Raw genomic sequence first — 143,225 nt, 5'->3', positions numbered from 1 at the left:
TGAGCGTGGAGGGAGCCATGCGTGGAGGTGGCGGCGGGGCGGCAGGAGCAGCGGACGGGCGGCGGTAGCGGCCATGGACGGGCCGGGAGAGGTGGGCCGGCCACCGGTGGCGGCCACAAACGGGCCGGGAGGGCAGGGCCGGGCGCCGGTAGGGGCCATGGATGGGCCGGGAGGGCTGGGCCGCGTGCGGCGGCTATGCCACTGGGGACCGCTGGTGGCCCTGGCTGTGGTGGCCGTGTGCTCTGCCACCGCTATGGCAGACGCCGCGCTGTGGTACTGGCCCCTGGATACCGCCGGAGGAAGCGTCAACTTCATCATGCTCCTCAACTGGACCGTCATGATCCTTTACAACTACTTCAGCGCCATGTTTGTCGGCCCGGGGTACGTCCCGCTGGGGTGGACGCCGGTAAGTGCTGATTTTTGATCACTCCTCTCGGGCTGGGCGCGGCGGGTGTCGGGGGGCCGAAGGGTCTGCTCTTGGGCTGGGGTCGGCCCTACTGAGGGGACCGTGTGCAGGGGTCAGGGGGACGGTACAAGTCGCTTATCTTTTGATGCCGGTGTTTCCCAGTTCCCTTTGAAGAATGCAGCCAGCCCTTCGGGCCACTCCTCGTTCCTTATCTTGTTTCAACATCTTAGCGATTTGCCCCCCTGCTGCTGCTCGCAGCGTGTCCAGTGTGCTCCGGCTTCGTCCGTCCTTTCCCTGTTCCGTCAGTTACAATGATCTGAAGCAGAATGGTAACGTCATTTTATTGGCAGGAGACGTTACGTTTTATAGCTGCTTCTCAAACCAAAACAACAGGAAACAAGTGCTGCTACCCAGCAATGAGAGCCTCAAGGTTATCGGCATACTCCTGCCAGCACTGAAGACTTTGCTGCTAGTAATAAGGTTTAGAAGAACTTCATTGAGCAAATATTTTTTTCTATGTGAGCCAGAAAATTATATCTTAACTTAACAATAGTGCATTGAACATAAGGTAGAAATTTCCATTTCCTTTGCCTTAGTAATCTGTTGGACGAGTAGTAGTGAAGGACCTACTGATAAAGGCTCAGTATCTCAAGAGAGCTGGCCAGAGTTTGTGGTCCAGTGGCATGAAATGAAGATCAGTGGTAATCACATTTCTATTTGTGGAATATTTCTCAGGACAGAGTGTAGCAACAAGAGGATCCTAATGTAGTCTAGCAGAATAACTGAGCATTCCACTTCGCAAACAGGAGATTTTGGCCAGTATTTACGTGCTATGTACAGGTCTCCCAGTCCGTTGTTTTGCTGTACTTGGCTTATGGGTTTGTGTGAGAGAGACAGGTGGAAATTAAGAACTAATTTGAATCATAGAATGGTTTGGGTTGGAATGGACCTTAAAGATCATCCAGTTCCAACACTCTGCCATGGGCAGGAACACCTTCCACTAGAGCAGGTTGCTCCAGGCCATGTCCAACCTGGCCTTGAACACTGCCAGGAATGGGGCAGCCACAGCTTATCTGGGCAACCTGGGCCACTGTCCCGCCACTCTTACAGTAAAGAACTTTTTCCTAATATCTAATCTAAACGTACTCTTTTTGAGTTTAAAGCCATTTCTCCTTGTCAAAGTCCTACATGCCCTTGTGAAAAATCCCTTGCACAAGTTTCTTGTAGGCCCCCTTTAGTTATGGGAGGACTGTTATAAGGTATTCTCAGAGCCTTCTGTTCTCCAGGCTGTCTTCCTAGGAGAGGTCCTCCAGTCCTCTGTTCATCTTTGTGATCTTCTTTGGACTCACTCCAACAGGTCCGCATCCTCTGTATCTTGGGGACTCCAGAGCTGAATGCAGTACTCCAGTTGGGGTCTCATGAGACTAGAGTAGAGGAGCAAAATCACTTCCCTCAACCTGCTGGTCATGCTCCTTGTGAGACAGCCCAGCGTATGGTTGGCTTTCTGGGCTGCCACTGCACATCGCCAGGCCATGCTAAGCGTCTTGTCAACCGTAGCTGAACATTAATGCCAGTACAGCATCTTAGTAGTAAGCCCAGATTGGTTCATGGCATAAAATGAAGAGACAAGGTGCAGAAGCTACTTTTTAAAAATTATAGGGGCCTTGTGCTTTTTTTTTTTTCACTCCCAGAACTTCACTAGGGAGCCCTGCTTGTATGCTCTTCCTGATGAAAGAACTGTTTATTTCTTTTAGCAACCAGCACTTTGAACAGTGGGGTATGGCTGTGTTAATACCAAGGGATTATTTCATTTTGTTTTTTCACTTTCCTCATCACCTACCATTATATAGGGTTGGGTTATGAAACACAAAGATGCTTAGATTAGGAAGTGTCAAGATGTGTTTTGCCAATAGAATTACGTATACATCTAACACACCTGTTCTTCTGTTTAAAGGAGAAATCTCAGGATTGCATGTATCTCCAATACTGTAAAGTGTGTCAGTCATATAAGGCACCACGTTCACACCACTGTCGAAAGTGTAACAGGTACTATCTTTAAAATTGTTTTAAGTCTATATCAAAGTACTGTTTCAGGAAAGTGACTCTGTGTAATACCTAAAAATCTTTCAGTCCTTTGTAAGTTACAAGTCTGAACATTCATCTGCTCAGGGAGCAGAAAAGTCTATTCTACCATCTTTCCCAATGGGAATTAAAGATTGATTTGAGTGGAAATTTTGGACTCATCTTTACTCTTTGCTAAGGTGTTGTTTTGGTAAAGGATGCTTTTATTATAAATAGGTGCACTGGAATTTAATGCAGCTTGAAAAAAGCAAGCCATTTCAGCTGTCTACAGTCTAAGCTGTAGTTGCGTTTATCCTGGGTTTACTGGGCAGATCCTTCTCTGAAGGACTATTAGAGAACGTGATAAAAGGATATTACAACATGCATGTTCATTTGTTATTTCTGTAAACACAAGGATGTGCATTTAGTGTGCTTTTGGGAAGCAGAGACTGAAACTGTAGAGCAGTGCTGTAATTTGGCTGTGTCATTCCAAGATTTAAAATTAGACTCTTCCTAGAGTGACAGTTTACACTGAGGACTGCATAGAAAATGGCAGCAGATCCTGAGTCTTTGCAAAAGCAGGTTCTTAAATTATTTCTCTTGTCAATAAAGTTGAAGACACTGCAGCACATTCTCAGATCATTTTGACTACATGCTTTAAGAATTTTCTGCCCCTCAACTGTGGCTAAAGTAACTCATTCCACGCATATTTCTAGCCTGTTGCAATGAAGTAGGTAATTTAAACTGTTGCTGAATGTCTTCTGTGCTATGGCAAGTTTCAGTGTGTGAATGGAAGTTAACTTCTTGTGGCCCACCTGAATGGGGTGAGACCAAGGAGCTTCTTCAGGAGCACTTGTGCTCATAGTTATAATTGCATGTTTGATAAATTGTACAGTGACGGTGTACAGAGTAATTAATTCTTAAAAGGAAGAAACTGAACTTCCTGTTGGGAATGGACTAGCTTAAAAGATAATGAGGTCAGTAGTTCTAAAACAATTAACTTTTATTTTCAGAGAAGCTGGATATTTGTGCAGTTCAGTCCTTTGTTTATCAGTTAGATTTGGTGCAGATGAATTGCAACATTATAATGTTAACTGCAAACTTATAGTGTTAACTTTTATACCCATTAAGTAAAATCAGTGCAATTTGGGATGTTGATTATCAGGTGGGTTTTTTTGCACGTGTAAGCTACATAAAAATAACCAGCTTTATATTGGATACAGGAGTGTCTCTAAGGTATTTAGTCTTGTTAAAAGGTATTTGAAAAGGTCTTACAGTGGTGTGAGGTCAATACGTAACAGTTAATAAAGCTTTCAGAGGGTCTGCTGAAAAGAAATTCAGTTCTGCTTGTGAATCTTTATATTCTTTCTTCAAGTAGTTCACAGGGGATTTGGTATTTCATTTATTTTCCTGGTGTGCTTATTTTAAAGAAATGGCAATAGTTACTACTATTGTGTTGACAGTTCTTACACAGCCCATTCTAGGCCTCTCTCTCCTGGCTCTGGAATATGATGCAGCTACCAAATTTGAGTAAAGAGGAGGAGGGATCATTAAGGATGGTATGGCCTGGGGGGCACTTCTTGTTTTGCTTTCTTTAACTCTACAACATGAAATAACATTCTCAATAGCAATAAAAAAAAAGTTACTGTGCTAATCTGTCAGAAATTGATGGGTTTAAATGAATGAAGGTTGAGTAGTAGAAAGTTAGTTGTCTTCTTCTATGAGCTTTTTGAAACACATCATAAATCTCCTTTATATTAATCGATATTTATTATTCACAGATGTGTCATGAAGATGGATCACCACTGTCCTTGGATCAACAACTGTTGCGGGTACCAGAATCACGCATCTTTCACTCTGTTTCTCCTCTTAGCTCCACTTGGATGCATTCATGCTTCTTTCATATTTGTTATGACTATGTACACTCAGCTTTACAACAGAGTAAGAAAATATAATTAAATGTTTAAAATATTATTTAACTCGGATAATTTATTTCTGGGAGTATGAGACAATTTGTTTTCCTGAGAAGCAGCATGTAGAATTCCTTGTTAATCTTTCAATATATACTCTTAAGTTCTGCTTTCCGCCTGTGAGAAGTTGCTTGTCTTAGTCACTGGGAGTTTTCTAGAAACTGAAGACAGTTTCTGAGTAGCACTTTATATGGAGAGAGACAGGCTGTGTTTTGGCTGGAGTAGAAAGTAGCTAGTATTTATTTCCAGTAGACAAGTTAAATGCTATTTATTTTTGCTTGCCACTTTTTTTAGAATTGTATTCAGTTTTTCAAGGGGGTCTAAAAATAAGTTACATTGCATTTGTTTTTAAATGGAAAAATTTAACTGCAGCAACAGTAAGTAAAGCTTGCACAGAGCACTGGAACGGGTTGCCCAGGGAGGTTTTGGAGTCTCCTATGTTGGAGATATTCAAGGCCTGCCTGGGCAAGTTCCTGTGTGATGTACTCTAGGTTACCCTGCTCTTGCAGGGGGGTTGGACTAGATGATCTTTTGAGGTCCCTTCCAACCCTTGGGATTATGTGATTCTGGAATACATCCTTTATCTCTGATGCATGGTTAAGATTATAAACTTCAGTTTCAGCCTTTGTGGTTGCAGTGAAGAGCTTGAATATATCTACTGAGTGTAACAGGTGAAGACTGTGTGCTGTATTTGCAGAGCAATAATGCTGGGGAACTCTTATCTCCAAAAGCTTTTAGAGGAAAACTTGTAGCATTTCTATTGAAAATGGGTGCTGTGTTATGTTAATATATTCTGTCTGAAACTGGTGAATATGTTTTTGTTAATGTGCCAAAGTCCAGATTTTTTTTTTTTTTTTTATTTTTTATTTTTTATTTTTTATTTTGGGCCTAACTTGTGGAGCTTGCAAGATGGGGATTTTGGTTTGTTTTCCATCTAGAGAAGCCAAACATCTAGCAAGGAATATACTTCTAAAGAAGAAAGGTCTTTTGAATATTTTTTTTAATTACTCCATTTGCATTATAAAACGTCTGAAGTTAGACACTTAAGAGCCAGATTTTTTATTGTCAACTTGTTTTGTTTCAGCAGTCAAAATGTTCTAAAGCTGAATGATACTTTTCCTTTGCAGATATCTTTTGGGTGGAGTTCTGTAAAGATTGACATGAGTGCAGCCAAAAGAGACCCTCGACCCATTATTCCCTTTGGACTGTCTGCATTTGCTGCATCTTTATTTGCCTTAGGACTGGCATTAGGAACAACTATTGCTGTTGGTATGCTGTTTATTATCCAGGTAAGTTTATGGCTTCTGTTACAAAGAATTTAAAAGCACGAAGTTGTGCCTGCTTGTGGAGCAGAAACAGAATTTTGGATTGAGATGGGAGCAGCTGTTCATAGCTTATTCTGCTGTGTGCCAGGCATTTATGTTGGTTTATCTCAGTTCCTCTGTTTTACCACAACCATTTTTTTGTGGGAGAGCTTAGAGGTCAGAATCTAACACTAAGAAAATAGGAGATGGCCTTTATAAACTCTCTGGAAAAGGCAAAATACTTGGTATTTCAGGAATACATACCCCTGTCCCTGAGGATAGATACAAACATGCCTGATGTATTACTTGAAAAGTTTGAAATCTCTGGAAGGAAATAAAAGTGTGCATTTTAAACATAAACAGAAATACTGTGTGATACTGTCTAAGTGTATAGTTCTAGAGGATAGCGTTAACATGTTTTTATGCTGAATCTTAATTCTGAGTGGTTTTAAGCCTATAAAAGTTGCTTTGTTCTTTAAAGCAAACTCAGTTTGTTAAATGAAGTTTTCTTTGACTACCTGATGTATTCCTGCAGAAAATCAACGCTAACTTTGCCTAACACTTTTATTTTAGATGAAAGTAATTTTGACAAATAAAACTTCAATCGAGTCCTGGATTGAAGAAAAGGTAAGCTTTTATTACAGTATTCTTGTACTATATTGTTACAAAGTCTCTTCTCCATAGTTATTGATTTATTGTTTCACCTCTCTGGCTTTAAACCAAAGGTGTCATTTCTGTTCACCACTGACTTAATACCTACAACCAGCTTTTCCTTTACTGTCTCTGAAATTAGTTGAAATAGATGATAAATCATTAACTGCATAGATTTTTCTTTTCTTTTTTTTGTTTGGGGGAATTGATGTGAACATAATAAAATATTTGCTTTAAGAGACTTTGCTTATGTACTTGGAATAAGTGGGTGCGTTCAGCTGAAACTTGAGTTGTCTTTGCTTCTCACTATGCCTATGTCTTTAATTGTCCCACCTCCCCATTCTAGGTGGCATGTTTGGGCTCATGATTTTTCTCATTTCCTACTTCTCTGATTAAACTTGAAATGATTTGCCTTCATTTCAAAGAAGTACTGGAAAATAATGATCCCTGATCTTTTCTTCTCTAAATTTCTCTTTGATTTCCATATCTTTATAGGGATTTTTCTCAAGATTTTTCAAAAGAAATAAAGCCAAGCAGAAGCTAACTTTAGATGAAGCAAAACTGACTCAGCATTTAGACACTAGTTCAGCGCTACCAGGTTATTTCGTATAAAATCACATACATTTCATTATTACCTTATCTTTCTTGTATTCTGTGTCAAAATTAGCATGAGGATTTTAACTGTGCTTAAGTCCCTAAGCATTGTAATGCTTTCTCTTTGCACAGAATCTAGCTTAACTGGATCCTAGTCCTATTAGATTTTTTAATAATAGGACAATGGAATATAAGTGAAAGAAAACCCTGTTACAACTATGTAGTAGAATTTGGAGTCATATATTAATATTTTTATTGTAAAATGCAGGCTGCTAATATGTCTCTTCTGAAAACTGAACACAGACTGTAATACACGACAATGCAATACAGTGCAATAATTACATTATTGCAACAAAGAGGACAAACTCTTCTGTGGCTGCTCCACTAGATGTCATTGTTACTGAGAGAATGGAAAGTTCATGGCTGCAGATTGTGGGACATTCAGAGCATTTCTGCATACACAGTTCTTAGAGGTGAAAGAGGCACTACCGATATTGAATTATTCTGGCTTTGATTAATCAAAGAATCCTGAGCAGTGGATGTCTTTGTATGCAACTGAGAAATGGTCAGGCATCAGTCCTTAAAAAAAAAACCATAAAATCAGAAGTTAGAGTGGATTAATGAGTATAGCCAGTTAATTCTGTTAACAAGTTAACCCAAACCATGCATACTTCAAAATGCTGGTTGTTGTATGTAGGTTTGAAAGCCTGGGTTACTGTATCAGGAATATACTGCTCTTGCTTCAGAAAGGTTTGCCTTTAGGTCTCATGACACATACAGAACTTACGATCCAGCCTTCTTAATATTTACTGCTCGATTGCAGTTTGTAGGGTATGTCTTTATGTACTGTATTTCTTAATTATTTTCCAGGCCAAAGACAGAATCCAGTACTACCAAACGGGTGAGACCTTTATTTTTCCCTATGACATGGGAAGTAAATGGAAGAACTTCAAGCAAGTGTTTACATGGTCTGGGATTCCTGAGGGAGATGGCCTGGATTGGCCAGTGAGAGATGGCTGTCATCAATACAGTTTGACGGTAATTGGTCTTCAGTGATATCTCAAGTTAATCCTCCCCATCATCCAATTGCCTGCTTTCCTTTGTAGTAATATACCAGTGTTTTAAATAACCGAAATAGACAGACTAGGAGTACATATATTTATGAAACAAAACTTCCGTCACATGTTCTCCCATTTTTGATAGACTAAAAAAGTTATGCATTTGTGAGTGCTTTTAAATGTTAATGATATTTTCTGTATGTGTTGAATGATTTCAATACTTGACTTCATTTTGTGTTGAATGCACAAGTCCTCTTAAAATGAACACTGCCTAAATTTCTGTTTGTAATCATTTACAGATAGAGCAACTGAAACAGAAAGCAGACAAGAGAGTAAGAAGCGTAAGTATTTGTGAAGTTTGGTCTGAAATGGCTTTGAAATATCAGTTTAAATAAATGTAAGTAATTGCTGAAACACTATTTATTTTAGACTTAGCAATTAAATAAAGGCTTTGTGTTTCCATACAAGCAATATGCTGCAACCTCTGCTTATCTAAACTTATCATTTAGCTTTCCTTGCATTTGCTCCTTAGGTTGTAATAAACATGATAATAAAGATGACACTGCTTCATTATTAAGCAGTTAGTTAAAAATTTAGAGACGCTTTGACAGCCATTGTCATTGCGCTCCATTCTAATAGTATGCTTGAATTGACTTTCTTGTTATGAAACTGTCAGCAAGGCTATAACTCCTTATAATAATAGATTGTTATGTTGTGTTCAAATTTGTAGGTGCGGTATCGAGCAATAGAAGATTACAGTGGTGTCTGCTGCCCTGTGACTAAAGGTGTTAAAACGTTATTCACAACACCGTGTTCTGAAGAACCAAGAATTGCACTGAGTAAAGGGGATCTGATTTTAGCCACAAGAGGCTTAAAGTTAGTGGCTCCACACCTTAATTTTTGGTTAAAAGAAATATTGAGATGAGTTCTGGCATCTAATTACCTATTACGCTTTCTTCCCCAGCCACTGGATGTATGGTGAGAAGATTCTCGACTCAGCTGCTGATGGTATTATGAAGCAGTTATTTTCACTTTTTCTGTTGAAAATTACAAATCACTTTTATAGTTGTCTAGAAATGTGGACAATATTACATGTTCAGTTTTCAAAAGACATAATGACTGACCTTACTGGCATTAGCTTCTCTCCCCTCTAAAACCACATTCTTTGCATCTAGTAGACTTGCCAGTCTTGAAGTTTATTGAAGGTTGAGTGGGAAGCAGGACACTTCTTCATACTGAAGAAAAAGTTAGACTTTTAGACTCTCAATGAGGTTAATGATTATTTATTTGTTTGATATTTAAGTAACATACTTTCTTAAACACATTGAGATTTCCTAACACTTTTTTTCTTACCTGTGCCTTCTGAAGAGCCTGTAGCCATCCATTGCAGCACTCCAATCATGCGAATCATTTGACCATGTTTCTATAATGGCAATTATGTCATGATTTCTCTGCTTCCATCAGTTTCAATGGCTTCCATCTCCTATTTGTTGCCTATGCTGTGGGCACTGGCATAAATGCATTTAAGTTGCTCTGTGGATCTGGACTCCAACAGTGGCATGCTACCCTGTGGCTCATTTCTAGCAAGCCTGGTGTTATCCCCTTTCCCCTCAAACCTAGTTTAAAGCCTACTCTATAAGCCCTGCTATCTCCTGAGCTTAGCAGCTCACTCCAGTGAACTCTCTCAAACATCAAACCTTAAGTGAGCCAGAGAAATGAGCGTGGTAATTGCTTTGTGTTGTTTATTAGCAGGAGATATCTGTGCTACATTGGCTAGTTTTGGTTTTTAATCAGTTGAAATGGGTAGGGAACTGAGTGTATACTGAGAGGCTAGATTCAAATTAAAAATAACACTCATTTTGGAGAACTAGGCTTCAAAAACAGAATAAGATTTGTTAGGACGGCATAGCAAAATGCTATAATAAAGCCAGAGTAACAAGCTGCACTGTAACAAGATGGTAGCAGTTCTGAGCAGAAGAGTTAATCTTAAGATGAGTCAACACTTCCAAGAAAGAAAAAAGTATATAGCTTCTGAGATGCATGAAGTAATCCTTCCATCCTACTCAACACTGGCAGAGACTCAGCTGAAGTACTGCCGCACGTAAAAGCAGATACTGCATCTTAAGAAAGAGGAAGATCAGCTGTAAAGGGTCAAGAGGAAAACAATCAGAATAATCTAGTAGGAAATGTGACCTATAAGGGAAGGCTGAAAGAATTGGGATGGCTTGCTGGGAGAGAAAAAAGATGTAGGAGAAAGTGCAGGGTATATACAAATACTCATCAGCTGTGTGAAACCATGTTGTGGAGAAGGTTGTTAGCTGTGTCTCTGGTGTGTAGAAAGAGGAGCTGTGAACTTGAACTGTAGTCAGAAAGATTCAGATAGGGTATTAGGAAAGATTTTTCTTAAGGAAGGTAGAGCACTCTGAAAACAAAAGGCAGTGGAAGAGAACTGATGCATCCCCAGGCAGTGATGTTGGGAATCATAGATATCCTTGGAGACTAAAATAACCTGGGTGTAACCTTTTGCTATCTCTTCCAATCCTGTGTTTTTCATCTATAGTGGGCCATGTTTTGTTCCAAGTTAATGCAACTTTTCATGTCTTAAGGTGCAATAAGAGAACGAGGCTGGTTCCCTAGGAAATGTGTGGAAAAATGCCAGTATGACTCAGAAACGGATCAACCAGTGGATGGAGAGAAGAAAAACAGATAGCCTTCTCATTTTTTTAAATAAGAAATGGAATTTTTACTTCAGACCACAATCCTTTACTTGAAATTTTCCGTGTATGACTTCAGACTTATGCAATGAATGTGTTAGGACAAGGTTTTCTTTTCCTCGCAGCTGAAAGGGTTGGATATGCCTGTGCCATGGTTTGCAGACTTTTTTAACAGTAAATAATTGAAGAAGCCATTCAGTGGATTGCCTTCAAGATGCATCTTCTTCAGCCTGAGTGAGGGTATTTTTTCTTTTTGCTGTTTCAATTGCATTCTGAAGGTTCATGATTTACATGTTTTTCTCAACCGCATCTGATTGCGATGCGTGCTGCACCTCTTTTGTATTTTAATTTCTCTGAAGCTGCCCCTGAAAGCTATAAAATAGACATCTGATTCAAATTCAAGATGAAACTTGTTACCTGTGACTTTTAATGATGTGAATTGTCCACCTCAAATAAATGATACGTTCATATTCACTTGTGGATTTAATTGTTTTTAGAGCTACCAAGAACTTATTTATCATCATGGGAATGTGAAATGACTGGGAGGTAAAGTGTTCAGTTATAAGTTGTTTTTCAGGGTTAGAATGACTGCAGCTCTTGCTTTAAGAATATTCTGTGCTTTTAATGGCCAAAAAATACAGCCAGCTGTATCTTCTCCCTGTGAAGTACGAGTGCATACCCAAGAGACTATAGAGTTCTTGATCCATCGTGGGGTGAAAGGAAGCAATAGAGCTACTAAGTGATTAACACCTTTTCTAAAGCATTTTTATTTAGCGTCTGGTATGAATCATTAGAAGGAAGACCTTAAAATGAAGTAACCTATACCATCTGAAGGCTTTCTGAATGTATCCTAAATGCAACAGGTGGTTTTGTTCTCTCATAGTGCAGTTGCATGCCACATGTTGGGAGTATTTGCAATTTACTCTTGTAAACGAATACCTGCTTTACATCCACCTGCACAAGTTTCCTCAGATGAGCATTTCTTAACTGGTATTAAGTATATAGAGAAAAAACTACATACAAACAAGCTAGCATTACTGCTGTATGCTCCTGCTCTCAGGACTTTCATCTCCAGCACAAAGACAGCTTTTTGTTATGCCTAACCTGCTGTGCGTTAATGCCAGTGGTGAGCCATAATCCCAGGTTGTTTCTCAGCTGTGGCAATGGGGAGTTAGTTATCAGTTTCAGTAGCCTGCAAGCAGGTGCTTTGTCCCTCTTGCAGTCAAAGCACTTTTTTAGAAGTAGTAGTATACCATTACATGTATAGGAGTATATCATACTCCTGCTTTCCCTGCTAGCTAGTAATAGCTGAAAGGCTGTAACTCAGCAGGATGTAGCTATATGGAATATGAGCAGAAATAAATACGAAGTCTTCCAAACTGCATGGAATACTCTTAGTCTCAACTGCAGTAGTTTCTGTTCAGTGTCTGGAGTCAAGAACCAAAGATTACAAAAATAAGCTTGTCTCCTAGCTGAAGAAGCTGACAGCTAAGGACCTCTTATACTTGACTTTGAAATCCTCAAATAGCTGATGTCTATATTAGCAGGCAGCAATTAGCAGTGTAATAGGAACAGAGTAACAGCACTGATGACCACAGTTGATTGTTAGCTACTAGGAGTGGTATTTAAGCTGTGATGTGTTTATAGGGGAGTGGATGTCTTTTAGTGGTTGAAGAACATGGTTTCATCCTGTTGTAGCCATAACTTGAGTCCCACCTCTTCTGTAGCACAGGTAATTGGGGTTTCTTTTGCCTTCCAATTCAAAGAGTCTCCATTGTGGAATGCCAGGTGTCTCTGTTCTTCATGAGGAAGAGCCTGGTTACCTTGTACAACAGGCTGTGCAAAAGTCTAACCTTGGTGTTCTCACAGCTAGTGCCTTTGAGGTGATTACCAACAGTACAAGAAATCAGTGATGAAAAAGTTCTCATCTCAGAGACTTCTGATATTAATCCAGATCTCTTAAGAGCTGAGCACATACAAGCTAGTGCTGGAGTTTACGGATTTCCCATACAGTTAGTTTTTCAAGTGCTAAGTGGTAAACAGATGGAGAAAAGAGATCTTGCCATGCTAGGAAGCCAGTGATATGCAGGTTTAGTTTTTACGATCGAGTTGCCCACCTGTGCCATTTGAAAATGATTCTAGAGCGACCATGATATCTTTGATTGAAATAAGAACCTTGTCAAAACCAAATTATGAATTAAGAGTCTGTATTTTCCTCTGAATACTTTTCTGCATCAGGAACAGAAGAGATTTCCAGTAGTTATTAAGTTGCAAGCACAGGGTTTTTCACAGAGATGGAAATAAAATATGCTTAAAAGTTGTCTTCAGTATACAATTCTTACACTATTTGGAGCGCTGAAATCAGGCGATCTAATTCCTGATGCAGTGCAGACAAGTTGTTTCTGATTTCTTAAGTGAAAGGAAGCCATATCATCAGCATTCATATTATGCTTCATGTGAAGCATGTATTAGTTATGGTATCTAATTATTCAGCTTATATACACTTCTATACTGTAGAACAAATGGATCAGTTCATAATGGACATCTGCTAAAGGAGAGCTTTTTAAAGCAAGTAGAAAAGACTAGATGTTAGCTAGGTAAGAAAGTTGCAGAGAATTAAGCTTCATTATACCTATAGTCATCCTTACCTCAAATGTTTCTTCACTGGGTATAATAGTGCTTCAAGCCTGCTGTAGCATTCTCTAGTGCTTCAACAATAGCCTGAAGTAACTGTTGTACTGTTTCAATGCAAGTGTGGCTAAAGTGCTCTTGTTTTCAGTTCAGATCTAAAGATGTAGGTAGTTCATGTGGAAAAGTGGCACCCAAGAGACCAGTTTCAGACCACTTTACACTTGAGTTGCTATGTATGGGTTAGTGTTCAGACAGTTCTGTTACTCATTCAATTCTGTCATTGTAACAGCTACTAGAAGCTGCAACAGACATGAAAAATCTAAAGCACTGTGAGAAGTCGTAATTGTCAATTGTTAAAAGACTTAATTGTCATTAGGAGCAAGACAAGTTCACAGATTGAGGTTTAGTTTTCTGAAAGGGAAAGCATCTCTGCTGTATTAGGAAGTGACCTACACAAACTTGCTACTTTCTGACATAACATGGAGAAGTCAGCATTCTCTACTCAGTTCACAAATGAGATCACTTTAAGCTGAATGAAGAACTGTGCTTGATACCTGAACACTGCTAGTCGAAGGGCCCACCAGAGTGCTGGGTTTCAACATGCAAACAGATCGCTGTAGAGAAGTTTCACTTGTTGATACACCAAAACAATGTACTTTCCTGTCACTGCAGCAGGTGGCATCGTAGGATTCTGCATTGAGTTTACACGGAGCTCAGTTGCTTTATGTTTAGTGTCCCCAACCCAAGTGCTTATCAGAACCCAAACCCCATCTCAGCATAATTTTTTTATTCTTTCTGGTTCCTTTTTCACTCCCCAGTCTCACACTGGGGGAAAAGATCAAGCCAGCAATAACTTTCAAGCCCATTGCTTTAAGGACCCATGGGAGAGAGAAGCAACACTGTTACATGTACTTTCAGCATCTTAGAAGCCTTTTACAGCCTCAGGTTACGACAAGCACAATAAGTGACACAAAAGTTACCTGAAAAAGCCAAAGTCTTTAGCTTAGACTAGAAACAGAATTGGGCCAGTTGTTTTTACTAATCAAAGCTACAGATGCCTCAGAGCTTTCCTGACCAACACATCCATTGGTTGCTTTCATTTTGGGATATCTGACCAAAAGCACTACGTACAGGGTAAAACAGCCACCAGTTGTGGGAGCCTGGTACAGACAAGGAGAACCTGCAGAGGAAAGCTGTATATACTCCTCCCCTACTTAACATAGTTGTTAGCACTGCACTGCGTTTGGTTGATACGGCAGACTACTTGCAGGGACAGCAGACAGTATACACTGATTGAAGACATCTTCGTAAAGGTAGAGACAGTATGCATCCTGCCTGAAGAGAAGCAGCTTTAGCCCTAGAAAATGGTATCTTATGCTTTAGTTCATGTGATATGCTAAGCTGGAAGAACACATTTGTTGAGGACTTTGGCACATTACGCCTTACACTACAAGAACAGGAAAGTTGAGTAGAGGAGTAACATCTGGTCTGGCACTGTGATATTGCCTAATGGCTTGAGCAGTGATAGCAGAGAAAACAAGGTAGCTTTCTGCAGCAGTTGTGTTGTAGCTATGCAGCTGTACATAACCAGGCAGCAGTATACCTCACAACTGTCTGGCTGCAGCAGAGAAACAGGTCACGCACACAGGCTTTGGTTTAATTGTGCAGTTACAATTTATTGCATCTTATATCCTTAGGAATGACAGCTAAAAATTTTCCACTTACCAGACTCACATTTATAAGTGTAGAGGCTTTTTAACTGCCATTGCATTTGAGAACATGTGCAAAAACTGATCCAATGCCTCCCATGCTAGAGTATAAACTATGTTTGCCTTAGACATATGTACTTTGTAAACCGGTTGATGCCCAACTATTCATTAAAAACAACCTGTACTGTATGGTCCAGGGTTAGGAGCAGGAAATTCACGTCTGTATTTGCTGAGCAGATGTCAAGTTCCAATTCAAATTGTGACACATCAAGTTGAGACAGGTATCACAAGTCGACTAGCATCCCAAGTGAAAACTGAGGTGTTATTTTCCTGCACTTGGTTTTAGAACCGTCTCCCCCCCACCCCAAAATGTAACTTCATGAAAAAGTTCAGTCTGATTGCAGATCAATCCACAAAAGGTCACAATGGAGTTTATAGATGGAACAGGAAAGCAAAGATTTGCTTTAGACAGTGAGATGTGCACACAGCTGCTTTTTAAAGGCTGAGGGCCTTGAGTGTTTTTGCATTTCAGTCACAGTCTGAAGTTCTGGCTTTGCCTAGACAGCTGATGCTCAGTCCTGCACCATGTGAACACTGCCAGTTGTCAGTTATACTACAGCCGTCTTCATCTGAAAGTCATTTTTCCCAGGATACCAGAAAAAAAAATACATTGAAGTTCTCCTTGCTCCCCTCCACTCATGCCTGTGTCCTCCATAGGTCATGTAGTGTCACAGATTCGCGTGGATACTCCATGCAGTTTAATTTAAACCAGCCTTATTCCTCTGCGCTTGTATAGAGGGCCTCAATCTGCTTCTGGAAGAGTTTAACAAGCTCTGCTCGCTTTGCCTTCAGTGTTGGTGTCAAGAGTCCATTTTCTACAGAGAACATCTCTGTGTGGATGTACAGGTCTTTAACCTGTGAAAAGAAACTATTTTAGAAACTGCACTTACACAGTTACTTAGAGGATAAACAGTTCTTGTCACCTTCCTTGAACTCAGTGCAATGAATCAGTCTCAGAGTTGCCATTAAATAAACTGGTTTATTTTTTGATGAAGTCAAACTCCTTTTGGCTGACACAGCAAGAGGATAGGCTGGAACTACAGTACAGCTCCTGCAGCCTATGGTGAATCTCCACTTATCTCCTGGCAATTACTGCTGTTGCCCTGTACAGCCAGCTGTTTGTTGCTTAGAAGTTACTGTTTCACTGCCTACTTTGGTCAGTTAGTCTGAGGTAGCTGCCTTAGGTCCCATCCTGACACAGCCAGTATCAGGAATAAAGATTTCCCAGCCATTGTATTAGCAATACAAGTGCTTGTGACAAGCAGGATGTAGAAGTACTCACTTGTTCAAAGGATTTAAGGCCAGCCTCTTTCCCCAGTCTGACCATATCTTCTAAGATAGCTTTCTTCACTGTCTAGAAGAAATAGAGCACAAAGAGAGTGGGCAAAGCTGCCATTTTGTAATTGCAATTCAAGACCATAACAATTGCCCAGTCAGTGAAAACTAAGGCTGGCAAGAATACATGCACATATTTCAACATTCAAGATTTATTATGTTGAGGCCACTGTGACTTCACATCTTCTCATTAGAAAAGCAGCAGTGATAGCCCTTGAAACATCAAGAGACACCTATAGTTGGTTCCAGTTTTTAGCATAAGTCTGCTTGCATGACTCACCTGGTATAGAGCCAATTTCATTTACAAAAAAGGAAAGTAGAATGAAGTCAAAGCAATGCAAGACTGGACTTCAGAATTAAGTTCTATCTACAAGCCACTAAAAACATGAAGCTACTCACTGGATTTTTGCAGAGATCTTCATAGGAACCTTTTACTCCTAGTTTTGCTGCAAATTCTGGAAGCGTCTCAGGATCAGGAACCACTATACCTATTAGAAAAGACTGCAAACAAGCAGAAGCAGTCATGTTGAGACCAGAAAAGGCACCTGAAATTATGTGTACTTGATTGTAGACAATGTCTCTATAACAAGCTGCATCTACAGCCTCATCTGCTCCAGGAGTTTGGAAGGTAGCTACACAGACTTTAAGTCACTTACCAGACAGCAGTAACTGTACTAATGCAGGGGTTTTTTTGTGTGCTGAATGCTTCAGCCATTACTTTTGGCTGGTTTACAGATTGAAGAATGGCCTCTGCTAGCATATGAGACGTGTGGAAAAGGAGTGGAGAAACACTCCTATGAAGAAAGGCTGAGATAATTGGAGCTGTTCAGCCTGGAGAAAAAAAGGCTCCAGGGTGACCTTATTGCAGCCTTTCAGTACTTAAAGGGGTCTTATAAGTAAGATGGGGACAAACTTTGTAGTACGGTCTGTTGCAACAGGACAAGGGGTAATGCTTTGTACATGTACCTGTGCAACTAAAAGAGGGGATATTTAGACTAAACATAAGGAAGAAATTCTTTATTGTGAGGGTGATGAAACACTGAAACAGGGTGCCCAGAGTAGGTGCGCCATCCCTGGAAACATTCCAGGTCAGGCTGTAAAGGGCTCTGAGCAGCCTAGTCTAATTGGAATGTCCCTGCTCACTGCAGGAGGATTGGACCAGATGACTTTTAAAGGTCCCTTCCAACTCAAACTATTCCATGATTCTAAGTTCTCCAGAGCTGACCTGACATGCGTGGAGACCTCACAGCAGCCTTCCAGTATCTGAAGGGGGCATATACGGATGCTGGGGAGGGACTCTTCATTAGGGACTGTAGTGGTAGGACAAGGGGTAATGGGTTAATACTTAAACAGGGGAAGTTTAGATTGGATATAAGGAGGAAATTCTTGCCTGTGAGGGTGGTGAGGCACTGGAATAGGTTGCCCAGGGAGGTTGTGAATGCTCCATCCCTGGCAGTGTTCAAGGCCAGGTTGGACGAGGCCATGGGTTATATGGTTTAGAGCGAGGTGTCCCTGACCATGGCAGGGGGGTTGGAACTTGATGATCTTAAGGTCCTTTCCAACCCTAACTGTTCTATGATTCTATGAGTCTATGACATACTTATCACACACAAGTATGCAATTAGCCTTTACCCAGAGTTTGAAATCAAGCTCTCCTTTTCTCTGGTATCAGCTGGGAAGGCTACAGGTCTGAACAAATAGTCCTGTAAACATGGCACTCTGGGAAGCTGATCTTGTTCAAGGACTCTCTTGTGTGTCCATACCTTTGTACCTGATCTTCCAGAATTCACTGAGGGAGGAATCTTGCAGGATCCTCACTCCTAACATCACTTACCCTCAGGCTTTCCCCATGTACAAAGACCTGGGCTACAGCAGCACTTCTGACGTAGACATTTTCTATCTTCTCTGGAGCAATGTATTCTCCTTGTGCGAGTTTAAATATGTTCTTCTTCCTATCTATGATCTTCAGTGTTCCATTCTAGAAGTTAAAGAAAGCCATTAGTTTCAAGTCTCTGTCTTGCTTTTATAAGAAGATAATGTTAGGGTTGTTGCATGAAAGGCACATGCTAATCTGGAACTGGTTTCTCTATAGAGAAGGAGCACTTGGTCTAATTTCTCCAGTTGGCTCAGGACTTGATTAGACAGCTCCTTCATTCTTCTCTTGGAGAAACCAAGATACCTTACTGCACTTCACAGTGGAAGTGACAGTGTTAATTACTGGCCTAGCAGGTGTTATTTGAGATCTTGTAACCTAATTGGTCTTTGGAGCTTTGCCTGGAGTTACTTTGGGAATGATCATAAAATACTGTGTAAGGCTTTTATCTTAGAATTCATTTCTCCAGCTTTTCAGATTACTATGAACTAGCCAGGAATTCATATCAAGGAATGGTTTGTATTAAGCAGTTACTCACTGGCAACCACTTCCCTATGTCTCCAGTGTGGAGCCATCCATCTTTATCGATTGCTTCTGCTGTCTTCTCAGGGTCCTGCAGATAACCCTTGAACACATTTGGTCCTTTAATGCAGACCTATAGCAAGCAAAGAACACTGTTAGTCAACAATGTCTTACATTCTAGTATTTCCTGACACATACAGGAGATAGCACCTACCTCGCCTTCATTGTTAGAAGAGAAGTAGTTCATTTCTTCCACATCATCTAGTTTTATGATATTACAAACCAGAGGGGGTCCAACATGGCCTGAAAAAAACAAACCCAAAAAAATCCCCAAACAAGCAAAAGACAGTTATGTTTTGGGGATTCTGCTAGCAGTTGACCCTATTTGGGTAAAGCTACAAAGACTAGGTGTTTAAGTAATAGGGGAGAACTCAGATGTCCCCAACATATGAAAGGTCTCAGCAGTAGTAGATACTTAATGGCACTTTATTCACTGCTTTAGCAAGAACCAATACTGTTTAAAGGATTCTGACACTAAAAGCTCAAGAAAGTTATTGCAATGCCATTTTTGGGCAGTAAATGCAGGATAAATAGAAGCTAAGTATCAATTATTGCAAACATTTATTGCTGTAATTAACCACACCAACCATGTAGCACTCTTGCCTTCACTGGATTCCCTCATAGACCCTGGTATTCACTTGCATTTCATCCTCATTATGCTCTTTATGCAGTTATTATGTTACCAAAGATAATAACTAGAGCTTGAATTTAGAATACCCAATATTAAAAACATCCTTGCTAATAAGAAACCCAAATCTTCAAGATCAGGAAAATAGTCGAGCATCATGTCTGATATTTTAGTCATTATTCTTGGAGTAAAACAAGTTACTTGGGAGCTAAAGCTAGTTTCTTAAAGCCATTTGGGAAGTCCTTATCCAGTTTTTCCAGCTCTGTACAGACAATCTTTTCCTGTACACTGGGGTAGGGTCTAAGCTGACCTACGTCACTTAGACATAGTGTCATGAGAGATCCTCATGTACTTGAGTCCTCACTCAAGGACTCAACTACTTGAGTCAAGATTTTTATCTGTTAAGCATACAGGTAACTGTTACTACCAAGAATCACTCTAAGCATAAGTACCCAGGATTTAACTTTCATTGAACAAAAAGTAGTAGAGCACCTAAGCTTGAGTGCCGCTTCCTGCTGACAGCTATGGGAGAGTTTCTAAGTCTCAGCTGCCATACCTGTCGTCCAGTCTCCAGGCATTGAGAAAGTGCATCCAGCTGAGCATTCAGTCTGGCCATAAGCTTCAAAGATCTGTGTAAGAAAGGAGGAATATTCTCTGAACATCAAACCATTTGTGTGAAAAAGTTCAGTTTCAAGTATGCCTGTGTTTGGGTCTTCTTAGAAAGGAAGCCAAGACTTCTTGGTCTTATTGGTGCAACCAAATGTTCAAGTTTACCTACCCAAACCTTGCTTTGGTCATCTAATTCTCTGAACAGGACAACTGTGTTCTCACATGTAGTACACTGGGAGCTCATTGAGCTTATCAAGCAGCCTGTAAATACTGAAGACTGACAGCAATTTTCCCTGAACAGGCTGGGCTGGACCACAGCTGTATTATTCGTCCCTTATACAGGCATAATCAAACATAATCAAAAGCTTGTCTTACCTGACAGCCTAATGCTGCTCTAAGAAATGTCAGGACAGAGGGAGATATAGGAGCTGCACCTGTTACCATTATACGTACTCTTCCACCCATGGTTTCCTACAAGTGAAATAGAAGCCATCAGATCTTCTGGTTTTACATGGCTCACCTGGTACTTACACCTAGAATACCTTACCTGAACTTTTTTGAAGATGAACTTATCCCAAATGCTGTCATTACGAATTATGCCCTGTTTTATTTCAGCCATCTTCATAATCACAGCGAAGTTTAACAGGCAGCGTTTCACTGGGCTCTTTGCACCACTTTGTATCTGCAAAGAAAAATATTGATGACTCTTGGGTTTAACACTCACGTCTGTACATCCTGCTTTTGTTTTATTAGGAGTCACCATATCTTTGATATTCTTGGGTCCGTCTTCACTACTGCCATGGTCTGGGATATGAACCAACGGACAACACTAATCTGTGTTACTGATGACATATTCAGCTCATATCTTTGACGGACAGGGATCCTTCTAGCTTTGAACTTGTTCATTTACTTTGGAATGCAAATGAAGCATCTCATCTTTGAACAGCAACAGGCTTTGCCCGGTCATGACTGGATATGCTATTCTTATACTCCAGGTCATAGGGCTCTTTCCATCTCCTCAGAAAGGATTTTAAAGAATTCCTCCTGCTAAGGAGTAATTTACTAGCGGCGATGATGCATTCAATATTCATTTAAACTTGTATGCTTGCTTAGATATATGAACGTGAAGATGATTTAACTAAAATTGCTCACATACCTTGTCATATATTCTATTGAGCAGTCTTGGTACAACTGGAAATAGTGTTGGCCTCAAGGTTTTCATATCGTCTGTTAGGAACTTGATGTCCCCTTGGAAGAAGCCCACTTTTGCTCCACAGCTGTAGACCACAGTCTGAAAATTGACCAAACAAGTCAAGGGTCATTCTTAGCTTCATTAGCCATAATAATTGTCTATGGAAAGCAGCATGATTTTCAGTGCCCAGTGGGATGAAAGTTCTATTGTAAATAGCTTTTGAGAAAATACAGGCTATTGTACCTTTTACTATTTGATTTATAGACGCTCAGATGCATACACCTGTACATACCTGTACAACTCTCTCAAACATGTGAGCCAAAGGAAGGTAGGATATGACAATATCTGAACTTGTAATCTCAACTGTGTTCTAGAGGGGAAAGAAACAGACGTAGGTTAGCACTTCCTACGCCTGCTTGAGTTAGTTAAGTAGAAAGCAAGTATAGTTTGGATGAATTTGAGTACTTTCAAATAGACACTTCAATGACTGAAGCAGCCCAGATCATTCATCACCTCTTCAACATCTGCAGCTGTAACTCTGCCATACTAGATCAACATAGTTTTGTTTTGGCAAGACTTGTAATAACGTAGTTTAATACTCTTGGCACTTAGAACTGACTCATTCTACAATAATTTCTGTATGGAAGTTCTTGTTCAAGGTTAAACTAAGTTTCTTGCAATACCATTGTCCCATTGATATATGGACATTTAGGAAAATATGAGTTTCCTGCAAGTGAGTGGTTTACAGAAATGCCCAGATTAAAGCTAGTTTCATGACTGAGTGACACAGCCTAAAGGTCACTGTTAGCAGTAGCCTACCTCTGTGCATCTAAGGAAGGCAGCAGCATTTGAAACAACATTTTCATGTGTCAGCATGGCTCCTTTAGGGTTACCTTTGGAGAGATCAAGCAAAGGTCAATTGTGGCTCTGACTGCTTATGCTGTCAGTTTCCCATGTCTTCTTTGACTCAGTTTGAGCTGTTTGTATTAGGTTTAGTCATAGCATGCTTTGTCTTAAGAGATCACAAATATGCTTCATCTCGAGCACTTTCAGCTAGGGGTATTATATAAAGGAAAGGTCTATTGAACCAGCAGAGTAATTAGGAGTAACATTGAGAATGCTACAAGATATTTCTCTAGCCCCCATGGATCAGAATACATACCCTATGAAAAATACAGAGTCTTGATGTTAAAGACTGACTGTTTAACTGTGTAAGACAGCATGGATTTAGCTATTCTTCTCCCCAGCTCTAAGGAGCTTTGTCTTAGTATACTTGACTTGTAGCAACAATGCCCCAAGTAAAACTAAGTATTTGGCTGACACTGTTCTCATTTACTGTTTTACTTCTGTGTTGTTATAATTTCCTTTCATGCTGCAAAGCTATTTTTTCAGCCCAGGGAGTTTATTGTAGTGGGGAAGCACCACTATGTGTGTATATATATATGTATTCTCTTACCCGTGGTTCCACTGGTAAAACACACAATGCAAAGATCTTCAGGCTTAGGAGGCTAGAGGGAAAAGCCACAAAGTTAACAGGGTAAAAATTATGTTTACTATTTATGTATCATATTTAAATTATCATTTACGTACACATCCTAAAGTGGGATGAACTAGCAATTCTGTTTAGAAACAGCAAGACAAGATGCAACACAAAATAAATCATGCCAGCTTCCTCTACTAGCAGCATGGCAAGAGTTCTTTTCAAAGACTACATTTACAGGTTTGTAACTGTTCCACAGAGATACTTACCACTGGTTCTCTGATGTTGTTTCTTCCAAGCTCCTGTGTTAGAGAGAAAACACAGCTTAACAATTGCAACAGAAATACATGTGCAACAGTAGATGAATAGGTAATTGCATTCACATGCAACACTTGTTTTTACTTTGCGTCTTGGTACTCTGTCTCAGGGAGAGCTGCTGGTCTTCCTGATCTTAATTCCTGAATTTCCATAACTTGGGAAAGCAGTCTCCTGGGGTTGTGGAAAGCATGAATTAAAACGTGTAGGAAGCACTCAGAGCTACTTAAGGAATTTGGAAGTTCTGAGTGGAGAGATTTAATTTGATTTAATATAGGCCACATCTCTTAGACTTTGCATTTATGCATCGCATCTGGAAGATTAAGCCCAGTATTGGGGTGTCAAAGCAGCCAGTAATTTGCACTTACAGTTCAATTATACTCAACTGTCAGCTTAAAAACCTGACAAATCCCATTACAAGTACACCATAAATTAAGCTAAGGAAGTCTTCAGCTTCACGCATACTGACTGTCCACAACACATGGACATAACTTCAGTCAATGGTTTGAACTTTGCAAGTTCATTTGGCTAAATAGATCAATTTTTAAGATGACTGCTATCAACATCTCTGGTACAGGTGTGACAACTGGATAATGCTTACATCAAAGTGTCATTGTTGCCAAAGGAGATCCAGATGTCTAGCTGGCAAGGTATTCCTCTGCAAGATCAAGCAGAAGCCTTTAGTCACCTACCTCAACCTCCTGCAGTGCTAGAATTTCAACTCCCACTTTAGCTCCTCTGTCCTTGAGCTCTTTATCAAAGAGATCCATGAGAATGACAGTCTTCAGACATGGCGTCTTTCCTTGCTCACAGTTCTCAAGCAAGACCTGTGCCTTCTCTGCCTTGTCACAGATCACTATGCTTATGTCAGCTACAGAAAAGAAATTACATTTCAGAAGTCTGTTTAGAAAACATGAGGCTTGTGACAGCTCAGCAGAACATACATTTAGAACATAGCATTGTTTCTAAAGCTATTTGTGTTTGTTCATATGGATTTAGTGGATGGCTTGTAGTACTGTGAACATTCCTCCTACAATGGCCAATTGATTGATGAAACTTGAGATTTTGGCTATACAAAATGCTGAGAAACTGAAGACAAATCTTCAACCACGGTCAAGAGAGGCATTTAAACTCTCGATGTTATCATAAAAGCTCAAAGTTGTCCTCAGTGACTGTTCAGGTTTAGCAACCTTCTTCAAATCTAAAGAAATTCAGACCTACTTGGAAGAGGTAATCAAAATTATTGAGTTTATGCCTCAGCTTCCCTACCTGTAGAAGAGAGTTTTGTGCAATTGCAAACACATTTTCCATTAAGTCAGCTGAGGAATTGAGTTTGCCCGAACATGCCAGCTCCCCATTAGCTTAGTAACAGCTGCGTAGTCCCAAGGCAATACCTGTTTGCAAGGCTCGCCAGCATAACTGTTGAAGCAATTTTGCATGGAAATCCTGTTTACGTGTTGAATCCCAGATCACTGTGACAGCAGTGGATATTCCCTCCCTCCCCTCCCATATCTCTTAACTGGAAGAAGAAAGCTTGAACATTTATTCAAGCTTCCTCACCAGTTTCTTCTGTGATGGCATGCTAGTTGTTGGTTCTGTAGAACAGCAGGCCCTAACCAGATAAGTTAAACAGTTTTAGGCATATCTTTACCCTTCCCTCGTCCACTCTTTACATCCTACAACTTTAAATCAGAGACACACATCTAGTCTTAATTTGCATGCAAGGCTGTCTGCATTGTCTGGTTGTTTGGCAATGTGGGAGTTCAGGATTGCAAAACCTCATATAGCAAATAGTTGGGCACTTTGATTGCAGGATGATGCACAGGATCTAGCAGGTCTTCAGTGAACTTGCAGTTAATACACTAGGAGACATAGAAAAGCCACTGGCTTCTTCTAAGCATTGACCATGACCCCTGCAAAGCAGCTTCATTTACAGAAATTAAGTGTCTATAAAAAATAAGGTTAAAGCTACTCTGATTTTTGCATTGAATCCCCTTGAACTTCAGCCTTCTCAAAACAAAGCTTCTTAGAGAAGTCATTGTGAAATAATGGAAGTCAGTATTTACCTTTCTTAACAATATATACAATGGCCTCTGGCCCCAGAGTGTCATAGAGTGGAACAGCAACCATTGAGTAAGTGTAGCAAGCATACTCTGAAATGATCCACTGAAAAGAGAAAACAGTACAGCTAAGGAAAACTAGCAGCTCAAGACAGGATTATCTGCAGATTTCCTACAGCTTGACTAGCCCATGCACACAATAGTAGTGGGGGTTATGTAAGGAGCATGTGTACATGAGATTAAGAGTAGCGAGGGTTCAAGATCATTGTATTATATATCTGGCATGGTATGTGCTTAGTCAATAATAAAGTAACTGGGAAAGAAAAGCCAGTTGTGATTGTTCCTCAAGTCATCTCAAACTCCTTAAATACAGACCCTCCCCTCTCCCCATGGTGTCAGAATATTCTGGGAAAGAATATTCAGCTTGTTTCTTACCTCTGGCCTATTCTGAGCGAAAATGCCAATGAACTGGTTTGGTTGTGGTTTGCATCCTTTTTGCAGAAGCCCTGATCCCAGGTGTTGAGCTCTGTCCAAAACCTGTAAGATAGTTTTCCCAGACTTCAGTATTACAAGACAGGATCCCAAATGGAATCATCTGTCATGTACAGTACTCACCTGTTTATATGTCAGCCACTGATAAGGTTGCTTGGGTTTTCTGTAGCCTAAACAGTTGCCATTTCCTAATGGAGGAGTTCAGAAAAACAACTGTAAAGCTCAGTACTTCAATGCAACACTAAGTGGGAAATACTTTCAGTCAGACATCCAGCTAATGGCACGGAGCATGGAAATGCTGTGTCCACAGTTAACCATTCTGCCCAAACCAACACTGTAGTACTGCTTGGCATATCCTTAAAGGCAGTAGTTCCAAGATCTCGGGATATTTTCCCATTTCATAAACACACATGAGATTGAAATAGCTTGCAAGCTATCACTTATTTCCATGCACAGGACCCCCCAAGTCACATGTGCTCAAAGTCATACCTGTTTGTAAAAATTCATTCAGTAATTTTACACTGAAAACCACATAATGAGGCAGAACAGAGATGTTTCCCTGCAATTCGCTCTGATGCTTAGTGTCTTCTGGCTCTTCACTGAACTCTACCATCTTAAGCTTCTGATGTTTGTTCCTGCCCAGTCTGCCAACCAAGAGTGCTTATAAATCAGTGTGCATGTGTGGGGAATATGGGCATTTGTCACTCTACCCCACAAAAAGGCTAGGAAAGCTTTTGCAATCCTTAATTATTACTATGGACAAGAGGCAAGGCAAAGGAGCTTGAAATTATTTTATTTACCTGTGATAGGCAAATGCTAACTAACAGATGCAAAGCTTACCAGAAGCATGCAGTCCTCTCTGGAAAACTTCATACAAGGTTTTACTATCTTCATAGTAATAAGAAAGTAGGTTATTGTCTGTCAAGAGTGCACCTCTTCTGGCTCCTCCCTAGGAAAAGATTACAGTTGTGAAACAGTGCAGAACAGATGCAGTGTCATTTGTTCCTCAGCCATTCTCCCAGCAATTCCCTTTGAAGCATCTCAGTAGCTTTGCTTTGTTTAAGGAAGTTTCATTTTCCTTCCTGATTTTGATCTGCTCAGTCATATGCAAAGGAATTTTCTAAATGGACTAATCTTCCATTATGAGTTATTAGAGAGACCTTGACTAAGATTGAGTGCTATCGCTTGCTTAGTTTCATGAAGCCTAGCACCAGCCTGAAAACTGATGCAAAGGATTTAAAACACAGAAAAAGTCAATGACAGCCAAGGCCATCTGGTAAAGAGCCCACCTAATCCTGTTGGCAAGAGCAGCTGCTTCCTACTCTTAGTGTCTCAAGACTTCCCTTTTCCCCATCATACTCTTGAGTTGTACACCTGGGAGAGAAGGCTGTGTATATCAGTTTCCACCAATACCCAGAGTCAGAATGGATCAGTATTTAGATTAAGCTCAAAAATATATGTATGCCCACAAGTAGAGTATTACCTCAATTCCTACTGACTGCTTGTTCAAGTCAACAGGAGGCAAAACAGGCTTTGGCCTGCTTGCCACCCACAGGAAGACGCCGGCTCCAAATACAATAAGACTAATCAATGCTGGTGTTGGGAGCGGTGAGAACAAGACTTGAAGTATCCAGATCATTGTGCTGGATCAGAGGAGCCAGAGTTGATCCTGAAACAAACAGGAAATTCAGTAGACGTGAGCTGGAAGCGCTTACTACCCATGAGCTATGGTTCCTTCAGCAGTTTGTTAAACAATACTACAAATTATTTCAGCAGTTTGCCCCTAAAGAGTCCTGGTACGATAATAAAGCATGCTTATGCAATGCTTTAAGCCTCTTAAGAGATCGCAAGTCACCTGTCCCCATTAATCTTAATCCATGCTGCATCCACCTCCACAAAAAGCTGAAGCCTGATGAAGTCAGACAAGGAACAGATGTTATTCATTGTATTGAAGAGCAAAAAGCTCTGTCTGGGGAAAAAAACAGTATATAATTTCTCAAATTAAGTATGACCAAAAAATGCCTACAGTTAGTGATGTGAGCAGCAGAAGTAAGAAAACATTCTGCAATAGGAGGGGGTATTGCTAAAACAGCAGGGGTATTGCCAAGTTAAGTGTTTGTTACATGGCCTGCAGACTTCTATATGTACAAGAAGTATCTTTGTGATCAGCTGCTCTTGCTGGAAAGCAGGGTTCATGATGGATAAGTATTCCAGACAGTGAAAAATATGTTTAGCACAAGATACAGCAGAAGACAAAACTGTTCAAGTTACTAAGAAGCTGTGACCTAGAAGTCAATGTGTGCAATGGAAATTTGGCTGGGAAACAGCAGCTCTTCTGCTGCTTGCATCCTCCAGAGTCTCATGCTTCAAGGACGGGAAAACAAAACCCAAGAATGCAGGATTTCTTGGAAGTGACAGACATCAACCTCAGCCTCCTCCCTTTGAAACAAGCACTTTAAAGTGTTCAGGTATGTTTAAGGTTGAATAGCTAAGAAAACATAGCATAGGTGACAGCTTTTTGTCTGAATCAACTCAGATTTCACCAACTTACCTTTGCTAGTGTCTAAATAGCTATGCAGGACATGACACATCACTCTTTGCAAAATGAATAACCACACCCTGTCAAATTCCTTCATACAGAATCAAGGGAACCCAGTCAGTAGACAGTATGTGAGCTAGCAACTAACCAAATCCCTGTCCAAGACTATTAGGCATTCTGGAGCAATGGGCTCCAGTTATCCTTTAAGTATAACTTCAAGAAAGTTGAAGGAATTTTCCAAAGTTAACAAATTCAGTCAGGCCCCTAAGGCAGAATTCAGGTCTCTGAGCCCAGACTGACCAGAATTAGATCACCCATATCTGATTTATGGGTTGGTATTTTCAGTTTCCAGTGGCTGCATTAATCAGCAGTCCTCACGTGTTTTCTGGTGACAGAAGGCATGCTTTGCCCGCTCAGCATCTATATAAGGAACAGTAACTCAGAGGACTGTCATCAAGTCCAAGCTGCCAAAACCATGCCACCTACATACCTGAACAGTACTACCTCCCTAGCATCGGAGCTTTTCTACTCCAAGCCTTAGTGACAATGTGCACTTCAAACTCCTGAACTTAGTTTTATGTATTTAGAGTCCCAATAAATTGTGCTACAGCAGGAAAGGCTGGAACTGCCCTTGGCTTTCTGCAGTGCTTGAGAGTTCCAGTCACTGGGTATATCAAACCTAAGCAGCACAAACCTGCTCTTTCTACAGCACAGAAGTCACCAATCTCCACACTCTTCCTTTGGGCCTAGATTAAAAAAATCCCCTAAAGCCAAGTCTGCTGGTTAAGTTTACATTCAGGGCAAAGGCACTTAACAGTATAGGTTCTAGCACTGCTTTGTTTGGAAGACTGAAGATTATAAATTATATATAAATAATTAGAAAGCAATTTGGCAATCAGCTGCTCTTCATGACTTAGACATTTGGCCTCGTAACCCATTACTGGAGCAGTTAGCAAACAGCTTTCTGTAGGTGCTTAAACAGTATCTGGTTTATGATGTGACTCAGCCACTTCCTCTTTTGTTAACAGGAGCAAGTCACTTTTTTTATAGCATGAGCACTGAGGCAGCCTGGTAGAGGCATCTCCACTTTCCAACATGAACAGGAGTTGGATATAGACTTTACTTGTTTAACTCAAAGGCCAGTACTAGATCCAAGTGACAGAGCAAATCACATTTCTACCATCGGTATGTGGGAAGCTTAGCTTGTTGGCAAAACTAGACCTTGGCATATCTATTCTCACGTCCTTGCAGACAGATACCAGAGTACTCATGTTCAACTCATCTGAATTTTCATAGAATGGGTTGGAAGGGACCTTAAAGCTCATCCATTTCCAACCCCCCTGCCATGAGCAGGGACACCTTCCATTAAAACAGCTTGCTTAAATCTTGGGCTGTTTTCCAATCTTGTTCCATCCCTACATAGACCGAAAGGAGTTTGCACCCATGATCCTCCCCATACAGGAAGTTTTTCAATCAGTAGTAAGATAATAGAGCTATCTGAAAGCAACAGAGGAGGCCACATGCATGTACAGCTTCACCTCTATTAATGGCTGAAGTGTGCTCTCATGTGCTCATTTTAATAGTGATTTTAAGATAATTTCCTAGAAACCAGGAAGGATTGGTTGGCTTTACAGTATCATGCTAGAGGAATAAACAGAACTGGGGATCAGGCCTATGGCACCAAGTCCTCTCCTATAACTTATTAACACTGCCTAATCAGACTGATCAGCACAGTTGTCTCAAGTATCTAGTGCCCCTTACATGGCCTTATTTGACAGAAAATTAACAGAGGTCACTTGTCTGACCTTTTTGGCGTAAGGATCAGAGAACTCACTAACCCCAAATGCTCCATGCAGCAATAGATAAGTCACTGAAAATCTTTTCATCAGGGTATTCTCATCTCCTCACTGACTCACGTGCAAGGTAGTTTGTACAAAGACAACTAGGAAGAGAGAGCATCAGGCCCTGAAAGGAAATGATGCTTGGAGCAGAGAGCTCTAAGTCCAGAGAGAGCACCTGATCAAGTTGTGAAAAGCCTGAAGACAGTTAGATGCAGCAAAACCTTTTGCCTTCAGATTCTAAATTGGTTCCCCAAGTCTCTTGTTTCTCTTTCTCTCCATGTAAGACAGTAGCCTAATCCTACTGTAATCTAATCGGCATCCCTATAGCTAGTCAAGGATGGGTTTCAGTTATAAGCCAAATGGATTTTTCATTTAAAGAAAGACCTGTTGATGATTTTCTCTCTAAAGCCTCAGAAGTATCATATGCTCACTTGTTTCTAGGGGTTTCTTTTTGTTTGTTTTGGGTTATTTTAATAGCTGTCTTCATTAGCCTGCTTACAGACTATACATGAGAGTCAAAACCCAACACCCTTTAAAGCTACAGAAGTCAGTGTTGTGTCAAAAGAAGAGCACAGATACCTAGATCTTGTTTGCAATACCCAAAAATAAAAATGCATTTCATATCTGACAGGGTATTTTCAATTCCTCTACTTTATTAATAGTGTTTTGCTTTTACTTCCCAACCCTATTTCTTCAGATGGGCTTTAGTCACTCCTATCAAAGTACACGGTGTGTTATTCAAGATGCGAAAAGAGACTTGTCAGCAAATTTGTCTCAATTCCCAGTATTAGGACAGTTGTTTCCTACACCAAGAGCTTCTACTGCAACTTGTCAAATCCAAGTCATTGCTAGTTAATCATCTCTGCTGTCCTACAAAAGCTACTTAATCCTGTTGCCCTCAAAGCAGAAGAACCACCAGAGAGGATAGGAGTTCCTGCCCATGGGAAGAGAACAGCTCTACCCTAGATCTGTCCTATGGAGCAACTACAACCAGAGTTAAATTCACAAATCCAAATGCCCTATGCATTTATAATACCCAATCTATATCAGCTAGGTGAAAATTCAACTCAGTGCAGCATGAGCCAAAGCCAGGGCATTTTTGACAGACACCAGCTTGCGCTGCAGGACAGCATGCGGGGATGAAGTGCTTGAAACCCCTAAGTTCCAAAGGGCTCAGCTCCCAGTGACCAGAAAGATATAAAATGCAGAGGGTGTCTCAAACCACATGTAGGCCTCTTGTGCAATATGACACTAGACAGTTAAAGTATACGTGGATTGTCTGCCCTGATCAACGGTCAGGGATAAGACACACTAGGCTCCAGAGTGCAAAGGCTTAGTTTTTATCAAAAGAGATTACAGTGATACCATTTACACCCTTGGGTTCAGGAGTACATGTTCTCATTTCTACTGTACCCCCCAGCTCCTTAGTCTCTACATCAATTCCTTCACTAACTAGAAGGAAGGAAACAGTTATTCCCTATTCTCTCCCAGGCAGGAGATTCTCTCCACTGCAAAGCGACTGAGCTTTGTGCCTCCAAACATATAAGTGTGAAGAAAGAAAACTCAATCACAGTAGCTCTTTACAGACAGCAAAGCAATGGCTAAACCTTGCACCATTTCGGAAGCAATGGTCATACACTGCCTAGGAAAATGCTTTCTAGAGTTTTGCCTAAGAAACAGTTCCATATGCTTTTGAGGTGGTCACGATAATTTATTGATTTGCATTAGTAACGTAACATAGAATAGTTAGGGTAGGAAAGGACCTGTAAGAGCATTGACTCTTTCTAAGCAGGAAGAGCCCAGCTGACTACACTGGGGTCACTAATTACTTAGCCACGAGCAGCCTACTTTTTACACTTGTTTACACAGTGCAGCCTTTGCTTAGTGCCCTGCAAATGTCAGCCGCTGTGCCAGTTCTTAGAATCATAGAATAGTTAGGGTTGGAAAGGACCTTAAGATCATCAAGTTCCAACCCCACTGCCATGGGCAGGGACACCTCGCTCTAAACCATATTACCCAAGGCCTCGTCCAACCTGGCCTTGAACACTGCCAGGGATGGAGCATTCACAACCTCCCTGGGCAACCTATTCCAGTGCCTCACCACCCTAACAGGAAAGAATTTCTCCTTATATCCAATCTAAACTTCCCCTGTTTAAGTTTGAACCCATTACCCTTTGTCCTACCACTACAGTCCCTAATGAAGAGTCCCTCCCCAGCATCCCTATATGCCCCCTTCAGATACTGGAAGGCTGCTATGAGGTCTCCACTCAGCCTTCTCTTCTCCAGGCTTCCTTGGAAGCATTATATCCCACTTTCCTCTAGCAGCAAGGACGAGCCTTGTGTCCTGCAGGGTTTAGGAACGCCTAACTTTTAGCATCCAGAAAGAAGCTAAAGTGCAAAAGCTCAGCAGTGACTGCTGAACAGAGCCACATAAAAACCACAGAACAAACCCACAGTAATTTGCAATAAGCCTAAGATACGCTTTAGTTAGGCTTTCTTTTGAGAGTACCTCTTGTGAAAGTCAGAGCCAAACAGTTCAAGTACCCTTTGATCTTTCCTGAGAAGGACTCTGCGCAAAGGGGTGGGAAAGAATGAGGCCTCAGTAACTAACTTTCTGGAAGTAGAGTGCTCTGTGGTTTCAACGTGTATGTTACAGACTGTTTCTGGGTCTTGCTCATGAAACATACTGACATCAGAGGTTCATTATGTTTAAATAGAAAGGCTATTTTTTAGAGACAATTTTACTGTGTCTGGTATTATTATCCTTCTATCAGGAGAGTAGCAGCACCATGGCACTGCTTAGTACTAGACATTTTGCCAACTAAACCAAAAAGTCAAGCTTTCATGTATTTTTCTATATCAGGTTTTCTCCCTGAAAATGACCTACTCAGAAACAGAACATGTGCAACTAGCCCTTTGAGACTTTGAGAAATTAAGAATAGTCAATAAGAGATTTTGTTACTGCTTCTCTATTAGATAATACAGGATCACACTCCTGCAAAACATGCATGAATCAACATTATATTAATAGGAAATTATCTCTAGATGTTCAGCAAGCAGAGCTTAAAGAGCTAAAACTTGAAAACTCACATAGAACTCTTAAGAAGCCCAGAACATCAGCATTAAGTACCTTACATAGCTTATATATAGCCATACAGAGAAAAAGTAGCACTAAAATTTTTCAGATGCTATTGTATTCTATCACTACATATTATCACAGTACTTACATGCTTGCTCTTTGCTCTTCATGGTGTATCTGAACTTAACTTAGCCTAAGGTTCACATTTGCTCCTGATAGCATGCTACCAGAGATTCCCTAGCAATCTCCTGAAGGAGCTCATTATCTTGGACCCTACAGCTAATCACCACACCTGCACACAAGTTACAGTAAAGCCCATGTAGGTAACAACAAGCAATCCCATCAGCAATAAAACAAGTATAAGTAACACTTCATTACTTGTACAGAAAACACCTCAGAGCAAATGTAGAGAACCAGTAATCAAGAACACCTACCATTGTGAAGATGGGGAAGGAAACCAATCTCTTTTCCTTAAGTAGAAATGAGTCTTACTAACGCAATAACAGACTGACACCAATTAGGTAACACTCATTAAAACCTACAGCTAGTTTCCTCTCCCTGGTTTAAATAAACCAGCAAGCAGAAAAGCATGTTGGGAAGGTAACATGTAAATGGGAGGAACTTACACATGGGAACTGGAGTAGTATGAGAAAAAACAATACAGAGGAAGTTGTTGAGTTTTTCCTCTGTTGATGAAAGGAGCTTGAGGTTTGCAGGTTTTTGAAGAGTCAAGTGAAAAGTAGAACAAGCCCTTTTGAAGCACTATTTATCATTCATTGCTTCTAAACTATGTTCTGTGTGTCTAAAACTGTACTTTCAGTAACAGCACTTTTCTTCCTATAGCTGCAGGTACGTTAAACTGAGCACAGTTTTGTAACCTGTGATACTGAAAAAATGCTTTGAGTACAGTATTTCTCATATACTGCTGTAATGTATTTGGTGGTGGGCTGGATCCCCATTTCTGCTGCTGGTTTTGGCTTATTGGGTTTTAGTGCTTTTCTTGTTTTGTTTTGGGGTTTGGTTGTTTTGGGATTTTTTTTTGTCCTAAAGCTACCTAGTTCTCTGTGCTGCAGTATAGGCTTCCATGTGTGTAATTATTTGCACAACATAACAGTGAATCACGTTTCAGACTTCAGTTCTGTTTCCTGCTATGACAAGGTTTTTTCTTTGTGGTTTTGCAGTTGCATTTCTTCACTTAAAAATTGAACAGTTTATAGCTGCTGAAGTTTCATTTTTCTCTCTGATGCTTGTCTGATACAACTGCAATTTTGCAGCAAGTTTGCAGGGTGAGAAAGCAGCAGCTTCTCCTATCTTTCTTTCTTAGTACCTTGACCTCAGGTCTTAGAATTGTTTTCCCACTTAACAATTTGCCTGTATGAAAGTTTTTGTTATGCTGCATGATTTCAGTTTAATCTGCTTAGTTAGACTAAGCGTATCTGTGATGGAATAACATGGCACGTAGTTGCATTGAGAATACAACCTGTCCTGGACCTTGGCTTGTCAAAATGCATAGCCTCTAGTAATCACAACTATATTTTTATTGCTGCTGTAAACTTTATGCTATTCAGGTAAAGTTAACTTACATTGCAATTGTGATATTATTTAGCAATGCAGATATTCTTTTAGGAAAGCTGAGGCTTAATTCACTGCTTCATGTGAAGATGAAAAAGAAACAGCTTGTTCTGCATGGAACTTCTCTGCCTTTGGGTTTGCCTACCGAGACCTGTTCCTGTGGTGTTTAAGTGAAGTTGTGAGTTTCAGCTTTAATAGCGCTCATCAGAGTGACTTCTGCTTAGAGAAAGGCAATACCCTTTACAGAGAAGGGTAAGAAGGGCAGGCTCCCAGCCCAGCCAGCTCCATTATCACCTTCTTTGAGTACCTCTCTGAGGACTTTCCCCCTTCAGATATCTGGCCTCAGGCTGTTATTTTTCCAGGAGGAAGAAAAATAGCAGTGAATTTGCCCTGTCTCTGATTAGCTGTTATGTAGTGATGCTGTGTACCTTGTGCATTGGCTGTGGGTGTGAGAGAACATGCCCATAGCACTGTCCTACCTGACCTGCCCAGCATGTAAGGCAGAGGTCCTTGAGCTGGTAAAGTTATGCTGCATTGCCTGGGCTCAGCAGGTCTCACAGCTCCAACATAAATGGAATTAAAGGATGCAGACAAGAAAAGCCTTGGGGAGGATAGTTCTCCTTAATGATGGGTTCTGTTTAATGCTCCTAAATTACAATACAGCTGATGTTCTTTGCCTGGTGTGCATAAGAAGTGACATGCAAATTTTTAGGATTTTCATTTTTGATACTACCTTAACTGATCTGAATAAACTCCAGATTTTTGAGAGGCATGAATCCATTTATTGTTAGTATTTCTCTGCCAAAAAATAAAGCAGAGTTGTGAATAACTCAACCTTTGCATCTTTTTGTACATGTATATGAAAAGCATACCTGCATCTTCCTACCCATTAGCAAATTAGGATGAGCAGTAGGTAGAGTATGTATTTAGAGCTCAACTTGTTTCCTTCCTGTTGTCACTGTTACAAAGGTTTCCATAGAGAATAGATGAGCTTTCATAATAAATCTTAAGGTCATGGAACAGCATGAGTTTTTGCTATCCAAAGATGCCAAAACATTTCATCCACCTATAGGAAATAGCAGAGGATGTAAATAAATGAAAGGGAAGCATTAGCTCAGTGAAGAGATTTTTCTGTTGTCACTTCAAGACTTGAATCTAAACTTTGTGAGTGTGGGAAGTGCTGGCTCACTTTATTTGAGGGATTTTTGAATTCCAGTTTGTTAATGCTGTAAAAATAATTATTCTTTATTGATCAGCTACACTTTTCAAGGGCAGCCTTCTGGCTACTGTTAAGCAGAGCAACTACACAGGGACATAAATAATGTAGTATGGACAGGACAATGGACTCAGGGCTTGGAGAAGCAGTCTGCTTTGTGCCAGTTCTTTTTCTTGCAGCTTGGCTTCTGGTTAATATTTGTCTCCCCTCCTTTGTTACATCTGCAGCTCTGTACACAAGAAAGAGCTTGGAGGAGGCTCCATCTCTATAGCTACACCAACCAGTTGTACAAAGGCGAAGGCAGCAATCTGGTGTGCCATATTCTGAGATCTTGCTTTTAAAATATTAACAAAGGCATTAGAGCCAGCTTCTGTGTTTATAGTTGGGGATTAAGGTCCTATTGGATGTAGTAAATGTTCCCAATAAGCTTCTGTAAGTGATCTAGCAACTTTTTACTGACAAGATTTCAAAGCCTACCCGTGTTGCTGTGGAACCAAATGATTCTATTTCTGGAACTCTTTTAGATGTGAGTCTGAATGGGAGCCTGGCACTGGCACTGTGTGCACTGTATCTTTAAATAGACATAACTAACAAACTGATAAGAAAACAGCTTTAGCCTGGACATAGGTTTCCAGCTCCAGCCATTCTGTAGCAGCAGGGAGTGTTCAGGTGGCTGCTCTGATTCAGGCTGTGATTTCTCTATAGGCCACCCCTGAGCCCAGACTTGCTTCTTTAGTAACATGCAGCCAATTACACAGTTGTTGCCTTTAGCAGCACACAGTCTGACTAGAAGAGTGCATTGGTTCCAGGCACTGCAGCAGATTTAGGCTATTATCCCTGCAGTACTTCTCTGCAGGAGCAGGAAGTCTAGGACTTGGGAAACACAGGCTCTGATCAGGAAAGATTTGCTTACCTTCCTTCAGTGCTTGAGGGTGGAGGGCTGGTACAGCTTGCTTCCTTCACTGCTTTACAACTCCAAGTGGGTGTTCAAGGGTTGGTGCTTCGCCAGCTCCTGTGGCAGGACTAAGCCCCGAATCATCAGTGTGTGGCTTTAATAAACAGGCAACACTGCACCCAGGTAACCTTTGAACCTGCATTGCAACAGGTTCAAAGGTTAAAAAAAAAAATAAAAAAATTATTCCTGATCAAATATAAAGAGCAATTTTGGCAGGTTAGAAATGTGTGTTTAAACACACAGCTCTTGCGCAATAGCTTTAGAAGAGAGCAGTGCGTTTTGAAAGCTAACCCCAGCCCTGCAAAAGCTGCACACTTGAGCTTTTAATAGGACTCTCATTCACTCAGACTCTGCGCAGGGCACTGAATAAGTCTTGTTTCACTGAGAAAAGGTCGCTCTTGGATCATACTTTGAGCAAGAAAACTTGTTCCGATATTTTTCTCTATTGCTTTCTCTAGGAGACTCTCTTTAATCATGTCCAACTGCTGTGGCATGGGTTTCCTTGCAGCTCAAGTGGTCCATGAAGTAGTCTGCCCCTTTATGCTAGGGGCTCTCAGTGCAGTTGGGATGTACAGGGAGCTGGTTATCTCACCGTGACGCACCTTCCCTTTCGAAGGTGTGCAGAGTGTTGTTGCACTTGCTAGTCTGGCAAGTAGGCTAACTCTGCTTCATCAGGGATTTCTTGTGTTGATTTAAGAGAGAGTTGGTTGGTTTTTTGTCTTCGTCCATGTACGAAATGAGAGTAACAGGGCTGCTATGCCTAATGGTGCTTGAGAAAGACCCAGCTGTGTGGTGAGGTGTGCTCGCTGGGCTGGCAGGTGGAGCCAAGGGCTCCACTTTCCAAAGGCTGTGGATGTGATCTTTGGAAGAAGTTTGCTCTTCATGATCCAAGAGATAAGGCTCAATACCAAAGTCCTTTCAGCACTCACTTAATACTGTCAGGACTGGTCAAGTTCATGAAACTTTTTTTAATCCAGGCCTGGTTTGACTGATGCTGGAATTTGACTCCTGTATGCTATTTGAAGAGTAAACCAATGTTAGCACTTTTCACTTATGATCTGAAGTATTCTTGATAGGAGTGAGGGAACCTGCCTGCCTCAGTGGACATGAATAAAAGTGGAAGCACCTGGGTAACCCTCATCCTAGACCTCCTGATTGCAATCTTCTCAAAGTTTTTAGCAAATATCAGTTTGAGGAGGATGAAAAGAGTGGAACAGATCCAAACTTGGAGTAAAGAGATGATACTGGTGTGCGAGTCTTGGTTCCAGTCTGTGGTGCATCTTGCATATGGGAAACAAAGCAGTCAATGCTGTTACAAGGTATGCAATACATACTAATAATTAGTAGTTCATCAGTGATTCGATGTAAGTTCATCAATGTAAGTGGACATTGCCTCACCACCTCAAAAGAGCTAGACTAACACCATCTATGGTTTAGGCTCCTAGATGCATCTCGTATAAGGATGCTGGGGAGGGACGCTATGTTAGGAACTGTAGTGATAGGACAAGGAGTAACAAGTTAAAACTTAAAGAGAGGAAGTTTAGATTGGATATAAGGAAGAAGTTCTTTCGTGTTAGGGTGGTGAGGCACTGGAATGGGTTGCCCAGGGAAGTTGTGAATGCTCCATCCCTGGCAGTGTTCAAAGCCAGGTTGGACAGAGCCTTGGGTGATATGGTTTAGTGTGAGGTGTCCCTGCCCATGGCAGGGGGTTTGGAACTTGATGATCTTAAGGTCCTTTCCAACCCTAACTATTCTATGATTCTACGATCCTATGATTCTATGTGGGTGGGAAAGGACAGCAGAGTCACTGGAAGTGGAAACAAAGGCAATTACTTGAGCTAACTGTACATGTAAAGCTATAACAGCTTTTCCTTCTCCACCCTTTCACCCTGGTACATAAAGTAGATGGCTTTTTACCTCCTTTGAACAGCAAATTTATCCAAGTTGTGGTGGTTGTCACCTTTCAACTATATAATTGCTTCCTGATGCATGAAGGCTACTGATTAGTTTACCATTTAAAAACCATTCTGGGAATCCTGAGCAACTCTGAGCAGTGAGTGTGTCATCTCCGAGTCTGGTAGGTTGGGCTCTTGATCTAAAGTCTTGCTGACTTGCTAATGGTGGGTGACCTTTTCCAGCTTGTTTTGAAGCAGGCGTGAGAAAACTTGTTCATAAGCCCCGGAAGACACATGGGCTTATGTTCTCTAGTGCAGGCTCATCTGTGTATATTACCTGTGTTCCTTAGTGTTTCTGAATGACTGACACTGTAGTCTGTGATCTCAGTGACGAAACCACATGAATAATGTGGTAGACTAGGTCAGCTGTGGGCATCACCTATGTCCCAGTTCTGAAAAAAGGAACTTGAGGCAGAACTACTCACATAGGTTGTGAGTCAATCATAAGATTGGGAAAAAATGCTTTCAGTTTATGAAAATGACGGCAATTTTTCCCCTCAAGACTAAAATATGAAGAAAATAGATGACAAATGGCACAGAGCTGTCTGTATGGATTGTATCAAGCTAGTAATTTTTGAAATCTCTGAACAGGCTATGGCTCAAAACGTTGTCAAAGTATTAATTTTTGACAAAAGTGTCTTCATGCATGTGGTTTTGAAGCATGTGATAATTCAGATTTTCTCTTGCTAGTTTTCAGAGGTGATAGAAAACTCAGTAGTTTGCTTTCTCTGTTTAGATCCATTTTCTGTTCTTACCTAAAGTATCACTAAGTCACATTAACACTTTCAAATATCACACTAGCAGTTTAATCATTTGCCTTGTGTTCAATTTACTTGAGACTTGAATGATGAAGAATATGCACCAAAAGGAAGAAAAAAAAATTGAATGGAGTGTTTTTTTTCCAGGTTTCTTCTAGGTCCATTACTGACAGCAGGATTCACATACACATTTTAGATACCTGCCAGTGAACATACAACTGGGGGGTATTCCTGAATGCCGATTAAAAGTGATTCTTGCTGAGGTTGTGCAACCGTGTGAGCTGTAAAGAGTGGAGCTAAAGGTCATTACCACATAAAGCTGGAGTTTAATCACTTCTTGGTAACATACAAGAAGCCTTTTTTTCTTGGTCTTGTGAAATCTACTGAAATGCAATAGGCTGTTCGGTGATAAACACAAAAAGAACTAACCCTTCAGCCTATATAATTGCCCTGACAGTAGTTTGGTGCCACAATAAGTCGTTCTTACTGCGTTAAAGTGTTTGTGTAAAAGGGATGGATGTGTGTTGATCAAATAATGAGACTGCACATGTCTGAATGTTTGCAGTTGGTTTGTGGTGCCCAAGAACAGCTGTACACTTACTTTATGGACTGGTACAGCTGTTGCATAAAATTGAAGGATCTGACTGAATTTGCTGCTTTCGTGTTACCATTGACAATCTTGCATTGTCCACTCTTCAAACAGAGCTCAAGTGGTGTGTCCCAGTGTCTGTGATTTTAAAACCAGATGAAACAGACTTTTAAGACAACTGCAAATGTTACACAGACACAAATATGAATTGTCACCAGTCACTTTGCAGGAACTGGAAGTGTCTGATTTATATCTTGTCTTGATGACTGAGAATAACAACTGACAGTTCTACAGGTTTTGACTAAAAAATATGCAAAACTGTGGATTTACAGTGGTAAACGCTGATTTGGAATCAGAATTTGTCCCCAAAAGATTTGTTCTTACTCTTACACAAAAAACTACTTGGCATTGTTTCATCTGATAAGAATCATTAATGGGAAGTTAATGAAGCTGTCTCCATGTAATCTCAAAGTAGAGCCATTCCTATCTCAAAAGCCATATATTGCACTTCAGCTCCACAGACCATCCAGCACACATGCTGTCTGGCTGTACAGATTTGGCAGCAAGGCCCTGTGAAAAGTCTGTGGACAGATTAAATTATCAGGTCTTTTCCTTCTCTAAAGGTTAATGACAATGGAGGCTGCTCAAACATGAAGTGGGCAGACACAGTGGATACACATAATCCCAGGTTCAGCTGCAGCAGTTCATGAAGATTTCATGGTATTTAACTCCTGATGAAATGATCAAAGTTGAGGGTCTGCTGGCAGTTTGAAGCTCAACACAATTTTGTTGGATTTTTTTTCCATGCAGATCTTGGCTTCTGCATCAAATCCAGACTGTCAAACTCAATCCTGAATCATGACTAAGAACTGAATCTTCTGATTCATTTGTTCAGTAGTTTTCACAGTTGGGTTCTGTCTTTCTGCCTACACATTTACCTGAACATTTTGCTGTACTTAACCTCCTCTACTGCCAGGATAAAATGTGGCCAGGAGAAGCAGACATAGAATCATAGAATAGTTAGGGCTGGAAAGGACCTTAAAATCATCAAGTTCCAACCCCCCTGCCATGGGCAGGGACACCTTGCTCTAAACCATATTACCCAAGGCCTCGTCCAACATGGCCTTGAACACTGCCAGGGATGGAGCATTCACAGCCTCCCTGGGCAACCTGTTCCAGTGCCTCAACACCCTAACAGGAAAGAATTTCCTTCTTATATCCAATCTAAACTTCCCTGTTTAAGTTTTAACCCATTACCCCTTGTCCTATCGCTACAGTCCCTAATGAAGAGTCCATCCCCAGCATCCCTATATGCCCCCTTCAGATACTGGAAGGCTGCTATGAGGTCTCCACGCAGCCTTCTCTTCTCCAGGCTGAACAGCCCCAACTTTCTCAGCCTATCTTCATATGGGAGGTGCTCCAGTCCCTTGATCATCCTCGTGGCCCTCCTCTGGACTTGTTCCAACAGTTCCATGTCCTTTTTATGTTGAGGACACCAGAAGTGCACACAATACTCCAGGTGAGGTCTCACGAGAGCAGAATAAAGGGGCAGGATCACCTCCTTCGACCTGCTGGTCACGCTCCTTTTGATGCAGCCCAGGATACGGTTGGCTTTCTGGGCTGCAAGCGCACACTGAAGCCGGCTCATGTTCATTTTCTCATCGACCAGCACCCCAAGTCCTTCTCCACAGGGCTGCTCTGAATCTCTTCTCTGCCCAGCCTGTAGCTGTGCCTGGGATTGACAGTTTATGAACAGACTTTGACTATTGACCATGCATATTGGAAGTAAGAATGGAGCAAATCTGTCTTGGTGACTTTAGACTTTGGATCCACAGACTAATAAAAGAGAAAAAAGCTAATGTTCAAAGTAAGCAGCATCTGACGTGTAATATTTGGATGAGGAAAGTTTAAAGACCACTGGGATTGCTTCTGGGTGTTACCACAATGCTATTATTGGTTTAGGTGGTTACACTTTGTTGAAACAACCAGATTCCATTTGTAGTGTAGCTAGCCATGAAGTTTTGATTTGTCAGTGTCAATCCTGAGTAATTTTGCTCAACAAGAGACCCAGCAAGCATATATTTTTTTTCTTTGTTTTAAGACACTATGCTTTTGATAGTGGCATAATAAATACATTGGTTTGATAAGTTGTCTCTTGAAGTCCTTTGTGTTGTGTCTTGGACCTTATCTGTTCACCTGTGCTTAACATAAAGGATCAGCTTTGGAGTTCAGATCTTACTCTCATATTCTGAAGAGCTGTGATCTGATTTGGGGTCCATCTCTAATACTGAAACGTTATATTATAGGGGGCCTTTTTTTCCTTTCAGACTAGAGATAATGCCACACAGAGCTTGCCTTTAACAAGGAGCCTTTAAAATACAGCAGATCTTCTGCTTATACATTGTTACAGGAGCGATGCAGAATGCCTGTAATGTGCTGAAGCCCTTTTGTTCTACCTGTGCTTCAGCTCAAGCCTTGAATGGGTCAGTTTTTTCTCAATTAAAGACCAGGCTGAGTATAAGAAGATCAGGATGTGGCTTGTTATAAGGTAACGTGTTCAATGTTTTTGTGATTTAATTCTATGAACTTAATCAGATGCATAGATTTAAAAGACCAAGGAATTATGCTATCTGGTGAGTACTGGCACAGTCTTTAATTTCCAAAGTAACTGGACGTATTCCTTTAGAAATCAGTTGAAAAAGACCCCTGGAGCTAAATTTTAGAAGTCTTTAGAGATCAGCTTAGTCTGAGATCACAAAAAGAGACGTTGTTTTAAACTGTGGATGATTGTAATTAAGCTTCTCTTGTTGGAGATGCTCATTACTGATGAAGGTGCTTACAGTTTGGCGCCTAAAAGTAAGTTCAGAAATTTAGGGGCTGTGATTGAGGTTGTTTCAATAGCACATATGGCTTTTCCGGGTTGTGCAGATAAAGGATTGTCAAATTTGATTTTGTGCCAGCTGAGGCTACTGATATTGAAAAAAAGCCATTTGCTTGACTAATACGTAGGTGTATATTGCCCTTCAGGGAAATACATTGAGAAAAAAGGTAATGATATTCAAATTCAGGTAATCAGTATTTACTATAGTTAAGTTATAACCCCTGCATCATGTTTAGTAAGGGTTTGGAATGAGGTGATAAATAACTTTGTGTACCAAATTAATCAGTGTATGATGTACACGTGTGTAACAGGCACATCTATGCCATTTACATTGCAGTCACTGCAATAGACTTGCAAAAGGAATTAATTTGATGCTTTAGGGTTTAGTTACATTAAATATAATTCTCAAAAGGTACTTTAGCTTGGGGAAAGTCCTGAAAAATCACTGAACAGGCTTGTCACGGTGAGTATTTCAGCACAGACATTTTCCGTTATGTTCAGTGGGGTTTTTCCTGTGTTTTAAGCTAACATGTTCCCCGGATTTAATCTGCTATGGAAACAGAGGACTCTGCAATAAATATATTAAAAGATCAGGGATTTTCCTTGGGTTAGGTTAGCAGCAAAAGAACATGCTGATGTAAGGTATAGTTGATCCTGGTTTAGATAGGGGGTGGATTAGAAAACCCGAGTTTGCAGCTCACCTTGCAATGATTCTAATGGAGAACGAATTCATGACAGAATGTATCATGTCAAGTTCTACATCTTTTATGACCTTGTGCTTTGAATTGCTGTCACCTAGTACCTTTGAATGATATCACTATTAGATCTTATGCAGCAATCCACTAAGATATATTGCTGAGTTACCTCAAGACCTGTGTCCCAGCCCCAAATGATTTGAAAAGGACCTACTGTTCATGTTGCAAACTTTACTTAGACCATAGCTGGGGTAGATGGCTGTGTTCTGTCAGCTGCCTATTCAGGGGAAGCTCAGACATAGATTGTTTCAGAGGATGTGTGGTATTTCATGTGAACAAGATATATTGATACTCAGGCACTGTAGGAGTGAACCATGCTGGATCTGTCCCCAGTAGCCAATGAACAACATGCAGTGCTGAAAACTTTGTTCAAAAGAAGAAAAATTACAGAAAGAGGAAAAAAATTAGAGAATAAACAGAATGCAAGGGAACAGAAAACATATTCATGCTGGCTGTAAACAGAGAAGCTGCCTATTCTGCCTTGGTCGTTTCGTGACCTTTGTCACCAGTGGTATTGGACTACCTGCGAGGTCTTGATTGTGTAAAAGTTTGAAGGTCAAATGAAATGATCTGGGCAGAAAAAAATGCCAATAGATGTTTGGAGCATCCGTTGATAGCCCCTTTCTGCAGGACACTGCTGGTATCCTGACCGACATGGAGGGTACCAAGTGCCACATGCTGCTTCTCCTGGATCTCTTGCTGATATCTGAAGTTGTTTACCTAGGTTGCTGGAGGATTTGGAACTTCTTTGGCTGTTGTGGTTCCACTCAGTTTCAAAGCACATTAAACCACCCATCCTGCATTAAATGCATGCTGTGTCTGGTGGCACACTGAGCAGAGGGGCATGTCCACTGCTTCACAAGGCTGTAAGTTTCATTCAGTTCTCATTGAAGAACCAAGGGAAATATATGAAAAGCAAAGAAACAAGAACACCCTAAGCAAATAAACCAAACCTAGTACTGCCTGCTTTCTCCTCCGTCACCTGCCAGGCTTTTCTGTTCAGCAAGAGACTTTCTACTCTACCTATATTATACATGATCCAGCTTCTGGCTTAGGTGAAGAGAGAGGATCAACAGTAACACTGAGGCAAGCTGGCTTCATTTCTTAATTACTGTTATACTGCATCCCATATACTTGTTTCTTCCCAATTGAAATGTGATAAACAATACATGACAAGCTGTAAAATCTGACCTGTCCTAAGTTGCAATACATATTGAATCCAACTCAGGGTGCCACTGGAACAACTAAAGCTGATCTCATTAATTAGGATTATTTAATTAAAATCTGGTGACAGGCAAAGAAGTTGGAGCCAGCAGAATAAAAACAGAAATAAGAGGGAACTGTAGTGTATGAGGTTCATACGTACTGCCACTTGGTGACAGCATGGTCTGAGTGTGCCCTTCAGTACCTAGGAAAACTCCTGTATGTTACAGGCTCTTGCTCTGGCAAACCTTGCCAATGCCTTGGTTAATGTACTAGACACCTTTGGCCTTGTTGTGTATCAAGCACGTTGGAATGCTTCCTACCCAGATGGCAGCCAGCAGCTGGGTTCCACTCTCCAGATTGAGTCAGCAGTCATTTCAGACCAGTTGTCCTTAGGTAGCTTTTTCCTGGCTTTTCTTGATAGTGGTTGGCGGTGCTAAGAAGTCTCTTAGTGCCTTCAATTGTCAGGTTCAGCAGGAGCATTTTTGTGTCCTTCTGGACCACATTGTTCAAATGCAGCTGGATAAGACCCAGTTTGGCTGCAGCTTTCCAGTAGATGCAAAAATACTGTGCTCTTTTTCCAGGCTTTTCTGGAAGAATGCATTAGGGGAAGACTATTACTGTGAGAAGCCAGGATGATTTTCTCAGGGAGCTCTATCCCCTCTGACATGTTTCTACTGCCTCTGAGCTCACAGGTTATGGCAGTTCATGCTTCTTGGATTGTGATAGTCAAATACTTTCCTCTTCAGTAAAAAACACTGAAATTCCGGTGCTGTCCCCATGCTCCTGTTGATTGTTACTGACATTTCATGAAACTTTGTGACAGGAAGCTGGGAAATTTGGGGTAGGGAGGAAGCTGAAGACAGCTGCCTCTGTGTAAGCTATCTGTGTGCTCCTGTGACTTACCATGACAAGAGAGGTGAGACCTGCCTTTGATGTGGGTTGCTTTGTGCCTGTGCCACATCTTGAAGCACATTGCTTGTGCTATAAAGTTGGTATTTTCTGTTAGGACGCGGAAGGGAAGGGGGCTCGTTTGTCTGTTAATTATAACAAATGGCAGAACGGAAAGCACCTAATGGCAAATGCAGGCAAGAAGTGCTCTTCAGCTGTAGTGAGCTCTTGAGCCCTCTGTGGTTGCTGCCAAAGGCTTTTTGCTGTCAGCTGTATTTTCTCTTATCAGGAGCTGATTTTGGTTCAGGGTATTTCCTACAAATTACACTCTAGAAGATACCAGTGTCAGAGCTGGCTGAGAAAGGGTTCTTTGGGTTTTTTTCTCTAGCAGTTTCAGAAAGCTGACTGAGCTCTGTTTTGCCCTGAGGGTCTTTCAAGCCTTAAAAAGCAAGAAACCAATTTTATTATGTTTTCCGAAATGCTGAAGCTCAATGTTGTGGCACTTCATAGCTGAACTTGGGTGTTTTGTGATATGATTTGCCAGAGATTATACAAAATTGACAAATACTTTAATTAGTCACAACCAAATTGTGTCTTCAGCCCTAGTCTTGTACATCCTGGAATGGCACTTCAGGCACTAGCTTACACTGCCTTTTAAGTCTGAGGCTGTCATGTGTGCACTGCCAAGATTAATGTCTGTACCATGGGATGATATTGTCTTTGAGGCCACTTGGAGTTTCTGAGTGCTACTTCTTTGGCACACAGCCTGTTCCTTTCTTAACCTTTCAAATAGAACACGTGCCATAGTATGGTTTGCCCCAAGACTCTGCTTTGAGCTTCTCTGGCAGTCCATCCGTAGAATCATAGAATAGTTAGGGTTGGAAAGGACCTTATGATCATCAAGTTCCAACCCCCCTGCCATGGGCAGGGACACCTCGCTCTAAACCATATTACCCAAGGCCTCATCCAACCTGGCCTTGAACACTGCCAGGGATGGAGCATTCACAACCTCCCTGGGCAACTCATTCCAGTGCCTCACCACCCTAACAGGAAAGAATTTCCTCCTTATATTCAGTCTAAACTTCCCCTGTTTAAGTTTGAACCCATTACCCCTTGTTCTATCACTACAGTCCCTAATGAAGAGTCCCTCCCCAGCATCCCTATAGGCCCCCTTCAGATACTGGAAGGCTGCTATGAGGTCTCCACGCAGCCTTCTCTTCTCCAGGCTAAAATGTAGCTTTAAATGAATTCTCTACAACTGCAATCACAGCATTTTGACTCCCTCTGTAGTAATCCAAAGAAGATGCTTCCTGATAGAAGTATGCAATAGGAAGGCAAATGCTAGAAAATACTGCCAAATCATATTTCTGTTTGCAACTGGTAACAGCTAACTCAAAACTTTCCTTGAGGCAATTATGGCATCCAAGCAGGGCTCATGTCTGTATCATAGAATGTAATCTGTCCCTCTGATTGCAGGAGCGTGCAATGAATGCTGTAAATTCTATAAATGTCAAATCAGTGTAATCAGTGAGAAATGGGTCATTAATTGTATGAGTATTTGGCAGATAATTGAGTAACAGAGGAACATGTTAATCTGTTCAGTCACTTTGTAAAGACTAAAAGCTGCTTGAACACAGTGAGCAGTATCTACTCCATATGCTGCATATACTCCAAAAAAAGACTTGTTCTATGGTAATACCTTTTGTTGTTCTCTTCTGGGTGCTAAGAACCCAAGCTTACTCATGTTTCGACCCATGGTGTGGAGTGCAGGTCGTTGCAAGACTTCTTCCTGATACGCAGTCACATACCATTCTTCATTTTACACACCCACGTACTGTTGTAATACCTTTGGTGTAAGTAATATCATTAATTGTTTGGTACTGGAGTAATATATCCAGATCCAGCTTGTTGACCAAACGTAAGGAGAAGGTCCCATATTCAAAGGTAGAGCAGGAACTAATGTAGACGGTGTTTGACTTCAGCCTTCCAACAAAGCTGGAGGAGAACCCAGGGGCTCTGAAGATTCCAAGTGCTGGAAACAATGAGTCTTCCTTTACATTCCTTCTCTTCTGTTTTATTCTAAAATGGTGCTTTTAAATCACATTTTTTGGATTAGATTTTTGCAAGAAGATATGTTGGGAAACGCTTTGTGACACCCAGCCAGTCTTCATGTCATTTGCATTCCCTTTATCTCCAGATTTTGCAATCCAGGTTTGATCTTTTTAAAAACCAAACCAACAACAACAACAGAAAAAGGAAAGAAGTAAAAACAAATTCCAAGCCTGTAATGTTTGTCTGAGGAGGTGTATCAAGGCTTCATTTAGTTCTGTGTAGCCACTGGTGTAGTTTATATTCCTTAGTACTACTTCATTATTCAGAAAACATTAGCATCCATGCTACTGCTGAAGTTCTCCTTTTTTCCTTGTGGGTTTCAGTGTTATTTGCTTCCAGTCTTGCAAGAAGTCCACATGCTCTTCAAAAATACATACCAGTACACATTGATTCATTATCTCACAGGTTTCCGTGTATAAAATAGTTGTCATAAGAGTTAAGAACTTAGATTTCTTCTTTTTCCCTTCTCCACCCCCTTTCTTTTTCCTATCTCCAGCCCCAAAGTGCAAATGCACAAAACAAGTGAGTATATAGTAGCTGTTTAAGACTAGTACATTGGACTAGATATTCCAGAGAAGATGCTTCTCATACATAAAGCTCACCTAGCATTTTTTAATGACCTTACTGTGAAAAACCAAAACATGCATCCTGTCACAAGAGAGAGAAGAGATCAGCAGTATCACTGAAGCCTTAACTGTCTGGCAATAGGGAGTTGTTAACACCAGCTAAGCACCTTAGCCCAAGAAGTGGACAAAGCAAGCAACATTTATATAATGTAAGGTTTTTTCTTAAGTGACTCACCTCTTTCAGTAGAATATCGGTTCTTGTTTCTGTGATCTCCTTAGCACTGTTGTCAACTTCTCGCTCTTTGCCACTCCATCTGCTTACTCAACCATCTTTTATACAGTGACAGCTACACCCTCACATAATAACCTGTTTTATGCAGTGCATTCACCTCAGTGATTTAGCCAGCCTACTCACAAGCTTACAAACCTGAAAACAGTTTTAATGGGACACTGCCTACCAACTGCTTTTCTAGTCTGTTAGTGGCTTCCAAGATCTATAGCAAATGGTATAGAGTTGCTATAGATGTATATGGTGAAGAAGAATTTCAGTCTGAAATGGATTTTTCCCATTAAATTGCAATGATTTGGAAAAGTATTTTCTCAGTGAAGCCACTTTTACAGTAGAGAGTTTCCGTGTGCTTTTCAGACATTGAAACTTTCCTAATGGACATTTGGTGCCCAGAGTTAAAATAGAGTTTAATATTGAAGAAGTAAATAAGCTTTTAATCCAGAGAGCCCCTGTGATCCTTAAGACATCTTAAGTCATCTTAAGACAACACATTTAAATGACTGTCAGTTATGTGGGTTCCTACTGGAGGCTGGGGATGTCCCTCTCAATTCTTCCCCAGTTTGCATGGCCTGAAGCTTGAGCAGTTGCTGATGCTACAGAGACTGTAATCTTTAGCAAACTGTGGGCTGTGGCTCTATGCTCTGAGGGATCTTGCTGCAGTCTTTTAATCAGCCTGTCTAATAAGCCGAAGTAGAGAATGTCCAAGAGCAGCTAATGCAGTTACTCCTGCTTGGGTCTGCCATGCTGGACTCCTGCTGAGATTTAGGGAACAATATGCAGTTCTTTGTGTTGTCACAGGGTTTGTGCGAACAGCATGGCATGCTTCTGTGGAAGAGTGGTTAGCTTTCATCTTGCAAAAGTTATGTTTGCTTGATTACTTTTTCATTTCTTACTGACATTCTTTTCTCAAGCTAAATAACTTTTTATTTACTTATTTATTTTTTAATGAAAGAATACTTAGGTCAAAACTTGTTCATTCCCTTTGAATTACTGGGCATAACTCTTGATCCAGAGACACATCATAGGGAAAAAAAGCGATGCTGATTGTGTAAGAGTTACTTAGGTAACCGACAATCCCATATAGTCACCTCTGTTTGTCCTCTGTTTTTGGTCATTGTCAACTGCTGCATCCTCTAACTATCTTGCAAACTCCTTGGTTTCAATATGGTCTCTTCCAGTGTGAAAGACCAAAAATGTTGAAATTTGGTCTTTGGTCTAGGTATTCGAGTGATATAAAGAACAGCAATGTGTTGATAGAGGAAGTTAGACAAGTGTTTGTGGGTTAAAGATCTGGGAAAATAATACTGCAACCGTCCTCTTTGCAATTTATTTTATGGGCTTTTTTATGTTACACATTTCAGTAGCATAGCACAAGTCAGAACACTCAGCAAGGATTACTGTGGGCCTAACGTGGTGAATTAAAGAATAAACAGTAGCTTAAAAATATGATTCATCCACACAGAGCAAAACTCTGGATCTAAATGGCTATCTGATCCAGCTGTTGGAATCTCTCTAATTAGGATGTCTGTACTCGGACCATTTCATAGCAGTCTGTATCAGAGCTCTCTAGGGATCTGTACCTTGTAAGTGCATGATTTATGGAAGCTGTGATCACTGAAGGTCTGCTTCTTATATAGCTTCCAAATTCAAATGCCATTTTAAAAATACATGGCTATTATCTTCTGTCGTGTTACCTTAGAGAGGCATATTGCAGCAATAGACAGCCTGAGCACGGGCCACTGAGTCTAGCTAGGTAAATTACATACAAATAAGTGATCTTTTGACAGAGCTCTTGCTGGCATTGTACTTGGCCCCAGAACCATGCTGATAACACGTGCTGCTTTCCCCTTTGCTTGGTGCATCCTAGCTGTGCAGAAGGAGGACTTTGCTCACTGTAGATTAAGCATTTTACTCTTCCCTGGAGTGAAGGGAGGAGAAAAGTGTTCACTTATGGAACAGAGTCTGCACTGATCCTGGGCTTTTCCAGGGCACACTGTTCTGCTGCCCACTGTGATTCGGGTCTTTGTGTAGGGCTCAAACCATCCCTGTTTACCAGCATTAGTTAATGCCCACTGCAGTGAGGTGGTCTCCCTGCATTCTCCAGACACCAAAGTAGTAGAAAAATGTGTCTCTTTGGAAAGCTCTGGAGGCAGCATCTGCTCCTGGACCCTCAGGAGATGGACTTTGCTAGGTACAGTCACCAAGTCAGGGCATAAAAACTGCGAGCAGTTTCAGGGAGGGGAAGTTTTCACTTGCCCGTGTTTCTTCTCCTCATTGGAAATTTCAAACTTTTTCAGAATTTGGAAAAAAAAAGGGTAAATAACTTTTCATGTTCTTGGAAAGCCCCACAGTTTTGGAAGAGGGAGAAATACCATCTCCGTTTTTAGAAAACTGGAAAATGCTCTTTTGTGTAACTGGAAGCTGCCACATTCTAAGATATTGATGGAGTTTTGGGTTTTTAACACAACATTGCCAAGGAAAAACATATTTTAATAAATATTTTACAGCTTTTTGGTAAAATATTTCTTTTTGGAAGATGAGAGAGTGAACGAAGCTGTTTCTTGTCTTTATTTGTCATGTCTTGTGTGCAGATGTTTCTGTGCTGGTGTACTTTGTTGCCCACCATCACTCAAAGAAATGCTTTTCCCAGGAATTTTTCTATCACTTGGTAGATTTAGTTTGATATTCTGGATGAATGTTATTGTTTCTGTACAGCAAAGAGAAGCCTATGGCTGGCAATCCTCTTGCCTAAAAAGCAGTCCTTTCTTGTGTTACCTCCAGGCAGTTTAATTTTAGGACTATTAATGGGTAAGATATTGGTGGCAGTTTCCAGCTGCCTCAAAGCACTCTATTTTCCATCACCACAAGATCTTTAAAGAGTCACTAGCCAACTGGTATTCAGCAAGCAACACATTTTTAACTACTCAATTACAGCCCAGTGGGCTTTCCAGGAACACGTCTCCAGTTAAATTCTGTACATAGGTGTTTGTTGTGTGGTGACAAATTCAATTCATGGAATATTACTATTGATCAGTAGCTCTGTTTGTTCTGTGACAAAGGGGAATGACTGTATGTGCTCCTTCCCTCTCACCCTTGCAGTTGTTGTTTTAATCTACAGCTCTTTAGATGTCAGTCAGTTATGCTAGAAGTTAAACAGATCTGCTAATGGGAAACTTGCCTTTGTTGTTCAGCAGTTTAAGGCCAGCAGCAATGCAGTAAGCCTAATGTAACTTTCTGGTTTACATATTTGTTGGTCAGTAAGAGAGAAACAACAAATAAACTAACGGATTAAAGTTCTCGCAACCCCGCGGTGAGCCCATCTTACTTTCTAGCCTTTTCCAGGGGATTGATTGGATAAGTGCTGGAGTAACTAATTGCATGCCACAGGAAGGACATTGTTTCTTGATTTCAGGACACGTTCCTAGAAGATGCACTGAGAGCAACAGTGTTCTCCAAGGAAATGAGCACGTGTTTCTGGTCACCATTAGCTCTCCTAGGGAATCTACTGAGTATTAAATTATTTGGAAGAAGGCTAGGAAAGACTTGAAGGCACTGCCTTTTCACGGCTCCTTTTCTTCAGCTCCTTTCAGTTGGGGCTGTTCAGCCTGGAGAAGAGAAGGCTGCGTGGAGACCTCATAGCAGCCTTCCAGTATCTGAAGGGGGCCTATAGGGATGCTGGGGATGGACTCTTCATTAGGGACTGTAGCGATAGGACAAGGGGTAATGGGTTAAAACTTAAACAGGGGAAGTTTAGACTGAATATAAGGAGGAAATTCTTTCCTGTTAGGGTGATGAGGCACTGGAATGGGTTGCCCAGGGAATTTGTGAATGCTCCATCCCTGGCAGTGTTCAAGGCCAGGTTGGACAGAGCCTTGGGTGAGATGCTTTAGAGCGAGGTGTCCCTGCCCATGGCAGGGGGGTTGGAACTTGATGATCTTAAGGTCCTTTCCAACCCTAACTATTCTATGATTCTTCAGAGGAAGAGGTTTGACATTGCATTCTATGTTTATAGCACATGCTTTATATGGTATTCTTTAAATCTTTTCCTTTGTGTGATTTCCCTGGACTTGTATATTTGAATAAGTTTGTCTCCAACCAAAGTGCATTTGAGGCACCTGTGTGTGGTTTTCAGTCCTCAGGGACTAAAGAATCCCAAACTCCATGTAAGAGTGACATTTCTAGGCATGTTTTTGTTCCTTCCTACTTGAATAATGATACTAGCTAGTTCTAGATATGGATTGTCTATGAATTATAATGGTCTGGAATCATGGCTGTATTTGGGACAAAGATGGAATGTACTTATTGAAAATGAAATGTACCTTTAACTGAAAATGCTTTGGCAAATACCAAACCCAGGCAGTATCTCAAGACTGCTGCATTTTTGTTGCACTTTGGTTTAGGTTTGTTAGTTAAGGTGTGTTCTTACTTGGCCTACCTGCATGACACAGTCCTGCTGTTATGACATATCTGTAAAGGAAATGTTAAATCATGGGGCTGTGTCTGTAATAAAGAAAAGAAGGAAAATGATGAGAAGGACATCTGAGGTCAAAAAGCACTTACTGCGAATCTGAAACTGCAATAAATAAAATCCCTTTGTTCTTTTTCATTCAGAGAGGTGATTTTCCTGGTTGTATGCATTTGGAGTGAACCAAGAGGCTGCTTCCCTTCACAGGCTGCAGCTGGAGGCATGGTTGCAGGACTTGTGAGCGTATACCAGCTATAACTGTGTTTTGAGGTGATATCAAAATGTCCTGTTTCAGCTGTCCCTAAAAGAGGGTGAGATCAGTACCTCCAAATCAGATCCAGGCAGTTCTGATGAAATCACCTGGCTACCTTCAACAGTTATCAGAATAACCTTTTGTTTTGCCTTTTAACTCCAGGTCATTGTGAGGTTGCTGGGTTAGGGAGAGGGTTTGCTTAAGGGTAGGCAGGCAGCGGAAGCTGAGTAAGGCACAACGATTTTACAGCCTGACCAGCTGCAGCTGCATCACTGATTACTGGCTTGGTGCCAGTCCTGTGTGGTTCAGACAGTTCATCAGCCTCCGTGCAGACTGACCCCTTCCTGACATTATAGGCAAGCAAGTTTTCTATGTCTGTTGTCCTCCCATTAAGAAGCAGAGGAAATTCAACAGGGATCTGTCTGTCCTGGGTCTTTTCTGTTGAATTACAAATCTTGCCTGAAGATTCTCAGCAGGTCTACAGTAGTTGGTGAAGAGCACCCTGATTTAGTCTCACATTGGGAGTAGGAGCATGCATTTCATGTTTTTACCAAGCTCACAATCCCAGTTGCTCTGAAGAAAGACAAAACCCCAACATTTAGGCTGCTGAGCAGAGAGGAGAGATGTGGCACTACAACAGGAGCTGTACACCCTAGCTCAGCTGCTTTTGGTGCTTGCCTCTCTTAGAATATGCTTTTTCTCTCTCTTTTTGGACATGCACAAACAAAATGAACCTTTGAAAAGCAATGTAGTTACTCCGTCATCTGTCCCAAGTCCCACTAAATTCCTTTTTGGTTCCTAAGGACCAAAAAATAAAAGCCAGCTTAAGGGTCAGGAAAGCAAGTCTTGTCCTGAAAGCTGCTTTAATGCCTTCTCTGGGCTTTGCTGGCTGCTGAAGACTTCAGGGAGCACAGATGCCTCAGCTGCATCACCCCCAGTAGATACCACAAGGCCTTTCTCAAAGAGAGTGGCAGTTGATGGAGAAAGGAGTTTGGCCCTTCTTCACCAGACTGGAAAGTACCGTGTTTGATATACAAAGTCAGGAAAGTAGCTCTACTGCCTATGAAACAGGTTGCAGAAGAGCACTGGTGTAACTGGAGCCTGACCTCAGTCAGCAGCAGTTCTTCCCTGGGCAGCCTTGGATCCTATTGTTGCCATCATATATTTATATATAAAACCCTCCTTGCAGTAAAATATCAGTCCTTTGGGTGTCTGTAATTAACAGGTTGCTCTTATTGCACCTGAACAATCTGAGGAGGGTGAAATGTGCATTTTGGAATCCTTTTGCTCTGGAGATTTGATTAATTTCTAGAAGGAAGATGAGAGAAACTAATGGGGGAACATCAGCTCAACATGCAGCAAAAGTGGAGAGAAGCTGAGACTGACCATGTTCCTCTCATCCACAACTTTCATGTGTTGAATGGCTTCTCTTCCTAGGGATTCATGGGCTGGTGTACATTGATAAATTAGGAGAGAGGAGCATGTTTCAGAAAAACTTGCTTCATAGGTGGCTGGAAAATTTCCCATATCAGTATTCTTCACTCAAAGATGATTTTCCATGAAGGAGCTGAATTTTAACAGGTTTTTGATATTCCTAACCCCCCAAAATATTTTATTTTATTTGTAGATTGTCTCCCACTTTCTGAAATTTCTGTGGGGAAGAAAACATTCCATTTTCAACAACTTATGGTTTGTTTGAGAGGACAGAGCAGTTTGGTGTGTGTCCCCTGCAATTCATAAGGTAAAAAGGAAAGAAAAAGCATAGTAGAAATGGATTCTTTGATAGCTGTCCACATCTGCCTGCAGTCCAACAAAATAAATTGCTGCCATCATCTGGATAGAGGGCCTTCCTCCTAAAGACAGGCCACTTTGTGGACTTCATGATGAATGCCGCCAAACTTCAGTTGCAAGCATGTTTAAGAGTCACGACAAGTGAACTGTCAGGTACTTTGGTGAGTAAGGAAAGCATTTCTGTCTTAAACATGACAATAACTTGTAAAAGTCAACTAACAGAAGTTTGTGGTGTGCACAGTCACATTGAAAAGGAGATGGGGGGGAGAGGGAGTGTGTGTGTGTGTGTGTGTGTGTGTGTGAGGTGGGAACTAGGGCTTAGAAGGATTGAGCCTTTAAAGTCAGTGTCTTCTAGAGTTGGTCACCAAAATAAAGTTGAACTCTGCTTGATTAATAAGGAGCCCAGAAATGCAGGGCATGTGGATTTGAGAGCACCATTAAAATTAGCCAGTCTTGGCAAAGGTGTCCTCTGCTCCAGCTTGTGTTGCTCCACTTCCTTGTACCTAGGAATAATAGATAGAAGAAAATCTTAATCTTGACATTGTTAAGAAAAGCCAACAAATCTTGGGCAACCTCTTGGAAAATTATGCTCAACCTTCAGGTGACAATTACAAATGAATTAGGATCTTATTTCACTTTTGGGATGGAGACCTGGGCATGGATATTATATGCTCAGTTTCTGAGTTACAATGCCCTGGAGCATAGTGCTGCTTTTAATGTCTGTGTATAAATAAGAGAGCTGCAATGGCAGAACTATAGCAAGAGAATTGTCATACTGTTGCTGAACAGACATAATGTCTAATTTGATGGTTCCCCTGTGGTTGCCTGAACCAGTTTGGTTTTTGTTTGTGGTCAGTTCTAGTTATTGGGGTGTAAAGTTAACTTTTTCTAGAGCCTTTCCTCACAACTGTTCCTTTTTTTTTCCTCCTGTCTTTTCTTGATCTATCTTAGACTAAAGTACATTAATCTTAAATTCCTGTTCCTAAGACAAACTTCTACAGCAGCCTTTTAACACCGCTATATCCTTCCTACCAGGAAGACTAGCATTCCATGAGTTTCTTACTTGCTCTCTGTACTGGGTTTGTACAGCCAAGTCAGGTCTGGTTCTGAGAGCTGGGTCTGTTCTTAGGCATCACTTGGCTGGATTTAGGCATAAGCATTGAGATAAGCCTGTGGCCTGAGTCACTGGCAAAGGTCTAAAGGTAGATGGGACAGTGCCATGTAGCTATAACAGAACCATGACACTTTGTAGGCTGATGGGAAACAGGATCCCCACCAAGACACTGTGTAGGCTGATGGGAAACAGGATCCCCTCCAGAGGAGGTAGTTTGATGGATGGAGAAGAGAGATATCAAGGATTTCTGAAGCCAGTGTTTCCAGATTGTTCTATTGCTTGTTTTCAGCTGACTTTTCATACAATCCTTTTTGGAAGTGCACATTTGCATCCTGAAAGAGCTATCTTTACTGTATTTGCATCAAAACATTGAATACCTGAGATGAGTACAGAGTAATGTATCTGTCTCCTTACTAAAGATGTCATCTTCCATCTTTGAAGGCTTGTATGGATTCTGACCTTTTGATAAATATTCTACAAGGTTACAGAATTTGCCTAAGCTTACTAGCAATTCCTTTATTTGATTTCTAACGCTAAATGAACATCCCATCGCTGATTGTAGATCCTATTGACAAGAAACCTAACCATGTGCACCCCTCCAAGGTCCCCCACAACTCCCACCATGCCCAAATTTTCAAGCAGCTCAGCAAATTCCTTAGCAATTTTATATCTGTTGCAGCAACCATGGTCGCTCTTTCTCTTCAGTGTATTAAAGCACTCACGTGGTGTCTTCTTGTCCACTGCATATTGGAACACTTCATAGGGAGGGCACAACCCTTTTGTTGCTATATGCATTTTCAGCCAAATAAGAATAGTCATATGGGGACCTGGGCTCATGATGAATCATGTTTGCTGTGTTCAGAGATTATCAACAGACTCAAGGACTAATCCCTACAGCCATCCTAGCATGTGTGTGTGGACAAGTGCGATACAAGGACCATTTCCACATTAAGAGCTTGTTGGGATGAAAATACAGAGCAGAGCTTGATTTTCTTTGTGAAAACATGGTGAAGGAAAGCAAGCCGTAAAGAGTGAGTTTTGCTTACTTGTGAAAGGTTTATTACCACAAATAGGTTGCACTTTTCATCTGACAGGTATCAAAAGCATTTTGCAGACCATGAGAAACGTGCCGTTGTTGTTCGCTCATCTCTCAAATGCAGCTGGTGTAGAGAAGGGAAATAGCAGCTGCTAAACAGCCCACAATGACAATGTTTGGTGGTTGAAATTGCCATATATCATGGTGATTACAAAAATAGTCAAAAAATAGAAAATTACTAAGCTACTGCCCTTTATTTTCATTGCAGACTGTGGCTGCTTCAGGTGCTACGGGTGACAGAGTCCCCCCAGCTTATTTTCTGTGTCTGTGGTGAGTATTCTCCCTACTCATGTCAAATGTTTGTCTAGTCTCTACTTTAAGTAAAATAGGACACATTTATCTTGCTCCATCTAAAAAGCCTCAAAATTAGCTAAAGAGATAAAATATATACAAATGCCTTATTCTTTGCAATTGTGCTAACTAAACAATAGTAAACAGTAGATACCCCTGCTCTCCCATCCCTGCAACTCCTTCTCTCAGGTAATTGCATTTATTCCTTTCAACATCTCAGTATGATATAATAATCTAGGATAGGATTTGGCCAGGATGCAAGCCTACAGCTTTGTGTCTTGCGAGACAGCTGTAAGTTACAATAGTTTCTATAGAGGACCCTGAGATTCACAGTGTCAATGTTCTGTTGCTTTTGCACTATTAGCAGCTGCTTGTGGTTCCTGTCAGAGGGAGGCTTTTGAATGAGATGAACCTTTATTCTTCTCCAGTGAAGCTAGTGTTAAATTGTGCCAGATAGGAAAATTACTTTATTCCAAAATTATTATTATTTCAAAATTATTGCTTCCCTCAGCAAAGTAATTCCTTTAAATTAGTATGAGAAATGGCTAAGAAATTAGCCGTGTATGTAGATCCTGCAGAGATGTGGCAGGAGGACCCAAGCATTAGACTATGGCACTTCATGAAAAGGCCTGGAATAGGGAACAAAGTGTTCCCTCCCTTGCCGTGAAATCCAGCCTCCTGGAAGAAACTAATGGAATCTGAAGCTATTCGCTATATGCTGTGTCGCTTAGCACCAGATGATAAACAAATGTGACCTGGTTGTATATGCCCCAGTAGGCATATTTGGATCTCGGACAACATGGTGAGCAAACAGGGAAAATATGTAGATTGTTTGGAGGGACTGGTGCAGTTGGTGGCAGAGAAAAGGAAGATAAGCGAGCTCTTGTCATCAGTGTTGGCTGGGTTTTTTGGCTGACACTGTACAGATGTGTTGCTAACCAAACTGCTGCTCTAACACGCTTGAAATTAAGAAACAAAAGTCAATCAGATGCCTATTGAGCAAACAGCCATGGGAATTATAAGCTTTTTTGATGGGACTCATCTGCCAGCCTTGGAGAGGGACCTCTGCTAGAATAACTAGATTAGAAGCTAAAGCATTTTCATAATCTATTAATGGGTGTGAGGAGAAAACTTGTTTCCCCAACTGCCAAAGAAAGTTGTGAAGTGGCTGAAGATCTCTCTTAGGATAAAAGCCTGAATAGAGTTTCAGTTTAGTCCAGTGAAGGATTATAGATACAGCAACTTCAAAACATTTTGGGGGTTATTCCCCTCACTTTTCTCTACATTTTGGTACCAGTCACTGCAGGATTGAAGTTCAGGTTCATTTGCACTCTGCATCCCACATCTAGATATGCAATAAAATAGTTGTATTCTTTTTGTTTGCTAAAGATAGAAACCACTGGTGATGCCTCTATGGTGGCTAGCAGCCTACCCATCTGCAGTGGGATCGATCACACTGAAGAAATAGCTATTATGCCTGTGAAATTCCTGAGTGCTGTGATTACTCTCAAGATAGGTGATATACCCAGAGAGAACCTGAAACTGCATTATTGGCCTTCACCCAAGTAAACAGCCCAAGTCTGGCTGGTTGTGAGCTGGGTGTGGGAGTCTGGGTACATCAGACCGTAAGGATTGCCACCCACTGAGGCATGGTGGCACACATATCACAAGTGCGATATAAAACCTCCTGGTGTAAACTTCTTTCCAGGTGATTAACCTTTGAGTTTTAACATTTGCTGTGGGTGCTTATGGTTTGTTATTGTGGGTCAGTGGGTGCATAATAAATTGTGTCTTAGAATCCTTAAATTTGCTCTCTTGCTTTTCTGTGCATATGGAATTTCTCTTTCCAATACAGGTAAAATAAATGCACGTTTTCTCCTTTTACAGTTCATTCTCAGAAGTATCAGATAATGGTACATATTTTTCTTTGACTATTTCTGTTGTTACAGGAACATTCCCCTCCACTGAAATGAGTACCAGTCTGACGTGACCCCCTGCCACCACCTGCTCATGTCATCCTTTGTGCCTCAGTTTTTCTTAGTTTGTAAGTTAGTTTTGTAAAGGGAAGATTGAATCTTCCAGATTAACTAGTTACTGAGAGTACTTTGAGGTATTCACTAAAAGGTGCTAGCACAAAAGCACTGCATATGAAGACAATAAGAAGTGCTCAGCATGCTCTTATCAGGGCTTGTTAATCACCAGGTAAATTTATAGTGCTGTGCAAACATTTCATGGCGATAAGACCTCTGCTTTACTGACAGATCTCTGATTTAGTGCTCATTGAGGAACAGGAACTATATGCCTCACTTCCCATCATGCAGTACTGCATCATTAGGACTCTGCTGAATGTGCTTATGGAAAGACCAAATACAATTTAAACATGCAAGATCTTCTCAAAACGTGTTTCAGGACCATGTTACTGTCAAGTCTGTGTTATCTATTGTGGCTTAATTGCCTTTTAAAAATAAGGTCAGTATGATAACACATCATGAACGTCTGTGTCTTAGACATATTGATGGATGTTGCTGTGTTGCTTTCAGAAGAGAAATGCTGGTGCTATTTTCCAATTACAGCAGGTGAGTGTAAGCAGACAAGCAGACTGTCCTGAAACAGGGAGGGATCCCTTCTAGTGATGCTTTCTGTCACAGCCCCTGAATGTCCAGAGAGATCTAGTCTGTGGGAAGAGGGTGTTAATGTGGATGAAACCACATGGAAAGAAAATTTAGCAGGAGAGGAGGTACAGCCTGTTCAATGCGGGAAGCAGTCTGGGAAGGCTGGAGATGGGTTGCACTACAGAGCAGCTGTTCGCATTGCAGATGGGCTTTGTATAGCGGAATTTAAGCATCTCTTTTTAGAATTTAGAATGCGAACATGTCCAATGTAATTACTTTTAAAGAGAAAGCTAATACATTAGGTGGGTACTAGGTTTTCTCTGTAACAACAAAGTGAAGAAGAGTGTATTGGAAAACAGGGTGATCTCTCTCTTTTAGTGTGCAATGCAGCTTCTGACAGAGCTCAGGACACTAGTCTCCTCCTTGAGTGCCTGGCTGCAAGAACTGTTATTTATTTCTCTGAAGCCACTGGACTTGACCTTTGCAGGGCCACAGTGATATGCTACATGAAAGGGCTGGGGGGTCCAATCAATCAATAGCTATTTTTTCCTCTGCACATGTGAGCCACAGTTGCCCTTTGGATGGAGGTAACTTGGAAAGATTTGCTATTCAGAATTGGGTGAGGAGATTCGCTCCTAACACAGGCTATGTACTACAAACTAGGGTGTGTTTTGTATGCATCGAGTCACAGCTATTATGATACTATTTTGAGATAAGTAGGGTTTTCCTTGTCCCTGACTAGGACATTTAAACTAAATGTCATGGATTTAGCGAATAAAGAGATGAAGTTGGTATTTAAATTAGAATTAAGATGGGGAGTTTCTCTACATGCTGTCTGTATCTGAGATGCTGCCTGAGTTTACATTGTGTAATATATTGCCAATTCTGGCAGCATGTGCAATGTTTACCTCCTTGTGCTACTGAGTTGAGATCCCCCTGTAGAAAGGCTTGCACCCTTGGTGTGGCTTCACTCCTTTCAGGGCTGAGCTACCAGGAGATGCACAAGGTGGGCATATCAAGTCAGGCCTAGTCTTGCACCTCTGCGGCAGAATCAGTCGTGTGTCCTCTGATAACAGCTACTGCGGATTCATTCTCAAGTTTTGATTTGAAGTTGTGGAATCCCAGCACAGGGCATAAGCCATGATGTTTGACTATAATTAATTCTGACTTGACAGTCCCAGAGCCTGCTCCTTCTTTTTCACTATTGACCTGGAGTGGCAGCAGTGGAAGGAATCACAATGCCATGGCACTACTTGTTTGGGGACACAACATATAGAATGTCAAGGATGGAAAGTACCAGCTTGCTCTCTGGTTGGTGCTTCTGAGATTTTGGTTTGGACCTGACTCACTCTTGTATTGTCAATTTTTGTTGGACCTTCTTAATCCTTATTTGCATCTCCAGTGACTGTCAGACAAAGGCTACCCAGGTTAATGGTGTTTACCCTTTGCAAGTGAGAAGTGACCTATATTTAATGAACAAAATATTGTGCAAATGTGTGTCACTGTACTAGCAGTATTGTGCCGCAACCTGTGTTGTTATCATCTTGACATCTCTGTGGGTTCATTTCTGTCCTACTTCTTGCCAAGAACTCCGTGGCCTTGTGCCTCAGCATTGCAATGCCAAGCTGCAAGAATGAAACATGTAAAAAAACTCATGCCTCATTAGGGTTCATCCAAATGGGAGGAAGAACTGGGACAAGACTAAACTGTAATCTATGGGAAAACAAATGTCGAGCTCTAAAGAGATTATGCATGTCCCCTGTAACTAACCTTCCTTTCCCTATGCTTCCATGACCAGCATTGAGTTGGACTTTGAGATAAAGAGATCAAGGCAAGCATCTTCATGCCCTGCCAGCTGGAAAAGATCTGTCAGTATAGTGCATCTGAAATGAAGTCTATCAAGATTCAGCTTGTGCTAAAATCTTTTGCAATCACTGTATTTTCTGATACTGGCAATGTAAATAGTGTTTAGTAGAATAAATAGTGATGAGCCATAAGCAAGTTAGGAAAAATAAAGGTGAATATTTTTTATGCAAACTATTTAGGATGGGCAACTTGTGCTTTCTTAAGTAACAGTACTTCTGGACCTGAAACCGTGTTGCTGCCTTGTTTGGCAGATAGACCTTTCCACAGCAACCTCTGGGAGCTGTTTTTCAGTTGTGTTTCGTTTGTTTTCAGCAATAAACCATTTCTGGACTGCAGGGAGATAGTTATCCAGACTTGGATTGGTGATAGGGCTTTGCCCATCCTGCTATCGCTGCTCACTGGCTGTCTGAGCCCCACTCAGCACAGTAATGACACATCCAGGAGATATGTATACCCAGAGGCTCCATCCCACGGCGAGCAGGGAGGCAGCCTGGGAATTCCCAGGCACTTTTCACAACTGCTGCAATACTGTAGGGTTTGTTCCAAAGCAACACTTATTGCATAATCAGGAAGAAAACTGATCAATTTACCAAGGAAACCCAGTTCAAGGCTTTCTGCACAACATAGCCGTGATAGGGGAGTGGTGACTGTTAGCAAAAGAAAGGCAAAATAACAGGCTTTGGAGAAGAAGCTCGTGTGTTAATCTCATTTGGCAAGGGCAAGAATTTGAAGAGATAAAGCCACCTGGCAGATGCTGAAACTTGGGGTGTTAGTGGGAGGAGGGAAGGGGAAAGGGAGGCAAAGCAGCAAATGGGGGAGAAAAACCTGCAGGGTCATTATCTGTGGTCAAATATCCCGGGGTGCACAAAACATTCAATGGGTCAGCTCTGCTTAGAAACTTGTGCCTCTAAGAAATACTTTGAAGTGACAGATCTGTGGTCCGCCTAGACCAGACAATCCTGTCAAGAGAGTGCCCTCTGTTGTACGTAATGGCCAAACGCATGCCATTGCAACAGACTGCTTTCCTGCAGGCTGTCAAGGTGGGTGATGCCTGCTCTAATTTCAGCTTCTAAACAGCTTTACTTTTCTCAACTACTTATAAATAGGTATGGACTGAGTTTACACCTAGAGGAGCAGAGACCTTGGAAAGGGGCATCTGTGTGTGTCTGAAAACTGTGGCTGTAATCTATCCATGTTCTAGCTGTGCATTACATTTATAACAATGTGGTTTCAGAAGAAACAGAGAGCTTAAAATCCTTAGTAGGATTATTCAGGAAGTTTCCTCTTTACAAGCAATAGCAAAAATTCTATAATGTGTTTATGCTGCAGTATGTACAGAGACATGTATACCCACTGTGTTCATTATTAGGCAGTAACAGCTGTAGTCATTCTTCTCTTTCACATTTAGAGTCCTGGAGGTTTCATGGAAAAGGCTTGGGAATGTTTCTTACACTTTCAAGAGTTTTGTTCAATACTGATTTAGTAATTACTGGAAGTAAGGAACCTACCATCACCTTTGTTGGGAAAGTGTTTCATGTCCTGATATTTCCTGCTCTTTAGAAATAGTGGTTTCCATTTGTAGTGATATCTTCTTGCTGTTTAAGAGCTGTTGTTACTCAGACAGAGCTAACATCTGGGCCCTCGTTGACACCAGCTATGTCTTCAAACAAGTGTAAAGCTCATTAGCTTGTTTTCCAGTATAAGATGTTCAGATGTGCTTAATTTGCATCCAAACCATGCAGCTATCCTGCATGTACTGAGTCTGTCCAGTCAGCAAGACATCCTACTCCTAAGTGTTGTATGCTACTTAACCCAACCAATCAATACTGACAATGCTGAGAAGCAGGAAAGAAATATCAGGTAGAGTAATTCTAAGGACCTTCTAACTACTGCCACATAAAAAGCATCCTTTTCTGACTGACATGTTGGGTTAGAATTCATCTTGTTCAAAGGCTTCACAGATCAAGCTAGGACCTTGTAAGACCAGGCCTGGAGCAGAGTTTGGTACCACACTGAGACTGATGTTGAGAAATGCTGATTTTGCATATTTCTATGTTCCTTATAGAAACAACTGTGTTGTTGGCATCACAACTTTTTGAAAGGGGGCAAAGGCAGAACACAGAACCCCTGGGTTTTGACTAGTTTAAAATGCCTGCAGAAACTGGGGAGAGGCAAATCTGCTCTGGGATTCTTCAGTACATAAGACACAAAGCTCATGGAATGTTTTATTTATCTGGTAAAATGGTGCACAAGGAATTTTTGTGACTTTCATTTTTCCTCTGTAAAATAAACATCTTTAGGAAAAAAGTCCAGGTCTAAACAGGAGCAGGGTTACAGAGCTGGGCTGCCTTTTATAATAAAACAGCACAAAATCCAATCACAAAGAGTAGGTGGAAGATGATATCTGCAAGAGAAACACAGACTAAATGTGAGTAGTTCCTTATCAGCTGTCCTTCACTATTCTCTTCCCACTCCCATCAATGTCACTGCATATCCCTAATGTGGCTCTATCACCGTATTGAATTTTAACAAATAGGCTTTGAAAAGCCTTTTTCAAACCCTCTCTGAATAGAAATGCTTTCAGACATCTCTGTGAGCCCAGTGAAACATGCTTGTTCCTTTTGGGGAAGAGGGTGTGAAAATAAGAGAAAGCAATGTTCAGTATTGGAAGCTATTGATATTTTATTGTCCAGAATGAGAGATGTACCAAAAGGACGAAAAAAAAGTCTGTAATGTTGCTAAATTAAATCTGCTATTGAAATATTTCCCTTTTGGTCAAATTTACTAGATTGTTCAGCTCTTTCGTTGAGCTATGAAGTTTGTGTTGGCAGATTCACTCAAAATCCATATTTGGGACTGATAATTTCATTGTCATACTTTGCTACTTACCTGAGAATGTGTAAAATCTGGATAAAGCTTTGCCTGTATAAAATAATGGAAAAAGATAATGTTGGGATAGCATGTTTGAAAAAGGGCAAAGTTCATCAGTGTGCTTTGTAAAAGCAGAACAGATAACATTGGCCAGATTTTGAAATGCTGGATATTTCATCCTCTTTTATTTACTGTCTGAAGTTATAAAAGGATCCTCAGTTCTTTTATCTTCTAAAATCGAAGAGGTTTTATTGGTGCAACATAATGAACTGTAATAACGCTGCTCTATGTGTATTTGTGATTTTTAGATTGGCTTTCAGGTTGGTGTGGATGTAGTTATAAAGGGCTCTAGTGAGAATGTGATGTAGGCATTCCTTGTTCCAAGGACCTGTTTCGAAGGATGTGCTGGTTCTGCAGAATTGAACCAGCTCAGGGAGAAATTCCTGGTGCCGCCAGGAGGCAACAGTTAAAGGAAACAGGCATTGTTTTATAATGGGGAAACCTAGTGGCAGTTCAATTTGTGTATCAGGAGGGATAGACATGAAGGGTTAACCTACCAGAGCTATGTGCATGCTGTAGTACCAGCTCACCATGTAAAAAATCCCTTTCCTGCTGCTCCTAAGCCTGACCTCTCTCCCACTCATGTACAACCTACCGAAGCTTGTCTGGGCTGTTGCTGAGGTCAAATCCAGGTGAGCAGAGTTTACATTGCTAACTTAGTGTTTAAGTGGTTTGGCCATTGATCATTAATGCCAAATGGGTGCCTTTACTCACTTTGAGCTCTGCTGGAACCCGGAGGGGACCAATTTCTGTTCAAGACTCTTGCTGCCATAGGGGCAAACACTCTGGCATAGGGTTTCTGCTCTCTCTGCTTGCCCCTATGCTGCAGCCACAGGTGGCTCCCAACTACATTGCTTCCCAAAGGGAGAAACACCCCAGAAACCCAGTTACTTACTGCGTACAGTGATCTCTGCCATTAAAACACCTCCGGTCTGTTCCATGCGCTGCTTTCGTTTGTCACATGTCTCAAGAGATCAGAGAGAAAGCCACATATATCAAAAAATACTGCAAATAATTAAAAACTCCAAACCCAATTCTCATGTTCCCAACCAAGGAAATGAAATCTGTATCAATATTGCTGCATATTGATTCTAGAGATTTCTTTTTTCCTCCCTTGTAATTATTGTGTTTTTCTGATGGAGAGATGTGAGGAGAGTCTTTACAGTGCATTTTCTGAGGATTTTGGTGTACCACAACCATTACAGCGACTGTCAATTGTGAAATGGTAAGAAGAAGCCCAGATGGATGCCCACTTGCTAGTCACAGGTCCTCCTGGACTACCCTTTCTATCCTGCCTTCAACAAAACTCTTGTTAAGAAGGAAGTGGGGAGCTGAACTCCATCTGTTTAACCAGTGACCTCTGTGAAGGCTTCTGTTGTTGTTTATTACTAATTGTTGCCCATTGAGTAGAAATAAGAACCACTAAAGCTTTCCATACAAATCATCTCATGTCCTGCACTAATGATGCTTGTCACAGCCGACAAGGTCTGTACTGGAGGCAGTGCTCTACAGATTAAAGGTCCTTGTCTGTCCCCTGACCTTTGCAGATCTCCAGCTGCGGGCATTTTCTTTTCACAAACTCAGCGTGTGGCAATTCTTGTTATGAGTTGCTTGTAAGCACAGCCCCCAGCTTGGTTCAGCCTTAACTGCAGCAGGCCACCAGCTGCATTTTTGGGCTGGAAATGGACTCAAGGGATGTTAGCCTGATTGAGCAATTATCCTGTGCTGGAGGATGAGGAGGGAATTCCACTCTGTGTCTGAAAGGATGAGGTGGATGTTTGTCAGTACTGTCAGAAAAGCAGATGATATGGAGGACTGGTTTTGTGTTTTCTTTTAATTCTGGTCTGTGGCTGGGTGAAAAATGAGAGAAATCTTTAAAGACAAACAAAAATCTAAGCCCAGAGGTTTGGGGGTTTTGCCTTTGAAACTTAGAATTTCCAACAATGCGTATTTGTCAATCCTGCAAGTTTTGCACAGATCTGTGCCCCCTGCTTGGCACTGAGGGTGGGTAATAAACTGCTATCTTAATGTAGCTTCTGGACTGAGAAAACGTTTTGAAAGAAAAGTTGGTTTCATGGGGAGTGATGCTTTCTCTTCTCCAGCAAGAAATACTTGTTGCTGAAATGACAGTATGTCAGCCAAGGAGCATCATAGGTTTTCATTTCAGGTTAAGTAAAATTCAGCTTCACTTTATAGCAATGACACATTCATTGCTTGAAAGAAAGAACAGTGAAGCTCTGACAGTGAAGGAGGAAGAGAGGTGTCTTTAAAGAAATACACTTCAGTAACCCTTGCACCAGTGCTCACCTGCCCACACTAAATAACATGCCTGTATAGCATCCCCACCTAAGCACATAAGAACCTGCTTTTCAACCTCAGTTCCCGCTCCAGTGACAACTTACATATTTCATGCAGAATAGCACAGCTGCAAAGCAGTAACTTACTGCAGGACAGCAAAGAGGACTTTCCCTGAGGATTACAAGGTTTTGCTTGACTAGCAGAGGGCTTTGAGCTAGGTTCAGCTGCTGCCCCCAGGCTACCCTCAGCACCAAGATACTTGGTAAAATGGAAAAGGTTCTACTTTCTCCCCTTTTTCAGGCTTGTGTTTAACTGCAGCTGTTTGTCAGACAGGACTGTAGCCTGGGATGTTGACAAGAACTGAGGTTTTCAGTGGCTATCGCATTTCTCAATGTGTTTAAACAAGTTGCCCGGTGTTGACCCATATGGCATGACAGGGGTCAGGGTGCACAGCTGGCCACTCAGTTTCACGCATTGTGGTGGCTCCATCTACTGAAGCCTTGCTGCTGGCCTTGCACCTGATGTACCCTCAGGAAGGTCTCGACATCCTCTGTCTAAATTTAGCACTGTGTGTTTCTTACCACCGGGCAGGAGAACTTCTCACTGTCACAGATGTGTGTCTCACAGTGCAGCCAGACTTTGGACAGCTTGGGGATGTTACGGAAGCGGAAAGCATTGAACTGGAATGTTGCTCGGCTCGTTTTCCCATTCTCATGCACCACTATGGAGCTGTCTGTGGCACACCTGGTTGTATATGGAGAAGCAGTGTCAGAGCCTCCGTGGTTTCAGAGAGACATCTGAGGTTCCTGATTAATGTATTTCTCCTGATGTGAGCAAGCTTCTCTTTTGCTGCTCATCCCCCAGCTTTATGTCATCCTTAGGGCTGGGCTAGGCTTCCCTAAGTCCCACTTGCACCTACCCCTTGGTGATCAGAGGCCAATGGATCTGGTAGAAATACTCTGAGGAGGGAGTTGCCCAGCAGTTGTTGAGAACCACTTTGAACCTGGGGAGATACAAACCCCAGATTAGCAAAGAATGTCCTGGTTGTCAGTTTATAAATTACGCCTGCTTCCCTTGCTCACCTGTCACTTAAGCCCTTAGCTTCCACTCCAGAAAATATGTCAGAACCAATTTCTGATGTTTCAACGATGAAAGGGGCTTCTTTTATACTTGAAAACTTGGCATTCTTTGAAAGACAAAGAGAAAGGCATTATACATTATCAGTAACATGCAAAGCAAAGGCATAAGGAAACTTCAGACAGCTCTGGAGAGACGGTCTCCAGAAGTCTGGGTTCTTCCTACCTGCAAGCTCCAAACTCTACACCTAGTCGTAGGACTAATGCAAGCCTGAGATGGTGTTTAAAATTCTTCTGTTAATGTCTGGCTTATAATAAGTGACAGAATTTGATGCTATTTGGGTTGTGGTATGTGTTATATCAAACCACGGGTAGGAAGCGAGGTTGCTGCTGCTTTTGTTACACCAGGGGTGGTGGGGGAAGTTGCGGTGTATGAAATAGGAATAGGCTTGGGAGATGGCCATGTATCAGAGAAAAGGAATGAAGGCAAACAGAAAATAGCTGACCATATGCAAAAGTTCGCCACTCTGTGATATATACTTGTGGTGGCTAGCATGGTGGGAGCTGAGGGGACACAAGTGTCCAGAATGAGCTTTGCCTGCTATAGTCATTCACCCATTAAGAGCTAAACTGCTCAAAGAAGTCCAGTGTGCATTACTTGAGTGAAAAATTTTGGCTATAGATACACTGAAGTACCTACCTTAAATCCTGATGCTTTTTACTGCAATAGATCGTAACGAAGCTAGTACCAAAACTACCTAAAGAGTAATATGTTTAGTCATAGCGTTGGTTTACTTAGTTAAATCTACACAGCAGGGTTCAGGAATATGTAATTCTGGAGCTGTTGGACTATTGCTCCCTGCTGTTCTTGCTCAGTTACTTGGCACTGATTTTCTTATATACCTTTCCTGCCTACACAGTGAGGTGCTTTGAGGCACTACATTATTCCCACTGCAGCATCTGATGGATGCACTGAAGTCAAGGCTCAAGGCTGTGTTTAGATCAGTGTTTCATGGCTGTAAAGTACCCTAAGAAATTCTCATTTAACCAAAGATTTCTCTCAAAGGAGAGAACTTGCAGAAATACTGTCACAAAACTCTTACAGTCCTTGCTCTAAAATGAGTTGAACCTGTATAGTGTTTCTTTTATCAAGCTATTTCACTACACTGTTTTAAGGTACTATCTTGCTCTTCACAACAGGTTTCAGTCTTGAAGGTCTGATTTCTGTTCAGGCTCCAGCCCCTCATGCTGCATCACAGCCCTTTGCTGTTAATGGTGTGTCGCAGATTAAAGGGGAGGTGAGGTGGAAGTGTTCCCACTGGGTTATGCTGTAGCTTGGGTGCTGCTTCTGGATGTGGAAATGGGCACCTGAGGAACCTGAAGTATAGCTCACTGGAGGCAGAGGGCCATGTGAGGCAGCAGCAGAGCTGAATAGCAAGACAAAATGAATCTTCTATTTCAATTTTGCCAGAAAGAAAAAAAAGAATATTTCATTGAAATGAACATTTTCTCCCCAGTGAAAATGTGAACAAAATAACAAAGGAATAGTATATCAGCTTTCTGAGTTTGTTCTGTACTTGTGCTCAGTGGGAAAACGGACTGGTACAGTTCAGTCACTCCTTCCTTGACTGCTGGGAGCCCCATGGCCATTAGAACAAAACAGTCATCTGGCAAAATATTAAAGTACCAGAGATCCATTGCTCACTGTTTGTCATTTGTTTTTGCAGCCATTCCATCAGGTGTTGACAGGAGCAGTGTGGTACCTCCTGGTTCCCTGCCGGTATGTACTACCAGTGTGCCATATATCAGAATTAAAGACCACATGGGCTTTTATGAGGCACCCAACCCTGACAAAATGTGATCAATTGGTGCCCAAAATGTAGGTTAAAGGGGAGAAATTTCCATCTGTCTATCTGTGGTAAATAGCCCCTCTTCCTGAGCTATAAATTTAACACAGTACGTTACTAGTTGTGCTGCTTCTAGCTGTGCTAAAATAGAGAGGCTGTTCTGATGCTTTTGGCTGTGCTTTGGTTGGGAAACAGACTCTAGGATCAGGAGCTGGTTGCTCCAGCAGCACAGCAGAATCATGGGGAGGAGAAGGATGTTTCCAAACATTGGCCTGCTATGCAGGAACAAAATTTTATTGGAAACAAAATTCCAGCATGACTTTAAGATCTCTGGGGAACACAAAATATCTGTCAGGTGAGAGGGGACAAGGAAAAGAACTTCAAGAGAAATGCATGGGGTTTTGCTGTGCTGATAGAGACTATGTGATCGCAGCGGTGCCTGCAAATGCATGCTGATCTTCGAGTGGGACTACACTCAAGCTTTGCTCTTCCTTATAAAACTTGTTGGCATGTTAGAAATGTATCTCTCAGCAGAAAAATCTGTCTGACGTGGAGGGATTAAAAGAACAGCTGGCATGCGTCTGCTCTGTTCAGTTTTACTATATCCCTGTAAATCAGCAGAAACAAGGACCCCTGTAATTATCTGTTCCAGCCTAGTAATGTGCTCCATGACACATAAAAGTCAGTAGCAGCAGCCTCTTTTTCCAGCACATAGACTGAAGCCTGCGGAAGATGAAGGCGAAAAGCTAGGTGGCAAAGAGCACTTACAGAGTAGAAGTTGAGGGACAGCTGACTTTCAAATGAGCCGGAGCTCCCATTCTTCACATGGATGGTGGCCACCCTGGGGACATAAAGTTTCTGTATGAGTGAGGTGTGATGTCACCCTGAAGACAGGGTGAGGTGCAGTCACAGAAGAGAACATACCTTTGGTCAAAGGCAGCCTGGTTCACCAGGTAGTTGGCGTTGTATGTGCAGGTGAATGAGTAATTCACAGGTTGGCTCTTCACAATTACTGTGGAGTCATTGGAGATGATGGAGTTGTAGAAGTGATAAACAGGATTCTTGAACTGTGGATGGTGCGACAGAGAAATGTAGACAGGACTAAGTCTTTAAGGCATCAGCTTCATACTTTGAAACATGAAGACTCTATCTGGTGACAGCCCCAGGGAAACAAGGTTTTGTTGCTCTTTATATGCTGTGCTGCCTATGCATATGCCTTAATATATGTATGTTCTGTGTAATACAGGTCTAAGTGGGTTGCTAACACACTATTACTAAGCCTGTAAGTATTTTGCCTTTGGATTTAAAGCAAAAGTGTTGATTCTTCCTTCTCCCTGATACTGCAGTTTGCCTCCTCCTTCCATCAATACTTAAAGCCTACTCGAAGCTGAAGCAAACAGGACTCTCAAGTGAGTTCAGCTGATTTCTGAGTCCAGCTTAGAAATGTGCATCTTGATAGTCTTACCTCTGACTGTGTCCCACAGTATGATTTGTTTTTAGGTGACAAGTCTGGGATTGTGAATTGGTAATACCCCGAATCGTGGATTCCATTGTAGCAAATGCCTCCAAGTGCGAGCTGATTAACCTCCCATCCGTAAGGACACTCCGGAATTTTGGTAATGATGGTTTTAGGATAGCAGTATACCAGAATTACATCTGAAAGGAAAATATGCCTAGAGTGATATTCAGCAGTGGTTTTCTTTCTAATAGATGAGTCTGCATACCTGCTTTCCATTGGGATTAAGCATCCATGAGCAGGGGTGTGTGCTGAAAGGTCCCCTAATGTAACTTTTGTCACACAAAATTGACCTTTGGATTGTTAAATTCTGTCCTTTTTGGACGAGGTTAGCCTTTGCCTTCTAACCAGTGCAGAATTGCTGTAAATTTTGTACCTTTCTGGAATAGCTGATTGAGGAGCAGAGACTCTGCTAAGGAATCTGACTTGAAAAATGGTTGCACAGGTTAGTTTATGCTGCAGAGCTGGCTTCTGCAATGCTACCACCTCCGTAAAAAGAATATTGGTGAAGTTGTTTGCTAGGTAGATCTGCACCTTTCTGTAGTGGTGTTATATCTAGGCCATGACAGATATTCTGCCCTTTCTCTCCTTGCACTGGCATTGCAGCACCAGCGCAAAATGGATTTTTACAATTCTCAAGTTAAAAGCTGAGATCTAAAAAGGAACCAAAAAGCCTAGCCCTGTTAATGGCAATAATAAATGCATTGAAAAGCCTAGCCCTGTTACTAGAAATATTAAATGAACTGAAACCCTAGCCCTGTTAACAGTGATGGCTGATAGCAGTGCAACGTATTTCCAACCATGGTGACTACTAATAGAATCATGAATATTGAACATCATAATTATAGCAGAATAGGATGTTTTTCAAACAGAACCATGCAGTGTGAATTTGAATACCTGATGGGAATTAAAAGGGCAAATACTGGCTAACCATTAGTGACCTGAAAACTGAGAAAGACTTCCAATTACTATAGTTATAAAAAAGACACCCTGCCTGGAATTAACCAATTATTTCTTTTAAAGCCCTTCAAAGTCATTTTTATCATAAAAGCCTCATTTTGCAGCCTTTCCATGTCTGTTAGGGAATGCTCAGGGAAGGACAACTAGGGACCTTATCAACTTGCTCCTTTAGGTCAACAAACTTCAGCACACGCAGGCTGGTTCTGCTTGAGTTGATGGGCGCATCTGCAACACTGGTGACTTTACAGCTATGAAAATTCCTGCAGTTCAGAGAAACTGCTTGTGCAAATGAAGGTACCTAAATAAATGGCCAGAGGGCCAAATATTTCAGATATACCATGAAATTACTGACAGTAGTCTGACATCAGTCATGCACATACAAAGCAAAAACTCTATATTGAGCCATATTCCAGCACATTTCTAAAGCACATTTCTTAATTGTAGTAAATTCTGTATTACAGGTCTTGCATGAGATCATTTGTGTTTCTACGCAGAAATCAGTGTGCAATTAAAGCCTTAACTTCAATGTGTTTTTTTCTCATTTAATACAGCAGTGTGGTTCAGCAGTTCAGCCCAGCACATTCATTCACCACTAGCCGTCTGATTGCAGTCAGTGGGACTAAAGCCCAGCTTATGCATAAAAGATCTGCTGCATCTAGCCTGTGCTATTGAAGATAATTTCTAATTGTTGCTGGTTTCTTTGCCAGTTTATGCCTGAATTTTTCTTCTGATTAACTTCATTGCACTATAATTATTGCACAGAGTTAAGCATTCTGTTAAGCAATTCTCTGTGGGCTGGGACTTCAATGGTGCGTGCTTTACCATGCTAGCTAAAAGCAGATCAATAAAAGAAATGTAAGGATTAACTCTCAAGAATCAACAGCTTAACTTTCTGAAGAAAAACATTTCCACTTTTATATAGAAAAAGAAAAACAAACCCCAACCCTTTGGCAGTTTAATTACAAGAGAAGACCATAGGAGACTTAAGTTATTTTACCTGCTTTATTTGGAATGCAAGGCCCCGCAAGAGCTTGAGCCAAGATGACCAGCAGATAAATAGTAAGAGTCAACATTTCTTGCAATGATCTGAGGACACAGGGAATAAAAGCTGAAGTTGTTTCCAAAACTGGAAATAAAGCATTGACTGCAGACCTGAAGCTGCAGTTACTCTTAACCATGCTCTTGCAGAGAGAAAAAAATAACACTAGTGATAGTCTGTCTCCCAGCATAACTGCATCTACAGGATAAATGCTTCCAAGACCGTTATTAATGCTGTGCCAATTTTACTATTTCAGTTTAGCAGTGGCTTTTGATTATTCTAGCTTTTATTTGTTCTTGTAAAGAGATGAAACCCGAAGTGTTAATATAACCAAATGAAACTGAAACAATGGGAGCTGACAAAGGGAGAATAGAAATTACTAGAAGAAATATGATGCAATAGCACACATATTGTGCTTATAAATTAAATGCTGACACTGTTCTCTTTGGTGATGGCTATCCTGATGTATATAACCTTAAGATCATGTAGCTCAGTTTTGGTAAATTATACATTTTCTTCTTGACTGCTAAATGCTGAGGGTTTAGGAAAACATACACACCAGTAATTTACATTTCCACTTCAGGCCTTAAACGCACAAGCTGTTCCCACAGGCAGAAAGAAGCATGTACAGTCTGTGGGACTGGGATGTGAGCTCTCATATCTTCCCTTTGTAGACACTCTTCAATGTCTGCCCTTACATACACATCACTAAGCAGACCATCAGAAGTAACAAATGTTATTTAGGTAAAGAAAAAAAGTCTTCCTGATTAAGTATTTACAACAAAAGAAAATCAGTTTCAACATTTTCACTCAGCCTCTATTTAAAGAAATGTATTTAAGAAAAAGCTCATACAATACATTTCAGTGACAATTCCTTCTAATGATAATCCTGTGCATTATATAAGAAGTTAAATATTATACGTACGAGGCAAGAAGGGGCTAAGTATTTCAGATTTTCATCCCGGTCTTATTCCAATAGCTGCGCTCTCAGCTCTTCCCAAGATGTCCCCTTTCAAATGAACCCAGCTGGTGTTATCTTCTCTTTATATAAGCAATCTTGTAAAAGGAGCCCATCTCTGGGTTAAATCTCAACCCGCCAGTATTGTCCAGTGTGGCAGGAAAAAAAAAAAAGAGTTATAGAAAAGCAGTTCTTTTCCCCTAGATGGGACTGTCCTGCTGCTACTGGATTTTTAGGAGTCTTTCTATGGTGGCTTTTTTTAGGTCTTGAAAGTAGTTGAACAGAAACCTGCTGAAGGTTTCTAACTTACACAACACCTTTGGTTTACAAGTTAATTAGGAAAATGTAGAATTTCTGCAGAGGTGAAGCCACAGCTGCCTTCTAGAATTCAGGTAAAAGGTATTCATAGGAATTAGATGCTTGTCTTGACTGGCTTATTAACGATGTCAGCCTCTCGTGCCATGCAAATGCACAAAAGTAATTTCAACAGATCACATTTGGGGTTGTTTTGGGGTTTTCACTTATTTTTTCTAAAAGTAAACAGGCATGTAATCTGAGTTTATGTAGGACATTCTATAAACCTGAGTATTATACTGTATAACTGTGGTACCCAATACTAACTGCATACAAGACTATGTAACATACATTTAATATTGCAATATAGAATGTGCAAAATTCACCATTGCATATAAAACTGAAACAAACTTGCTCTTCACATGACCATCAGTCATGTGGTTGGTGTACGATTGTCTTGGACAGCTGGTAAGATATTCTGGTGACCTACTACATCCTGCTTGTGTTAGCTTTTAGTGAAAGGCCCAGAAAAAGGACTTCATTACGCTGCTGCTATTTTACATGCCTGCTTAAAAAACATGAGTTGTAAACAGTCTTGACACATAAACTGGCACAGGCTCAGCTTTGGGCATGTGTGTATCCACCCAGATTCAGGTGGTGTTGAGCTACTTATGCTTTGATACCTGTTTGGAGTCACAAAACACAGAGGATCTCACAGATCTTGCCTGTGGGACCCAGTCCTGTGGGGCTCCTCAGAGATGGTTTTAGTGTCTCCTTCTGTGGAGAGACTCATTCTGCCTCATCTGTGGCAGGGGTTTGGTGTGGGTCTGCCTTCTCTCAAGCATGTAGGGGTTATGCAGTGGTAAAGCAGTTGTTTGGAGTTTTTGAAGGAGGAGGGCATGGGGTGGAAGAACACAGTAGCCTTGACCTTAACCTGAAATGCTAGACAGTGAGTTTACAGCTCTCCTGTGGGTGAGATTTATGGATGTACTTTTAAGAGAGCATTCACTACAAGGAGTATCTCAAGCCAGATGGCATTAGCAAAGCATGACTATGACTACACCATGCGCTAGTAGTAACGGATGCTAGCTATCTCCCAGAGATGATGGTTTGCAGACGAATCTACAATGAAAATGTTTGTAAGTAATTAGGGTGACTTCTGCTTCTTGCAAACTGATCAAAAGCCCTAAGGAAAGGTTGAAAAGCCTATAAATTTCTGTGTTTAGTTTCAAATAATAAGCCTGATCCTAGACCTGAAGCTTCATCATTTGCAATACACAGCACATAATAGGTTACTCTCACTATTCTTGTGAGCCAAGTCCTGCAAGCCATCACATTCTGATTTAAATGAGATTAGTTAAAGGTGTACACACAGACAAAATCCTTTGGCCAGGGTTTGTTATTTTAATTAAATTAAAGAATAATCCACTAAACAAGAACCAAAGCTCATAATTGATTTGGTGTGTCTGCATTAGGGATTAACCTCAATAGAAATCCTAAAATAAGGAAGATTTAACTCTAGGTATCTCTGTTTTTAGCCTCAACCCTAAATCCTGCAGGCATGGAGGCCCAGATTTGATTTCCTAAAACCAACTCTGAATATATACTGTGTGTATACACTGAATGTAAGCTGTATGTATATTGACTTAGTTTTGTCTTTCTGTGTGTGTGTATTTGGTCTGGAACCAGAACCCAGGGTCTTGTGAGACATTATGACCCACCCTGTTATCAAGCATATATATAGGTCAGAAACAAGGAGAGGCTTGCAGGAGAAAGCTTGTGACATAAGTCCATGAGAAAGGCCTTATGACCCTGTACAAACTGATTTTTCAAGCTCAAGGGCCCTGGGGTTGGACTTGGTCTTGCAGGTCTGCCCACACAGGGCTAATCTGGAGCATAAGATATATGGCTAGTCTTGATTTGGCATAGTGTAGGTGCCTTGCTAAATATTACACAAGTGCTCAAGCTCGCCGTAGCATTAACACAGCACTTGAAAGACAAATTAGCTTTGTTCTGATGATATTTAGTTAGCAAATACTGTAATTAAGTTATCATTGGTGTAATGCTGCAGGTTTCAGTGGAATTACAAGATGGAGCTAGTCCCATAATTTGTGAAAGAAAATAAATCTCTCACTAGCTTCTCACAGGAAAGCAATCTCCATGTACATGATATCCCTTCTAAAAGGGGTGAAAGGTAGAAAACAAAATGAAATCCATGAAACAAATTTGGCAGAAGTACCAGCTGGTGTATAGTAGTTTCCATTTGCATGAGAAACAAGCACAAAATGTACCTAAGCCAACCAGTATTTGATACCTGCTCTGATCAAAGGTGAAGGCTTGGGGAAGGGTTAGGTTTCTTTCAGTAATTGCACACATAGAAAAAGGAAAGCCATTAAATTGCAAAGCAGACCATTGAGGATTGTTGTATTTTCCCAACTCTTTCCAAGCTCACTGAATAATCTCAGCAACCTAAGTATCTGTAAAGATTTTGACAAAGACCAAATAAAGGCCTTATTGTGAATTTCACCTCCAAGGGCAGCTTGTCTCTTCAGCTTTGTTCCTCACATTGTGATGGAAAGCTGTGTGAGTATCTGCTGTCTGGTTCTTACATGACGAAAACGAGGTTCTGCTGTTTGAATCTGCAAGGGGTATTGTGACATCCAATTTTCATTGGTTTGGACAAAACAATAAACCTGAAGAGCCCTTTAGCTATATGGAAGAACTTTATGGGATAATGAGGATCAATGGAGCAGCTAGTTGATTCCAGGAGGAATGAGATCTCGTGACACTCACTTAGAGGCTGTAATGCACTGATGATCGCATTTCCAACCACATACTCAGTTTTGTTTGACATAAGGAGCGTCTTTATCCCACAGGCATGGAGACACCCATGCCAGGTCTGGAAGTGTGGTGACTGCATTTGTATTGAGCCTTATCTGAGTTAATGGGTCTTGTTGAAAATGCAGAATTATGCTGGTACAGTCAAACTTGTCCTGGATCTGAAGCCTCCAGTGAGCTGTGCTGTGTAGATTCGTTGCCTCGAGTCATAAATACCATACGGATTTCAGCATCATTTTGCCTGTTATAGAATAAATACCATTCCAATAGTTAGTTACACATGGCACGTGGTTGGTCACTCACTTCAGCACATGATTGAGTCACCAGCCCTGGAGGTATTTAACAGGCATCTGGATGTGGCACTTAAGGACAGTTTACTGGTGAACTTGTCAGTGTTAGTTTTATGGTTGGACTCAATCCTCAAGGTCTTTTCCAACCTAAATGACTTACTAAGATTCTATTCTGTGATGTTTCAGCCTTGTGAGCAGGTGATAGAACTGTGCGTATGCATAAAAGAGCACCTGAGGTCCACAGATACCCTGCACCCTAAGTCCTCAGGTGGCTGATATTCTTCAGTGTACAAAACAAACCAGGAGCAGGAGAAATCAGAGGAAATCATGTTTGTGGGAGAGAAAATCACATAAAAATTAGAGGTGAGGGTTCAGGCCACCGGAAGAGCTAATCTGCTCTAAACTTGCTCATGCATCACCTGCCTGTCTGTGTAACTACATGGCACTGAATCATTTTCAGCAATCACCTGCAGCATACGCTTGGTGAGACAGTGCTGCTGTTGGTACATGCTCTGCCTGGTGAAGAAGCACACTCCCAACTGAAGAAGCACTCTGCTTCTGATATTTCTGCTGTCCAACACATTCACACAGACATTTACAACAGCAAATCTTGCTGAGCACAGAATTGTGGCTGAAATAAACAATCATATTTCATGTTCATTTGAATGCCTGATCCTGTCGTTGTTTAACTTTACCAGCGTACTCAGAGTAACATTATTTGGAAGCTTTTCCATCAAAGTTTTGTCTGGAGTTCACTACTACTGGAAGAAAACATCGACTTCCAGCTGAGTTTCCTAGAAACTTTTGTGTGGGTAAGTGTTTTATTTGGTATTTTGTTTTACGGGCTGTATTGGAGCTAGCTAGTTATGCAGGATAAGGTTTTGGGGCTTGATTTAATAAAGGCATGAGACATGTAAAACAGGTCATGCAAGACTGGAACTGGTGACTCTACACAGGTCAGGTGAGACCATAGTCTGCTGCCATTTGGAGGTGCTTAAACTTGCCAGGCACTTGATTCATTTGCCTAGGCAAGGTATGTATTACATTAACAGGTGCTGTAAGGTGGCCAAGATATTCACATCTGAGACACAGGACCTCTAGAAGACTCTAGGAGGCTTGGAGTGGGATCTGGCGGCCAGATAGGGTACTCAAGGACAACTTAAATGGCACTAGATGTCTGTGGACATCTGAATGGAGACCAGCCAGGCACACTGCTCTGGTTGGCTTGACATTCATTTTCTGTTTGCCTTGGAAGTCTAATCACCCCTGAATGCTCTGTGGCACACATGCCTGAGCCTGCTCCAGCTGGCACAGCACCCTCAAATATTCACTGAGTACCCAAGGCTAGATTCTAGATAGAAGTTAGAGCACTTCTGGGGAAAGACAGCTTTGAACTCAACAGGCAAAGGAGAATAAAATCTGGGTCTCCCAAAGCCCTGGGCAAGGGCTCTGACCACCAGGCCTGTCTCCTCCAGCTGTCCTTTGAAAAGAACATGCTATAATCAGCACTGCTGTCCCATGGGGTATGTGCCATAGCAGAACTGCAGGTATTTTCTGTTGAGAATATGTGGATTAAGTGTTTTGTAGTGGGATTATGCTGCTGGAGTCACCTGAATGGGGCCTAAATGGCTTCCAAGTTTGCTTAAGTGCTTTTTTGGATCTCAACCATGCTGCCCTGTATAACACCTTGTAAGCTTTTTAGTTCTTATTATCTCAACAACAGGTCTTGATCTCTTGGCAGTGTGGGGTGGGAGGATGCAGTGGAGGATTTTAAGAGGAAGGTGAGAAAGAAGGCAGAATGGACTCTTTGCGTCATTCATTAGTTTAATCTTCTCAGGTTTGCAGCTGGCTCTGACCCAATAACCATTGCTCTTCTTGCTTCAGCAATGCTCACTTTTCTGGATGCTATCCCACTAGTGCTGGGAAGGTTGCAGTAAACTGATGTTTCTCAGCTTAGGTTGCAGTATGTCACTACAACTTTGAAAGAGTGTGTAGCAGCTGCCTGATTCCTGGCCATGATGCGCTGGCCATAAATAATGCTGCTCACCCAGCCTACATGCTTTGCTACGGAAAAGCTGACAAGGAAAAGGACTGCAGTGCAGTGAGGCTTTAAAAATATCTTAAAGGCAAATTTCACCTCTGATGTCCCTCAGTAGCAGTTCTGTTGAGCACTGAGGAGCTGCCCCGAATGTATGTTGCTTGTTTTAAAAATATGATTAAGTAGGAAAAAACAAAACAAAAAATAAAGAAAAATGCAGGGGCAAAGTGATAAAGAAATTTCAGAAGCAGGAGGAATGTAGAATTACAATAAAGAACTTGATTTCTGCCTATCTTGGAAGCGCCTCCACCTATTCACATTCCCAGGCCTAGAAACCTTTCCTCAGATTTACAATCCGCATTGCACTAGGAGTCTAGGGTACTCATGCTCCCTTCTTTAACACTTCTATCCTTAACTGAGCTGCAGAACCTCTCTCCAATTCCCTGGTTACCTGGTGGTCTGAGACAGCTGAATTACAAACCTGCTTGGTGGATCTGGATAGGCTTGCATAAATGGAGGACTGGTAAAAATCAGGTTCTAGAAGTGGTCACAATTCCCATCCTTTGAAGAGTTAAGATCCATTCATTTTCCCTATGAAATAATCTCTCAGTACCTGTAGTGCTGCCCTCTCAAATCAAACACAAAGCTCTGCATTTCTGCTTTAATCAGCTCCTGATTAAAATCACAGCTCTGGTTTCCCAAGCTGCATAATCCTGCTAGCTCATTCTTAGACCTACTTTTCCTAGCACACTGTATCCATTATACTAGTGTTGTCCTCAGTTTTAAAAGTTTGTGGTTTTTCAGCAGTCTGATAGCATTCTGCTTGGAGACAGTCTCTCTTGCCATGAAAAGGATCTGTTTGTTATAAAGAATTACGTGGTTTTGAGAGCTACACATATCAAACTTAACTGTATTAATTACCTTGTGCTGTGCTTGTAAAGTGATCATAATAATGCTTATCACAGTTTTAGTACTGCTATCTCTATCGTGCAGATAGGGGAACTGAGCCGCAGAAAGGCAAATGTAGGGTTCTTGAGCTGGCCATGCTGCTCTTATTTCCTCTGTATCACTGTCACAGTAAGTAGCTTGGAGGAAAAACTGTCCAAGCAAGCTTTGGATGGGTTTGTCCTCTGAGTAAGAGAAGCTTTCTGGGGTGCTGCAGGAGTAAGAGAAGCTTTCTGGGATGCTGTAGGTCTATTGTCTGGACTGTCAGGCCATGTCTTCCAGAACATAGGCCTTCCATTTTACCACCCAAAGTAGTAAACTGCCCTGCTTGTCAGCTTGTCAGTTTACCACTCACACTGGCCTTATGGCTTATTAATGATTTGATGACTCACAATCCATCCCAGTTTTGTTTCTCAGTGGATTTTTTTTTTCTTATGCCATAAACAAAGTTTTTCTTCTCACTTTGTGAAGACATAGCCTTTAATTCATCTAGCCTCCAAAAACCTCACTAAGGCTTCCCATAGATAACAGGTGAAATTTCAGTTAAAGATCAGTTAAAGGATATAGTTTTCTTCAAACTGCTCCAACACGCTAACAATGATATACATTGAGATGATTCTTTCCATTCAACATGTTTTATAGCAGTAGAGAGATGTTACAGGCTCCATGGACTGGGATGAAGCAGAGCAATCAAGTCTAGAGGCCTCAGGCACTCAGGTATTCATCTGCTTGTTTCTTTATGACTCAACCAACCACAAATAAAACCCAGATCTTCCTATTTTAATAGGCTGTTTGAAGATAGATTATAATAGAATCAGTGAAACACCAAATGTAAGAGATGGCTGTGTTACTGCCCATATACAGCTCTTCAGAGATTTTTCACAGGCTTCCTCTGATAACCAAGTTTGAGAAAGTTGATGCCTTTGCTTTTTCTTCTGTTGAGCTGTAGTTGATGTTGCATTGATTTGCTCAAAATCAATTTGACCATCTTGTATGGTGAACATAAGTACTATTTGCTAGCTCTTAAATGACAGTTTCTGTCTCCTAGTGTGGCTCACTAATGGGATCAAGTATGCACTCTGCAGAAAGCGATCATTTCAAGTTAGCTGAACAGAACATTGTGGTCATCTGCAAAATGCTTGCAACTATAATATAGAGTGGCATTCATATAATATGTCCTGTAAGCTATTCCAGAAGTATGACACTGCAGTTCTCTCTGTGAAAATCCCTCAGGGGTACCTGATTACCTTCCAAGGATTCATGGAGTTGCACTCCTCAGAAACCCACTATAGCTCCAACTACTCAACACTCAAAGACAGATTGTGCTGAAGACTCTAGACTGATGATGTTTTTAATGATGCAGCAGGCTCTGCTGCTGTTTGTTTAGCTAAGATTAGAAGTTGACCCTATGTTCCTGAATTAACTTTCACGTAAAAATACAAGTTATCGATTCTGATTATTTTTATGGAATTACAGTCTCTACAGTCAAAGCTTAAAAAGGCATCTTCCTTGAACTGTGTCAGCTCTTCGGTCATTTTGAAATGAAAAGTGACTGGGCCAATTGATATGTATGAGCAATAACCCCTGAGCAATTTCCAAGGTAACTCCTTAACATGCTGTGTTGGACATCTACAGGTATTTAAGATTTGGAAAGCTTGTTCTAAATGCTTGAAAACAGCTGGATAAATTGAATAAGTGTTAACTGGACAGACCTTGGTCTATTGACTGCTTGGCTGTACTAAAAGCATATAAAGTTGAAGAGTTACTCTTTGCATCTCTGAATGGTCTTGATATCTAAAAGAATTAGTAAAAAGAACAGGGAGTACTGAATCTTTGACAGCAATAGCTGGTCAAGATAGATACATTAGTGATATTTCAGAAAGTATGTGAGGTATAAAGTGCTGACTTGAAATGCTGGGAAATGGTCTGTTTTCACAGGCTTTTCCTTAACATCAGTTTTGGGTTTTCTCAGTGGGCTTCAAAACAAGACATACCAAAATCAATATCCAGTTCTGAAAAATATAAACTGATATTAGAATATTCAGATACACCTTGCTGGAAACCTTATGGTAAAGAAAAATGTAGTTGAAATGCACGCACCCTACATCTAATTCTGGGGTTGGGTGGCATGGTATTATTTTAGGTAAATAAGTGAATATGAATGTACATAAGATATAGCAAAGATGATGTTTTCTATGTTTGCAATACCTTTAATTCCAGTCTTTCAGATATCCTTAAAAGATTTTCTCCAGACACCAACTGGCCAGGAGATGGTGTCAGTGGTGTACTTATAAACAGACAACGCATGACAAAGAAAAGCAAAGTGACTCATGCACTCATATGAACTCTGGTGAAGACATCTCACCCTCCTCTAAGAGCTGCTCCATCTCTTGGGCCTTTGATTGGCCTGTTCTGATTATTTGCATTATCAATAATAACTATTATTTAGTGTTGCTGTTTCAATATTGCAAGCAAGCAATGATATGAAGGCAAGCATAATTTTCTTGACTCATTTGGGATATGTTAATTGCCTAATTCATTACCTAATAATTTATTATCAGGTAATTAAAAATATAATAGACCAAAGCTTACATCCCTCAGGAACCGCAGATGTGAGTGAAATAAGTTCCGTCCTCCAGACATTTTTGACTTCTCTTCTGAGCTTTAATCTGTGGCTAGTAATAGGTAGTTTGGAAAGATGTTCCTCTCCAGGACAACAAATGCCACATGTCGTTCTGGGCAACCTGATCTAGTTGAAGATGTCCCTTTTCATTGCAAGGGGGTTGGACTAGATGACCTTTGAAGGTCCCTTCCAACCCAAAATATTGTATGATTCAATGTTCCCTTCCTCCTTCAATTCCTGTCAGAAGCCGACTCAGCTGAGATCCCCAGTTGCAGAGTGACCTCAAACCTGTCAGTTTCCTTTTCTATCACCATTGTTGATTCCTCATTTCTTCACTTTCTAGTCTTTATTTTCCTCCTGTAGTTGCAATCTTTACCGTCTGTCCGATACGCCACTAAAACTACACGTCTGCAGTTACTATGTAATGCCACCTTCTGGTGTGGTGGGCTGGCTTCTCACCCTCACACCTCCTCTATTGTTTCCACTCTCACCAGCCTTCTGTTCAGATATCACTTTCATTGGGCTCACTGATGAGCTCAATTGAGCAAACTCAATTGAAATTGAAAAAACCTCAATTGAGTAAACACTGATGCTCATAGGGTCTCCACTTCATGACTTTGCCTGTGCTACTTAAATAAGCTTGTGAGATTATCGTTGTAAATCTTTCCTTCCAACACTCCCTCACTTTGTGCAAGGTCGCAGTGGTGCTTTCCTGATTGCTTTTCCACCTCTGCTCCTCTCACTGGGAGTATGCCATCAGCCAGGAAAGGCTCTGCGAGCAAGGAAACTAGTTAGTGTTGGGCAGTCGATGGTGGTCAACTAACACAGCTCCTTGGCACTAGGCTGTTGCTATGACCCGAGGTTATTCATGCACTGTTTTGCACTTTATCAGCTATTTTAATCATTACCAAAGAGAAGGAAACAAAGGCTCTTGTACTTCGTGTGTTACTGTGCAGTCATAGCCAGCGTGGACCCTTTAGTCTCAGCCTATGCTCTCTTGAAGTGAGGAGACCTCACCTCTTGAAGTGAGGTACAGCCTAAGTTTGCTGCTCAGAGGCCCCAGAAACAAAAAGGAGAAACAGGGAAAACAGTACCTTGATATTTCATTGCGCTGCCTTCTTCAGGGTGGTTTCCACAGCTTCGTGTGCAAGGGAACCTGCCCCAGCCTTCCCCAATGCACAGACTGTCTTTGCCTCTCATTTTGCAGAGATCACACAAAAAGGGGTAGCTTCTCTTGCCCTCTTAATACTTGTCTGTCCATGCTAAAGCTGGGGGCATCCTGATACAGTTCTTGTGCAGGGATATGCCCTGATACTTGTATCTAAATGGCTGTGTTATCTACAATAGTTATTATCTTTCAGATTTATACTGGAAAAGTGTCCTGGATGGCCTAGGAATAGAGCCATCAGGAGTAAAGGTCACTGAAATCAATCATGCCGGTGATTTATTTATGTAGTTGACTATTGTGACAGTAATAGGTTTTCCTGCTTGGCCAGTAGGCTCTAAATGTGAAGATATTTTTTTAAATTGCATAGCTATTCTAATCAAAACTTCCTGTTTATTGTCAAGTATCTTAACTCTAGGGGCACTTGGCATCTAAATACCTCTAAAAATGGATCCAAGTGATTTAGATGGCTAATTTCTGTTTTCAAAATGAGTTCTTTAGGAGTCTAAATGTAGTAATTTTTCAGGATTGCTAAACTAATGGTCCTCTTTCCACTGTTATTCAGCATTGGAAGCTTCTGCATCTATGTTTGCCAAATAAATCTATTGCTCTTTGAATTTCACATAGGACAGCTTTTTAAAAAATAAATCCTATCTATCACAAAATACCTTTTCTTATGAAGCTGCTTTGCCTGCAGTAAGACTGTTTTACAACGAGGCTGGAGCCCACCACATGTTCTTCAAATTGGTCTTTGTCCTGCTAATACAGAGAGCCTCCATCATTTCTGAGGGCAACTTGGATTCATTGCCCTGAGAATGCTGCAGAAAGGATCATGTGGAAAAGCAGTGTAGACCCTGAAGATGATGTGTTGCCCTTAACTTATTTAAAAATGAGAACTGGTAAGGAGGTAATGCTCAATTCTGTCATGATAATATATTTATAGGATATATCAATATTTCTCTAGAGTTCATCATTTCAACTTTTCATCTAACTTCTGCAGAGAATGTGAAAATATTACAGTGTTCTTCAGGATGGAAACTCTGAAATTTGATCAGTTGTGCTTACAAAGCTGGAAGTGCTTCTTGTTTGGGAAAGTTTCTGTACCCCACAGTTACCTGAAGAAGAAGTCTCATCTCCCAGGAATTATATAGACTGGAATTTTTACTTTGGAAGAGTGGAAGGAAACATCTGCTTATTCAGTATGTTTCCTTCTAAAAGCTGTTCTTTAAGAAATTGAAAAGGCCTGAGTGTGTAAGTGAAACTGCGCTTGAATACAGCAATAGTTAATACAGAATTGGAAATTTGTGTATGAGAACGTGAGAAAGCATAAAGTAGGCATGTGTGATTTGGGTACAGGCGTACATGGAATATGGAATATTCCAGGGAATATTGCTCAGGGAAAAATCCCCATGGAAACAGCAACAGAATTCAGGAAATACTTAATCAGTAGCTTGACCATAAATGCAGCTCAAAGTTGGTAAATAAGTGACTACTCAAGGTAAGGGTAAGGGTGCCAGAACAGGAGTTTCTGTTTTTTAACAGACTACTGCCTGTTAATTTAAATGGGCCTTTAGCCTCATGCCTCTTAGATGTAATGTTAAGAAACTCCTTAGGTGTCAATGCATCATGTTTTGTTAAAATATTTCATTATTTTCTTCAGGCTGTCTTTGAGCTGAGAGATCTGTTGATTAAAAGGTCATTCAAGTGCTACAGGTAGGATACCCTTCAGGAGATTACTGCCCTCACTCCTGCTGTGATTGCTGTTGTTGTAGTGATGATGTTTTTCAAATACTGTTTTGGAAAGAAAATCTAGGGTCATGATTAATATATAATTATGATAATGAATTATGATGGCTGCAGTATGCCTTCCTGTAATGCCAATGGGAGATCTGCGTGCATACCCACAATAAGATAAGAGTCTTTAGGTGGCATTTACAGTAATTAGATTAATTAGAGAGGTGTTACAGTAGTATTACTGCTGTGCAGCCCTTGGACTGACTATTCAGCTAGTCCATGTGCAAGGACAATACTTCCCCTTATTTTGGTGAATAAGGACTATCACAGTTACCTGGGAAGAGGCTGGCTTTAGCTGGACTATGAGTGCACCTGTGGCTGTGCAGCAGTGGAAACAGGTCCAGCCATCTAAACTCACCAGTTTCAGGGCATGGCAACCTTTATTTTCCTGTACAGACACGCTGAAAGTTTATTCAGGAAATAAAAAACATTTTGCATAAGCTGTCCGTTTGCATTCAGCTGTGTGTCTGAGTAACACTGTGCTTATGCTTTGCACTCATAGCTTTTCTCATTCTGCTTTCTACAGTTTCTCTTTCAGCTCACAGTTATTGAACTTAGTATGATTAACTGCATCCCTTTAGACAGATATTCAAGTGAAAAGTCCTTTCTATTATACTGATAGGTTCTTTTTGTCAGTATTGTGGAGCATACAGGTACATACCTACATACAGAATACATTATAAATTTGGAACATGGAATGAGCTAATTTTTTATTCATTTCCCTCTCAATGATAGTGTTAAAAAGTCTGCAGGATTGGCATTAACAGTATAGTTGGCTGAATGGCCCTGGTGACACTTCAATCACAATTAAAACAGATTCTGTTGTACAAATGGCAAAGGAAAGGAAATACAGAGTTTGGCTTAAGAAGGATTTAAGAGTGATATGCATGAAGAATTAGAGTGTCAAAGCAAACTGGGTGTCAAAGCAAACTGGAGAATTCTGGAGTGGTCTGGTAAGCTCCGAGGCAGAATTCAACAGCTGTTTGCAGATCCTGATAGCTCAATAAATTCTGTTTTTAAAACTGGGAAAAAGGAGTATGGTTTCCTTTAATGACTGTGGAAGGCTCTGAGAGGCAGAGGTGAAGGAGAAAGGGGCAGGCTGATCAGTCCAGGCACTAATTAGGGTCAAGGTCTCTTAAGGAAGTTAATGAGTTTCTAAATAGCCAACTAGCAGCTGATAGGAGGTGAAACAATAGTCCTGCTTTTAGTTCTGCCCTAAAGTGATACCTTCTAGAGATCTAGACAATCTTTTGTGGTCAAAAATCTTCCACTAGGAAACAGCTGCTTCTGATGTAAGGACTTTCTTTCTTACACAGTGCAAGAGAAATTGGAACATATTTTTTAGCATCTTGAGGTTGGTGATGACTTACATGAGTACCTCTTGAATCTTACTGCAGTGCTCAGGATAGGATTCTGACCGTTCTGCTCTCTCTGACCCTGCCTTTGGCTATACTTCTGAAAGTGTCTGGCATGACTGCCCTTGTTTGTACTTCTCCCCCATCTTTGCATGTCAGGTAGCTTTTGCCATCTTTCTGGCCTTGCTGGGTAAATATTGCACTATCACGGCTTTTGCATAGCATTTCTTTGGTTTTGAAAAACATTGAAAGGCAAAAGAAATGCAAGCAGGTAAATGAATGAGAAAAAAGATATAAGATGGGAGGCCAAATTGGGATGGGAGCACAAAACAGTGGCAGAATATGCTCTTAGCACAGACCAGAAAATTACCCTGGAGAAGCGTGGGTTCTTCTTCAGTGTGTGGATATGTTATCCTGAATCAGGATAGAAGTGCACGCCTGCTGGTGTGTGTTCCACTGTGGGTGTAAGTACACCCATTAGCTAAGCACCCACCTGTGGATATGTGAATCAGCCATGGAGTGACAGTGAGGATTTGCTCTCAGGTTCTCAGCTCCAGAAGGGTCTGGTCTTTCTGAACTGCTTGCATGGTGGACCTGACTTCATCAGTTTTGTTCCCCACAAGACTCTATGCTACTCATGTCTAATAGGTATTTAATAACATGTGTGGCCTAAGTAAAATATTTTATCTGCTATAAGTTTCCCTTTCATTTTCACTGCCTTACTCTCTGGTGGATCTGCATCAGGACAGACCAGTGCATTTCTTTCCAGTTTGAAATACTTGTCATGCCTGTGGTGGCTCATCTATGAGTCACCTCTTTTCTAATCACTATAAAAGTAACGCTAATATAGCAACAAGCAATTAAGAAACCCCAGAATATTTGGCCCACACTATCAATTGAGTGTGATCCCACAGCTGTAATTAACTACGCAGTGTTTGGTAGCATGTTGTGTCCGCTGCCTGTCTCCCCTGTGCTGAATTTCTACTCTCTGTGTTGTTCTTATAAACTCAATCAAGAGTGAAAAGCAATGCTCAGAAAGGAGGCATTTCTTGACTGAATGTCAAGCAGGCCAGGAATTCTCCTGTGATGTGGTGGCATGTCTTCTGCCGTTCTTGTTGAAATAACCCATGGCGATAACTAAAGTTTTATGATCTTAACATTGAAGGCATTGTTTCCAAACCAAATTACCTGCACTTTCTTTTGGGAACAAAACCCACCTAACTCACTCCCACGTGTAAAATAGGTAGCTGTTAATTCACTTGTAGATTGTGCTCTGCTTTTATGTGACAGCAGTTGTTTTGTTGTGGATGTAATGGCCTAAATATACTGCTTTACTCATGTCGTGTTCATCATTCTCTTATAACTGCTTTTGGTTAATAATTTTTGTCTCAGGACCCTGACTAGTGACAATATACCTCATAGCCATACCTATATAAACTGGTTACCTGAACAGGATATGGATTACTGTAGGGGCATAATTTAATGAACTTCAGTATTGTTCCCTTTAAACTAGCATATGAAAGGGAATTGCCAATGAGTCATGTGTTATTTGCAGATTATTACTATCCAGAACTTGGTGCCAAGGAAACTAATTTATTCTCTGTTATTACTGTATTATTCATTACATTGTGCAATAGATCAATTCCAAATATAAATACATTTAGTAGACCATGGCTAGGAACAAATTCGGTTATGCTCAAGTACGTACATGCTACATGCTAGCCCTGGCACAGGGAATCAGAAGTCTCATGTAGTTTCTTTGGATTTTTCATACTCTGTTACCTGTACTTTGATGCATGTTTCATTGTTTGGGTTTGTTTTGTTTTGTCCTTTGGCTGTTTCATTTTTGATGGTAGCTTCAAAGAAATGGCTTGAACAGAACATTTTGGACTTTGTTCTGAAACCCATCATGCTCACTGGGTGTCTCCTGTCTATTTTTGAACTCTCAGTGTCTGTGACGGTTGCATGAGGTTTTGGGAGGACATAATTTCCCCTCGACTTTCCAACCAGGATTCCGCAGTTAAGGTATGTTTATTTCTGTATTGCTTAACTTTTGTTAGGTGAAGAAGACAGAATCACTCTGTATTATTGTGTAGAACATATTCCTGTTTCTTGCAGCTCCTTGTGTTAAGAATGGAGGCACTTTGGGAACTTTGGCATAGGAGAAAGCTCCTTTCCAAGCCTGTGTGTACAGTCCAGTTGGGATTTCTTCAGTGCCTTGGACCTCTCCGAAGGCTCACGTTGTGATTTGTACAGTGGTTTCTTGTAAAACAACTTTCTGATCCAATTTGAGACTACTCATAATCAAACCCCACTACTGGTTTTATCAGACCTCAGACAGTGCTGGTAGAGTCAGTCATTTAGAAGCAGATTCGGCTGTCTGTTTTACAGAAAAGTAGCCAGTAACTCATGCAGTCTTGTACTGATTGAGATCTTTGGCTTCATGTTAAGGACAGTGTGAAAGGCACCATTCCATGCAACATTTTTTTCTGCAATCTCTAGAGGCTTTTCTCATCCCCACTGTCAGTCTCTGGGCTGTATTTAACCAGTGTTGAGGGACAGAGAACAGTCCTTGGACACAGACCAGCCATTTGATCACTGATAAAGAGTATCACCCCATGCATTTGGCTGCCCTTCAGCCTTTGCCTTGTATTTTTAGCTTCCAGTCTCCTTAGTGGAAAAATTGTCCCTTCTGACTATATTTGTAGCTCAATGAGTGGTTAGTAGTTCTGCCCATGCCTCCTCTGGTCTGTAGTAAAAAGTAAATATTAAATACTGATTCCTTAACTGTGATTAAAGAAGACTTGTATCTCCCAATACATACATGTCAAGGCATCCTTGTTTAAGGGAATTTGTTTTAACTGACATCCCAGCTTGGGTTGTCTTTGTCACACAACCGGTGCTTCAGATCAATAATCTCCTGCAGTTCAAGCTGGTATTTATTCCAGTTCAGTGTCGGCATAGTAGAGCATACCAAGCAACCCACAAACTGTGCTGGTGAGCATATTTAATTATACATCAGCAGATTACCTATAATTAGCTCTATCGCAGCTAGATCCTTGGAGATCTTCAGTGGGAGGATAATGTCTACTCCAAGGACTGAAGGAACCCTGCAGGGAAGATGGGCTGCAAAGTACTGCTGGAGTAGATTTGAACCTTTAAGGATGAGTTTGAAGTTGTTTATAGTTTCATATTTCAAAGCCCTGCCTATGGTTTCCATGAGCTGTTCCAGTGGGTGTCTCTGGACTCCATGTCAGGCCTATGCATCTAAATAAACTCTGCATTTATTTGCTTTGTGCCATACTGTCGAGGCTTGTCAGCTGGGCTGGAGTTTACCCTGCTTATCTCTAGAAGTCAGTGGTTTGTACCTGGAATAGTGACCTTAAACTAATGTTGTATTCAGTGCAGGAACAGGGTCCTTGAGAGCCTGTTACGAGCAATGCATCTGTTTGAGGCATCTACTTTGGGATCAGATTAACTGTGTCCTAGAAAAGAATTTCTCTTTCCAGAGTGAGATAGAGATACAGATATCTAAGCTTAGCTGGATGAAACCCACCCCATACCTTTGCCCTTCAGTCCAGTTCAGATTTTTCCTCTCAGTAATCTTTCCATATTAGCAGGACTAAGTAGGATATGTTTTTTCTAGACTGTAGAAGGCACAGAGAAACCAGACAGAGAAGCAGAGTATGGCAAATCATTTGTATGACTTTTTGGATAATGTAAGTCCACTCCACTTTTGATATGAATGCTTTTTCAATAAACCTCCAAATTATCATCCCTTCTGAGTGTACTAGAGCAACACCTGGTACCACACAGACCTTGTGGGTTTAGCACATGGCCGGAGAGACAGAATCACAACTCTTCTTGGGCCAGAGCTGGGGTTACAATGTTGTGGTCATGACACATGCAATATTGTTCCAGATGTTTAAATCTTCTAGATTAAGAAGCCACAATGGTTTCCTGTTTTGCCATTTCAGACTTTCCCACCTGATGAGCACCAAACCTGTTTTCTCTCATCTGAGTATCACTAGTCATATTATATCATCTTATCAGCAACTGGATTTGCCTAGATGTTTGTATCTAATAGTCTAATTTCTTGTAAGGATATATTTAAGAAGACTAAAACCTGAATCTTCTGGTGTGGAGTGAGCTGTATCTGTGCCACTCCATCTCCCAGTGGACAAAGCTGCATTAGGATCACTTTTGAGACTTGCAAATCTAAACGAAATGTGTATAAAAAATAGAAACAAGGAGATATCTGAGGATGAGAATAAAAGTCAAGAATATAGAAATAAAATCAGGACAGCTGAACTGATACATATTTTAGGGAGTATAAAAGAGGCAAGAAGAAAAGATTCTATAATGAAAATATAAAGGAAAGATAAAGGAAAGTTAGAAGTTTACTACTTAATATGAAATAAGATGAAATTGCAGATGATAAAAAAGTGAAATTATTTAAGGCTTTCAATCTGAAAGTTAGTTGTGTCCTGAAGCTTAGCAAAATTAATTCTAATTATGTGGTAGGAGCTTAAGTCAGAAAATAGAACATGCTAGGGAATATTTTAAAGTAGGCACATGGAAAGAATCGGAATATAAAAAAACCCTTCTCTAGGATACTTGAGGAATTAGATAAAGTAGTCACTGAATTGTTAGTTGTCTGCAGTAGTGGAAAATGAAAAGACACAATACATTTCAGCTTTCTCATCATCATTCATCAGTAGATTTCCATTGCCACTGAATAGTAAACCTACTTTTTCCTTCCTCTTATTCATACACAGATTTGTTTCCTATTGTCTTTTATGGTCCTTGCATCTTGACTCGTATTCTTCCCAGTATGTTTACCCAGGGGTTGAAATAGAAATTCTGAAGGCCTGTTATGAACATTTAGACATGCTTGATGTAAAAATGTTAGAACTCCTCGTAGACTTCATTCTGCCCTATTTCCTCTCCATGGAAAACTCTGAAGTATAGCACAGCAGCAGCTATCAGCTAATCCCAGTTGCTGTGGAGAGCTGTATACTGCACATATTGCTGTGACACTTATGTTGAATGCTTGTAGATTTTCATACTCCCACTGCTGTATAGTTAAAATGCATTTATTTGTGTAAGCCTGCCATTACGAGAACTGAAACCATACATGCATAATGAGTTGGAAGTGACTTTTCAGTCTTGCACCATGGCTCCTGTGAGTAATACATGTATTGCAGGCCTCTTCAGCATCACTGAGATTCTTGTCCTGAGAGGACACTATTCAGCTGAATAAATGTTCAAGGGTCAGGACTTGAATTTATGTGTGTAATATTTATTAATGTTTTTCTGCTGCAAACTGGTCTGGATGGCTAAACTTACTGGAAATATTGTCACGTGCATGTGCAATGCTGTCTCTGTAAAGAGAAAAGAGGGAAGTTAGTCTGTGTTCACCTATCTGTCCAAAGATGTCTGAGATGGAAAACTGAAATCCTTGTCTATTCAGAAATATTGCTGCAGAGACATGGAGAGATGGATTTCAGTGCATGAACTGCTATCTCAGAAAATATCTCACAAGATGCATTATGCCAGGGCAGATGTTGCATCACATATAACCTAGCCAAAGATCCTGGCACAGAGAGGAGAATGAAGGCAGGAAGCATATGAACTACATCCATCCTGAAACATAATGAAGTTATTGATAAGACACTATTAAACTGTGAGCTCATCCTCCATCTCCATAAAGCAGTACTGCAGCATTCCTGGGCTAACATCTTCATTTTTCAACAAGTTATTGGGCCCAAATTACTCATTTCTCTGGATGAAATGAGAGCTGAACAACAACAAAAATTCCCATAAAGGCTAACTTTATATAATACTTGCCATTGATTCTTTCATGCAAAAGGTATCCTACCAGCTCTAGTGCAAGACATTATTAAAAGCTGTTCAGAACATTTGAGAATTGGTTGGCTCTTACATCTGACTGCACCACATTAAAGTTAATGTGTTACATTAATCTTAAATCTTACACTGATTACAGCTGAAATAGACAAGATATGGAAGGTGGAGTCCATAACTTCCCAAAGTCACCTACTGAGTGCTTCCTGTGAAACTGTCTAGCATTGTTACCATCTGTTCCAGTCCCGATTTTTATTAAGCTCAAATTGCCACCACTAGGAGTTGAAATTTATTAAATAGATGCTGAAAACATCTTTGACTACATTGCTGCAATGACATTGTTGAAGAAATTGTCTATGGCATATGGAATTTCATGACATTATCTTACTTGTATGCTTTTCCTTCAGTACATTCATTGGTCACAGGTTTTCTGTTGTAAGAATTTAAATAGGAGTTGGTTTACAAAATAAAATGGCTAAAAAAAAAAACATTTTCATAATGAAACGTGAAGTAATTACTGCTGACTAAACTTACTGAGGATGAACACATCAGTAAAATCATAGAATCATAGAACAGTTTGGCTTGAAGGGACCTTCAAACATCATGTAGTCCAACTTCCAAATGATGTGAGATACAATAATTCATTGTGTTAGAAGGATGGTACTAGATGAAAAATATTTAGATTAAACTAGAATGCTAGGTGCTTTAAGGGAAAAGATGCCAACATAGTGAGCACACTACTTTTCATTGCCAAGTGTTGTTAAGCCTATTACTAATTTCTAGCAATCCAGGCTTTGCTGGATTTCCTTTGGCTACCAAGGCCCATGAGACTGTAAAGGTTGCATAGGTTGTAAAGGATGACAGGAGTGTGTGTTAACCAAGTGTTGGTGGATCATGTATTACTTTCTCTTGCAGGACTTAGCACTCAGCAGTCTTAAGAGCTTCTCCAAATAATAGTTCAGTATATTTGCCAACATCCTAGCAGGGTGGTATTTTGCCATTTTATAGACAATCATAAACACATTAATACTTTCTGACTGTATGGTATAATATGGGAATCATAAAGGCTTGTGTAAAAAGCATTATTCCTCCCATTGTGGCAAGCAGGTGTGTAGAGTTCATGGAGAAAGGGGCATAGAGTATGCAGTAATGGGTTATTCAGCTGGCCAACAATGGGTTACTCGGCTGCCCAGCAATGGGTACCTCTAAAGGAGAAGCTACCAGATGACATCCAACCATCAGCCTGAACTTACATCACTCATAGCAGATGTTAACATGACTCTGTCCCACCCAGAAATCTCACTGCTGGCTTCAATAAATTAACAAGATTATATTCATATATTTATATTTTGTGTATAACTTACTGACGCATGTAAGCAGGTATGTTTTTCTTCCAAATCAATTTCAGGTATTATGCTCTTTAAAGCATCTTTGGATAGTCTAACTTCGAAAACCTGAAGGCATGAGTAGGTTAATGGCATCTTTGTCTAACAGAAATTAATTTTATGAGAATATGGGCAATGGGGGAAATATATTCTTATTGGGCACTCTATGACTAAAACAACTGACTAAAATAGAAATATTGAAGTCTTATTATGAAATATACTTATCTTGAAGCCATAGCTGTCAAGATAGCACCAAAAGGAACTACTAGAAGTCAAACACCACTTCATCTCAACCATTTGTTCATGTCCAATAAAACCTTCAAGATCAATTTAAGCATAAATGCTTGAGAAACACTTGGATACTTTGGGAATGGGGTTAGTTGTTGGTTTATACAGAAATGTATAAACACCACCTAAACACTTTCTACTGAAAAAGAGCTTGTGAAGCTTGTGTGATGATCTGTTCTGCTTCAAACTACTGACCTAGAATAACCCATGTAATCTGTTTACCCTATCTGAGTGTGGTAAGAATAGCCGTATGTTCATATATATATTCTGGCATTGAAGTAATGGGAGAAGTGTAAATGCCTTAGCAAGACAGATAAAATAGCAGGGGACAGAGATCATCCCTGGCAAGTCTCCTGGGTACCTCCTCTCTAAATATCAATCGGGCTTCACCCAGGCAGATTTTATGTCCTTGTTCCTGACCACACATCGGCTGGATGTGGTAAGACACTGGCTATTTTGTCATTATTTTTTTGCATAAAAGAAAAGAAAATAAGTTAAAAGTGCCCATACAGTGCTCAGGATGCTGGCAGGCAGAGGGAAGGGTGGGAAATAGATGGTTTTCATGTTCTCACACCCATTGTCTTGCACTGGGCAAAGCAAACTGGATTATTTGGGAGAGAGCACCACAATTTCTTTCAGAACCACTGCCTGTTTTGCAATTATCTTTTTATATGTTGCTTTATTGTTATTTTTTAATCGAGGCAGAGAAATCTATGATTGGAAATAAGCCTGTGGGATGATATGTTGTACTTACCTGTGTTAAAGCAATACAATTAGGATGTCATAGATGACAGACAATTCTGGAATAACCAGTACAAAGAAGGATTAAAAAAATTAAGATGAAGTTAAAAGTAATTCAGAATATAGTAAATAAATGCTTCATCACATTTTCCAGATCTTCTGTACTCATAGATCCTTAGGTTAATATCCAGAGTTTTTGACCATGTATATAGATAAAATGGCAGTTTGCCTATAGCAGGCAATGAAAGGAAGTAGCCTATATGACAGTAAACTGGTTTCCAAACCATAGGTGGTAGAAACCGCTTTGGAAACCTATTTCATTAAGAAAAAGATTATGTTCCTTACCATCATAATTATAGTGTTTTCAAGCACGCCTGAATTGGATTTAACTCATAGCAAAACACCACATTGAGAAAAACACCTTGTTCAAGAAAAACTTACTTTGGTGTTTATTCCCATTGACACTAAAACTCTAAAGGGTTTGACAAATGGAATTTAGCTTAATTAGGGAATGAATACAATTATATTCTATTAAAGGGAAGTGTAGGCATACAAGCAAAACGGATTACTTTTTATTTTTAACTTGGAATTCAAATGCAGGAAAAGGCCTGTTATAAGTTATTTTCCCTTTCTTCACTCCCAGAAAACAGAACTAAGCCTTAACCTGGATAACCATGTAAAGAATTTACTTTTTAAAACTGTGATTTGACCCCATTCTGTATGAAGTCTGTTTTCCTACTGGGGGTCTCCCTCCCCCATGTTTGTATTCTCATCCAACAACAGGAAACAGAACTATTCTTCACAAGCAGAAGGATATGACTCTGAGCACAGCTCCACATACATGTCTTCTAATGGTTCTGACACTTTGTGCCGTTCCCTCAGTTATTTCTCCCACCCTTCTGCTGCCTCTAAGGCTGGACCAGCATGATGGGTTTGATGACTTATTTTTCAGATTGACTGTTTCCCCATCTAGCTCACTGCACACCTCCCAGCGGAGGGGTATATTTTGTCACTAGCGAGTTTTAACCAGAAAAAACCCAAAGGAATGGTGTTTCTGTTGAGAGAGGAGGGAAAAATATTAGGAAAGGTAAATTAGGATGGGTCAGATTTTCAGATGATTCTTAAACCTGGTCCTTGGCCTTTGTTGGGTAGGCTTTTCAGTGATTAAATGTGTGTATTTAAGTATTTCCAGGTGATTATGTTTGGAGACTTGGAAACCAAAAACCAGGAGTCTCAACAGGGGAAATAAAATGCCTTTTTAGACTAGTGGGTTAGAAGCAAAGTTGGATGTGTGGATTTTTATCAGGCTGTGAAGAAGGTAAAAACCTAAATTTTCTCCTCTTTCAGCATTCCTGTTCCCCTGAATACAGTCCAATTCTGTGTGTCCCAGTCACACAGAACTACCGTTTGAATGCATTTGCTTCAAACACTTTACCTCTTAAACCATTGTGAATGCCTCAGTCAAGGAAGCAGACAATGCCACATATTAAAACATAAGCTCTGTGTCTTCTTCCAGCCCTGATGCTGTTTAAAATACCAGAGTGATTTCTAAAGATTTAATGTAGTTAAATTGTGATAAACTATGCATCTTTCAAAAAGTATTTCTCACCACACAGTTATGTCTTGCCATGCATGTCAGCCTTTTGTAATGGCAGAGGAAAAAAAGTCTGGTTTGTTATACCAGTAGAAATTTGTAGTCATCCCAATTTCTATTGATGTAAAAGTGACTGTAAGCTGTCACATAAAACTTTCTGTATAGCACTTCAGCTGCTGCACTATAAAGTATCTAAGCAGGGTTTGGGAATGCTCCTTTCTCACAAAACAGAATTTATTCATTGAGAAACTGCATCAACTTTAAAAATTATCCTGAAGGTAGTACAATGATAATTGGATATCCCTTCTTGAATTCAGAATATGTGGGCATGGCTGCTTGAATTTCGACATACCCTGTGACCTAAGTTAACACCTGAGAACGCCTGAATTAACAGTTACAAGTAAGGGACACCGATAAACTTTGTGCACAGAGAAATGGAGCATATTCTTCAAATTCTAATAGATCAGAAAAAGCTGCAAGGCCCTGTCAGTTGTGCTCAGACATCACACACTAAGCATGTGAAAAGTGAGTGAAAAACGGGATCACAGCAGGAGAGAGGCCCAAGTAACCACAGTGCACAAAAGTATCTGTTTGCTAATGACCTGTTTGTTTTAGACCAAAAGTTTATTATTGCAGTCAGTAAAGATAGGAGTTGAAGTGCACACACAGTTTGTGGCAGTCTTGGTCAAAGTTTGTATTAACAGGTTTTGAAGGATAAACAGTTCACAACAAAAAGCTGCTTTGTAGCAGACTGTATTATGGCTACCAGCAATTGAAATGCAGAGCATCCCCTGAAATGCATTTAACATGAATAAAACAAAACAAACCACGAATGTTTTCTGTAGGTAGAATTTACTTTCTGGCACTGCTTTGATGATTACTCAAGATCCTGCCTGTGCCATGGATTTCCACCTGTTGGTGGTGTTTGCATTAAGTTGTGTAACTGCTTCTTAATGCCTATTATGTAAGGATACATAGATTGCAGCTCCATGAGGCATCCTGCACACAGCACAACTGATAAAGAGCTAATGCAAGCATGGTTTCAGAGATTACTAGTGGATGAATCTTATATTAATTAAAATCCTTCCTACATAAGTCAAATGCTTAATACAGAAGTGTAGATTGTAAGTTCAAATAGGGCTCAGAAAGTAGGTAGCTGTGGTTGTCCTGTTGTGATACAGTATATAAGTTTTGTGATATTCATTGAACATATCAGTGCAATGGTCAGAGTGGGAGTTTTGCCATTGGCTTTTGCCATGCTATGATTTTACCCCAAGGATGTCTGGCTATATCAGCTAAAACACAGTAACGTGTAGATAGAGAAGGCATCAGAAGAAGACATAGTCAACATTCACTAGGTCACTAGGCTTGGTTTTGTTGTGTTTTGTTGTTGTTTCTTGAGGTTCTTTTTAAATTGTATACTATTTTTATTGGCTTTGCCTTTTTTCTTCTATTTAATCTAATTTTAGTTAGGCTAAGTACAGATGCATACTGAGCAAAGAGAAGTTTATCTCAGATGGTATACTAAATGCAGAGTTGAGCCCGAAATAGAAGAAATTCAAAAGAATGGGCATGGGGAAAGGAATTTTAGTTCAGCAAAAATGTTTTTAAATCTAAATTTAAATTTAAATCAGGATTGTGGACAGAGTTGCAATTTGAAATGTTAGCTATAAAAACACTTTTTTTTCTTCTCTAACATTAACATAACACCTTTATAAATTATTAATTTCAATACCTTAACAAACCCCAAAAGGTAGATTTAAGGCATATCTTTACTGGAGTGCTCCATCAGAATATATTTTCTGGTATGGTTTTCTGAAAATGCATACTTTGCTTCATATGGAACCTTTTCAATTCTGAGTATCACCTGACTACAAGAATGTGAGACATGGCACATCTGTGGTCGTGGTCAGGAAACATCCTACACCGATTTTGCACAGGAACAGATAGAACAGGGAGCAGAGAGATTGGATCATGCTACTGATCACGAAGTTGCAAAATGGCATTTGGACTCTTTGATCATGCACTGTTCTGCTTCCAAGTTTTGCAAGTACAGAGATATGGACAGCTTTTTCTCCAGATCTGCCTGATCCAGGTTTTAGGAGACTTAACACCACCTAATAAGAAAATAGATTATGTTTCAAAATGTATTCACTCTCACCTTGAGGGCTGGTCAGAAAAATATAACATATCTATGCTAGTGCTGGAATATTAGTTAAAATATAGTAACTAAGACATTTTTAGCAACAAGTGCTCCTAGTGTAAACAATTTTGCTCCATGTTTCATCATACTAGGATTACTGATGGTACCTCTTGGCTTATATGTACTAATGGTCTACCAGAGATGCTGAAACTGAATAATGAATGGCCAAAAAAGTAAGGATGGTCCTGTGATGTAGCTGGATTTCAGGCTGATATTTACCCCATAATACTCTTGAAAGTCTGTTCCAGAAATTACGCTTTAACTGCATAGGAGCCTTCTCCGATTTCCAGTCTGGCCTGTGCTTCTCAAGTGCTATTTTCTTTTTATTCATTAACTTCATTAGCACATCCTAAACTTGCTTCTAAGAAATACTAAATATCCACAAAAACATATCTGAGAAACGTCACACGTGGAAATACACAGCAAGTTCTTTTATGAAAAAAGCTGGTGGGGAAACACCTCTTAGTTTGAGCGGTGCAGCTCTGTTCGATCTTGGAGGCACTGCAGTAGCACACATAGAAAAAGAGAAGAAAACCTTTTGCAAGGAAGACCCCAAGGCAAATGCATGCCCAGTACATTCTGATCACTAAAGGAGATTTCCGAATACACATTCAAAGCATACTGGCCTAATCAGTACTTTTTATATTTCATAAAATCAGACTGGTGTAGTAAATCCATAACATTAAAAAGTCAATCATAAAATACAGAACTGGTATCTATAGTTTACTGGCCTTTATTTTTCTTTTTTTGCCAGTTCCTCAGAAGAAATAAAACACTGTTGCTTCAAGAGGCTCCTCATCTTGCCTTTCAATCTGAATTTATGACACATTGCACGAATTTTATTTTACCTAAACCCCTGTGGCATGTTCAGTAAATCACACGGATTGATAGGTGCTCAAACGTGCCTATTTTTTTATGCTGGATGAAATGGGCTCTTTTTGTAACTTTGTGTCTCTCTGACACTGGCATCCTAAAGGCAAAAGCTGATAGAAGCTTCTCTTGTACCTCAGGTTAAGCTGATTAGGTCCTAATGAAAGGCATCAATCATTTCTCTCCCCCAGAGGACCTCGCTCAAAACACCTCTGTCCTACAGCCGAGGGTATTTTGCTGCAAGGGAATGTGTAGTCTAATCTCTTGCTTCAGTTCAAACAAGAACCCTACAGAAACCACTGTTGCTTTACCCCTCCTACAGAGAGAAGCAAAGGTGAAAGTGCAGCAAGAATAAACACAGCATATATGATCCTGTGTTATCCTAAATCTGAAGAAGCTGTGGAGTGATTCAGTCCTAAGCCACAAACAGCTTTATGAAACCAGCCTGTCATACTATGACCCATGTAATTTTCCTGAAGCAATGGTTTGTCATGTGTGAAATACCAAGCTAGTAATATGCACTGTTCTTTTATAGATGGCAAAGGCCAGGGTTGCAAAAACATAATCTCTTAGCAATAAATGATATCCTTTTCAAGATCCCTGCCATTCCAGGTGACTATCTTGGAATAACTAAGCAATTTAATAGTTTTGGATATACACATAAAAAGATTTCTGCTCTCACGAAGATATAAGGTGCTTGGGAAAGTATTAGGTTATGCTTCAACAAGTAAAAAACCCCAGCCCTAAGGAGGGTTTTATCATGTTGTGAGATGAATATCTGTTATTTAGTAATTGAAAAAGTATGTTTTTGCCAGGTCAGTTCGTATCATTTTGGTCAAATGATCATTGATAGATGGTGAAATCTAGCACTGCAATACAATAGTCGGCTGGGTCTTAGATCCTAAACAAGGAGATATTTTTTCTGCAGTTTCCAGATCCAGGAGACACATGAGTGGGAAAAAAATGTTTTTATTTGGGAAACATTGTGGGAAAATTACTCAACACGACTTGAATGTCAGAACTGAAATGTAACAACTGGTGTGGCCAGATCAGTGTGAAGAGAAGGCCAAAGGCAAAAAACCTGCTTTTGTCAGGGTTCTCAGTTACTTTGGTAGTACTGAAATAAAATTTATAGTTTTCTTTCTGTTGACTGTGCTCAGAGATAAAATTTCAGTTACTTAATTATATATATCTATGATAAACTAAAGCCTGGAGACTTTGTATGTTTTGGGGAGACTGACTTACCAAAACAGAAAAAGGTATTTAGGCATCTATGGGAAATTTTGGTTCCTGCTTGCTCTTTGCAAAGCCCAGCTCAGTGAATCCGTTTTGTCTGCTTGGGTAAATTGGGGGGCAGGGTGTATTGCCCTTTGCACATGCCTCTCTGTTCACCTGCAGAAGAGAGAACTAAATAGGAGATTGGAAAATATTGGGGTTGTAAAGCCTTCATTGCAATATATGGAAGCCTGCATCAGGATCATTGTATCAGGTCAGAACAGTTAAGACGCTCTCCTAACCCACCCAAGGTGTTTGCAAATATGTCTCCAAAGGTCTGAGAAAATTTCCCAACCAGCAAGTCCTAAATTAGTCTGGAGAAGAGAAGGCTCAAGGGGGACCTTACCGCTCCCTACAGTTGCCTGACAGAAGGATGGAGCCAGGAGGAGGCTGATCTCTGCTCTCAAGGAACAAGGGATGGGACAAGAGGAAACAGCCTCAAACTGCACCAGGAAAGGTTTAGATGGAGCTGAGGAACAATTCCTTCCCCAAAGGGTGCTCAGGCACTGGAACAGGCTGTCCAGGGCACTGCTGGAGTCACCGTCCCTGAAGTGTTCACACACCATGTAGACAAGACCCTCAGTGACATGGGTTAGTGGTGGCCTTGGCAGTGCTGGAGTAAGGGCTGGACTGGATGATCTTAAAGGTCTTTTCCCACCTGGCTGAGTCTATGTTCCATGTCAGAGGCATTAAGACTATTCCAGTGGCTCATACAGCAGAACCTTGACTAAGGTCCCAAATACCCAAAAATGAGAGAAGTGGGATATTATGTGATCCAACACTTGGGTTATATAATCTGTTGCAAAGACTCTTCTGCAATGGTAGTTGAAAGAGCTGCCTGTGATCCCAACTTCTATTATCTACAGTGCTTTAAATTATAGAATATGACAAGTCCTTCTAAAGCCAACAACTGCACAATAGAACAAATCCAAGCAGTGAAAAGCACCTCCTTTTGAGATCCTGATGAAAGACTTGCCTAGCATCTTATAATAATTAGGGGTGTGTTATTCTAGAACAATTTGCAGTCTCTCAAGGATGAGTCACAGATTTTTTAATGAGATGCTGATTTTTTTCAAAATAGTGTATACATAAAAAGGACATGGAACTGTTGGAACAAGTGCAGAGGAGGGCATGAGGATGATCAAGGGACTGGAGCACCTCCCGTACGAAGATAGGCTGAGAAAGTTGGGGCTGTTCAGCCTGGAGAAAAGAAGGCTGCGTGGAGACCTCATAGCAGCCTTTCAGTATCTGAAGGGGGGCTATAGGGATGCTGGGGATGGACTCTTCATTAGGGACTGTAGTGACAGGACAAGGGGTAATGGGTTAAAACTTAAACAGGGGAAGTTTAGATTGGATATAAGGAAGAAGTTCTTTACTGTGAGGGTGGTGAGGCACTGGAATGTGTTGCTCAGGGAGGCTGTGAATGCTCCATCCCTGGCAGTGCTCAAGGTCAGGCTGGACATAGCCTTGGGGTGCATGGTCTAGTGCGAGGTGTCCCTGCCCATGGCAGAGGGGTTGGAACTAGATGATCTTAAGGTCCTTTCCAACCCTAACTATTCAATGATTCTATATTGCCCTCAGCTTTGGGTTTCTTTATTCCTTTATTCCTTGGCTGTTTGTTTCGAGAGGGGACCAGATGAGAAGAAACTCTTCTGTCTGTCTTCTGCAGGCAAGTTGGCAACAAGTAGTAGTCCATTAGGATTGACATAAAGTCATTAGTGAAACTTGAAATACCCACAAATAGAAACGTAGATTTACCCTTTGTATAACCAGAGTCCCACACACATACTCATTTTTAACAATTCACAAGTGGCTAATATCTTTGGGGTATTCAAGAGTACTTAGGGCCTATATACAGTAAATTAGTTGTTTCATTTGTGCTATTTTTTTAGACAAAATCAACTCTCAGCTAAAATGTCAGCTTCTCAAATACCCTCAGCAAACAAAAGGAGAGAACAGAAATAACCGCCCTTACAAAATGTACCCCCTATTCACAGCAGGCATGGGCAAGTTTGCATTGTTACAGCAGATAATTGCTCAAGGTCCGAGCATGGGAGAATCTTATTCCAAATTCTGCCATTCATCATCCCTAAATTAAAAATGTTGGCAAATTCCTTTTGATAGTGAAGATTTCCTGATTTATATATAATACAGGTATGTGTGTAATTGCTTGATAGACAAATGGGGCTAAGAGTGCAAGTGCAAAAGTTAATTTTACTCATTTTGTCCCAGTTTTGTTCTGTTAGAACAAAAGCCTTTTTTGTACTAATGGAGCAAGTTCAAGAGAAAAGCTAGGAGCAGCTTGAGCTGAAATGCCCTTATCTCTCCAAAGTTACAGTAACAAATATGATATTTGAATGAGAAGAAATTACAGAAACACGATGTGCTACATTACATAGGAGGGAATCAATGCACTCTTAATGAGTTCTGCATTTGTTCTCAAGATAAAGCAGATGAAATAGAAGAAATCATTTGTCTTGAAAGGAGATATAAACTATACCCAAACCATTTCTATGTACAATCTTATCAGTCCATTTCATGGCCACTTGCCATTCTGAGATGCTTTTAATATATTGTATACCAAAGGCAATGCTGCTGACATCGAGTTCTGCAATGGCCAAATTGCATATTCATTATTGTTCATAGTCATGTGAGGTCAAGTTCGGTCATGGCACACAAAGAACCTCTGTCTGGATCTTTACTCCCTCCTCACGCCGTTTTTGGTTTCTAACTTTTGTAGCACTCCCAGGGCTGAAAGTTTCTTTTTCAAGAGGATGCTGTGTACTCTTTTGTAAACATGTCTCCGTTACTAAAAGTGACATCATGGGAATCACTGGGAATGAGCTGGGAGCACAGACCCAGGGTAGAAGCAATATAAAAAGAAGTCCCCCTGGTCCTTTCTCCCTCCTCCTGCCCACAGCATTGTCTAGCAAACAGGTACTTTGTTGAACTCCACTGGAAGCTTCACGAGGAATTTAAACATAGGAAGGACTAATCATTATTTAAAAGAAGAGTCCTGCCAGCTCCTTCTCATCTGTAGGCTGCTATGCACAATGTGGTCAGCAGCTTATTCACACAAAGCCAGGGTTCTGCTGATTTGCCATCATATGCAAATTACCTCCCTGGACTCATTGGCATGGTAAACACCTCAGTTTAAGAAGTTTAAAAAGATGGATTGCAAAACTTAGGCATGCTCCTGCTCATACTGGGGTCAGTGGCAAGCCTCCCATGCACTTCAATGGCAGCAGAACAGAGTCCCCCTTTACTAGAAGCGGGACCCAGCTGTATTAGAACTTTTTGGAGCACATGCAGCTCTGAAAGGCTGTTCCCCTACGGCATTCCAAACTTTTTCCCATTTGCTTGATTCCATGGCAACACAACATCACCACCAAACTCTCAGTACTGAAACAAGATTTTACTCCTAAGCCTGAGGATTTGCACCAGTGTGTCCTGTAAACAGATCTGAGCTGCAATTGCCATTGGAGTAACTCTGTGTCCTTTTCAAGTGAGTGCCAAAATTATCTGTGGATTTATTTTACAATAAGCCAAGAATTTCCTACAGTTAGAAAAAATCTGCACTACAATAATACCAGAAACAACATTTTATTACTCAGAATCACTATGTTAGTGTAAAACACTGTATCTATTCACTATTCTTTTCAAAACAGTCTAGAGAATAGCCTAAGCAGTTTTCTCATAAAATCTACTAAAATCAGACTCTGGAGACTGCATAAAATTATGATAAAACTATTGAGGCTTTTCTTCTGTTTTCTGTATTACTTATATCACAGAAATAATTGGTTTGCAACCTGAAAAATAGAACAGTATAAAAGCATGTGAGACAAAAAACAAAGCAAAGAGCCGTATTAGGTTCTGAATGTGCTACAGTTCATCTCTCATGGAAGCAGACAAGCTTGCTTTATACTTGGCAGCTGACAGTTTGCTCTGAGTTACATTACAGGATTATGAAAATGAGTGCACTACTACTTGGTTCCCTACTTTTATGTGTGAAAGGGGAAAAACAAGTGATTCCATGCCTAGAGAAGGTAAAGTTGTGTGTAAGCAATATCAATTGTCCTTTATAATGTAAAGCAGCTACTAATAAGAATTTTAACTGCCTTGTGTTTCATGCATTTTCTTAGACAACAGATGCAACCATTCATTACCATCTGTTATATTCAGTTTTCATGTAATTCAGTTGTTGAATCTTCTCCTTCAATGTGACTTCTGAGATAATTCTGTTACTTTAGTCAACAGCTCTGGCTTCCCTGTTGCACACAGTCTTACACAGACTGACCCATCCTTGAAGTAATCATAGAATGGTTTGGGTTGGAAGAGACCTTAAGGCTCATCTAGTTCCCACCTCCTGCCATGGGCAGGGACACCTTCCACTAGAGCAGGTTGCTCCAAGCCCTGTCCAGCCTGGCCTTGAGCACTGCCAGAGATGGGGCAGCCACAGCTTCTCTGGGCAACCTGTGCCAGTGCCTCAGCACCCTCACAGGGAAAAATATATTCCTAATATCTTGTCTAAATCCACCCTCTTTCAGCTTTAAAGCCATTACCCTTTGACTTATCCCCACATGTCCTTATAAAAAGTCCCTCTTTGGTTTTTTTGTAGGCCCCTTTAGGCACTAGAAGCTGCTCCAAGGTCTCCCTGGAACCTTCTCTTCTCCAGGCTGAACAATCCCAACTCTCTCAGCCTATCTCCATAGGAGAGGTGCTCTAGCCCTTTGATCATCTTTGTAGCCCTCCTGTGGACATGCTCTAACAGGTGTACATCCTTCGTATGCTTGGGGCGTGAGCAATGACCAAAATGTGGGCTGCAGCATTATACTGGGACTTTGACTACTGTGATCTGCTCTTTATGCAAAGGCTTATGAAAATACGTGCTGTAACATTGGATTTCAGTTTCCTGAATGGAGCTCAGGGTTTCTCCTTTTGATGCTTCCAATGCACCTAGGACGAAATCCATGTAATCCTGAGTGTGGGATGTGGCCCTGCTGACTGGCTGGACCACAGGACTGGAGATCAGACGTCTCTGGCCTCAACAACTCCACCAACCCAACAAGATGCTCGTTATGCTAGTGGAGCAGAGATAAGGATGCAACAACTTAGATCACACAAATCTGACAGCAGCACTGTGCCTCTCTGATGGTATTGTCTTTCCCTATGGATGGCCTGCTGGGCTGGGCTCTGGTTAGTGAAGAAGTTACAAATCCACTTAGCTGCAGTAGACCCAGATGAAAGCAGAATCTGCTCCTTCTTTCCCAGCTGACCTTCAGGAATTCAGCTCCACAAAAAATTGATATAACGTCAAAAGCTTTGTTATAAAGCCAGACAGTTATGGGCTTGTACTTCAGAAGAGGCCAGAGATTCTGGCTATGTTGCTTTTTAAGACCACAACTTGAAAGTGGGTGTTTGGCACTATTTAAACCAACCCTCCTTCACTAGAACTGACACATAGAACTGCTCATCAAATTTGAAATTCTTGGACCAGATTATAAGAAAACTGGGGGAAAACCTATAGTATGTGCTGTAGTAAGAAATACAATTAGAGATTGTCCTTTATACAGAATGTGATGCCATAAAAAATGGTGCTTTGCTATGCACAAATGCTGTACTCTGTATTATGTAGAAATACATGTTTTGAGTTGTACATCTCGCTACTCTGTCTCAAAAGTCTTATATTCCGTAGTCCACTCTGCAACACAGTAGAGTACCTTGTCTTGCTAAAGGAGGAAAATTTGTATTCAAAATCTCTTCAGACACATGAACTGCAGAATGCTGCTTGTGAAGTATCAGGTCTAGTATCTGTGTGCTATTCCCTGGGAGGCACTCATGGGAAGCGGGGCAGCTCACACATGCACGCAGTAGTCTGGGGTTTGTCCATCACATCTTACACACTTTCCATGTGAAAAGTGTTTGTAATTCTTACAGAACAATTCTTGTTTGTAATATATTAAAAATACCATCTAGAAGTGAGGCCTCTAAGAGAATACCTCCTTGGGTTGCTTAAATTTATGACTAGAATATTTGCATTACCATAAAATGATGCCTTGCATTTTGTCACTTTATTCCTGTGTTGCGCTGTTTAGACCAACCATGAAGACTCAGACTTCAAAGAAACGTAGGTGCTCGCCCTCCATAGCTCTGTAAGTCAAGCCACGGAAAAGCTATCTTTAAATAGCCCGTCTGCCAAAGCCAAATTCCCTCTCGGCCCATGTTTGTTTATATGCAGCAATCTCAATCAACATTTACTCTTGCACTCAGTAAAAGGCAAACTGGCACCGCTGCAAGGCCGGGTGGGCAGATCGATGCCTGTCCCGAACCTTCCGCAACTGCTCTCATTTCAACAGCAGCTGCAGCCCAGAGCCGCTACGAGCCCGTAGAAACACGATTTTACATCCTTTTCCCAGCGTTTTTCCCTGTTGGCAGCTCTGATTTGAGGGCAGAACAGTGTCTGCCGCCGGGAGGAGCGGGTGAGGAGGCGGTCTGGCAGCGAGACGGCGGCCGAACGCTGCTCATGCACCTACGCGGCCCGCGGCCGCTTACTCCCGTCAAGGAGGGGTACGGCGGCTCGCAGCGGCGCCCGCACGATGGCGACGGGCGCTCAGGAAGTCTCGTCAGGCCCGGCGCTGCTGCGCGGCTCGGCGGACACGCCGGCTGAAAGCGGCCGCGGTGCTGCTGCAAGTGGCCGCTAGAGCGGGAGCCGGAACCGGGTGCGGAGGTGCCGCCTCCGGCAGCGGGGCGGGGCGAGGGGGAGCCGTGGGGCGGGACGGGGCGGGCCGCGGCCAGCAGCCGCCGGCGGAGCGTGGAGCCGAGGTCGGGGGGGAGGCCGGGCGGCTGGTAAGTGTGCGGGGAGCCGCGGTGGGGAGCTTACGGGGTCGGTCCTTTGGCAGCTCCGCACCCCGCCGTATTCTTCTTTATATCAGCGCTTGTGAGCGTGTGGGGTCGCGGAGCGCGGTTGCCGGCCCGCAGGATGGCGTGCCGCGGCGCGGCGGCTGTGTGAGCGGGGGCTTGGGAGGGAGGATTTTTCTGGAGGTGGGTATGGGGCTGCTCTTGCTTAAACAGGCTTTTAATGGCGTGGGATTTGAAGTTCATCTTTTGTGTATTGCCGGTGCAGCCAAGGTCACCTTGAGCACAAGAAGGACACATTTCGTTTTCATTGTGAGCTTTCTTCTATGTATTTATTGGGTGGTTTAGATACCGATTTGCTCGAGCACTAATAAAGCATTGAGTATTGGGCAAATTGAGTATAAGAGCCGGCAAAGAAAAAAAGACGACTTGCGTACTTGGGCTGTGCAAAGATAACTATGTGTGTGAATGCGATAGATCCAGTCCGCATGGGGAGCTCTGAACGGGGAGGGGGTGTCTCGCAGGAGGGGTTCGTGCCTGCTCGGGGAGGATGGTGAGAAAGACAAAGCGTTGCACTGAAGTTTTAGGCCTTGCTCTTGAGAATGTTCATGTGTAGGGTGGGAGCAGTCTTGCTCCTGGTGGCTCATAGCTTGGCCGTGCTGTGCGTTTCTTTGCGGTGGGCAGATGGAAGAAACTGTATTGCCACTTCACAGTTTCTCTAGATGGAAATGCTGGGGTTTCTGCTTGAAGCAGTTTGATGTGCAGTCCTTTGCAGATCAACCCTACAACAATAAGTTGTTTCGGTGTGTTTTACTTTTTATTTTGTACAAGGGAGAATTATTTTGCTGTGCTTATTACATGAACTATAAAACTTCCCCTTTAATAGTGCAAGTTTGGACTTCGCTACTGCTTTATAATCCCACAAGCCTGTCATGACACCTGTGTCAGCGGCACGTTTGGATTTCGGGCTGTGCTTTTGTACACAGCACTCCATTTTCCCAGCGGTTTGCAAACTGGTTTGACTACAGCTGGATCAGACACATAAAATATACCGTGCGATAGGACTGGGAGAGAGCCTTAATGAAACTTCTTTTGTAAATAATGGGTGTCCTTGAGAAGCAGATGATGAAAGAGCGAGGTCATGGTGCAAGAGAATAGTAAACTTTGGAAAGTGTCTGAAGTGCGTATCGTTGTGGTAGAATGGTTTAAAACAGGCAGTGAGGAACAGTGGAAGAGTGCAAAGGGACAGCACTAAGCTGTAATGAATGGGAAGAAGAGCAGGGAGAGAAGAACATGTAATAGTTGTTTGGTGTGCTGTGTTTATGGAAATTGAAGGTGCTAGGTTTTTTTATCACATTAAAATCATGCTGATTTCTGCCTTCAGTGAAACTTCTTCAGACCTAACTTCTACTTAAGGGTGCAGAAATTTCAGGTTGCTAATCTGTTGCTAGATACCCATCACTGAAATGATACATATGTATGTGTGTGTATACATATGTATGTATGTATGTTATTATTTTGCAGCTCTGATCTTCAGTTCAGCTCCTGTGTCATGGATGAAACTGCTTTGTCCCTTGGAACAATAGATGTTTCCTATTTATCCGCCTCAGCAGAATGCAGTATCAATAGATGTAAGCATTCCAGTGAAGAATGGGTAAGTAAAAATTATGAATATTAATGGCAGTGCTTATTTTTTCTTAGAGTCAGAGGTGGACTTTTTTATTGTTACGAAGAATGAAGTTGAGGCATCACCTCTCTCATGCATGAGGCAGTTTGGTTTTGATTTCACTTGAAATGTAATGAGGAGCCCAAGTTGAGTGCAGTGCTACAGAACAATGTTGTTAGAAAAGAAGAACCTCATCAAACTCTTTTGATAGTCTTACAGTCTTATGGTGTGATATTACTAATCATTTTATATTGCAGTAAATGTGCAGAATCCCATTGTGGAGTAGACTGAGATCAAACGGAAAGCTTGTTGCTGTTCTGAAGCATGTCGTTTGAAATGCACAAGCAAAGAGGAGTGTGAAACTAAAGATGCATGGTTGTGTAGCTGTTGTAGCTGGAGTTTTTTGTGCAGTATGAGAGGTAAAGAAAATCTGGTGGCTATAAATAAGGAGTCAATTAAAAGTGTGTGTCCTCTGTGGAATGAGTCTTGGGATTTGAAGGAGGCAAAGGGGTCAGTGAGCAGAGATGGCTGGGTGGAGCAGAAAGAGCCCATGGGAACTGTGCTGGTCCTGCCTGGTTAGAAGCAGAGGTCTGGAAGCATTAGACATGTTCTGGAGAGGGGGAGTTTGAACTTGGTACAGAAGAGTTGGACACATGGTCAGAGTTGAGGGAAAGGACAGATGTCCTGGCAGCTGGGTTTTCTGTCTTGCTAGATGCAAGTTACATTGGACACCAAGTTGCGCTAACCAAGGGATCCATGGGAGAGTGGGATAAAGGCAGGCGAGACACAAGAGATAGCAAGGAGTTTTTGTAAGACACTTGTGATGATTTCAGTCAGGGCTTGGGGGCAAGTAGAAAGAAGACAATATTGTTGGAAGGTTGATTAACTTTGGAATTAGCATTACAGAAGGTAATAGAGAAGGAATTGGGTCAGGTTTATTATCTTCGTGCTTCTTTATTTCAGATGGAAAACTTAGGCTTGTAATATTGGCCAGTTCCTAGTGGCCAAATATGATACATGCACATTTTGGTTTTTAGTCGTCTTTAGTGTTGCTTTTGACTTTTTGGTTGTTTCTCACTGGGCTGGCTTTCTAACTGAGTATGTGATGATCTGTATTTGTGCTTTCCAGCCCTTATGCTGGTTTAAGGTATTGGTTCTACCCTGCTTTTCTTCCACTTAAGTGTGCTGTTTTAAACAACATTTTGATTTGGTTTGTTTCTGTAATTTTCCTTTTATTAAAAACTTAAGAGTAGATGGTTCACAAAATGGCAATCCAGTGCTCGTTCTCAGGCAAGCAATAATTCAGTAGACTTCAATGGAAACAGTTAATGTCTTTATAAAAATTATAGTCAAGTGTATTTTCTTAATGTCCTCTCATACAGAATGTGTTCTGTGAATGCAGTTACTTTGGATTTTTTTGTTCTGTAATCTTTAGAAAGACAGTGTAACATTGGAAAAGGCACAGTAGTTCCTCTTTCATATCACTTTGCATGGAACTGCTTGAAAAATAGCCTGCAGAGTCAATGGAGTTAATGTTTTGCATACATCCAACCTTCCTTCAGTTCCACAGGGTGGTGTCCTGTAAAGTTGAACATATATTGCTCATATTATAAGCAGTGTTACATTATTGAAAGTGTAATTTACTGCTAACTTCTTTCACTTTTCTCAGCTGCCAGTTTCCTTGCAGTTTCTTATTAGGGTTGTTATTTATTTTAAACTTTTGTGTGTCAGCAAATACTGCAGTGCTTAAGTTACAAAAGTACAATACTGATTTTGCTTTTATTTTGTGAAATTATATCATCTGGAGATAGTATAACCTATTTTAGAAAAATCTTGGAAGAGTTTGTCTTAGTTTTATGTAATTCGGGGGGTAATTACCTTTTTTGTTTCTCACTCTTAGTTTTCACATACTCAGTAAAACATGTATTTCTGGCTATTTACACAGCACTCTTTTGTTCTGCAGGGAGAGTGTAACTCTAGGCCCACTCTCTTCCGATCTGCTACTTTAAAATGGAAAGAGACTCTATTGGGCAGAAAAAGGCCTTTTGTGGGACGATGTTGCTACGTGTGCACTCCCCAGAGCCGGGTAAGAAGATTATGGAATGGATTATGTTTGACAACGTGTAACTGCAGCATGAGGAAGTTTCTGTAGTTTTCTTAATTTCAGAATTGAGGTCACAATGTTTTTGCTTCATAAAGGAATATAGTTTTTCACCTTTGTGGTTATATTTCTTTGTCACAGAATTAATGGGTGATGCAGACCCATTGTGATGCTTTGTCTCCTAATCAGACTTACTCCTTGCACAAAACTCTCCAGCTCTCCAGATTCAGCACTAGGAAATTGTGTAGGAAAAAATTATCTGCTCTGCTAGATTAATAATGAAAATTTGGTTCATATGAAAGTATTAAGCCTTACTTTTAGGACACTTAATTCCCTATTATCAGAATAAATACAGTTTTGAAAGTAAGCAATGTGCTTCCCGTCAAATTTGAAGACATCAATTCTGTACTTGAGAAGACAGGTTGGTTTTTTACACCTAGCTGATTCTCGGCTTCTCTGCCCAGCCTGTAAACAAGGAGCACCAGTTACAAGAGTGGGGATATTTGTCTGCTGGGAACAGTGTCAAGATGGGGGCTCCAGAGAGGTTGCTCAACCTGATTTAAAATGTGAACTTTATTGAACTGCAGCGGTCAGCTTTCCATAAGCTGAAGATGCAGAATGCTGATAAATGGCATAATGCAGTCTGCAATCAGTTCATCATGTAACTTGACTTGTGTATACTCCCTGGGCTTTAAATTGCACTCAGTTGTACCTGTGCTGAGTTCCATGATTGTTTGGGCTGGAATAGAGTGAAAATTTCCTTTGTTTCTTTGACCAAGGAAAAGTTGTTACTTCACTCTATTCCTATGCCAGAACAGAAAATTGCAGCAATGAGATATGAATGTGGGCTGGAAATCCAAATGTGCCGTGAAGGCTAGGTGTGATAAAGGCAACAAGACAAGCAGTTAGATAAACTGAGACTACTTCTAACAGACACTTGAGTGTTTTGACTTGTAAAAAGATGTGTAAGAATCCTCAACTTAAGGCTTTATACATTTAGTAATGAATCTATTAGTAATTAGGCTGTTTCTCTCAATTTGGGAATCATACTTTAAAAATAAAAATCTTATTCTGTATTTTGTTCATTTAGTAGGAAACTAAGTAACTACCCTGAGATCCCACTTAAGAAAGGGGCATGACCTGATTAAGCCCTTTATTGCATTATGCCACAATGCAGCAGACAGTAACAAACCAGATCCTTTCATTAGCCTCCAGATATTTCGCTTCTTTTTCTTTTGAGCTGCCTATTTTGTTAATTCTCTTAAGGAAAAGGGATGGATGAATGAGACAAATTTACCTATGTGTGTTGGCCGAGCTAACAGCTTGCTGATGCTGGAAGTGGGAAGTCTAGCTTCTCCTCCTTGTTTTCTTTCCTGCTGTCCTGGGGGCCGATCAAGTTCACTATCCAAGCAGAAAATTGCCTGCTTTATTTATTCATTTAGTCTGGCTGTCTTAGTTTTCTGCCTTGCCTGAATGAAGCTGGCTCATTAAAGGGTGTGATAAATGCTAGAGGGGGTATAATTTAAGAGGTGAGGGAAAGTGTTCAGTGGGAAAGGGTAGGATGTGGTGTTGGGAGCTGGGCTTCTTCCTCACAGCATCATGGAGATGCTTTATCAGCTCACTTGGTCTCCCAGAACCACATTCTCTGCTTGACACAGATCCGGAAGGAGTTAAATAAGGAAAAGCTAAAGTGTGACCTTACAGCTAGAGGATGAATTTCACAGAGCAAGATGGTAGCCTAATAGATCCCTGGTCTGGACTTGAGCATTGAGTGGTAATTAACTTTGTTGCTGACTTTCTGTGAGACCAAGAAAAAGTCATTTCACTTCTTTTTGCCAGAACATCTCATAAGCTTCAAAACCCACAAAATATTACCAGTGAATAGTCAAGGAAATTAGTATTACCTTGAAGCTGTGGCAAATGGTGTGTCCTAAAAAAAACACCCCCAAATAAATGAGACTCTTCCCTGACTTCCATTGCAGAATTGGTCATGAGGCTGTTCTGCAGCTCTGCTGTAGCTGGTGACTGCATCCTTCATTACCCTGTTTTTGTCTTCCTTGACATGCACAGTCCCACTGATTTTAGCTGTAATTCACTGTTGGCGTGGTACCAGTTTTATAATTAAATATTATTTGGGCAGAAAGAAGCTAGCCTCTCGGTCAAGGTACTTGGAATATGGAAGATTAAAGTTTAGGTCTTCCTGCTAGGAAATATTTGTTTATCCAAAGTGGAACTGCTTCTAAACTCATCCCAGAACAGTTAATAGCCTGGCATGTAGTGTCTGTACCAGGCATATAGAAGGCTGGGTTGAGTTTGTTCTTCAGGCAGAGCAGGAGAGTGGAGATTTGCCACTTAACCATGGATGGATATCCTGACCCTTGGTTGTCGTTGTGTGATGCCTGATTTGCTGGCAAACTGGATGTCACAGACATAGCATCAAAAGGGTTGTGATTATACTAATGCTAAGTGTGGCTTAATGAAGTTCTGTCTCAAAGATGGGTTCTGTATTATGACGAGTCCTGGTTTATATTACATCAGAACATGATAAAATATTCTGGCTTGAAGAATGCAATCAAAACAACCATTTCTGTATTCAGTAAAGCCTAGAGAATGCTTTGAAAATATTGAAGTGGGAATAGTGACTTCCTGAATTTAATTTTCATTTCAGAACAGCTTGTGTGAACTTAATATGCAAGCTCAGCACTTCTCTGCTTTTTTTTTTGTTTATATTAGAGCTGAAAAACTTAGTATCTGAAATGTTATGATGAATATAAAGACACAACTATTCTTATGTAATGAAATAGTCCACTAACCTTTTTTTTCTCCCTGGTTTTACAGGATAACTTCTTCAACGCTAGTATTCCTTCTTTGGGTCTGCGTAATGTCATATATATCAATGAAACACATACAAGGTAATGTAGCAGGTCTGTCTTTTGCTCTCAAAATTCAGTGTGTTCTGATCTTAGGACAGAAAAATCTCTAGGATAGTATTGACTCAGTGAGTGTATGTTGCTGTCCTAAAATGCAGGAATCAGTGCTGACTTCAGGAAAGTAATGTACTTGTTGAATCTGGCTGTTTGTATCTGGGAGGTGGGCAAAGTCCTTTGGGGTTATAGGCAAGGAATGTAAGGGTCAAACCTGTTTCACAAAAACCAGAGTGTGTTTAAATCCTTTCTCCTTGGTGCAAAGGCAGCATCCGTAGCATAATGCTGAGACAAGCTGTTTTATTCCCATGCTTCAAAATTACTTCAGGCTGCATTTTCATTTACTGAGCAGATCTGGCTCACAATTTAGGCATTGACTGGTACCGCTAATGACAATTAAATCTGAACATGTCTTGCAAGACTGTCTCTCCTCTGCCTCCGTGGCAGAGCACAGCTGCTGAAGGATGGTGTAGATGACCTAAAAATGATGATGTATCTTTGCGCTATTGGAAATATGTCTTGTGTTCTTGGACGAAGATACTGAAAGTACACAAAAATCTATTCTGTTCTATGGAAAGTTAATAATGCTTGCTAAGGTTTTTACAGTAATCATTAGCATAAGCAGATCCTGCAGTGTTTGTTGTAGAGTCAGAGCAAACAAAGAGAGGCCAGCAGCCCAAAAGAAATGAGCCAAAGTCTCTGAGTGGAAGAAAGGCAGCATTGTGCTGTGCTTGAGAGGGAGGAAGCTAATGTTAGAGGCTGTTCTTTCTTCAATTTGAATTAATGATGTCTTTTTAAAACCTTGTGGTTTAGAATACAGAAAATTAAGAGAAATAGTGTATAATATTAATCTTTTTTTAATTAGTTTCAAAGGTCTAACGCTTGAATGGTTTTGAATGGTCAAGTTATTTAAATTAGGAATATAAAGGCAACAAAATATGGGTTAATGAATTACTCTGAAATAAAATGCCTTTAGCTCAAGATGTCATTATAGTATGAAAATTGGCAGTTTTAATGAAGTTCTGAGGTCCGATGGGGTTACTTAGTCACAGTTTCTTGTCCTTGGAAAGCAAGAGGGATTCTCTTGAATTCCTAGTATACTGTATCTGCATTGAGACATTAACACAGCCTTTTTCTGAGGTGTATGTCAGTTTTATAATACATCTTGACCGGGTCTATTCTGCGTGGTTTTTGTCTTTTGTCATTGCTAAATTATTAGAAAACAGATTTTTCTAATTGTACTACATAGTAGCTAAGCTGTAATATGAATGTAGAAGCCTTTATACCTTAACAGATCCCTGCAGTAGCTGTATGCTATTGTGATATGTTCATAGTTACCAAAATTCTTATCAGAAAAAAATCTTTAACTTTGCTTTTTAGAAAAATCAATAAGGCTCTCAAACTCTGATGAGAAGGGGAAAATGGAAAAGCAATTAAAGCAGAGTCACCAGTCTACTTCCCTGGCAGCATGAACAGCAAAGTTCTCTGTCCTTGGTCTGAGTATTTGTATAACAGTTACCTGTCAGACTGCTGACGACTTGTGCATGTGCACTCATGTTAATTATAGTGCGAGTGGCCTGTTCACTCAGGTGGTTTGCCCTTTTGCAGTGTAAACATTCCTTCTCATCTTTCCTAGCTGGTTTTAACCCAGGTATAAACTTACTGAAATGTCGTAGGGAGGTTTAACATCCAGGATCAGTAACTTGGGTGACAACAAGGAGCAAGATCTTGGCAGCACTCCAGCATGGAAACCAACATGAGCACTGCCATCCATAGTTTGGTTTGAGGCACTTGCTGGAGCATCAGCATTGCAACAGCAGCTGTCAGGACAGGGTTTTACATAATACAGAATGCTCTGGTCTTAGGAATGGCCGGAATTGAATTTCTTCTTCCAACTGTTAGTTTTTCCCTACCACATCAGCAATGCTGTTTGGGAGTCCTAGCTCTGTTTGTTTTGGGGAATGACCAGCATGAGTTGGGGCTTGTCTGGTCCTGGCCTGGTGAGTAAGGGTAGTAAGGAGAGAAAATAGTAATGAATATTCACTGCTGGGGACTGGATTTTAGCCATTCCTGTATCATATACATTATCTTAACTTGATGTTAGTAAAACTGTTCAAAATAACATTTTCTCAGGTAATTACTGTTGATATGATCCAGAGAGTAGAGAACAGGGTTAAAAGAAAGAGCTGGGCAGCATAAACTAAGTAGCCTTAGTTAAACACTTGAATGTTAGAGAGATTTATTGATTTAGTGGTTCTACTACTTTTATAACTTTGCAAGGAGAAACTACGTAGGAGGCATGTATGACCGGGAGTTTAAAAACACTGGAAAAGAAGAAAAGGTTATAAAAATAGTGGTTTTAGGGTTGGTGGCTAACGCAAACATACTTTCAGAAGTGTCTGTGAGAGTTTATGCTGTGTGTATGTGAGCAACTTTCCGAAGAGAACTCAGTGTTTTGTGAAGAAGTTGACAAACCTCTTAGCTGAGCACTTTCATTCCCTGTTGGAAAGTCACCGAAAGGGGAATCGGTACTACCTCTTCTTTTGTCTTTGCTGAGCTGGGGAGTTGGTTCCAGTGGATAGATAAAATGTATACACTGGTTTGTAGCTAATTTCCTGTGAAACTGTGGATGTTTTAGGGCCAGTATCACCCTCAGCTGAAGTAATGCAGACCCCAGCTGTGTCAGATATCTTGTGCTATATATTAGTTATATCATCCTTAACATTAACATATTGATTATTTACTAGAAGATGCAGAAGCTTTTAGGCAGCCCTTCATAAATCTTTACTTACTTTTGCTTCTTAATTGTGTTTTAGGTGTTTGTATGTTCTTTTTTTGTTATTTTTTTTGTGGTGAAATGGTTTGAGGGTCATATTCAAATATCCTTCATATTTTTGTAGGTACAGAGGGTGGCTTGCGAGACGCTTTTGTTACGTCCTTTTTGTGCAAGAAAGGGATGTTCATAAGGGTATGTTTGCCAAGAATCTGACAGAAAATGTGCTAAATAACAGCAGGTGAGATAATGCAAAGTAAACTTTTCTCTTTTTTTGAATGACTGGTACTTTGTAATATGATTTAAGAATTTGGAAATGGCAGGTTTTGAAAATCAGCCTGTGAAAATATGAGAGGGTACAGTATCTTCAGCACAGCTTTTCAGGTCTGTAGCTTGCAATTTCCATTTGAATAGTAAAAGTGGAGATTAAGAGCTATAATGCTCCAAGTGAATGATGCACAGTGTGTGGACAGCAGACAGTACATGGAAGAATAAATTGCTACATGTGGACTCTTGAAATGTTTGTTTATGTAATTTATGTTTATGTAATTCATGTAAATTATTACCACTGAAGTCATACTGCAGTCATAAGAAGTTGTCAGTGTTTCAGAAGTAATAGCAAAACAGCATTTTAGAGTACCCTGTGTGTACACCAAGAGCATGAGGCATAACTGGAAAAAAGCTGTAGAATGAAATAACCCACCCTCTACTTTGTGGAGCTTGTTTTCTGTTTCATATACTGCATTTTGAGTGGCATGTTGAGCCCCTGATAAGCTATTAAGGTATAAGTTTTCCTTGGACACAAAGAAATTCATCCGTCTACTCCTTGAGTCTACTCTTGTCAGAGGGCATACACTGCCTACATTAGCATTCAAAACTCTCCTGAATTTTTAATGTTCAAGTCCCATCTGAAGATCAGCGTTGCTTTTGTAAAGCAAAGCAGACTGCATTGTGCTATAGTTATAGTGTGTAAAACCACTTAATCTCTGTTTGATGTGTTTAAAATGGGGAAAAGAGTCCTTATAAAATTCAGTTACGCTTTGCAAAAGTGCGAATTCAAGGAATTATGCAGTGCAAAATAGCAACTGCATAAATCTGTCTGGTAAGGTAAGTGACACTGCTGTGACAGAAAAAAAAAAGATACTTCAGCTATTCTTTCTGCATTTTAACTTTATTAATAGTTTCTGAAAATTAGCGATCATTTAGTATCAGTACCTGTGAACAGTGTACGTACCATACATGGTCAACTTTGAGTGCATTCACCATTGTCCACCTATTTAGTCAGAACTTAGAAAACTATTGAATTAAATTTGATGCATTTGGAGTGCATGGTATTTCAGTGTGCAGATTCTTTTATGCCTGCAAGGTGCTCTTGTGGTGATATGTAGCTCATAACATATCACTGTCCCGTAGCAACCCAGCTGTTGTGTGTTGAACGCTTCTGTTGCGTGATTGTCTCATATGTTTTACTTTTTAATATTAGAGTCCAGAAGGCCATTGTAGATGAAGCTTCTGAACCAAGTACTCCAGGTAGTTTTGTTCAAACAGATCCTAAAGCTATCAACAAAGTGAAGAAAAAAGCCAGGAAAATTCTCCAAGAAATGGTAGCAAATGTGTCGCCTGCTTTAATCAGGTAAGAAAAACGGCTCATCAGTATTGTCAGTGGGTAGAAAGATGGCCAAGCTCGCTCTGTGTTATACCAACAGAGCTTATAACACATTCATAAATAATAGCTGTTCTAAAAAATAATACATTATTTATTAAAATCCCAGTTCTAATGGTTAACTAATGAAATAGCAGTTAGTCTTCATTTTCCAATGCGGCAGAAATGATCTGGCTTTTCAAGGCATAAGTCTTGTGATAAGGTTAAATAAAAGCATGTTTTTTTTTCTTCTGAAAGCTGGATTTGGGGCTAATGCTTAAACCAGTATTTAGTGTCCTTTGTTTCAGGCTCATATGGGTGAAAGCAGCTAGCTGCAGCATCTTAAACTGTGAAAGATCCTTTTTGTCACTAGCCCACTGAATATCATAACCCAGAAAGCACTTTAGACGAAATCTTCTGCTGTAGTGTCTACCCATTACTACCAGGGATGAATTTGTGTCTGTAATGTTCCTAGTCCTTTACCAAGTTCTATGATGCGAGTCCTGTATTTTTCTAACTATATTAAGTTCTCCCACAAGACCAGATAGATACTGTCACCTAATATAACTAGCTTAGTTATTATAATTGATTATACAACCACCATTAATTTGCCTTGTATGCTAAGTGGTCTTTGCCCTTTGAACAGCCTTCACTGAGGTTGACACTAACAAGATTTGTGTCATAACTGCAGGAGGCTGAAATGTGGTTACTAACCATGGCTTAGCTGATAGGCAAAATCTTGTTAAGCAATTGGATTTTGTAGTAATTTTGTTTGAATATAAAGTAATGAGATCTTATGGCTTTGCCTTTTGGCATATAGATGCAATATGAGAGGGAGGCAGAAATGAATGGAGCTTTTTGAATTGTGTTTGTTCTTCCTTCAGGTTAACCGGCTGGGTGTTGCTGAAGTTGTTTAACAGCTTTTTCTGGAATATTCAGATACACAGAGGTCAAATAGAAATGGTCAAAGCAGCAACAGAGGTAAGGAGGGTGGGAAAAATGTAATAACATAGATTTCTGGTGTAGTTTCTAATAATGCTTACAGCACTTTCTCTTTTTAGAAGAGTTCTGCTGAGTCTGTGATACCAGATTTGTAGAACTTTCTCATATGTGTGAAAGAGAGTTTTTAATTAAATGTAGTGCTCTTTGAGTTGTGTAAGCTAAAATAGTATGTGAACTCTGGTTTTACCTTTGATTCAGGATCAAATTTGAACCATCAGGCTGAATGGTTATTGCAGATAACCTTCATCCAGCAATATTTTGCTTTTTGTGCTGAGCCAGCCAGTAGTAAATCAGTAGTAGTCTATTTAGGATTTTTCACTCTTGCCTTAATTTGGAATAAAAATCTTTAAGAAATAAACTTCTATTTCTTGCTAGAAATTTGTTCCCAGTCATTCAGTATTTATTGAAATCGATCAAAATAACTCCTGAATTCTACCATTTTGTTTACACTCAAATTAATTGATTCTTCTTGCAGGGTTTTCCTTAGAAAGATAGATTAGATAAATGAAACAAAATAAAGTTCCTAATATTTTCTTTTATCTTTTGATTACAGTGTTTGATGAACCCCACTATTCATAAATCCTTGCTGATACCTAATAGAAAGAAATAGAAGTACCTTGGTGACACTGATTTAGCCACATCTGTTTGTTTGATTGTTGTCTGAATACTGTGAGTCTGAAGAAACTGGGAATATTAATCATTGTAAATGTAATGAATACAACTAAAAACTGCAGCCCATGAAAATAGCAAGTACAGTTGACTAAAATGTCTTTGTGTCTCAGCTGACTGAAAAACAGAAGGAAACAAACTGATGCTAACCAGAAAATACCATCACTTCTGATACCATGATTCTAGCAATCTCAGTGATTGATCAGAAAAGGAGTAATATTCTACATTTCTTACCAATTGTCTTCTTTTTTTCCTTCTCTCTCCACAATAGATGAATTTGCCTCTTATCTTCTTGCCTGTTCACAAATCCCACATTGACTACTTGCTCCTTACATTCATTCTTTTCTGCCATAATATCAAAGCACCCTACATTGCTGCAGGGAACAATCTCAACATCCCCATCTTCAGGTAATAACCTCTCCTTGTTTGTTCCTTTCAGCCCTAATGATTCTGTGATTCTATGAAAAGACTGAGTGGGCGAACTTCAGGAGACCAGTTACTCCATATATCTTATGTCCAAGTGTAAGATAATTTGAGTATTATTAGGCTATCATTTAGAACTTCTTTGGTTCCTATTACATGCTTAGAGAGAGAGCATAACAAAATCCTTCTGAGAAACTGTGATAACCTAAGCAGGGCAAGGAAGAATATTTCTTTCTTTGAGGGGTCTCAAAATGAGTAAGGGACAAGGAAAGATGAGTATGTGAAAAAGTGGTGTGAATGGACAGCTCTTCATGAAGTTCAATGACCTGTCTAATGGGCAACAACAGTACTGAATGTGCAATACTTTGTGGAAAGTACTCCAGTTTGGTCTCTCTTTAAATTATATTTCCTGTGGCTGAAGAACATACAGTCTTTTAGGTAGTATTTGCCAGTGAGAACTAATTTCTGAAAAAGCCACTGGATATTGCAGTAACTGGTGAGGAAAGAAGGGGAGTACCTTGACTTAGAGGGTGTTTTGCACCAATAGGTGCTGGTCTGTGAGTATCCCAGTAAGAAAGGCATTCAGAGTCTATGAAATATCAATTAAAATTATATCTGTTAGGGCTAGTGGTATAAAAAAGAGAGACTAATATAGGTAATCTAAGAGGCCTTTAGACACTGGAACCCCAAGTTGTGCAGCATCCGGTGGGCCTCTGATCCACGTTCAGCACATTGAGTGGACCCTGTCTGCAGAAGGGGTTGTCCATTTTGGTTGTTAAAGTTGGTACAGGATTTTCTTACAAGAAAACAACTATTCATAATTTCTTCTATCAAGTGGAAAGGATGTTCTTATGAGAATTTCTTGCTGCACTGTTGGACAAAGGCAAGGACACGCAGGTGGTGTTAACTGCTGGTGCCAACTGGATGCTGCCTGCAGGCTCCTCTGTTAAAATTAGTTAGCTGAGCTGATCCTGCAGCAAGGGGCATATGCAGTACAACACGAACACAAGGGCCACGGTTTATGTGCAGCACATCACAGACTTGGCCAACTCAACTTAACTCTTATGGGAGTCACCAACATCTCAGTATGAGATGATCTCCCAGTCAGGGTCAATGCAGAGGGCAAGGGATCTGGCAAGTGAAGCAAGACAGCTTAAAGAAGCCTGTTTCTTAAGTTAGAGTAATATTTGTATGGTCCCATCATTTGCAAATAATAGAATATGTTTTAGTGTCTGAGAATTTCAGTAATTTCAGTTCCTGTTGTGTGCTAGGAATTTTGTACTAGACATGCAGTAGTTTCCTACAAACTAAATTCAAAGAGTATAATTCTTCTTTATTATACAGCACATTGATCCGCAAGCTAGGAGGATTTTTCATTCGTCGAAAGTTAGATCAGAGTCCTGATGGTCGTAAGGACTTCCTCTACAGAGCTTTGCTCTATGTGGTATGTATTTCTTGTCTTTGTTTCTCTAGGTAGCATTTCAGTCAGGTGGCAAGTGGGAAAGTGAGTTCTGTCAGTCTGGGGATGTTTTTTACTGCTTTGAGTTTGTCTGAGGTGTCATGCTGCAGAAAAAGGATATATTTTTGTATGAAGTCTTGGCTGTATAGAATAAAATTGAATGCCCAGCAGCTTCAAAGATGAACAGATCTTCACCATGCATAATCCTTGTTAAAGAAAGTGAAATTAATGCCCTCTCAATTAATGTTAAACTTAAGCCTTTTTTCTCTGATTCCTTTTGTACTGGGGCAGATCTACACAGATTCTATAACTTAATGGAAGTCTCTGTTTATGATGGGTTGTTGTAATCCTTTGTGCCATTCAGTATAATAGCTGTATTTGCATCTTAGATAATAGGATGTACTGAGGAACCAGAAGGATTGATGTATGCAAATTGACTAGATCAGCTGTTGCTAGAGATGCTGTTCCTGAGCAAATGGCATTACACTGCTTGTATATTCATGCAAATTCAATTGCAGTTTGGTCTGGGTTTATGTCAAGGATTAATCATTAGTTTTATTTTTTTTCACAAGTATTCATGCCATCTCATGATCTTCCAGTGTTTGCAAAAGGAAATGGTTGCTGACAATATATTTCAAATTTTGCCAATATAATTTTTTCTTCTTTTCCAACCTTTTTGTATTCAGCACATAGAAGAATTGCTGAGACAGCAGCAGTTTTTAGAAATATTCTTGGAAGGCACGCGGTCTCGAAGTGGAAAGACATCTGGCGCTAGAGCAGGTCTTTTATCTGTAGTGGTGGATGCTCTCTTCTCAAATGCTACTCCTGATGTCCTAATTATACCTGTGGGAATCTCTTATGATCGCATAATTGAAGGTCACTATAACAGTGAACAGCTGGTAAGAGCAATTGAACAACTTGTTTTGCCTAGGGGATTTTCTGTTTATGTGCAGGAAAATGTGTTACATGCATAAATGATGTGCTAGTAATCCTCTGTCTCATGTCCTTGGTGTTAGTGTTGTAGAGTGTACAGCCATGAATCATAAAACCTCTCTAATAGGGAGTGCTGAGGTATAGGTGACATAGTTCTAAATGCAAATTCGTGACCTATCCACTTGAACGTGTTACTTTTTATCTATGGAAAAAAATAGTTCTCTATATTTAATTGAAGTTGTAAGGTGTGTCAAAAGGCTCAACCTTGTTTTGTCTGCTGTCACATGCATTTTAATTTTAGTCATAGCCTTTTAATTGCAAATTGGGGAAAAAAACAACAAAACGATGACCTCTGTTTTCCAGGGCAAGCCTAAGAAGAATGAAAGTATTTGGAGTATAGCTAGAGGAGTCTTCAGAATGCTGCGGAAGAACTATGGGTGTGTCAGAGTAGATTTTGCACAACCGTTTTCCTTAAAAGTAAGTTTCATATTTTGAAGATCCTTCTTAAGGCTTGGCATTTTCAGTGTTTCAGTAGTGGGGCACACTAACTTTACATTTTCTCTTTGTGGGTTGTCGTCACAAACATTATCTCCTGAAGTTCATTCTGGTGGGACCAAAGTATCCCTGGTTTGCTGATTGTGTGAGTCTTTGGACACATTTGTTTGTCAGTGTCAGAACTGATATAAAGTGTAGTTTAGTTTTGAAGTAGTGTAAGTATTCTTACTGGGGTGAGAATCTTTAAAATGATCCTTGCATCATGTAGTAATTCTTTGTAGGGACATTTGGAGTTGAAGGAAACGGAATACTGTTCTCCAGTTTAAGCAATTAATTGGCTTACCCTGTTGTTGAGAAAGGTCAATTATCTCACTGTACTTACAAAAATTGCTAAGTAAATCAGTAGTTGTTAAAGTATCATGGATAATATGTCATAAAACCCTGCATGTTCTTTACAAGTCATAGTTTGTTATTAGTTTACATCTATTACCTACAGTAGCGCACCAAATACTGTTGTGTAGTTTCTGAGCGAATGGGGTGATGCAGAAGTATTTGCCTTCACTTCTTAAATTTTCTCTGATCTCTCTCCAGAATCTGCTAGTACTATACTTACCTGCATTTCTCTAATCTTGTGTTCTGCTACAGCATACCTTATTTTTAGTGTGACTTTAATAAGATTAGCTACTGTAACAACAGCCTACTAGGGCATTATTCAAATTAATTAGGTGTTCTTCTTTCTGCCCTACTTCTCTCAGCAAAGCAGTAGGTTGGAGAGCTTTGGAGGGTTCAGTTACCACAGCATGAAATTACTGTGACCGTCTGCACTGCATTATAATTGATGCAGTTCATTTCCAAAGGAGAAGGCTTGGGCTATTCTTGGTGGGGAGTTGACAATTGTTGGATCAGTATAAGGAAAAGAAGGTTATCTGCCCTCTTAATCTAGTGAAATGCTAATCACTCTTTACCTTCCTAGCAACCTCCTTCAGTTCTCATTTGTCTCTCTGTTCATTTTTGGACTCCAGAAACGTAATAAATTACATACATTTTGTGAAGTATTCCTTAATCAAGGTTTGCAAAGTGCAACTGTGTTTTTAAATTGAAGTTATGTCACTGCAGGTTTCTGTAAAGGAGATGAGCTTTGGGGGTTAATTTCGGGCATCTGCAGTTCTGTGGGCACAGGCTTAGAAGCAGGAGAGTGTGAGCTGGCTGTGAAAGTCTTTTAAGCGGCTTTCCTGGGAAGAAACTGTTTTCCTGACCAGCAGGTTAAGTGGCTCTTTAGTTTTCCAGTCTTTATAGAAACTGCAAGAACACAGTGTCCTGAAAGCAGAGTAATGTAAATGCTAGCCTGTAAGGAGACGTGTTTGGCTTTTGACAAATCAGGGATTCAAGAATTCTAAGCATGTGGTACCCTCCTTGCTTCCTTGGTGCTTTAGTTTGTTGCACTGTAAGGGGTCTTACAACTAGAGTATCTATCCTAGTGTTTACCTATGGAGGAGTTCCCTACCCTGGTATTTGAGAAAAGCAGCAGCAAGCAATAATTACAGTCTCCATGTCGCTTCTGAATGGATATTACTTTGCTCTCTCTCATGTTCATGAAGGCAGTTCTCATTAATTTAATCATGGAGAAGCTAGTCTCAAAGGAGTTGCTCCCAGCGCAGTACTGACAGGGTTTATGTATTCTTTTTGTTGCAGTGGTTTTTATGAAGTACAGATTTCTTGCTATGAAAGTCTGCCTTTTCACAGAATAAAATCAAAAGTGAATAAACTTGAAAACTTTTTATTTCTGTGACCTAATTACTGATTTTTTAATGAAAGCTATTTTGATTTGCAGTTGTTTTTTGGGTTTTGGGTTTGTTGTTTTTTTTTTTTTTTTTAGTAATTGCCTTTTTCATATAATAATATTATCAGTTCAGTGCAAGAATAAGGTAGGAAAAGTACCAAAAAACCCCAACAAAACAAGTCATCTCTTTACAGGAATATGTAAACAGCCAAAGTCAAAAACCTGTGCCTGCTCCTCTTTCTTTGGAACAAGCATTGTTACCAGCTATACTTCCATCAAGGTACAGATTTTCTGGGGGTTGGGAAGAGAGAAGGCATGTTGGAGTGTGCTTGTTATTTTAGTTTTCTAACGTTACATTCCAAGCAGTGCTTGAACTCCCCGTTGTGTATAGAAAAACGGAAAACTTGGATAATTGTAACTGAAGTTTGAGTTGCATTCTTTCTGGATAGCTCTGTTTAAATAAGCTCAAGGAGGCTTTTTTCTTTTTTTAATTTTAGTGAGCTCTGTAGGTTTAATTTTATTTTCTTTTTTAATAACTTTGGCAAAAATGACACCTATCCTGGGTTTAGCAGTAGCAGTCGTTTTTTCTCTTTCTTGGTAGCTGGTGATGAGGTGTTGTATTCTCTTCCCTTGTTATTTCCTTTATCATTACCGTTATTGGTGGTAGCAGTAGTGATTTGTGTTATACCTTAGTTACTAAACTGTTCTTATCTCAACCCATGGGAGTTGCATTCTTTTTGATTCTACTCTCCGTCCCTCCGGGCATAGGGGAAGGGCAAGAAGGGGGGGGGGGAGGGAGTGAGTGAAAGCTGTCTGGCTGGGGTCAAACCACGACAACACCCTAAATGAAAACCAAGGGATTTGTTTTGAAACCTCAAAAACATTTCAGGTGGGTTTTGATGTAATTTCAAAGCAAATAGAACTTGGGACTGAGTACCCTTGCTCAAGGAGGTGACTGTCACATCCAGAACTGCAACCCTGTGCACAGGGGTTAGATCTTCATTTGTTATATGGATAAACATTTTTGTTCAGGTGTTTGCTGGACTTGCACAAGCTGGTGTGGTCCTGGTAGAGACAAAATCAGTCATTTGTCTTTACGAAGTTGTAGGTCCATAAAAAAGACCATTTCTAGTTTGCAGGGAGGCTAGGCTGGAAATTGCCTTTTGGGCAGGTTTGCTTTTTATGTACTGTTGTCTAAATGTCATAATGTGAATTTTTATTATGTATTCAGACCTAATGATACTGTGGATGAAGGTGCAGAGGCCTCACTGCCCAACTCCAGGGATATCACCAGTGAACCCTTCAGAAGAGAACTAATATCCAACTTGGCTGAGCATATTTTGTTCAGTAAGTGTTATAGCATCACTATCAGCTACCTGCTTTGTTTTGCTGATTGCATGAACTAACTGGCTGTTTGGTAATGTACTTCCCGATTCCCTCCATTCAGTTGATCATTTCGTGATTTCAGATGCTCTATTTACAGTTCTCTATCCTTTGTCTGCCTCCCTCCCTCTTTACAGTTTAATTAAATCTCTTTCTGATCAAATATAAGCTTTTTATTTTGTTTTGTTAACTTTTGTATTCCTTGGACTAGTGTACTGAACTTGCTGTACTCTGAAGTGTTTCATTGTTATATTGATACACTGATGTCTTATCACTTCTTTTAAGAAGCCATTGTAGTGTCTTAATGGCATTATTTAAGATCATACTCACATGAACTCATCTAGCTGTGTGGACCAATGATGCCAGGTTTTATAGGTTATGTGGTGTGTTTTTCAGTCAGATCTGTGATCTGTAGTAAAAGAGATGCATACAAAACAGTAGTTAGTAAACTTTTAAGCTTTACTCAGCTTTCTTAGTTCAAATTAATTTAATACTGTTAACATGTAGACAAAATACATCTTGTATTTAATTCAGAACATACAGTTCTGTGCCAATATTGCTAGTATTTGTATTGTTTTTTTTAAATGAGTGCTCTTTCAGTTGTTAACAATATTCTAAACATCACAGGTGCTTAACAGGTTTATCTTGTTTGCCTCTAGCTGCTAACAAGTCATGTGCTGTGATGTCTACCCACATTGTTGCCTGTTTGCTGCTGTACAGACACAGGCAGGTAAGGCCTCCATGCTGCTTAAATAGCCAGACATTACTGTGGCCCTGTTAATAAAAAAAATAGCATGTATTTTACTATTGCATGGTACTAAGAAGAAAAATGCATTTAAATTAAAGTGGATTTCAGGTAGTCTGAGTGCTAATATTTTAGTTGTTAGGGGATGCTTGAAGATAAGCCATTATTGATGGGGTGGTAACACTCATGTGGAAATAGATTTTGTAGTTTGAAATGTAGTTATGCTTTTCTTCCACAGAGAGCATGGGTTTGGTTGATTATATTAAGATTGTATTTTACATCTGAGACACGTTCACCACTGAATGTGCTAGAACCTCTTCTGTTAATTTTCAGATTAGTTTGGCTGTTCTTCAATACTAGAATATTATATCACAATGGCAGAAGGATACTAATGTTTAACTGAAGCCTTGTGCATGGGGCTTGGAGAAAATAGTTTTTTCTCCTACAAGCGTGTTTTGCACTTTTTTGTCTGAAATTCCTTCTCTTTCTAATCTGAAGCTTTCATTACACATAAATTGAGAATGAATTGAGAAATACTGTGCAGATAGGTAGTCTTGCTTATGGAGGACGGTGTCGACATTCCCGTCAGTCTATTCTTTCCAATTTCCTGAAATAATGGGACCAAAGAAGCACTTTATGGTGTGGTCTGAAGCCAGCTTGACTAAAAGCTTTTCCGTGTGTCCCCAGCCAGTTGAACAGTTCCTTTATTTACAACATTTCTAGGTAATTGATCATTAATTTTTTAGCATAGGTAGTGGAAATAAGGTATCTCTAACAAGTTCTTGAAGAACAACTCTGGTCTCTGGAGGCTGTGAAATAAACCAAGATGCAAACAAAAAAACATTGCATTCCCAAATAACTGCATGGCTTTAAAATAAAATTACATGTAATTCAAAACCTGTGGGCTGTGTGCAAAGTCTCTATGAAAATTTTTGCTCATATGACTGTTGTGATTTGGCTTATTGACAGCGTACAGTGTATTGTTTGTGTTTGCTATATATGTGGTTCTGTGGTTTACAGATAAACATCTGTGCAGAAAAATTAACTGTGTGACTCTGTTTTTCTTCCTAGGGAACTGATCTTTCCAGGTTGGTAGAAGATTTCTTCTCTATGAAAGAGGAGGTCTTAGCCCGTGACTTTGACTTGGGATTTTCAGGGAACTCAGACGATGTTGTCATGCATGCCATCCACTTGCTGGGGAACTGTGTAAATATCACAAACACAAGCCGAAACAATGAGTTCTTCATCACTCCCAGCACAACGATACCTGCTGTCTTTGAACTCAACTTCTACAGCAATGGAGTGCTTCATGTATTCATTAAAGAGGCCATTATTGGTATGTTTCGGGGTTTTTTACCAAGGAAAGGCTTTCTTGTAACCCATGAAGTCAAAGTATCTGCACAAAAAACCTCATCAGTTTTTCATGTAATTTACTTTTATATATTTCCTTCCTCTCCCCTTCAACGCTTGTGTTTTGATTGTGGAATGTTTCCACTCATTTTTGCCATCATCCTTGATCTTCCTTGGAAGTATTTGTGTATTGGTCACAGCCATAGGCAAGGCACTATCAGAGTTTGAGTGTAGATAGCAAAACCTGTGCTTTTACACAAACAAAATAGGGGTGACTTCTGTCTTCATTCTTCAGTTACATGTGTAATGTTTGACTGCTTTTAGGCCAGAAATAGACAAACCAAAAGTTTTGTTTCCTTTGCTATAAAGCTCTTTGGAAAAATAAACTTTTGCTTATGTTTGTTTCTGCTGTAGCCTGCAGTCTTCATGCGGTTCAGAGCAGGAGGTACAGAAATGGTACCAATGGTGCTTCTCCCAGTTTGATTAGTCAAGAGCACCTGGTCCGAAAAGCTGCCAGCTTGTGTTACCTGCTTTCTAATGAATTTACTGTATCTTTGGTAAGTAATTGCATTATTGCCCACGTTTTAAATTTTTGTTCTGCTTGTAACTGCATATGTTATTTTAAAATGAAATGGTGCTTTTTTTAAGTGTCACAGTTCTGTTACGTTTGCTTTAAGGACAATCTGATGGTAGTGGGTAGCAAGAGGCTGAATTTAATTTGACAAAGATAGCGTTGTTCCATTTTCTTCAAGGAAATCTCTGGACATTTGAATGAATGTGGTTCATCAGGAGAGTTCGTCCAAAAGATGTCTGGCATGAGATAACATGTGAATTAACTTGCCAAACTCCTGTCGCTACCTAGTTTCTTTGGCAAGGTGTGACAACATTGTTTGATCCTGTTTCAGGGATGCGTACTGAGTGCATGCCTGCTCTCATGCAAGTCCTGAAGTGGGTGATGCTGGGGTGAGCCTGTGGTATTTCTGCTGTGCTGGCTTTGGGCTTTTCCTGAGAGAGAAAAGCTGCTCACTCTATTTCTGTCAGCTTCCCACAATTAGAGATTGGGCTTCTTAATGCCTTCTACCAGATTTTGCGGTGTTTATGTCATTAGACCATGACAACTCTATCTGCATTCTGCTTAAATTTTTTTACTTAAGGAAATACAGGTTTCTGAGAGTACCCAGCTTATATGGGCTTGCATAGATGATTGAAATAATGCTGGGAACTAAGGCTCCAGATTCTGAAGATACTCTTATTTTTCATAGGAGTGCAAGTCCCAGTGTGCCATGCCTAGCACTTTGTGGCAACGTTAAATGTGGCCTGACATTGGTTTTGGTTTGTTACAAAACACTGAAGAAAGCTGATTCTGTCTTAGTTCTCAGACACTCTGTATCCTTACGCTCTGGAGACTTGCAATTTTAAATGCTAGATTTATTTTTACTTATTTTTTTAATGTGTAGAATTACTTAGAATTCTGGGGATTCTTGTATTTGTGCTTAAACTTGTACACATATTTCTGACTTTTGCCTTTATAAATGAAGCATAAGCCAAATTTAGTATTTTTGCCTCTGCAATAATGTAGCTCGTATGGTGGGGCTCTTCAGTGATCTTATCCTTTTGCTTTCAGAGGTGGTAATTTTAACTTAGAGATATTTTGTACATCATTATGAACAAAGTAAAAGGTTGTGTTTTCGGGGGGTGTTCTGTTTTGGGGTTTGTTTTGTTTGTTACTTTTTATTTTATTCAGAGTTTCAAAATACATAGGAAACTTTTCCCTTTCTAAGTAAATAACTGGTGTAAGCGTCAATGATTTTAGTTTTACAATGGTTTTATTCCAGAATTGTTTAACTAAAATTTGGTTAGAGGTGATTAAAATGGGAGAATATTTGATGTGGTTTTTTACCAGCATAATAATGCATTTCTTAAGAAAACATTGGACAAGATTCAAATACCCTGTTTCACTATAATTTTTTTAATGTCTGCCAGGATAAACATAAGAGTGGTGCATTGGGATTACGGTGAATCTGCAGTAACTGGTTAGAAAGGAATAATAAGTGCTGTATCTAAAACATTCGTACAGACCAGGGAGCTGGTCTTGCTGTAATGGTTATGATGGATATGATTTTTTCAGTGCATTTCTTTTATGTTGTGCAGCCTTGCCAGTTGATCTATCAAGTTTGCCATGAATCCGTGGAAAGGCTGATTCAATACGGCATTCTTCTGGTGGCCGAGGTAAAGTGATAGAGATATTAAATGAGCTTTGTTTTATGTACTTGACTTTAGTCATAGTAGTTTGTTTCTTAATTATGAGCCTTGTTCTAAATACATGCTGCTACTGAAAGCTTGTATTAATGAGTTCAGGACCTATACTATTCATTCCTACACTATAAGCATCAGACATTTGGGTATAGCCATCATGTGATACTATTAATGACTCTGTAATTTCATTGTGCCGTTAAACCTACCAAGGAAGACACGTTTTATACTGTCTTGTAAAATGGGGATTTATTTTATTATTGGAGCCCTTTCAGACTGTAGCATAGTTATGTGGGCATTTACTTTCTACTCTACAGGAGTCAGTAGTCCAGATTTTTTGTCCTTATTTGATTCTTTCGCATTGATCTCAAAGTGATTGTACACCTCTTCTACTAGCACAATTGCAGGTTCAGGGACATACTGGAGTTACTGTATGGTACAATCTGCCATAGGTGTACAGTATAAAGAAAACCTGGGGAAGAGGGAGCAGCTGACTTGCCATACCTTTGCTTCCCCAGCTTTTTTTGTGCACAGTAAACAAACCTCGATGCCCAGGAGGAAGTAGCAAGAGCATAGGTTGCCCAAGGAGGTTGTGAATGCTCCATCCCTGGCAGCATTCAAGGCCAGGTTGGACGAGGCCTTGGGTAATATGGTTTAGAGCGAGGTGTCCCTGCCCATGGCAGGGGGGTTGGAACTTGATGATCTTAAGGTCCTTTCCAACCATAACTATTCTATGATTCTATGTGGAAAAGAAGTTATGCATTTGGCTGCTTTCTTCTTGCAGCTGTCCAGTTTCAGAGGCTAGAGATGCTTCTGGTATATTTGAAAGTGGCCACTGCTTCACTCTAATCTTACTGCATACCTCTTGATACATGCTTCCATTTTTAATATATGTAGCCATAGGTGGTGCTGTTTTCTTAATACAACTGGATATTAAACATTCTCCTCTGGAGTTACAAGTGCTTGCTTTTTATCTGAACTAATGACACGTTGTGAGGCACTAGGTTGTAATCGTTATGAGATAAAGCCAAAAATAAATGTGAATCAGAGGATTAGAAAGAAACCTGTATGTTCTGTACGTGGGGCCAGATGAGGAAAATAGGTGTGGACTGTAGTGGATACACACCTCTGTCTTCTCAAGCATGAAACCTGTCTTGAGGGTTCTTCTGTAAGTTTTGGTTGCGAGTCTGGTACTTTACAACTGGAACATAGATAGATGTCAGGCAGTATATAAGTCTTTGTATGTGCTGTCTGATACACGTCACCAGTGCAACATTTGAACACATAGGAAGGACATATATTCCATCAGTGCATTCCTTTTTAGAAAACCTCTGAACCTGCTTACTCTTTTTAAAATGTTAAGAATTTGCATAATCAGTAGAAACACTGCAAGCAGTGGTTGTTTCGTGAGTTCGGACAGGCTGGAAATGTTTGTGGGGGTTTTACAACCTGTTCTCTAAGAAAGGTCGCTAGCTTCTGCCCTTCCAGTGATTTCAGTTTGTTGCTGACATTAACGCATTGATAAATTTCACATTATATTGAGCTTCATTGACCCCTGCTATTTTTTTTAGCACTTTTCCTGTGATTCTAGCATCTGCTTCAAAAACTAAGAAATATTCCTAACACCTATTGATTTCTGGTCTTTTTCTAAACTTATTTTACCATTTCTGCTTTATTCAGAATGTAAGATTGGAGGGATGTTATTCTTCATTAGCTGAGAGGCCTTTTTCATTGACATTAATGTGACAGTAATCACATCTGTGAGGTGTCTGTTATCCATTTGGTTTTAATCTTGCCTGATTAACGTTTCTAAATGGAATAACTGTGAGGGGTCTTTCTTCAGTGATGTAGTATTGGTGAACTCTGAAAAAAATCTTTGTGTTCTAGTACTTTGAGCAGAACAAGTAATGGTGAATGAGTGCTGCTAAGGCTTCCCTTACGCTTTCTAATGCAACTAAAAGCACTTTTGTGACAAGTGCTACTATATGGCCTCTGGTAGGAAGATTCAGCAACACTTTTGCATTTTTCTGTGATGGGCAAACTATAAAGAAAAACAGCCTTTTTTCACCAAATATCTCCTTTCTTTCTGCTTGTCTCAACCCTATCTATAATTGGGTCTCACCTGCTTTCATGAAATTCTGGTTAGCAAATGGACTAATTCGCATGAGATTATAAAAGAAATCTATTGTTTGTCTGGGTTTGGGTTCTTATTTATCACTTTGCCTTTCAAATTTAAGCAGGATGATCAGGAGGACGTTAGCCCCAGTCTTACAGAACACCAATGGAATAAAAAACTCCCTGAGCCGTTATCTTGGAGAAGTGATGAGGAAGATGAAGACAGTGATTTTGGAGAAGAGCAGAGAGATTGCTACCTGAAGGTAATATGATCCTAGGGCTACTAACATTGAAGCCTGTTGTGGGAAATACAAACTACTTCACTAGTCAGGGTAATGATAATTTCTTATTATTGGCTCGCAGTGTTTGGTGCATTTGCTACCATCAGTAAAATGCCTTTCACTCCTCCCCATGAGGAAACATCCAAAGAATAATCTCATAGGAGGTGGAAAGACAATGGTTACTGTCATGAAAACCTGAAAAAGGCTTAAGTGTCTTAGGACCTCAATGTTTTATTCTTTATTGACTGCATACACTCTAAAAGGGGCACATCTGGCTGGTATTTATTTTCAACCTGAATTTCACTTCATAGATTGATCGTGTTGATGTTAGCCATAATACAAGTTTTCTTACAGGGCTGACACAAACACTGTGAGGATACCTTGTTAACACTTAGAAATCCATGCCCATCTGAATATATGGCAACCTTTCTCTTGGCTGCAGAACAGTGCAATGTCTTTAATTTTTTCTTAGAAAAATAGTTATTAATACCCTGATGGAGAAAAAAGTGACATGCAGTGACTGTTTTGTCCCTCATGGTAAACTGGTTGTCTGCTGGGCTTTCTTAATGTTCTATGTTGTGCCTCTTTTTTGTATTAAGAATTACTTTGGCTACTGCTGTGCCATATACTGTGTTGCAGGGCGTTTCTTGTTTCCACTGGTCTCTGTCACTTAAGCTCTTGTTGCCCTCTCTTAGGTGAGCCAGTCTCAGGAACACCAGCAGTACATCACTTTCCTGCAGAGGTTGTTGGGACCTTTACTGGAGGCATATAGCTCTGTTGTCATCTTCGTGCACAATTTTAGTGGTCCTGTTTTAGAGTCTGAATACCTTCAAAAGTTACACAGGCACTTAATAAGCAGGACGGAGAAGAATGTTGCTGTATATGGTACGTTAAACTGTTTTTGGAACTGGATTTGATTCATTCTGTTCCTCCTATCACAAGGTAGCCCAAATCCAACTGCAGTTCGCTTACATCTGGGTTTTCTTTCTTGCAGCTGAGAGTGCTACCTACAGTCATGTGAAAAATGCATTGAAAGTCTTTAAGGAAATTGGGGTAAGTGTGCAGTGATCAGAGCTGGAGACTGTTGAGTTTCATTTTAATAGTGAGCAATTTTGACAATTCATGGAACCTGTTCAATGTCAGTTCAAAATCTGTGAATGTATCTGTGCACATGTATTGTGGGTTTTGAGCACTTTGCTTTCCTTAAAGCTTAGGGCTGTAGGAGAAGAACACATACTGGGGAACAGGGCACTTCTTGCCCCTGAGAAAACCAGTTTAGATGAGGGCTGGGTAACTAGATACTTTCATTCACAGCAAATGAAGTTCCTGTGCTCTATTCCATGTCCTTACTGGACACAAGTGACTATGTTGGAAGGCTGAGAGCATGCTCTGTTCTTATTAACACCTACATTTCATTTTGGATGACTACTTAAATCTTCAGAAAGTGTTAGCTGAATTTTGACTTAAAAGTGATCAGTACTCCAGGGGAACCATCCCAATAGACCCACAGTGTCCACCATGAGGATACAGGTGTTCTTTAAAATAAAGGATCAGTTTTGCACTTTACTACTAGCATTTTTAATTTTAAATCACCTAACTGTCCGGGAAGCTAGGGACCAGGTTAGGAAAGCTAAGGCCCAGTTAGAATTAAACTTGGCTAGGGATGTTAAGGATAACAGGAAGGGATTCTACAGGTACATAGCAAATAAAAAACAGACCAGGGACAGCGTAGGCCCCCTCAGGAAGCTCTCGGAGGACTAACTACACAGGATTTGGAGAATGCTGAGGTTCTGAATGACTTCTTTACCTTGGTCTTCACTGGCAAAGGCTCTGACTGCACCACCCAAGTCTTGGAAGGCAGACGCAGGGACTGTGAGAATGAAGACCTTGGGCCCACTGTAGGAGAGGAATTGGTTCGAGACCACCTTAAAAATCTGAACGTGCACAACTCCATGGGTCCTGATGAAATCCATCTGTGGGTCATGAAGGAGCTGGCAAATGAAGTTGCTAAGCCACTGGCCATCATATTTGAAAAATCATGGCAGTCAGGTGAAGTTCCCGACGACTGGAAAAAGGGAAATATAACCCCCATTTTCAAGAAGGGGAAAATGGATGACCCGGGGAATTACAGACCAGTCAGTCTCACCTCTGTGCCTGGCAAAATCTTGGAGCAGATTCTCCTGGAAGGCATGCTAAGGCACATGAAAAACAACAAGGTGCTTGGTGACAGCCAGCATGGCTTCACCAAGGGGAAATCCTGCCTGACCAATTTGGTGGCCTTCTATGATGGGGCTACAGAAATTATGGAAAGGGGTAGAGCAGTTGATGTCATCTACCTGGATTCGTGTAAAGCATTCGACACTGTCCCACACGACATTCTTGTCTCTAAATTGGAGAGACATCAATTTGATAGGTGGACCACTTGGTGGATAAAGAACTGGCTGGATGGCCACACACAAAGAGTTGTGGTCAATGGCTCAATGTCCGGCTGGAGACCAGTAATGAGTGGTGTCCCTCAGGGATCAGTGTTGGGACCGGTCTTGTTCAACATCTTTGTCACTGACATGGACAGTGGGATTGAGTGCGCCCTCAGCAAGTTTGCCGATGACACCAAGCTGTGTGGTTCGGTTGATACGCTGGAGGGAAGGAATGCCATCCAGAGGGACCTTGACACGCTTGTGAGGTGGGCTGATGCCAACCTCATGAAGTTTAACCATGCCAAGTGCAAGGGCCTACACCTGGGTCGGAGCAATCCCAGGCACAGCTACAGGTTGGGCAGAGAAGAGATTCAGAGCAGCCCTGCGGAGAAGGACTTGGGGGTGCTGGTTGATGAGAAAATGAACATGAGCCAGCTTCAGTGTGCGCTTGTAGCCCAGAAAGCCAACCGTATCCTGGGCTGCATCAAAAGGAGCATGACCAGCAGGTCGAAGGAGGTGATCCTGCCCCTCTACTCTGCTCTCGTAAGACATCACCTGGAGTATTGTGTGCAGTTCTGGTGTCCTCAACATAAAAAAGACATGGAACTTGGAACAAGTCCAGAGTGGGGCCACAGGGATGATCAGGGGACTGGAGCACCTCCCGTATGAAGCTAGGCTGAGAAAGTTGGGGCTGTTCAGCCTGGAGAAGAGAAGGCTGCATGGAGACCTCATAGCAGCCTTCCAGTATCTGAAAGAGGCCTATAGGGATGCTGGGGAGGGACTCTTCATTAGGGACTGTAGTGATAGGACAAGGGGTAACGGGTTCAAACTTAAGCAGGGGAGTTTTAGATTGGATATAAGGAAGAAGTTCTTTACTGTGAGGGTGTTGAGGCACTGGAATGGGTTGCCCAGAGAGGTTGTGAATGCTCCATTCCTGGCAGTGTTCAAGGCCAGGCTGAACAGCCTTGAGTGACATGGTTTAGTGTGAGGTGTCCCTGCTCATGGCAAGGGTGTTGGAACTGAATGGTTTTAAGGTCCTTTCCAACCCTAAGTATTCTATGATTCTATGACTTCGTAAATGAGGGGGTTTTCTTTCAACTAAATAATACGGCTTCCTGAATGCCAGATGGAATTTAACATTTCAGTTTAGGAAACATCAGCATTTAGTTAGAGTATTGCTGGATAAGGGTTTTAAAATCTTTGTCTTTAATTCTAATGTAGTAAATAATCTAACAATAGTTATACTATAGTGAAGCCTATAGTAAAGGTATCTTCCTGTAAAAGCTGTAAAGGAAGCACATATCAAATCGATCATTTTTAATTCATTTTGCCATTGGAAAAGGGGAACTAGATAGCTTCTGCTAAGCGTCTATTCGTGGCATAGCATCTGAATTCTTGTTATCAGAGTGCTTACACTTCGAATTCAGATGCCTTTTAAATGCTTGTGTATCCCTTGCTGTTAAGAGCTGTCTGTTTATCATGCTTTTTCTCAGCTTCTATTCTTCCATACCACTTGAAGTACTTCAACATTGAGTGAATTCTAATAATATAATAACCCCCCATGACTCAGAGGTTGAAACTGGATGATCTTAAGGTCCTTTCCAACCCAAACCATTATATGAGTCTATGAATATCTAACAGCATTACCATGTAAGCCTTTGAGAAAGGGGAAAAAAAAGTCCTGTAAATGAGGGCAAATTTATTAAAGACCATAAAATTTTCATCATGAAAGAAAGGAGATCCCTGTAACATGGTGATACTTACATATATTCATGCTGTGCTTTAGGTTTTCAGTCAGACAGCACAAAGAAGAGACACCATTTTGGATCTAAGCACTACGTTCCTACCTCAGCGCAACAGGCAAAAACTGCTGGAATTCATCATGAGCTTCATGGTATTATAGACCATCTATAGCACCTTATTCGAGGGACACGAAGACAGGTTTTGAGACTGTGTCAAAGCCTGGGAACATTTGCTAATCCTTCAAAGTGTGAGGTGCCACTCTCTGGGTAAGGCCTTCTCTGACTTGAACTACTGGAAGACAAGTGCCTTCTTACGTATACATTTATGGGTTTCTTACAGTCCCAATCTTGTTGTAATTACAGTGATACTCACATGACACTTTGGATACAAGTAATGAAACACGTTGCAAAAAATAAAGTAAATTATTAGAATTAGACTTAAAATTAAGAATAAAGTTTTATCAGTGTTATGTTTTAACTGTATTTTTAAAGACTGTAACAGATGCACAAATGCACATATTGGTGATCTGTAGCTAATCCTGAGTTCTTGAGTTTAGTGGCAACACAGATTATGGCATAAAGAAATTAATTCCGATTCAGTTTTACTGTTTTAAATAAATGGTTAAAAAATTGCTTAGGCAGGATAAATATTTCATGGATAAAGCCATAGTTTTTCATAAATATTAACATAAATGCCAAAATTCTAATAACAGTTACAGACATCTGAGAATAATGATCATGTAGCAGATGATTGTGAAAAACGCTGGCAGCAGGCACACCTTGCCCTCTTAGAGCAGTAGTAAACTGCACTAATCACTGCTGCCATGAAGAATGTGAGAGCAGCATTCTTGTTTTTATTATGGCGTCTGTCATTCAGCCAGGTAAAAGTCAGGAGACAGTTGCCTGAATGTGAGTATCTTGTAAAATCTTAGATTATTTAATTGAAAAAAGCTCTTAAGTTTGGGTTTGTGTTGTTTTTAATTAATAGGATGTCAGATTTGTTTTTTTGTAAAGTGAAGACTTGATTTGGTGAAATAATTGTGGCCCTAAAAATTTCAGCAATAACTTCCACAGTTCTTCGGAAACAAGTGTTCATATTGGATTCTGTTGTTGAGCAGGTCTAAATTGGCATGAAGTACTGACCTAGAAACACAGAAATTTCAGAAACAATGTACTTTTGACTCTGATCTACAGAGTCCAAACTGACTTACAAATAAAATCGTAGACCAATTTGTGATGAATAAATTCTGTCCTCTGAAACAGGACTCTGGTCTTGCGATTTGATCCTTTCGCATGGAGGACTTGCACTGTAGATTTCATCTTCTCTTCATGTGAGTGGAGATCAGATTGCAACCTGTAGTCCTGTATTTTAGTACAGCTGGTCTAGCTGAAGCAATAACTTGATGGTATGTGAAGCTGGTTTGTTTTGCTTGTGAAATGCGGTTTTCCTCATTTAGACTGCCTGCTATTTGGGGGAAATCGAACATTTGGATTACTGCAGTGTTTCACTTCATTCTCACATCCTGGCCTTGTGAACAGAAAATCCCCCACGCTTCATCATGTAGTCTCTGTTGCTTAACATAAATACGGAAAAACATACTTGAATCCCAGCACTTGCACTGTTAACGCCAGCACAAAACTGATGCAGACAATTTGAGTTTGTGGCCAAGGATCTTGCATTTATACTGCACATATATCAAAAGGAATGTTTCTGTACATTTTTTTAATAAATGCTATTAATATTTTAAACGGGCAGTTTATAGTTTATTAGCATTCTACTGTTAGCACTGTGAGACGCATGTGTTCTGTCACTAAACCAGGTGCTCTACAACACTTAACGAATTTCTGAACCAAAGCTACATACAATACGGATGGAAACTGACCCTAGAGTCTCTTTTCTTGTTGCATCCTTCTGCTGTCTCAGCAGGGTAGTGACTACATCGCACATACTTTGTCTTGTGAAGTCTTTCTAGCTATTTAGAAAACAGTTTCATCTCATACTAGCTGATGTTAACCTGACGAGTGCTCCATACAACAGTTGTTGCTGATGGCTTCCGTTTAATATCAAAAAGAAAAAGACTAGGTGCTTCTGAATAATGAGCTTTCATAGTTTACTGCATTTCAGTAAATCTCAAGTGTACTAACAGCAAAGATTGTACATCAAACAGGTTTTTCAAAGTAAAGCAATATGAAATAAAACTTGAGTCATTTTATGGAGAATGTTCCGCCAACTCATGTATTAGTTACTGTAAAACCCAGGAGTACTGTGGTCACCAGAGTGTTCTGGCTAGGTGTTAAAGATAAATGATAGCTTACATTTAACAATAAGTAAATAAATCTGGTTAATACAAATCAGTGAGTGGGTAGGGCAGTAATGCATGTGAATACACATTAATGCATCCATTGAGTATGCAGAGGGAGGGGGCACCTCTAAAACTAGTTTGGTTTGTATGAAAATAACCCTGCATGTGAGAAGTCAGTACTACAAATCATATGCCACTGGAAGCCTTTGCATTCTGCATCAAGTGTGTATGTATACATATATACGCAAATGTGTATATTATGACACATAAGAACTATGCTTTTCCCTGAAAATAAAGCACAGAATATAAAACTATCAGGCTGTAACAGTTAAAAACTGAAACCAACACTTTTGCACTGTATTTACACCTTCAGTGTCTTCTGATTCTTATTCATATCTCATGTTTCTTTTGTTGATAGAATTCCATGTTGAGTTAATTTCAGTGAAGGTGAAGTTAAGCAGTAAAGGAGAAAGGTCTGGCCCTGAATTACCACTGATGTATTTTAAGACTCTCCTCCTACAAAGACTTACACAAGTCTTGTCATTCTTGAGCATATTACTCAGGTGTGCAAGTCTTTTGGGGCCAGGATCTGTCAAGATATGAGAAACTTAATCTTTCCACATGCATCCCGTAGGTATCACATTTTTAGAGCGATGAAAATGTAGAATTCCCCTTCCCGTGCTGCCACAGCTATCCAGGCCCCAGGGATCATAAGCTTGTTAATACATTTACTTCCTACTCACACTGACGTTGGAGGCATACCTGCCTTCTTTTGGACAATATAGGGCTTTATTCACCTAGCTTTGATTAGGAAGCATATCCACACACTTGCATTCAGCTGACTGCTTGCTCCACAGAGAAATATTAGAACCACCAGGCAGAAGAAAGTTGGGCTGGGAGGTGATGTAAGATACTGTTGCTCTTGTGTTTCTGTGGTAATGAGCCTGATACTGCTCCTTGAGAACGTTACCATGTTTTACCTGTTATGTGTAATGCCGTGTCTGTTGTAGAAGCACAGAGGTGTACTGGAGTCATTTTAATACATTAAACTGTTTGCTAATATGACATTTAACAAGTTCTTCTAGTGTTTTTTGGGGTTGGTTTTGGTTTTCGTTTCTGTGTGTGTGTGGTTGGTCTGGGGGTTATTTTGGGGTTGTTTTTTAAATAACCTGCTAAGATAATTCATTCAGTAACTTTGGCCCATTTCAGGTCATTTCTGAGATTAAAAGCTTTCACTGTAAACTTATCTCTAGCAGTGTATGTACTGGAGCAGAACCATTTGACAAGTAGATTGGGGTGACATCCTGACTCCC

At 40.5% G+C, this 143,225-nt stretch overlaps 4 protein-coding genes across 9 annotated transcripts in view; 2 read left to right on the top strand and 2 right to left on the bottom strand.

The window, feature by feature from the left end:
- Window positions 1–11,232, top strand: part of ZDHHC6 (zinc finger DHHC-type palmitoyltransferase 6) — an 11,284-nt gene extending 52 nt beyond the window's left edge. Inside the window, exons 1-10 of the mRNA XM_061372682.1 lie at window positions 1–406; window positions 2,361–2,452; window positions 4,249–4,408; window positions 5,565–5,726; window positions 6,315–6,368; window positions 7,857–8,024; window positions 8,344–8,385; window positions 8,775–8,920; window positions 9,009–9,052; window positions 10,651–11,232. The exon at window positions 1–406 is cut by the window's left edge and continues 52 nt beyond it. Of these exons, the coding sequence (XP_061228666.1) occupies window positions 74–406; window positions 2,361–2,452; window positions 4,249–4,408; window positions 5,565–5,726; window positions 6,315–6,368; window positions 7,857–8,024; window positions 8,344–8,385; window positions 8,775–8,920; window positions 9,009–9,052; window positions 10,651–10,754 (1,305 nt within the window). The 5' untranslated portion in view covers window positions 1–73 and the 3' untranslated portion in view covers window positions 10,755–11,232. The remainder of the gene's footprint in view (window positions 407–2,360; window positions 2,453–4,248; window positions 4,409–5,564; window positions 5,727–6,314; window positions 6,369–7,856; window positions 8,025–8,343; window positions 8,386–8,774; window positions 8,921–9,008; window positions 9,053–10,650) is intronic.
- Window positions 11,233–15,039: 3,807 nt separating this feature from the next.
- ACSL5 (acyl-CoA synthetase long chain family member 5) lies at window positions 15,040–36,962 on the bottom strand. Its single transcript, XM_061372671.1, has 21 exons — window positions 36,885–36,962; window positions 27,208–27,393; window positions 26,565–26,673; window positions 25,848–25,912; window positions 25,668–25,769; window positions 25,239–25,338; window positions 23,865–24,043; window positions 23,127–23,159; window positions 22,834–22,885; window positions 22,197–22,270; window positions 21,670–21,747; window positions 21,342–21,476; window positions 20,733–20,867; window positions 20,561–20,656; window positions 20,133–20,205; window positions 19,103–19,191; window positions 18,905–19,021; window positions 18,328–18,471; window positions 16,893–16,994; window positions 16,441–16,512; window positions 15,040–16,013 (listed from the first exon to the last, which is right to left on the bottom strand). Exons 2-21 carry the CDS (start codon window positions 27,361–27,363, stop codon window positions 15,873–15,875), a joined length of 2,052 nt encoding a protein of 683 aa, XP_061228655.1. The 5' UTR covers window positions 27,364–27,393; window positions 36,885–36,962; the 3' UTR covers window positions 15,040–15,872.
- A 27,650-nt stretch (window positions 36,963–64,612) lies between these two features.
- TECTB (tectorin beta) lies at window positions 64,613–85,395 on the bottom strand. Of its 2 annotated transcripts, none has more exons than XM_061372669.1 (11): window positions 85,161–85,395; window positions 74,039–74,127; window positions 72,031–72,221; window positions 71,490–71,632; window positions 71,334–71,406; window positions 68,725–68,828; window positions 68,562–68,645; window positions 68,224–68,386; window positions 66,240–66,309; window positions 65,303–65,335; window positions 64,613–64,817 (listed from the first exon to the last, which is right to left on the bottom strand). In XM_061372669.1, exons 2-11 carry the CDS (start codon window positions 74,112–74,114, stop codon window positions 64,765–64,767), a joined length of 990 nt encoding a protein of 329 aa, XP_061228653.1. In that variant the 5' UTR covers window positions 74,115–74,127; window positions 85,161–85,395; the 3' UTR covers window positions 64,613–64,764. The 2 variants fall into 2 exon arrangements, with proteins under 2 accessions (XP_061228653.1, XP_061228654.1); XM_061372670.1 differs by lacking the exon at window positions 85,161–85,395 and adding an exon at window positions 75,002–75,211.
- A 10,839-nt stretch (window positions 85,396–96,234) lies between these two features.
- On the top strand, window positions 96,235–142,977 carry GPAM (glycerol-3-phosphate acyltransferase, mitochondrial). 5 transcript variants are annotated; one of them, XM_061372673.1, is made up of 21 exons: window positions 96,235–96,357; window positions 110,981–111,110; window positions 113,086–113,208; window positions 116,062–116,135; window positions 119,048–119,161; window positions 120,404–120,553; window positions 121,447–121,543; window positions 122,505–122,641; window positions 124,001–124,100; window positions 124,802–125,014; window positions 125,412–125,525; window positions 127,518–127,603; window positions 128,555–128,670; window positions 129,366–129,436; window positions 130,523–130,787; window positions 131,216–131,358; window positions 132,953–133,030; window positions 135,292–135,432; window positions 136,146–136,335; window positions 136,445–136,503; window positions 139,654–142,977. In XM_061372673.1, exons 1-21 carry the CDS (start codon window positions 96,353–96,355, stop codon window positions 139,768–139,770), a joined length of 2,523 nt encoding a protein of 840 aa, XP_061228657.1. In that variant the 5' UTR covers window positions 96,235–96,352; the 3' UTR covers window positions 139,771–142,977. The 5 variants fall into 5 exon arrangements, with proteins under 5 accessions (XP_061228657.1, XP_061228660.1, XP_061228661.1 ...); XM_061372676.1 differs by lacking the exon at window positions 96,235–96,357 and adding an exon at window positions 108,937–109,080; XM_061372677.1 differs by lacking the exon at window positions 96,235–96,357 and adding an exon at window positions 109,327–109,447.
- Window positions 142,978–143,225: the final 248 nt, after the last annotated feature.

This window comes from Neopsephotus bourkii, unplaced genomic scaffold, assembly GCF_033783945.1.
Source record: "Neopsephotus bourkii isolate Nb327-2 ecotype Australia unplaced genomic scaffold, CSIRO-AGI_Nbou_v1 NB_1615, whole genome shotgun sequence".
In the NCBI taxonomy this organism is placed as follows: Eukaryota; Metazoa; Chordata; class Aves; order Psittaciformes; family Psittacidae; genus Neopsephotus; species Neopsephotus bourkii.
Note: the sequence above shows the minus strand (reverse complement) of the source record. Positions and strands in the feature narration are given on the sequence as shown.

Bases quoted from the DNA above. Each gene is read 5' to 3' on its own strand.
- ACSL5 (XM_061372671.1), bottom strand. From the start codon at position 27,363: ATGATCTGGATACTTCAAGTCTTGTTCTCACCGCTCCCAACACCAGCA. The intron at 25,770-25,847 runs GTGAGTACTGTA...ACTATCTTACAG, and splicing joins AGTGGCTGACATATAAACAG to GTTTTGGACAGAGCTCAACA. The intron at 23,160-23,864 runs GTAGGTGACTAA...TCTCTAACACAG, and splicing joins TAGCACTGCAGGAGGTTGAG to GAGCTTGGAAGAAACAACAT.
- TECTB (XM_061372669.1), bottom strand. From the start codon at position 74,114: ATGTTGACTCTTACTATTTATCTGCTGGTCATCTTGGCTCAAGCTCTT. The intron at 66,310-68,223 runs GTAAGAAACACA...TGATCTCTTGAG, and splicing joins AGAAGTTCTCCTGCCCGGTG to ACATGTGACAAACGAAAGCA. The intron at 65,336-66,239 runs GTAAGTAACTGG...TATTTTATACAG, and splicing joins GGCAGAGATCACTGTACGCA to GCAAAGCTTTATCCAGATTT.
- GPAM (XM_061372673.1), top strand. The intron at 111,111-113,085 runs GTAAGTAAAAAT...TTTGTTCTGCAG, and splicing joins AGCATTCCAGTGAAGAATGG to GGAGAGTGTAACTCTAGGCC. The intron at 129,437-130,522 runs GTAAGGCCTCCA...TTTTCTTCCTAG, and splicing joins TGCTGTACAGACACAGGCAG to GGAACTGATCTTTCCAGGTT.